Source organism: Callospermophilus lateralis, chromosome 8, assembly GCF_048772815.1.
Source record: "Callospermophilus lateralis isolate mCalLat2 chromosome 8, mCalLat2.hap1, whole genome shotgun sequence".
Taxonomy (NCBI): Eukaryota; Metazoa; Chordata; class Mammalia; order Rodentia; family Sciuridae; genus Callospermophilus; species Callospermophilus lateralis.
Window position 1 is genome coordinate 89927965 of NC_135312.1, and position 144179 is coordinate 90072143.

Below are 144179 nucleotides of genomic sequence, written 5' to 3' on the forward strand. Positions count from 1 at the left end.
TTACTAAACAATGAATAATTATGGTATAATTTTCTTTTGTGAGTACAGTTTTAAAGACTTTAAATCAAGTGCTTACTCAGTGTTTTTACTTGTATCATAATGGTGTGTGAGTCTAACAATAATGACAAAGGTTGTTTTTTGTTTTTTGTTTTTTTAGAAAGCAGCAACGTTGTTTCTACTTTTGTTGAAACATTATCTACATGGAACAATATCTACAGATATTTACTCTACTTTTTTCTTTGCTAGTTATAGTTACATAAGTAAACAGTTTTATGGGACTCAATTTTAAGAATATTTCCTTCAAAGATAAAATTCCCATTAAAAAGAATATAAATAGCATACAAATAAAAGCTATAGCATAAAATTGGGTAGTGATATCATTCGCCAATAGAAGAATACTTAATACTTAAATATAGAATAACATATAGTACTGTAGTAGTTCCTGTACCTAGTAAATGGAATATTTTCTATATATATGAAACTAAATAAAATGTGCTGTATGTATATTATATGGGACAATTATATATATATAATTTTAAAAAGAAAAATTATAGGATGAAACATATAGTAGATATTCCATTTTTTAGAGAAATTAAAATATATAGAAATATTTACTAAGTGGGTAGATTTTTGTAATTGATTGCACGACCATACATGATAAGTACCAATTTGTTTTAGAATATTTTCTTTAATGAAGACTTTTAGTACTTGTTCTATTCTATTTCATTGCTTTTTACTTCTGGGATGCCAATCTTAATATATTGAATTTTTTTCCTTTCAACTGCGATTTTCTTTTGAAGAATTATTATTTCCTTTTTTTCACTTTAATTTCCTTTTCCTTTAGAAATACTGTCATGGGTCATATTTAACAATAATTCATTCCTTTAGAATTTATAGATGCAATCCAGGTCCCACATTGAAGAATCAGCCAGAAATATTAGAAAGTGGGCAAAAAAATTATTCATGTGTCTATATCTTCCCTCATCCCCTGTTCCCTAGTTTCCTTCAATAATATATTCAGTCATGAACATTTTATATTCATACAAAGTTTCAACACATATTAATTTAATTGTTCAGGCTATCCTTTTAGTTTTTATTACCTCCCAGTGTTTGACATAGCACCTTCAATCGCCCATTCTAATATTCAACCTTTCCACTCTGTTGTGGATAAAAAAAGGTATGATGTTTCTCAGTCTGTTGTTCCACTTTGTCTATACTGAAATGCGTTCCTTCATCAACTGCCATGAGAACAGTATATTCATATTGAAAATTTGCTGCTTTAGATTTGTTGGAAGTTTTTTTTTTTTTCAATTCATGGAAATGTAAATCCAAATCTAGATTGAGTGTCTAACCTGATGTAGGTACTTTGGTATCCATCTAGCATCATGAGTAATGGGCCAATGTAATCCACTTGTAAGCTGTTGACCATCCTAGATCTGCTCATTCTGCAACCCATAACTTCTTTCAGTGTCTGTTTTCCCGTTGACAAAAAGAGAGAAGGAGGCAGAGGGAGACAGAAAGGGAATTATTACAGATGTTATAAGATTCTGAGTGAGACATTCTAAGACATAATTTTTTTTTCTGCCAATGAGGTCATTGATTCCTCCATGCCCATTGATCTTGTACATCAAAGTAATCATTTCCAAGAAGTCAGCAGGAGCATAGAGGGTCTTTCATATTCTTGGCTTCTACATTAGTGAATTGAACCAACTGTGGAAGGAAACTACTTGGAAAAAGATACAATTGGTTATGTATTGAACTTCTATAAGCTCTTTTTTCCTTATAATTATTTCCTAAGCAATATAGTAAAATAACTACATAGTGTTTAATTTTTATTGGGTATTATGGGTAATCTAGAGATGACAAAGTATACAATGTATACATAAGTTTTATGTGAATACTCCTCCATATGGAACCTGAGCATCAATCTTTTATAACAAACTTGGAATTTGTATACACAGGCGTCCTGGCACCAATTTTTACCGACACCAAGGAACAACTATATTAGTATTTCAGTTCTAGTTCATACCTGCATTTGGATGGTGTTCTTTTGGTGAGCACCAACATGCACCATTTTTAGTCCCCACTTCGAGTTCCCACTTTTAAACCCATAAAATTTTCCATAACATAGCTCACACTGAGACTTCTTTCATCTTCCTATTATTTGAGTTGCATTTTCTAGATATATCTCTGGTTCATTAGCTATTTCCCAGTAAATATAAGAATCCATGCAATATCTTTATTGTTATAATATTGTTTGTCGGATGCCAGGAGGAATACCTATCTTAACTATGCCCATTGAATGAATTTACCATTTCCCTTTTTCAAGTAGGTATAACTATTAACCAGTCACAGGGTGGTTGCTTTCTAGGTTGAGTGTTAGTCAGCTTTTTGCCACATTGACCAAATACCTGACAAGAGCACCTTAGATGAGGAAAAGTTCATTTGGGGCTCAATTTCAGAGGTTTAGTTCCTGGTTAGCTAACACCATTGCTCTGTGCCCCAAATGAGGCTGTGTGTGTGTGTGTGTGTGTGTGTGTGTGAATTAAAAGATTCATGATTGAAGAGATTATTGAGACATTGAGGGAAACATAGGGAAGAGGGAATGAGGTATGATGTAAATACATGCATAATTTTTTGCCCGATTTCTAATATTTCTTCCTGATTCTTCATGAGGAAAGTTGCTCAGCTCATGGCATTCAGGAAGTCGAGAAAACAAGAGCTAGGAACCAGAGATGGGTATAGTCCAATGCCATGACCCCTGTGATCTACTTCTTCCAGCTGTGCCCCACCTTCCCACAGTTACCACCATTCAGTTTATTTTGGCAATAGAAGTTTATTACTTCATCAATGTACTAATCCACTGATGATGTTACAGCTCTCATAATCCCACCTTATCATCTATGAACATCGCTAGATTGCTTAACACATGAACTTTGGGGGATATTTTTAGATCCAAATCATAACAAGGGTCAATCAACCTTCTACTCTTGAGACAGCATCTGTAAAGCATGTTACATTTTTGGCATTCTCAGATAAATGATTGTTGGGATAGCCATGTTTAACCAAATGGATTAGGTACTTACTGAGGAAGATCTGTTTTTTTGTTTAGTATTCAGATGGAATTCCTCAGTTTAAAATAATTCTTCAGTTACTGTTTGGGGTTTTGTTTGTTCATTTTTTTCTGTTTTGGTTAAACATAACAATAGAATGTATTTTGACATATTATATATACATGAAGTATAATTTTCCATTTTTTTTGGAGGGGGGGCTGTACTGGGGATTAAATTCAGGGGCACTGTACCACTGAGCCACATCCCCAGCTCTATTTTTTGTATTTTGTTTAGAGACAGGGTCTCACTGAATTACTTAGCGCCTTGTGGTTGCTGAGGCTGGCTTTGAACTTTCGATCCTCCTGTCTTAGCCTCCCAAGCCACTGGGATTACAGGCATGTGCCACTGTGTCAGGCATAACTTCCCATTTTTATGGTGCACATGATGTGGAGTTACACTAGTCATGTATTAATATATATGAACATAGGGAAGTTATGTCTGATTCATTCTCTTCTTTCCTCTTCCCATGCCTCTTCCCTTCTCTTCATTCCCCTTTGTTTAATCCAATGAACTTCTATTCTTCAGCTCCCCCACTTATTGTGTGTTAGCATCTGCATATCATAGAGAACATTTCGCCTTTGCTTTCTTGGAATTGGCTTATTTCACTTGGCATAATAGGCTCCAGTTTCATCCATTTACCAACAAGTGCCATAATTTCATTCTTTTTTTATGGCTGAGCAATATTTTTTATGTGTATATACCATATTTTCATTATCCATTCATCTGTTGTAGGGCATCTAGGTTGATTCCATAGCTTAGCAATTGTGAACTGAGCTGCTAAAAATATTGTTGCAGCTTCATCACTACAGTATGCTGATTTTAAGTCCTTTGGGAATATGCTGAGGAGTGGGCTAACTGGGTCAAACGGTGGTTCCATTCCAAGTTTTCTCAGGAATCTACATACTGCTTTCCAGACTGGTTGCACCAATTTGCAGTGCCACTAGCAATATATGAGTGTACCTTTTCCCCCACACATCCTCGCCAACATTTATTATGACTTGTATTCTTGATAATTGCCATTCTGCATGGAATGAGATGAAATCTCAGTGTAGTTTTGATTGGCATTTCTCAAATTGTTAGATCTGTTGAACACTTTCTCAAATATTTGTTGACCGATCATATTTCTTCTTCTGTGAAGGGTCTGTTCAGTTCCTTTGACCATTTCTTGATTGGATTATTTGGTTCTTGTTTTGTTTTGGTTTGGGGATCAAATTTTTGTGTATCCCAGAGATTAATGCTCTATCTGAAATGAAGGTAACAAAGATTTTCTCCCATTCTGTAGGCTGTCTGTTCATGATCTTGATTATTTCCTTTGCTGTGAAGAAGCTTTTTAGTTGGTACCATCCCATTTATTGATTCTTTTTTTTAAGAGAGAGAATTTTTAATATTTATTTTTCGGTGGACACAACATTTTTATTTTATTTTTATGTGATGCTGAGGATCGAACCCATCACCCCATGCATGCCAGGCGAGAGCATTACCACTTGAGCCACATCCCCGAGCCCCCCATTTACTGATTCTTGATTTTACTTCTTGCACTTTAGGAGTCTTGTTGAGGAATTCAGTACCTAAGCTGACATAATGAGCCTACTTTTTCTTCTAGTAGGTACAGAGTCTCTGGTCTAATACCTATGTCCTTGATTCACTCTCAGTCGAGGTTTGTGCAGGGTGAGGAACAGGGGTTTAATTTCATTTGCTACAATATAAATTTCCAGATTTCCTAGCACCATTTTTTGAAGAGGTTATTTTTTTCTAATGTATGTTTATGGTGACTTTGTCTACTATGAGATAACTGCATTTATGTGGGTTTGTTTCTGTATTTTCTATTCTGTACCACTGGTGTTCATGTCTGTTTTGGTGTCAATACCAGGTCATTTTTGTTACTATATCTCTGTAGCATAACTTGAGGTTTGGAATTGTGATACATCCTGTGTCATTTTTCTTGCTAAGGATTTCTTTGGCTATTCTGGGCCTTTTATGTTTCCAAATTAATTTCATGACTGCCTTTCCTATTTCTACAAAGAATGTCATTGAAATTGTAATATGAATTTCATTAAATCTGTGTAGCACTTTTGGTAGTAGAGCCATTTTCACAATATTAATTCTCCCTATACAAGAACATGGGAGATCTTTCAATATTCTAAGGTCTTTTTTCATTTTTTTTTCTTTAGTGTTCTATAGTTTTCACTGTAAAGGTCTTTCACCTCTTCTGTTAGATTGATTCCCAAATATTTTTTTTTGAGGCTACTGTGACTGGGATAGTTTTAATGGAAGACCCAAATGGCATAACTTCAGGGGCTTCCTTTGTTGCATGTCCTTGAATATGTTATTTTCTCTTAATGGAGACAATCTCTGTGTACTTTTCTCACAAGTGTTATAACCCAGGCAGCAAAGAATATTTCCAGCTTCAAAATAACTGTATGCTCTTCAGCAAAGAAAGTTCAGTCAAAGCCAAAAGACTAGCTATCCTTATGTACATTAAAGACACATCATATTATATCCTAATTCAAAAGCTTCAGTTGTTTCTGTTGGATGGCAGTAACAGACTTTTGCTAAATGTCATTCAACATAGCTGCATATTGCAGACACTTCCAAAATCACGTAAGTGTGTCAGAGTGAGGTCCAAATGAGTTTGATTGTATTCTGGGCTTTTGAAGTTTAAAGGAAATCATTTCTTGATCAAATTTAAGAATTAATATTTTTCAACAGACACTAGTATTGCTATATGTATATACATGGCTATATAACCAATGTAATCCTGCAATCTGTACATGTGGAAAAATGAGAATTCATACCCTGTTTGAATCAAATGTATAATATGTCAAGATCATTGTATTGTCTTGAGCAATTAATAAAAATAAATAAATAAATAAATAAATAAATAAATACATAAATAAATAAATTACAATGACAAAAAAAAGAATTAATGTTTTTCAGAGTTGTGTTTTTCCTGGTAATTTTATGAGCAGGATGTAGTAAAATTTCCAGATGTGGTATGTTTTCTCCAGAAACTGAAAAACAAATTAAGTTTTTATCCCCTGCCACTTACTTTAATTTTGAATCTGGCAGAGACAATAACTTATGTTTGGTTGTCTGAGGAATATCTCCAGTCATTCCTATGGCATGTTGAGCCAAGAAATTTTTCTATTTGCTATAATTCCTGTACTTTAGTTTGGTTGAACAACATTACTCTGGAAATTGTATGATTATTAAACACTTTTAATTCAGCCCTAGCTAATTCTCAGATTGAAATATCAACAATATAATGAACAAAAAAAAGCTTTTTCCAACTTAATCAAAAGTGAGTATCTTCTGTCTAGATTTTGGCAATAAGTAGAATATTTTAAAATTTTGTGGACGCACAATAAATCCACAGTAGAGGCCATTCCTAATGAATGAAAATTGAATTTGATTTTTTTCTAAGATAGAGGCATTGGTAAAATCAATCTTCAAATATCAATTTCCTATATTTGTGGGACAGCATAATTATTAATATCAAATTGGACACAGCTAATGCTATTTGAAGCATCACTCTGTTCAGTTTTATGTAATCTCTGGTTAACTTTCAGAATCCATCTGCTTTTCTTAACAGTCATATTTGGTAAGAGTTGGTAAGTACTAATTCCTGCATCAAACAGATCCTAAATTAAAATAAAATTTATTTATGATCTCCATTTTTCCTATAGATTTAAATTACCCACAGAGTGGTCTTAGTTCACTGAAAAGATTCCAATTTAGCATGCTTAGTTTTAAACAGTATGAAGAGAAGATATAAACAACATCCTATCCTAATGATTTGGGCCAGGAAACTTTTCCTATTTGGTTGTTATATTTATTCCAATAATAAATTCAACAAGCAGTGAAGCAGTGATTATACATAAATTTCATTCATAAATCCCCACTTTGAACCATATTTTCACTAGCAGGCCTTATGCAAAGAAGTCACCATATCCTGCCCATTCAATTATGTACCCTTTTAATTTCATTACAATTTTCAGTCTGGTAGTATATTGAGCACAGCATAATGATGCCTCTTCACTATCTTCAGGTCATGCAATGCAATGACTGTATGTCAATTCCACTGATTCATTGTTTATCTCCGAGAGAGTTGGATTAAGTGATATCTATCTTCCCTCCAAAAAAAGGAACTTTCAATAATTTGACTTGTTTTGTTTTTTCCTTTGATTTTTTCTTCAATCATCCAAGGAAATGATTTATGCAGATGAAGATATCAATTTCTTCTAAGCCTAGGAAGACCAATAAAATCTATAAATACTTGTCTGAAGAGTTAACTCTCTAAATAAACTATCTTTTTAATAAATTTACTCTTTAAGATTTTAGAAACACAATTTTCCTTGAAGCACAGCAGATAATATTTTTATTATCAAGTAATAAATTGTAGCATCTTCAGCCACAGTAGTAAATATTACAAAGACTAGGATCAAAATTTCCCTATTTTAAATATAATTTATTCAAGCTTCCCCCCCCCAAAAAAATGTTATTAATCTCTCCCTAGGAAAAATCATGAATGTTCATAAGCCTGGTGTTTCCAGAGAGATAATTTTAAATCCCTGGATAAATGATTAATATCTGATGAGTAGAATACAAATCATCAGAGTTGGATTTAAAGTCTGCCATAGAGAGTGGAAATTGCAAGCATAATTGCTTAAGGTGAAAAAGAATCTATTATGTAAACTCATTTGTCAAACTGTCACTGCAAGTCAGGAAGATTCTTTTACCCCAACATCCCGTAGTCCTGGAAGTAGAAGCCAACAAGGAAAAATCTGCTGGTGGCAGAAAGTATTGTACCTTCTCTGTGCCTAGGGAATAGTGGTGGCAGAAGCAAGAACACAAATAAGAGAAGCACAGGTCTTTTACAATAGATATTTGCCAATAGGCACAATGTGCACGCACACACGCGCGCGCTCATTAGTGATAAATCGTACCTTTCCTGTACTAATATGTCAGATCAATCTTAAACTGTGCACCAATAACAGAAGATATTTAAAAGATAAGATAAAGATTAAAAATAATAATGTTCTAATAAGTCCTTATACATTCTAACAAATCTTTTCCAGCACTACATGGAGAATATGCATTTCCTTGGAGACCAATGTAAGGGAAAAGGCCATGGTTAAACTGACTAATATTTGTTTAGATGAAATAATCCCTTCTTTAAATGCTTTACAAATGTGGCTATTCCTGGAAACTTTTAGCATTATTTCTATTCATCCTTTTCAAATTTTCATTTTGCTTTGTTTTACATTAAAAGAAAAACACTTTAAAAACCCTGAAAGAATTTCAAATGTTCAAAATTTAAATATTCAACTAACCTACAATGCTCAAATTTTAAATATTCAACTAACCTACAAATTTTGTTTTGCCATAGAAAAACCATAAAAATAATGAGGCTTCAATAGGCTATCTCAAAATTAGTGTAATTATCCTATATCTCAGTATGAAATTAAAACCAACTTATTCCATAGATTTGAAACAGATTTTTTTCCTTCAAATATACCTATTAAAATTAAGCTTGGAATTCCTGTTAAGAAAGAGAGAAAAAGATATTTTGTGCCATTGATCACATACTTTTGTAAATCATAGGCTCTAGCACACTACATATTTGGCCATCATTTACTAGAAATCCTTTTCTACTTCTGTCAAGCAATGTGGTTCTATTATGAATATGGGATATTCGGATAAATAATGAAATCATCAAGGAAAATACCCTCATAAAGGCTTTGTTTCTATATTATCAGAATCAATATTCAAAACATCTCTCTAGAATAATATAAATTGAAGTATAAATAATTTTTAAATGCTCCCTTTATATTTTTCCCTTTTATTTTGTTGACTTTTTACTAATTGCTGGGACATTCTTTTTGTTTGCATCACCCTGTTTTACTCTGTTTGTGTGATGATTTAACATAAAAACCCACAGTAGCCTCTTCCAATGACTTCCCAGTGAAATTGTGGCCAGAGAATGCAATGATTGAGTTTGAGATTTGCACACCTATTTGTTTCCTGACCCTTCCAGTCACATTTCAAATTATTTCTTTAATTCTCAGTTTTCTCATTGATAAAATAAAGATATTAATAATAACAATTCACTGGCATTTGTACTATCTAAGTGTACATGTTCCTAAAAGGTTTTCATTCTGTGGGAGTTTACCTTTTTAGAAACGAGGCATATGGGGAAAATAGGGTTAGGAACAGCTCTCAGAATCATTAATGGAGACAATCTCTGTGTACTTTTCTCACAAGTGTTATAACCCAGGCAGCAAAGCATAATAATCAGTATGGGGTTGAGGGTACGCTAAGCATAGTTGAAGGCAACTTCAGTAGAGATGCATCTTCAACAACTGCCCAATAAGAAAATCATTGTTCCCTAAATTGCCAATCCCATGCAGCCATAAGTGCTTCAGTATTCAGAGTTGCCTCTTTAGTTGTTGGGATCAATAGCTTCTCAAGGAAGAAGATGAACCCTCAAGGGGGGAAAAAAAAAGGAAAAAATAAATTTGGAACCATTTGGAACACTGCCCCAAATAATCACACCCGGTTGGGGACCCAGGTTTGGTCATACACAAACTCCCTGAGTTTGCTGAGGATTCCTGCTGGGAAAATTAAGCCTATAAGACTTCTGCTCTGCTCTGTGAGTCTGAGCAGCTTCTGTAGGGCTGCAGGAAGCCCCTCAAGCCGATGAAAATGAAGGATCCAGGGGCTTGAACTGGGAAGCTGACATCAGCAGAATCTATCCACCTGTCCTGCAGACCAACTCCGCGGTTGTTAAAGGGATCTGGGGAAGGCATCAAGAGCACCCGCCACAGTGTCTCATGCTTCCTTGTCAATATCCTCAGTAGATTTCAGATTTTAAAATGCCAAAAAAGCGCAACATTAGTAAGAAAGAAAGGGTTAGCATAATTAGCAGTGCTGTGAGATTCAGTCAACTCTGAGAAAATACCAAACAATCCCTTCTCGTTTATCACATCATTGTCATATTGCTGGCTTCAATAAAAAGAGAAAATTAACTGCAATCTGTAATCAAACTGTGTGAGATTTTGCTGCTTGAAATGTTATGATTTGAAATATCTGGGGTAATCAATCCAAATGTGAACAGTATGAGGATTTTGACTAGGGATTTTTCTTCCACCATATGGATTTTCTACCCACCCTCCAGCAGCGAGTGTCCAACATCTAGCCACCCCATGATTTTGTTTTTAATGATTGTACGACAGAAATGCCCATGTAACACCAGAAATGTCGTTTTTAATTAATTATGAAAGTAAGAACCAAAGATATTTTGTATAACTGGAGATTATATGCAGGGATCCTACATGTGTTTTTTATAAAATTATCAATTGCTTTATCTTTCCTTTTTATTTTTGAATATTTTAATATAAGTACAATTATGTTTTAATTGTAAATCTCTCTCTCTCTCTCTCTCTCTCTCTCTCTCTCTATATATATATATATATATATATATATATATATACTTTCTTTTTAGGTCTGGATCAATAAGTTTGTAGAATACCACACTAGCCAAAATATGGTATGAATATTGTAATGTAATTCATCTATAGAGAGGTAGTTGTATTTGAAAGTTAATCTAAATCATGTCAACAATCCATAATCAAATCAGCTGTTGATTATAGATTATTTTCTTAGAAATGTTCTAAGAAAAACACTACAAATATTTGGGAGTAAATGTGGGCCCAGAAAATTTCCTATGCCATTATGAGAAAATTGTATCTATTTTTCTCTTAACATACTTTCATTCTTCAATAATCATAGTATTTCAAATGAAAATTTCTAGAAACCATGAATGAAGCATATGTAAATAGACATATCAGCCTCTCTGGTATATACTAATTTTTAATTCCTCATTAAAATGAAAACAAAGAAGTGTATATACCAATCATGGAATCTCACAGTATCACTGATGAACTTTAATTCAATTAACAGTATCTGAAGAGCTCCTATCGCTAGAACTAAAGAGAAGTTGAATGATGCAACTATTCCCCAACCACTAACACCCACCTCCATAAATCAGCCATTCATATATTTGAAGTCATATACCCTCTAATATGCTTTGAAAATTTCATTTTTCATTTGTGCCACAGTCTGGCTGGGCACAATTCAGGAGCCACTTGTCAAAAGAAACTAACTTTATTTTTAGAACCACACAAGATAAACAAAACAGCTCCTCAGGAAAAAACCCTCAGAGCCCAACTGCCACCACCGGCTTCCCACAAGCCACACACCCCAACAACCTCTTCCTCCCACAATCCTCCTGCTCTTGAGGCCGATTGGCTGGGTCGCATGGGCGGAGCCAAAAAAGTCCCCCAATGAGCAGCTCCGTGGTCTGAAAGGGCAGGGAAACAGCCCAATGAGCATCACCGCAGAGGAGCCAATCAGCTAGATGTTGCTGGGGCCGCTGTGAGCCAATCATCAGCTGGCAGTCTGAAAGTTTGCTGGGGCCCCTTCAGCTCATCAGCTGGCAGTCTGAAAGTTTGCTGGGGCCCCTTCGGCTGTGGCTCTCAACAATATACCCTCTAATATGCTTTGAAAATTTCATTTTTCTCTCAATTATGTCACCAATATCACTTTAATCAATAGGGAAAATCCTAGGGTTTGGTGGTAATCCACAGATATGGGACCTACAGCCCCATAGCTACTTAGGTAAAACTATTAAAGGGAACAAATCCTGATGTTACTGGGATAATTTTTATTTGTAGGGAATTTGTAAGAATGTTTTTATTATTTGGCATATTGTCTCCACATTACTTGAAGACAAAAATCTCAATGGCAAAATAATCATCTAGAGAGTTCTATGGAATTATATTGTACATGTATTAGATATTTTAAGATCCGGACAAATAAACTTGGGAAACTGGAAGGAATGAAAGGGGATGAGAGCTAAGAAGAAAAATGAAGAAAGTAGAGAGAGGGATAATTTATATCATGCAGATGATATGCTTCTCATTTCTAGCATATATACTAGAGAGAGGAGGAGATTGGAGACAAGACTCTTCAATTATTCCTAACTCTCACAGTGAAAGGTATTGAACAAGTAAATATGGTTCTGGTGTTTGAAATGCACCTTTTCATTTGATCTCTGAACATAATTTAGTACTTTCATCTTGAGCTGAATTGAAGAAGCAGAAATGTATGCCAAAAGTTGAAGACTAGTTATTTCATTCTTTAAGAAATATGGTTCTTACCTATACTTCATAGCTGATATAAAGGATTCTCCAGGGTAACTTTTAAATTATGACCTTTTGTTGTATAGACTATAGAAGCTAATCCCCGTGTAATCTGTGACTATGTTGTGTTTGTGTGTGTTTGTGTCTCATTTCTAGATGAGATCAGTCATCTAGAATCAGCACAGTGGCTCATTACCCAGCTCTAGGTCATGGTTGCCATCTTTAAATCATAATTTCTTCAGTCCTATTTTTGTGGAAAGTGTTTTCATTCCAGATTCCCCACTCGCCATTTGTTTATTTGTTGGAGAATTTTTGCATTTGTTTTCTAGGAAACAATCATTATAAGACCTGAGTCCTTGCATGTTTGAAAATGTCTATTATCTTTATATTTGAACATGAGTTTAAACAATGGGAATAAATTTATTGGAATACATTCTTATTTCCCAAAGAAAACTGAAGATTTCTCCAACTGTCTTCCAAAAGTAAGGTTGTTTTATAAAATTCCAAGGAGAGATTGATTTATTAAACAGAGAGATGATTTGATATTGTGGTTGGCCATATTTTTATATATGTAAACTTTTTATTAATATCCAGAATTCTGAAAAAGATAATTCCAACCAGTTTATGCATTGCTTTTGTAAACAGACTTTTGGAAATTCCCTACTCCACCAAGTTTGATGAACTCACTCTTATATTTTCTTTTTGCACAATTTTTCCATTCCTTTTCTTTGATTCTGCTCTTCAGAAACTCTATACATATGTTGGATGACATTTTTATTCTATAACTATAATTTACATTATAATCTTTTTATTTTTACCTACTAAATTGTGCTTCTAGTCAAACCTGCATTCTATATTCTTTTCTGTAGTAGCCATTCATTTGATGTATGCCTGTATTTTTTTATTTTTGTAATTTAAAAATTATTTGAATTCCATTTAATTAAGTATTTATTTAAATGTCTTTATTTTTCACTGATAAACTTAATTATTTCTTTAAGATACTTACTTCTCATCGTATATTTCTTCATTGTGTCAGCTTTCTGCTTTTTACTTCATATGAAATCTTTGATTAGGTATTTAATAATTGTTATAGATTGTTGTATTAGGTTCTTTAGAGGAATAGAACCATAGAATATATAAAATTGTAAGAGGGTATTTATTAGATTGACTTACACAATCAGAAGTTGAATCGACTCCCAATGGCTGCAGGCTCTAACACCAAAGAAACCTGGAGCTGCTGGGTTCAAGAAGCTAGAAGTGTCAGAATAAGAGGAACCAAGGGAGAAACCCCAGCCCAAGAATGAGGGCCTTGGAAGCCCTGGAGAGTCACTGGTGCAAATCCACAACTGAAGGCTGAAGAATCTGGAGTCTGATTTTCAGAGGCCACAGTAGCAAAACATGTACCCACTCAAGAAAGTTTTGGCATATGCTTTGTCTTATATCCAAAGGACTTAAAATCAGCATACTACAGTGATAAAGCCACATCAATATTTACAGCCCAATTCACAATAGCTAAACTATTGAACCAGCCTAGATGCACTTCAATGGATGAATGAATAAAGAAAATATGGTACCTATACCCAATGGAATATTACTCAGCTTTAAAGAAATGAATGGAGCTGAAGAGTACCATGCTAAGTGAAATAAGCCAATCCCAAAAAACCAAAGGGAGAATGTTTTCTCTGATAAGCAGATGCTAATCCATAATGAGGTGGGTGGGTGGGGAAGAATGAAGAAAATTTGGATTGTGCAGAGAGGAGTGAAGGGAGAGGAAGGGGTTTGGGGATGGGAAGGACAGTGGACTAAGATGGGCATTATTACCCTGTATACGTGTATGATTATACTACCACTGTGACTGTGCACTATATTCAGCCAGAGGAAGAAGTTGTGCTCCATTTGTATACAATGTGTCAAAATGCTTTCTACTGTCGTGTATAACTAATTAGAACAAGTTTTAAAATAGAAATTTTAAAAAGTTGTTGACACTGCAAGAATGAACGCTTCATCCTTCACATTTTATTACATCCAGGTCCCCAGCCTATGGGACAATGCCGTCCACATTCAAAGCAGGTCTTCCTCACTCAGTTCATTAACCCACACCAAAATTATCTGGAAACGCCCCCACAGCCACATCCAAAGTGTGCTTTACCAATTTTCTATGCAGATATCAATTCATACATGTTGACAACAAAAATCAACCATCACAATTATTATTCATCTTTGAGTTTGTGAATGTGAAAGGGGCTGGGGTGCTCTTTTTGAGCCAGCTGTTTGTCAAGATTAAAATGAGGTAAAGGCCAAATTCTTCTCTTGGTGATAGAAAGTTTCATTTTAGTCTATGGTTATCACTGAGCACTTTCTGATGAATTGTGCTCTGGTGTATAAAACCTTGACATCTTATAATGTAGCTCTCTCATCTCTTTTATGTAATAATTTCTTCCTTGAATTTCTCTGGCTTTCTAAAATCAGAAACTGACAATTATATTTAACCCAAATAATTTTAGAATCTATTCTGCAAAAATGGCTTGAATGTTTTTGTCTGTGCTGAATTTGTCCTGTACTGCCACTTTTTTTATTATACAGGTCTCAAAATTGTTCACAATCTGTTGGAGCAACAATATAATTATATTCTAATTGATCTACACAATCGGGGGCTGAATAACTATTTTTTTTGGCTGTGTTTTTGTATTCCACTTAATAGGAAAATTCAACTCTACCAATTTATTGTCATTTGGCAAACGCTCCTCTTGGCCTTGAAACGATATATACTTGCATGAGCCAATCCTGTTCTGCTTATTGCTCTCTGAAATTGAATCTGTTCATAAATTCCATTACAGAAGTTTTCTTATCTATTTTTAAAATTTTTATTGTTTTGTGTTTGTTTCAGACAAAAGATCAGTGTAATCATATTTGGACGATCAACTTTAACTAGACAATGTTCAAGCTTTAAAGAGTTTTTGTTATTCTGTTTGTTTGATTTGGTTTGGTTTTTCTCTTAGAGTTGGGCTGATTAGAGGGAGAGAATTTAGAGAAATAACAATGAATTCCATTGCACTTAGATGCAATTTCAACTTTTCATTTGATGTGTTTGCCAACTATTTTATGGTTCATTTTCGTGGAACAATTGTATAATAAAATGACTAAGATCCCAGATACTGGTTCTAAATTCTGGATACAATTCTGCCTCCCATTATTTCTGAGATAGTATGTGTGACTTCGGTTATTTAATATCCTAATACCTCTGTTCTTTATTGAAAAATTAAAATATTATCAGCATCATGTAGAATACTTAGAACACATAAATAAGGCATATATGTAACATGATTGGAACAGTGCCTGACACAAAAAAGTGCTCAATGAATTATTATTTTTTATAAAAATAATCTATAGTTAGGAGATATATTCAGTTAGTATAAGCATTACATATTTAGTATGCTTTATGTGGTACACATTTAATACAAAAGATATATGGTTAAATATAATTATCACAATTTACTGAGGATAAAACTGAGCCTAAGAGAAGGTAAGACCAGTTCATTAAAGAGAGTAAGAGTCCCAGTAAAACCTTAATCTCTGTTTTAAAAGCTTAAACTCTTTAGTCTTTCCTAGGAACAATAAAAAAATCAATAATAAGAGATGAGATGGTTATTGCTTGATTGGTTGTCTCAAGCATTACTTACTAAAGTACAGAATACTAATTTAATAAGTATGCAGAGTGTCATTTTTGTTAACCGTGTTTTGTTATTTTTGGAGATATTATAGTAATGCTATTAGAACATCATCAGATTCAATTAGCTCACCAGTCAACAATACCAGATCTTTAATAAAAGTGGATCTTCATTTAGAATTTTTGTTTAATAGGGGACAGCTCACAGTAAAGAAGATATTTCTTTTAACTAGTCACTCAGATTCAGAAATCATCTTTCTTTTGTCCCCTTCTTTCTCTGTATCAAGGATTTCCTAAACAAGATCATCTTTTTATTCATAATTTAAATTTTAAAGGTATGTAAACAATCCATTTGTAGACATAAAGAGATGTGTAAGAATAAAATATTAAAATCCTGAACAGTCTTGTTTAGGATTTCCAACAGTAACCATTTAAATCAATAAAGGTAAACATTCTTAAAGTTTTTTTTTTCTCATTCTGATCATGCAAGTAGATTATTTGTTCATGGAATAGAGACAATAGGAGATATATATATATATATATATATATATATATATATATATATATTCATATATATATATATGACTGTATATATGTGTCTATAATTATATACACATATATGTATATAGTGTTTTATATATATATATACAATTATATGTGTATATATATGTATATATATATAATCATGTTATATATATATATATATGTGTGTGTGTTTATGTATATATACAAATATGGACATTATATCATTAACAGTCTTTAAAATATGTTCTTCAAATGGAAGGGTAAAAGCTCATCTTTGAAGGTTCCATATTTCATTATTTTACCATTCCAGAATTATTTAGATTATCACCCTCAAAAATATTGCTACAATGTGTCTTTGTATGTGAATTTTTGTATGAATTTCTGATTGTTTTCTTGATCAAATTATTAGAAGTTAACACTGAAATGAATGGACTGTAATAGTGAGAATTTTCTTAAGATAGTATGTATTAGTAAATTGTTTTATATTATACCAATTTCTACTTCCTTAATTTATGTACCAACATATATTATTATAATATATAATTTTAAAATTACAATTTTGAAGTGGGGAGGAATTCATGGTACTTTTATTCATGGTTTCTTTAAACATTGCTTCCCACTCAATACTTCATTTAGTAACATCTATATACAGCACATAAGCATCCAATCTCCAATTTAAAATCTCTTAAATATTCCCTTCAACATTGCAGTTGCTCAAACGTAGCAGATAAGTTCAGTTTGTTTGTTTGTTTGTTTGAACCTGTGCCTTTTTCCACTTACCATCCTTTGTCTTAGAAAAAATTCTTTTTGGTGGGGTGCAGGGAGGTGGATTGAACCAGTTGGGCACTTTGCCACTGAGCTACATTCCCAGTCCTTTTATTTTTTATATTGACACAGGGTCTTGCTAAGTTCTGAGGTTGGCCTCGAACTTGCGAACCTGCTGCTCAAGAGTCACTAGGATCACTAGGATTACAGGCATGCATCACATATCAGGCTTGAAGAAAAATCACTTGAAATCTTTGCTTTTTCATCTGCAAAGTGGGTACTACAGATACCTCAGTACTGTAATTTAAGGGTAAAGGACAAGCTATGTATGTATCTTGCTCCCTAAATGATAGCCATTCAAGTTAGGTAAAATAAATTAGTCTTTCGAGGCAACTAATACATAATTTCATACTACTTACTGTGATTTGGATATGATTTGAATATGTCTCCCCAAATTTCCTTGGCTTGAAGTCTGTTTCTCAGAGTGGTGACCCTGACAACTACTAGAACTAAAAGGTGAAGCCTAGTGAAAATTATTAGGCCACTTCAGAAGGTATTAATTTAGTTCTTTCAGGACCCCCGTTAGTTCTTGCAAGAATAAGTTGTTATCTGGAAGCCCCTTAGCTCCCCTGAATCTTACTTGCTTCCTATTTAATCATATGATCTCTCCTCTTGCATATGCTCCCACCGTGATGTCATCAACCATGTTGTGATGTATCCAGAAGGCCATCACCAGAAGCTGATCCAGCAGTGCTGACTAATCTTGAACTTTCAGCCTTGAAAACACTGAGCTAAATAACCCTCTTCTCTATACATGCCCTCAAGTATTCTGTTATAGCAGCATAAAATGAAAGTAGAGTATGTTTAGAAAAATTCCCTAGCTAGACTGCATCAAAGCACAAGTCCTTTAAGATTCCCAGACCTACCCTATCACTTGTCATATAATACATGCTCAGTTAGTAGGTTCTAATTCAGTGAATGCTGATCAGCTTCTCCCCATTCCACTGAACGTTCCAAAGTCACAGGAAAAATCTCATTCTTTCAACTAAAGCCTATAATAAAGCTCTGGTCACAAATACACCAACCTTTAAGCATTTGTGGTACCATGTTCGTTCCTTTTACAAAAAAAAAGAAAAAAAACATACCAAAGAAGAAAGAGTTCTGTATTCAAAATGAACTATTTCAAAAATCTCAGTATACTTTTTACCCAATTGTGCTATTGTTTCCAAACATATGTATCACAGAAAGCAATAACTAAATGGACAACAATTCATTCCACATGATATAAACACAGGAAGTAACTTGCAAGACAAAAGTGAACAAAAGAATGAAGATTAGTTTCAGATTGTCTTTTGTGAAAATTGAGTATTTTAAGGAAAGATCATTATAAAACAAAATTAATATGTTTCTCTGTATTAGAAGCCTCTGAGGAACAAATTAGAGTCTTACTTCCAACAAGTGATTCATTTAGAAATTCCAGGAAACCAAGTGTACACTTCCAAATGATTTAATTTCTTACATTCTCAAACAGTATAATTTAATTTTGTACTTTTTCTTCACTCAGGCTTTGTAAACCTCAGTTAACTGGATATGAAGAGTTTTTTTATACTTACTACTTGAAATGTAAACCAAAAATGTTATGTAGATTGCATCTCTTTGCCTAAATTTTGTTAAAGGAAATACACACAAGAATCACTAATGTTGTATGGAGATTCCTTGGAAAGCTTGGAGTAGAACCACCATTTGACTCAGTTTTATTCCAATCCTCAGCACATTCCCAAAGGGCTTAAAATAAACATACTATAGTATATGTAGAGCCACATCAATGTTTATAGCAACTCAACTCACAATAGTTAAACTTCAACAGATGAATGAATAAAGAAAATGTGGTACCTATACACAAAGGAATATTACCCAGCCAAAAAGAAGAATGAAATTATGGAATTTACTGGTAAATGAGTGGAACTCAAGACTATCATGCTGAGTGAAATAACCAATCCCTAAAAACCAACAGCTAAGTGTTCTTTCCGATACATGGATGCTCACTCACAATAAGGAGGAGGAAGGATAGAAGCACTCTGGATTAGAAAAATGGGAATGAAAGAAGGGAGGGGAATGGGAATAGGAAAGATAGTAGAATAAATTGAATATTACTTTATTTTATGCATGTCTGAATACATGACCAATGTAATTCCACATCATATACAACCAGAAGAATGGGAACTTACAATCCATATATGTATAATGTGTCAAAATACATTCTACTGCCTTGTATATCTATTAAAAACAAATAAAAAATAGATAAAATTTAAATAAAATAGTAATGTTATCAGTAAAATAGTAAATAGAGCCCAAAATTTTGACACATTAGTAATTTCCTAATAACTATGTAAGTAGAGATGTGAAAACTACGTTTCTAATGATCTTGTCCAGTAATCGAAGGAAATTGATATTTCCAAGTACATGTTTTATAGAGAAGAGGAATAAAAATTGTCGTTCTGTGGAAATTTAATGTAGGATTTTGTGACAATGAATAAATGTGGTGTTTAGATACTCCATGTCTATGTACATATCAAATATGAATTTATAAATGCTGCCTTTCTATTATGTGCAAAAAATATAAAGTCATTTGAAGTAACTGCGTACCTAGTACTAAAACAAAATCTAGCATGATCTGAGAAGCCAGTAACAACAGTCAGTAGTGTTAACCTCAGGTCCCTTGAGTAAGGGAAAAAGAACAATGCACAATCCTACTATTTCCAACATGAAATTCACCAGTGTGTTTTCTTACACAGAACATAAAATCATTTCTTCTGAACATGGTTTAAAACACAAATTAAGTTCTAAAGTTACAATTTGCAATACAAAAAAACTTCACATACAAATGACAAATTCCATGAAATAATATTTATTTCTGAAAATTCATGCTTTTGTAAATTAAATGTGCCCATTAGCATTTCAGTATCTAATTTAGGAACTGTCAATTTCATATTATAAACAGAAAGAAAAATAATATGCTAAGCATATAACAATTCCATTAAAATATCTACTACAGATTCTATGCTAATCACTTTAATAAAATTCACATTCTACTCTCAAATCTCTTATAATTGGGGAATCACACAGGTAAATCAATAATTATAAGATGTGATAAAAGCATCTGAGCTGAATAGGATAGAGTGATAGACTGCTTTTTCATAAGCACTTTGCTTTAAAAAGGAAATAAGTAAAACGAAATTTAAGAAACAAGTGACAAAGTAATAGAAATGGAAAAAAAAAGGATTTCCAGGAAGAAGGAACAGAATTGTGAATATAAAGTGTGTAAAAAAAAATAGGATACATTGGAAGAATTGCCAGTGGCTTTATTTTATAAAGAAAAGAACCATCCAGGGCAAAGAAAAAACCAAATAATTGAGGATAGCGGAGACCAAATATTGAACAACATTGTTGCTCTTCAACAAAAGGCTTTTGTCAAGGGAATGGTTGATCTGATTTAGGTCTAGAAGATTCATCTATCCCATGTTAGAGAATAGTTGACAGGAAGAGTGTAGACTAAAATTAGAGTGATCTGTTCTGAATCAGAAGTCAAAGGTCATATGTTTTCCTCTCCTATATGGAAGCTAGAGGGAGGGAAAAAAGAGGGGGTAATTTCATAAAAATAGATGGGAGACCCATAGAAGAAGGAGAACAGGAGAAAAGAAGGGAGGAGAAAGGAAAGTTCTGGGGAATTTAAAGGATCAAATTTAAAAAAAAAATCTGTTCTGAGCCCATCATAGACTCCACAGGAGAAGTAATAGGAATTTGAAGTAGGGAAGAAGGAGTAGTAGGAATTTAAATAAGAAAATTGATATTAAAAACTACTAAGAATATTGAATCATTCTACTGAAGTTAGTAAGTTATTGGATTTGTGGCAAAGGGGAATGGGGGAATACAAAGAAATTTTGACATCCTCAATATCCTAGTTTGGGAAATTCAATTCAGCCAGACATATTTCCTTATCAACATGGCAAAAATAGGAAGAGCAGATTAAAGGTCTTGAAGATAGATTTAATTTGCATCTTGTAGAGTGGGAATTGACTGTAGGACATCTGAAGAGGGATGCTCATGAAGTATCTAAGTCTGTGACCATGGAGAAATAGCTGACAGACATTGCATCTAATAGGATGGGCTTCATGAAAGGATATGGGCTCCTGTGAAGTATCTATGTCAGGAAAAGTAATAAAAGCAAGTCAAGATAGGAATCTTTGGGAACACCAAATATAAGTGCTAGTTAAAGGAAGGAAAATCTCAAAACATATTGCTTAGACATGGGGATAGAGGGAGGGAGATACAGCAGAGAGTTGTTCTACATCCCCACAGAGGGAGAGACTCAATACTGAGAAAATAATAGTATTGTTGTGGGTTGGCTTGTGGGGAAGTAGCTGTATTGCTATAATGAATAATCAAAATTGTGGAAGTAGCTTTGGAATTAAGTAAGGTTTATGGCAGAAAGAATTTTTAAGCATATGATAGAGAAAGCTTAGATTGCCTTGAAGGGACTACTAAAAATATACACTCTAAAGGGAATTTCAATAAGATATTAGAAGAAAATGAAGAATATTTTATTGGAAATTGGAAGTAAAATGATCCTTTTTTATAAAGAGGCAAAGAACTTGGCTGAATTGTGTTTTGTTTTTGTGTGGAAACTAAAACTTGCATATGATGAATTTGGATATTTAGCTGAGGAGATTTCCAAACAAAGTATGGAATGAAAGGCCTGGTTTCTCTTTGCTGCTGATAGTGTAATGCCAATAGGAAAGATATAACTTAAGGAAGGAACAGTTAAAGAAAAAAGAGCCAGAAGATGTTGAAATATTTGTAAAATTCACAGCCTGTCTATATTGCAAAATGTGATAAAGCTATGATCTAAAAAAAAAAAATCAAAATCCTTCTTTATTAGAAAGTTTAAGAATGTGACACATGGATCCAATAAACTGGCTCAGCAGAAGCACAGCCAACATGGATTGAGGGAAAAGACAAGATAAAATGAAGAAAGGCAGTTAGACTTCTGGAATTCCATAGGTAAGAAACAGGAAATGTCCTACTACCAGTACTCAGCACATACCATGTGTTATCTTTTGTAAAAGGGGAAAAACAGCTCCAAAAATGGTTGTGAAGTTATCAGGGCTTCTGCCCTCTTGGGTCCAATGGGCAAGGCCATCACCTCCTTGGTAATGCCACCAAGGACCCAGAGGTAAGGATCTATAGGGCTCTAGAAGGCCTAGAGACATGGGCATCCAGAGAACAGAGTATGAACCATAGATGATGATTCCCAGAACCTGACTGGAATGAATTTTGACTTACTGGGTTGTAAACTTGCTTTCGACAGTGATCCTTTAATTCCTCCACTATCTCCATTTTGGAATGGGAATGTCCATCCTATTCTACTCTCCATTATATTTTGGAAAAAGATAATTTGTTTCTCAGCTTCAAAATCCTGTGAATGAAGAAGAATTTTTCCCCATAACAGACTATAAGAATAGGACAGAGTCTTACTCATAACTGATTTAAATGATGACATGTAAGGACTTTTTAGTTGACATTTAAATATTTTGGATATAGATTTGATGCTGGAATGGCTTAAGGCTTTTGAGGATGCTGGTATGAGGTGAATATATTTTGCACGTGGAATGAACATGATTGGGAGGAATAGAAGGCATACTCTTGAGGACAGATTGTGTCCCACCCAAAAAATAATGTTTAAATCCCACACCCAGTAAATATAAATGTGACAATGTTTGCAAATATGGTCTTTGAAGAAGTAAGAAAATTGAAATGAGGTATAGTGGTTCAAGATTGTTTCTATTCAAAAAATTTCTCTCTATAAAAAGAGAGAAACTTGTATAGAGAAACATGCAGGGAAAGTGATAAAGACATACAGGAGAAAGATCATCTAATGACAGAGGTAGAGATTACAGAGTGATCCATCTATGAGTTAAAGAACCCAAAGATTGTGTAGAGGACCTAGGAGAGAGATATGAAATAGAGTCAGCCCCAGAGACTCTTGCAGGACCTTGTCCCCAACTTCATTTCAGCTTCCCAAACTGTAAGACAATAAATCTCTGTTGCTTTAAGTCATTCAGTATATGGTACTTTATTATTAAAAGCCTGGTAAACTAATATAAATATCAAATGCTACTACTGCCGAAAGGTCAAGAAGTTAAGGATGGAAAATGACTAATTGGCTTAATATGCAGATAAATAATAGAAAAGTGCATTGATAGACCAGTATTAAGTATTCCATACTTTAAAATGACATCATGCAGTGAAGAAGTAGAAATATTGAATTTAAATCTAGGGATAGAAGAAGTTGAATAAAAGGAATAAGCATAGCTACTAAAAGGGGATATGGGCAAGAAAGTATATTTTAATGTTGATTATTAGATATGTATTAATATTAAAGGGAAAGGTAAAAATGAATAAGATGTTGAAGAGAAAGAAAAGAAATTGTTAAAAGAATAAGTAACACAGATAAAATAATGTGTTTTAGAAAGAGAAATGGCTGACAGGCATGGTGGCATATGACTATAATCCCAGTAACTCAAGAGGCAGAGTCAAGAGGATCACAAGTTCAAAGTCAGCAGCTTATCAAGACCCTGACTCAAAATAAAAATAAATAAAAAGGGCTGGGTTTTTGACTCAGTAATTAAATATCCCTGGGTTCCAAAGAAAGAAAAGAGAAATGACTATTGCTAGAATAATAAAAAATGATGAAAATGGATGAAATACAAAGAAAAGTTAAAATTCTTGGCTGATGGTTTTTAGCTTTGTCAGATAAATTGGAAACAACATCACTTGCTGAGTGTTAAGAAGAAAGAGGTTAGAGAAGAAAGAGATTTGACAAACAGATGGATATTTTCGAAATGAAAACTGATTATACACATGGAGAGGTATCTGATAGAAAGCAAGAATTTTTAAGAAGCAAGCACCTGTCTACACAATTAAGTGGAGATGTATTGATTGATTGATTGCAATCAATATTTAGGAACTTGATTACAGGACCCCAAACCCAAAATGTGAAACTGACTCAATGTAATTGCAAAGCAACTGTGATGAAAAACATCAAGGAAAAATGTATAAATCAGGGGTCAAAGTACTGAAATTGATAAGAAGGGGAAATTTTTCAAAATGGGAGAAACTGAACATATTGAAGTGAAAACTGTCAAACAGAAGTTCATTGTCAAAGACATAAATATTAAATCTAGACAAGCTCTTCTGCCCAAAAATAACTCCTTCACTAGCTAGCCAGCAACGTTATCTGAAATTCTATCCTATTATACTTATTTTGGTGAGGGCTGTTAAAATAAAAAAATAAAGTATGAAGTATATGGCACTAAGTTCAAGCTGCTAGAGAGGAGAGAATAATTAATGCATGGCAAATGTCCATTCTCTTATTATAAGTTGTTAAACAGTTGGAAAAACATTGCCATTATACATTCTAAGCAAAATTATAGAGAGCAAATGAAATTTAGAAGAATTATAATATCTTTAAATATATATATATATATATGTATACTAACCATTATTTTGAGAAATGAAAGAAAGGTAATAGTTATTCTTTTTAAAAGTGAACACACCCATTTATTTGCTAACCAGCCTGGTTATACAGTCCTGACCATATGATGAAATTTGAGTGATATGCTTTTAATAACTAAGAGTATTGTGATTGTGATTTCAAAAGTCATTTTATGCATATTCCCCAGAGAAAGCCAGTTCTATATTGCAAGAAATCCTAGAAAGAAAGAAGTATAATCTTTTAAATATAGTACTTCATAATAAAATGCATTCATACTTCTTGATCATTGGGGATATATATATATATATATATATATATATATATATATATATTGAGTATTCACAAAAAGAATCATAATTTGGATGATATTTATGCAATTAAACTAATTTAATTTGCTATTAGGTAAAACCTACTACCATCATCTACCAAGAGATCTACCAACCTTAACTTCTTTTCCTGCTGTCTTGTACATTAGCATAAGTACATATTCACTCTCCCAGGTTTTAAACACTAGAATGTAAGTTCCTGTTTAAAAAGTGAGCTTTGAATCATTAACATTTTCTCTGCTCTTCTGCTTCTTCCTTCACTGGTCCAAGTCTAATACTTTTGGAGTTCTTATGGTAAAAGAAAGAGGAGGAGGAAAAATGAAGGAAACAGCTGAGTGAACTCAAATAAGAGCAGAATTCAGAATCTGGAGCTACAATGGGCAGATTGTTCACCAAATTCTCTTACTCAAGAAACCTCATTATTAGCCCTAAACTTATCAACCTCAATTTTCAAGGTATACACTTCTGATAATTTTGTCTTTCTTTTTGGAACTTTACTACCTTCTCACAAAGAAATTTCTTAAGAGAAGCCGAGAATCCAGAATCCAATGGACACAGTTCTGGATTAACTTTCTCATTTTTTTCTCTGTATTTTCTTATTCCTATTTCTGCATCTGCTTTAATGGCAAAAATACTGTTATACTCCATGAGGAGAGAGTTCATAGCTAACTGCTTTGTTGCCATGTTCCCAGTACCTGGCACAATACCAAGAAGTATACTCAACACACATCTGAGAATTGATAGACAGGAAGGAATACTGATGAACTTATTGAGATCCAAAGAGATTCTAAGACAGATCAAAGAAGGAAAGACATGTTTTGAATCCTCCAGACCCCTCATTTGGAAAGGAAAAAGACTTTTAAAACTCTTTTTATTGAATCTGCTTCTGACTCCATCGTTATCATTTATTTTATTTCATTTAGGAGGGGGGTCATATCACCCATACTATTCTATAAGCCTAATACAGATAGAATTGCAGACTTATAATATTTGATTGTATTAGAAATAAAGCAAAAGTGCAAAATGGTTGTATTTTTACACAAGATAAGTAATTTTACAACTTTAAATTTTTTATGAAAATAAGCTTAATTACCAAACTACCATAGAACCCATTTCATAATCTTGATAAGTGGTGTGTCATTCAGAGTATTTCTAAAATACTCCTTCTTGTATTGTTAGAGAAGGAAGAAACTTTCATTTGTCACTCAAATAATTTCTAGAGGTTGAATTAGGAAGAAAGAAGCCATCTGCCTTTCAAAATAAAATGATTTAATTTAGAATTAGTAATCAAGAAATATGAAATCTTTTTTAGCTTTATCTGTGATTTAGAACATATTTTCACAGGCTTCTCTGGAAGAAATAGGAAATAATAACATGATAATGATCACGTTTAGCATGCATTTATTGTGAAGCAGGGTTTTCTCAGTATAATGGTTTTCAGATTACCTCAGACATTTCTATACACTACCCTTTTGGTCACAAAAATTGTAAGAAGGAAAACTCTATTCATTTACCTTGAGTACATTTTGCATAGCAATCACAGCAAGGTTTTTGAAAAATATGTTCTAACTTAGAAAAAGTAAGAATGCAGAATGTCTTCCAATCATAAATGCTACTTACTGCTCAGATCCATTTCATCTGAAAATGTTCAGAAGCAATGCAGGTTGATAAATAGAAGGAAGGATACTTAACATTTATTGGGGTCTTCTTCTTACCTTGTTTTGTTGAAGGCTGTTGAAATTCCTAATCCAACATTATGCTGTAAATTAAATTTGTAAATAATCTTTACTTTCAAGTAAAGAAGCTGAGACTCAAAGAGAGTGGTGTGTGGGAGATGGTTAAGAATATGTTTAACTCCTTATGATGCATCCCTATACACACGCTAAGAAACTAATGCAGGAGGGTTTCTCACTAGAACACCCTGTAAAGTTGCCTGTGAGATCAGTCTAAGCACAAACTACTTCTCCAGTGTGCCCTCCACAAAGAACTAGCTCTCCTGCTCTTAGCCAGAACTCTTGAGTCGCCCCCTTGGTCTGCCTGGGAAACTTTATTGTTGCTGGTCCTCAGGTTCAAACCCTTAAAACCAAAGCGACAAATGTCTGGAACTACATTAAAAAAAAAAAAAATTGTATGCATTTACATTGCCTGTGCGATACAGTTCGACCCAAATCATCCTTGTATTTCAAGAAAACTTAAATCTTGGGATTTCTGGTTTACCCTCCGTGTTAGAATCCCACCCCAGAAGAAACCATTGTTTCTCACAGCCTGAAGGCAATGAGTGGATAGAACTGATTTCTGGTGACTGTAGAAGGTAAACAGAGGGGCGGGGAAACCCATGGAAAGTGGGAAACAGGAAAGGGGGATCTAAGACAAGGAAATGTAAACACAGGAGCAGAATGTTGAATGGAACTCCAAAGGCCACTGAAACAAAAGAAAGTTGCAACTCCCTGTGCCCCCAGCCTGCAGCAGGTTACACCCATGCACATCTTTTCGGAAAGATCGCTTGGGATCCTGCCTTTGCCTCACGGGTAAATGGTTAGTTGATTTAGAAAAATACGTCCCACAGTAAACGTCTGAGAGCGGGTACAGCAGCAAAATCCTGGGAGTTAAAGGCAGGAAAGCAACATTTGAAAGATTTTAATGATAGTTGATAAAATGCAGCCCTTTCTTGTGCGCGCATCAGCCCTCCATGGTTCAGCTGTCTGGCGAATGAATGAAATCCAAAGGGCGGGATGGAGAAAAGGAGCGCAATCGTAGAGCGGGAGAAGGGGTTCGTCAGCTCTGCTGCCCCCACAACGTCATGGAAGAGACTATAAAGCGCGCCTGCAGCTCATGATTCTCAGCTCTCCAGCCTATGCCCAGAGATCCGCCAGGGCGGGACCTGAGTTCCCCACTGGGTACAGTCCCAAATTGTTTCTGTCGCATCTCGTCCTTCCCGCCTCCCAGGACTGCAAACTCCTCAGAGGAAGTGCGACTCTTGCTCCCCATTAAAGGCTGGACCAAAGCATCCCTTAACCAGCAAGAGCTACGGTACTTGGTCTGCCCGCTTCCCGGGCGGGACTAACGATCGCCGGACGCAACAGTGACCAGGAGGCAAAGGAGAACTTTAAGGGAGTGGGCTGGGGCTGGCAGCAGGTGGGGGGGGGCGAGGTCTCGGGCTACAGACCTGGGGCCATGGCCTCTCTCCCAGCAGCAGAGAACTGGACAGACTCCCCGGGAGGAGTCCATGTGGACTCCGGGAACCTGAGCGCTGCTCTCGGAGTCGGAGCGGCGGCAGGGACAGCGGAGACTGAATGGCTGCGTTGGCTCGTGCCAGGTGGCAACTTCTCCTCTTCCTCCGAGCTGGGACTGCCTGAGGCTTCGCCCGCGTCCTCCCAGCCGCGGGCCAACCTCACGAACCAGTTCGTGCAGCCGTCCTGGCGCATCGCTCTCTGGTCCCTGGCATATGGCGTGGTGGTGGCAGTGGCGGTCTTTGGAAATCTCATTGTCATCTGGATCATCCTGGCCCACAAACGCATGAGGACCGTCACCAACTATTTCCTCGTGAACCTGGCTTTTTCGGACGCCTCCATGGCAGCTTTTAACGCGTTGGTCAACTTTATCTACGCGCTTCATAGCGAGTGGTACTTCGGCGCCAACTACTGCCGCTTCCAGAACTTCTTTCCTATCACAGCTGTATTCGCCAGCATCTATTCTATGACGGCCATTGCAGTGGACAGGTGAGGGGAAGACGGGGAGGAAGGAGGAAGGAGAGAGAACTAGGCAGCGAGATAAAGTTACAAAAGAAATGATGGCTTAGTGGGGGGTCTTCGAAAGTAAAGGAACTAAGAAAGAGTTTTTGGAGAGAGTCCAGAGGCTGAACCAGTGTCTGCTTCCATGGCCTCCTCCCACTCAAGCCTTAACTCTTTGAGGGCATCTGAGAGGGACTGAAGAGGGCAAAAGAAAGTGATGTTAAAAAAAAAAAAAAATTCTTTCCTTCTGATTAGGACCATTTAGCTAGAAACATTTAATGATGCCAAATTTATTCAAATGACTTTGAACAATTGCCTGAAATTTAGGTTCATAGTAAAATGGGTGTTTTTTGTTTGTTTGTTTGTTTTTGTTTTGTTTTGTCTTTTTTTTCTTTCTGTTGGTCACTATCCTGGCAGAGAAATGAGGAGTTACCCACTGACCTCCCCTCCTTTCTTTGGTCTGCTGGACCTCATTCACAGGGTTCTCCCCACTCCCTAACTTTGCCTCAAAGCCTACACAGGTTGAGGCTCCCAGTGCTGTAGATCTATATCAGAGGCAGCAAGTTCCCTCCAACTGCAAGCTGACAGTTCCCATCATGTCTCTGTTAGCTTTGATTTCCAATAATTTGTGAAGGTCATAAACTGGATAAACCCTGTGCCTGGAAGTGTGTAACAATCATTCAGAAGATGGGGAACATTAATCCATCCCAAGGATTAAGCGGTTTAAAAATGAGACACATTACTTTACAGATGTTTAAAATATTTTTTTTCAGAATGAACCTCTATCCACAGTAGGAATTCTGAGGTGTGTGAGCAGTTAAAAGAAGCTGAATGACCCTCAAACACTTGTTCCAGTATTCTGATTTCTAAAAATCCTGCATGCATTTAATTTACTTTCTTAAACAGTATGAAATGTACACACTTGTGAAAAGACAATGGTGAATCTACCTGTTATTGAAAGCTAGATATATTTTAATTCAATATTAAGTAGAAACAAATTACACCAGTGGATTCCAGGGCTGGCTTTGTGATTGACTGCTAAATGAAAGATGCAGAGGGATGATGTCACTTTAATGTCTCAATGTTCTAATCTGTGAAAAGAAAAAAGAACTTTTTTTTTATATTAACAAACCTTTTTTTATAAAAAACTTTTTTTTTATATTAACAAACCAAGTAAAATGAGGCTACATGCTAATTGTTACTGTGTTCAGCTGCCATTATGAGAAAAAAAAAAAAACTTTTAAAAAGTCAAATGTTTTTTCCTCGAGTTTATCCTCTATGCTTACTATTTTGAAATGGCAAGCACAGTGGTATTAATAACATAGATCTATAGAAACTCTTCTCACATACCAGGCCCAAAAGGTTAAGTTGAAAAAGCAGTTATTACATTTACTAGGATAAACACAAAGTAACACTTTTTAAAAGCCTTAGAACTTGTACTTTCCCTTTCTCCTAACCTCTGATCTTCCACACACTTTCACCCTTTCATTTCTGGATAGAAGTGAATGTAGAAAATGAACAAAATCAGCTCTAAGTTGGGACAGGTGAAAATGTCTCCTGTCTTGCTCCACCAATATAAAAGTGAATATTCTTTGAGTTTGTATATATTTTATATTTTTAAAAAAATTTCTCTTAAGTATTTGCTTTTTAAATATTGTGATCAGAGGAGAGGTGTTAGCATATAATTTTATAAAATGCTCACAATCTTCTTAAAGTGGTAATGAGGCAATATAAAATTTGATGGAAATTTTAGTGCATGTGAAGTTGTCATTTCAGTTCTAAGGGGAAAAAAACAGGTTATCTTTTCAGTTTCTTCCTGTCAACATTTCCAAAATGGTTATTTTAACTGATAACGTAATGCTATTTGATTACACTCACTAGTTTGAGATTAATGTGAACTTTGCTGTTTATTCTTTTCTCCTTCTTATATCACTACAACTATACAAAATTTATACAGTGCAATTTGCTATAAAATCTGAAATATACTTGGTTTGTATACTGAAAATATTCTTTAAATGTTCTTATTTCAGCAGACAATAGCTAAAAAGAAATACAGAAGTTGAGAAAACTCTGATTATGATAATTTCTGGACTCAAAGACTGTGTAAATATTACAGGTGTTAAAACTCTCAATAATTTACCAGTCCATGGAACTTTTCTGCATTGATGCCTTATCAAATATGGATTGGCAAAGCTGACCCTTTGATATTTTCAGTCATTCAATAGATTACAGTTTGCAAGATAAATCTTCTGGGGTTATGTGAGTCATGCCTTTGCTTATGGTTACATAGCCTAACTGCCTCATGAGCTGAGGACATATTTAGGATATGCTTGTAGAAATTAGTGCTTTATTGAAATAACTGTAAATACTAAATAATCCTTAATTGATTCTCATTAATAAAGAAATACATCTTTTAGATCATAGTGTCAAAGTTAGGCTTGAAAAGGTTTATGAAGATCTGTATTCTACAAATGGAGAATTTTAAGCTAATGGTCACACGTTTGTCATAATAAAAGGCACTGGGTTTTCTGTGAAATGTTTAGCATTCATTTGCACCAGAATGGTTTGCTTTTTATTTTTACTTTGTAAATAATTCTACTAAAAATTTGAATGTGAGGGCACAAGTTCAACTCCTCTGAAGAATGCTATCTACTGCTTTGTTACAAATTCCAGTTTTCTTACTGGTCAAGAATCTTTCAGTCCTTCTTGCCTGGAAGGCCACTTCATCACCATCACTATGCCCCTGCCCACACAAACACACATGGTAGAATTATTTACCAATGAAAAGTTGCTTTTCTCTCGGCTGCCCTTCCCAAACTTCCCATTTTGAAACATAGCATTTGGAAATAAGACTTATCTAAGAGAATGTCAAGCTTTCCAAAGATCATGCAGTTAAACTAAGATCCAATCACAGCACTCTGCTCTAGGAACAACAGTAGTCTTCACACCTGCATTATTACATGTTCTAACTAGTTGTGAAGTCTGTATTTGGACAAAGTCAGTATCTTCAAGAAAATTAGATATAACACTTGTTTATATCATGTATCTTTAATGTATACATAATAAATCTTACATATATTTTACCTATATTTTAATTGAAAACATAGGAGGTAGAAAATTATTAATATAATATAAATGTGATTTTTACTCTTTATGGCACATATCAAGTGATATGTGGGGATATTAGGGAATAGTTAAATATTTTCTTCCACTTTTAAGCACATATTTCCATGCTAAATTAGAAACTCTAGAAAGTTTTACTAATATATAGTAAAGGATAATTTCAGGGCAACTGGTCCAGTCTAAGCTGAATATTTAGACTCTTAAAATCATTATTGCTTCCTGGTATACCTTAAGAGAGAGATTTGATATGCTTTATCTAATAGCTCCAAAGTATTAGCAAAGGTCGCAAAAAATATGTCTTTAAAACCCAGAGACATACTTGGCATGCATAATTATTAAAAGGAATATGTAGTTGAACTAATTTGTAGTTGAACATAAAGGAATATTTTTAGTCAAAGAAATAAAAATGTATATTATATGCTACTACTCTTCAAAATTTCTTTCATCTTCAATTTTGCTCTTTTTTATAAATCTAATTTGTACAAATTATTCATTGAACCTCTATGAAGTGCTTTCAAATTTGATTATGAGGAAATGATATTATACAGTCATAAAAATTTGTGAGGTTTTGATCTAGTAACAGATTATCTAAATGTATTATGGTAAATTTTATATATAGCTGTAAATATTGTAGATATAAATGCTCTGGTAAAATTTTTAGAAATTATTTATTAGTCTGATTTGAGTACACTGAATCAGTCTCATTCATCTTCTAGGGAAGGTTCATGCAGTTAATATTCTTTTTTAGTGTGGTAGTCATACTCAGCTCATTATTTAGTCCAGATAATAAACTTGATGAAATTAGCCTAAAGTCAATTATTTTATGCCCTTGAACCATTCACAAAGTAGTAATTAGAGCCATACTTTTGGAAATATTACGTTTAGTAAATTTATAAATCTTTGGCTTCTTGGAGTTCTTTTCAAGAATTTAAAAATATCCCATCAGTGTCCAGTAAAAGTACTGCTTTAGTGAAGTGTGAAAGTTCTGTTAAAATTTATAGTGCCAATTCTTATAAAATTAATTATGAGCACATCAAAAAGCAATACATACATGAATTGAATAGATAGAACATTCAAGTAAAGAATATAGGCTTTTCAATATATTAACAGGTATAGTGTTAAAAAGAAACCATTACATGTCACATATTATTTTACACTAAGAAATTGATATAATCCATGGAGCACTGTGGTATATACCAGTAATATCAGCAGTTTGAGAGGCTAAGGCAGGAGGATCACAAGTTCAAAGTCAGCCTGAGCAACTTAGCCAGGCCCTATTTAAAAAAAAATAAAATAAATAAGGACTGTAGATGTAGCTCAGTGATTAAGCACTTCTGGGTTCAGTTACTGGTACTAGTACCACACACAAAAAAAGAGAGAGAGATAGAGAGAGAGAGAATATGAAGGAAGAAAGAAAATTATATAAACTGAACATAAAAAGAACAAAGAACATAAATGGAAAGTTTACAAAAGAAGAAGAAATAAAATACCTAACAAACATAAAACTCTCAGTTGCTTATATTCTATATTTCCATTTCCTCATCTGATAAATGCTCCTTAAGCCACTCAAATCTCATTTCTTTTCTTCTCCACCTGAAGAGTAACATTATCAAAGCTAGGGAATATCTCAGTTATTGACTTTTCTCACCTGGCTGTACTCCTCCCAGGCAGCTTCTGCCTAGAAGTCCCTTCTCTGGCTTCCAATTTTTCTAATCTCCTCTTTCCTCCCTGGCCTTTTTCTCATGATTATATTTCTGAGTCTCTACCTGCATATAGTAATTAAACACATAGGTTTGCTCAATGCTAAATTCTCTATGATTTTCTTCTTACTTTTATTTTCTGTGCCCAAATAATTTCATCCACACCTGAAGCTTCATTTATCCCATTTGAATGAAGAGCTTTTTTTTTTAAATCTAATTGTTTTTTTTGGGTTATAGATGGCATATAAGGCCCCACAGAATGAAAATACAAATATATATGAGCCAAAAATTAAGACAAGGCAAGATGTATAAACATATATACATATGGGAAATATTACTTTTAGTAAATTTATAAATCTTTGGCTGAATAAGATATTAATATATGTAGAATAAGATATTAATATATATCTTTTTATATAAATAAAACGATGTCTAGGACAAAAGGGTAACACACATTCAGTTCAAAGAGGTCCTAATATCTTATGAAGTTTGAATTTGAAATATGGCACTAAGCCTCTTGATAACATATTAAAAGGAAATAAAATTAGTAATATAGTTTACACTGTTCATAACAACAGTGCACACATATGTTTTAAGTGTTAAAAAAATTCTGGTTTCAAGGGGTCTTTGTATGGGCAATATCCTCAATTACATTATTGAAAGTGCAAAGACAGGTTTTCTACAGTTTTTTCTTAGCATTCCTCTGAGTGGGCCAAAAGCCTACTGCATGGTGTCAATGCACAACTCAGTAACAGAGTTCTCAGTTCTCATTAACTAAAGCAACATGTGATCACAGATTGCAGATACTCTCGCTTGATGCGAGGATAAAACTGTAAGGAACGATAAACTATATTTTCTCCAGTAGTATGTTCCTCACCTGCACTTTGTATATAGCTTGAGAAGTTGGTAACTCAAAGTTGTAGTACATGGTCAAAGTTCTCCAAGTCATTTTCATTCCTGCCCCTAGTCTCTGATCCTGATCCATTCTCCTTCCCAGTCTTGTATTTGTATTTGAATATATTCTTTCTCTAGTTCATTATTAAGTGTCACACCTACACAGTGGGGAAAAACAAACATATTATTCTACTTCCCAAATATAGCCAACCAAGGATCTTCACATTCACATTGCAACTCTTCATGGATTTTTTATTTATGTTCTCTTTCTTTCTCTTCATTGTAGCCATATATAATATATGAATTTGTTTACATAACATAATGCCTATATACAGGTATATTTATTTAATAACTAAAATAATATCACCTTATTATGTCATCTTTAAATTAACATGCTGAGTTATTAAACATTTTAATAGATTATAGATCTTGGATATATTTTGGTATCAAAATGCAAAAACACATATCTAAGATATATATTTTTGTATTTTTCTATAAAATTTTTACTTTAATTTATTTGGTACAAAATTCAAAAAGCAAATGCTTGCTTTGAGCTCCAGTTATATATACCCAATTACCTACTTGACATTTTTATTCAGATATCTGAAAGCCTCCTTAAATTCCTTCCATTATCTTTCTTCCAAATCTTTTATTCTGCAATGTTCCTCAATTCAATAAGTAGTAAAATCATCCATCCAGTTGTTCAAATAGCTCCCAAATCTATTACATTTTTCTGACTTAACTACCTCTTCTTTAGTATAAGAAACCCTGGTTCTTTACTGGAGAACTCCAGTAGCCTCCTCATTGGTCTCCCATATCTAAACTTAATTCATCTTAATGCGTTCATGTTGCAACACAGAACAATGTTTCAAAACATGCATGAAAAACATGTTTCCTGCACCACTACTTAGAATCCTACAATATCTTCTTGATGTTCTTATGCAAAGGATATTCTTAATCCAGAACTACTTCAACCACACCATGATGCAATGGCCTAATCTCTGTTCCCACTTCTCAGATCCTCTTTCAAGTTCACAGCTGTATGACACTATCTTTTGCCATAGCCTTTGAACATTCCATTTTCATTCTGCCTCTGATCCCCTCTTTCAATTTCTTATTAGCCAGATGTACTCCTCTTTTGGATAACAGTTCAAATGTCACTTTCACAGAGAAGACTTCTGCAAACTTTCCAATTTAAATGTTCTTTTACAGGTTCTCTGAACATGTGAGTCATGACATCTTTTATAGATTAAATTTCAAATTTAATTTGAATAAATTAATAACTTTCTCTAACAGACTGAACACAAGTGAGGCAGAGTCAATTCTGTTCTTGGTCCTCTTTGTATATGTATCCCTGTTATAATAACTTGAGTATTGTAAAACACACAGATTGTTATGTAAATTAGTTATAAAAATAATAAAATAAATGAAAATTAAGGCAATGAGATACACTTTTTATCTATTAAAATTGTCAGAGAACATCCAGTGATGAGGTCATTTTTATACATTTATGAAACTACAATTTTTTTAAATATATTTTTTAGTTGTATTTGGACACAACACCTTTATTTTATTTATTTACTTACTTTTTTTATGTGGTGCTGGTGATCGAACCCAGCGCTTCACACGTGCTAGGCGAGCACTCTACCGCTGAGCCAGAATCCCAGCCCCAAAACTGCAATTTTTTTAAGCTTTGAAAAGATCAATTATTATTTCATATACTTTAACCTAACAGTTAAGCATAAATTGACAAAACCATTTCAGGATACAATTTGACAATACCTATAGCATTCCACTCTATTCTTTAAAATTTTTTTATGTCATTCTAAAGAATTAGTTCTAAATAGTAACGATAGATGGTAATATAAACTCATGTTCAAGGATATTATTTTCAAACCAAAATTCAAGTAATTGAAAAAAGTCAAAATCTCAACAAAAGAAAATGATAAAATAAATGACAGAACATCTAAAAAGGAAATTCTACATAGAAATTAAAAAAAAAAACACAGGTTTAAATATAACTCTGAACTTCCCAAGCCTCCAGGCCCAACGAATATAAATGTGATAAAATCAGCATGAATATCCAGACATTTCCTAGCTATGGTCTCCCAGTTATTTCAGAGTCCCTAGCAGTGGGGAGGCCCTGTGTCTGACACTAGTTCTTCAGGAGTTCTCATTAGCACTTCTCTCTAAACGTCAACATTTTGATACAAAGCATGACTGTTTCTTGGAGCAGTAATCATCTCCTATTTTTGGATTGCTGGTTTTGGTATGTTGCATCTGATTTTGCAAAATTCACAAATTATAACCTTCATCCTCTGCCTGAACTTTTTGTGAGTTTGAAAGAATGACTCCCTAATTTTTTGCTAATTGTATTCTAATTTTTTTACTAGCCAGAATTTCTTCAACTTCTATTTTCACATTCTTTCCTTGGGATTATCTCTAAATTATATGTCAGTAACATTAAAGCATAATAAAATGGCAAACATACTGTTTAAGCATTTACAATATAAATGATAGAGTTAATAACTTTAACTTATAACAAGTTCCTGAAAGTCATTAAGAAAATATTAATGTAAAAATGTAAGAAACGGCAATTTTAGAAGAACACAATTGTTACCTAAATAGATGAAATATAGTCATTGTTACAATAATCAAATAAATTCGCATCTGCCTAAAAATAAACTACTAAATTTTTTAAAACTACCATATTTGATATTGATATATTGATGATTAAAGTTGAATAAGTAGCCATTTCAGTTTTAAACCAGAACAAGTTTAGAGAAATCAATTTGGCTCTGTATACTGAAATTATTCACCCCTTAGACATAACAACTCTTCCTCATGCTATACCTCTCTATAGAAAATGAAGTTTCTATGAAAATTTGATTGCTTGTGATTTTTAATATTACAAATAGTTCTAAAATAGACTTTCCTATACATGTTTTACAGTAGGAATTAATCAGTGATTAAAAATAACATTTTGAGAGTATTTTATGTAAAATATTAATTTAAAAGTTAATATAAATATATGCAAAATATAATATATGCATAATAATATACATGTAAATACACATATGAATAAATAAAACAGTAAAAGAAAATACAAAACAAACAAGGATGTATAGCAATGTTGTTCCGTAGTGATAGGTTTGTGGGGAATTTGTGTTTTCATATATATATATATGTGTGTATATATGTATATATATACATATACACACACACACACACACACACACACACACACACCTCTATATTTCACATGTACATATTTCAAGGTTTGGGGAAAAGTGTAACCTCTTGTAAAGTAAGACAAGATTATTCTTCCATAATTTCATTTAGAACAGTGAACTAAATGTGCATACGCTTTGTTATTACTCTGTTACTCTGTGGTTGATTTACTATTAGAAAACCAGGCAATCAATGACTATGATTTTGCCCTTAGGCATGGCCTTAGAACTCACACTACAGTTCACTTACAGGCAAGTCTCTCACGTGATGGCAGATATCTAATGACGCATTGCACGAAATTTTCATTCACTGTCAGCTAGATATGGTTACACCATTTTATTGGTAAATTTTGAGGGGAAAACACTCTGAAAGGTTCAGAAAAATATCTTACTAGCAATACATACATAAAATTTCAAAATTATTGGAGACAATTTTTGACATCATCTCACATGATGACTGTTCTCAATTATTATCTCAAGTTGATTAATCATGGCGTTCAAATATTCTTTATCTTTACTAAATTTCTTTATTCTCATTTTGTGTTCTTGTTCTATTGGATACTGAGAGGGTATTAAGCCCAACTATAGTTGGGAATTATTTATTATCTTGGTTGTAAGTTTGCTTTGTACACTTTAAGGCAATCTTAATATAATATAGGATTGTTATGCCTTCCTGTTGAATTGATCCCTTTCATCATATCAAATGTTCCTTTTTATATTTAGAAACATATCAACATCTAATTTTTGTGTTATATTTATAGTCAATCTTTTCACATAAATATCTTGCTATCAGGATATTTAATAATAAATCAAGAGCTTAATGTCATGATCTGTGGGTATGTAAATTCTAGTTGCATTATTCTATTTTATTTTATTTTAAAATTAAAATCAAGTAAAAAGTATTTTACTTGACTTATAGGTCTAGGATTTGTGTTGCATGAATAAATTCATCCATAACCACTACCATCAGGATATAGAATAATTCTATCACCACAAGGGAGGTCCTTCAGTCTGTCCCTTCATATTCATACCCTCTACCTGCCAAAAAGTCTGGAAACTCTGAACAATCCTCTATCGGTGTGGTTTGGTCTTTGGGGAAATATATTAATATTGTTATATAATATGAAAACTTTGAAACTGGTTGTTTTCATCAAAGCATCCCAGAGATTATCTAAGTTATTGAATGTATCAAAAGCTTTTTTTTTTCCTTTTTTATCCTTAAGGGTATTCCATAGTATGGCTGCCCCAGAGTTTGTTCATTCCCCTGTACAGGACATTTGGGTGGTTTCCCAGTTTTGAGCAATTATAAATAGAATGGCTATACAGGTTTTGGAAAACACAATTTTCATTTCTCTAGTAAAATACTGAGAAGTTAGAGGGCTCTGTCTTAGGGAAACATAAATATTTATACATATTTATATACATATTTACCATTTTGAGATATATACATATATGTGTGTATAAATAAATAAATAAATATAACTTTATATGAAACTGCATAACTTTTTTTATACTGGATATACCATTTGGTATTTGTTCCAGCAGTTTATGAGAAGGCTTCACTTGTTCCAGATTCTAACCAGCAAGCAATATTATGTTCTTTTTATTTTATTCATTTTAATGTGTTGTAGTTATATATCAATGTGGTTTTTTAAAATATTTTTTTTAGTTGTAGATGGACACAATGCCTTTATTTTATTTACTTTTTAATGTGGTACTGAAGATCGAACCCAGTTCTTCCTGTGTGCTAGGCAAGTGCTCTACCACTGAACCACAACTCCAGCTTTCACTATGGTTTTAATTCACATTTTACTAATGTATAATAATGCTGAATATCTTGTGTGTGCTTATTTGCCACAAATATGTCCTTTCCATTTATAAATTGGGTTATTAATGTTGAGGATTTGAAAATTTTTAATAATCTCTTGAGTTATAATTTATTGTAAGATGGATTCATTTTGCCAGACCATGGGCAGACGTCTATAATCCCAGCAGTTCAGGAGGCTGAGGCAGGACTGAAAAGTCAAAGCCAGCCTCATCAACTTAGCAAGACCTTGTCTCAAAAAAAAAATTTTTCTTTTGTTTTTTTTCCTGCTGTGACCAAAGCACATGACAAAAAATTTTAAGGAGGAAAAGTTTATTTATTTATTTACAGGTTCATTTATTTACAGTTTCAGAGGTCTTAGTCCATAAATGGTAAACTTCATTCTTTGGGGCACAAGGTGAGAAAGAACAATATGGTGGAAGAGTATGGTAGAAGAAAGTGGCTCATGACCAGGAAGCAGAGAGAGAGAGAGCTCTCCTCACCATGACAATTATAAACCTTAAAAACAAACCCAGCTCTTCCAGCCACACCCTCTGCCTTCAGTTACCACTCAGTTAATCCCTATCAGAGGATCAGTTCACTGATCTGGTTAAGGCTTTCTTTACCTGATCATTTCACCTCCAAACCTTCTTACCATGAGCTTTTGAAGGACATATAATATCTAAACCCTACAGGCTGGGGATGTGACTCAGTGGTTAAGCACCCCTGGGTTGACTCCCTGGTACAAAAAAAAAAAAAAAGATGTACTCATTTTAAATATGCAACTCACAGATGTTTAGTTAATTTTTAGCTATGTAGCCATCAACACAATCCAATTTTAGAACATTTCTATCACTCCAGAAAGAAGCCTCACTTCCAATTGCAGTTAATTCCTGTTCCACACCTAGCTCTTAGCAACCATTAAACTGTTTTCTCCCAATATAGATTTGATGTCTCTGGAATTTCACATCATTGAAATTACACAATACATAGCCTTTTGTATAGACTTCAAGTTGTTTTCTCTATTTTCAAATGGCATTTTATATATATTTTTTAAATTGTAAGGTTCTTTGCACATTCTGACAAAAGTTTGTGATTGGACACATGATTTGAAAATTTTTTCTCTGAGTCTGTGGCTTATCTTCACAGTGTATTTAAAGAATAACCATTTTTAATTTTGAAGAAGTACAATATGCCACTCTTTTTCCCCTTTATTATATGCTTTTGTGGTCCTATCTAAGAAATCAGTTCCTAACCTAAGGTTGTGATGATTCACTCTTATGTTCTGTTCTCTTAGGTTTATAATATTAGATCTTACATTTTTGTATGATCCAGTTTGAGCTGTGTGTGTGTAAATGTTTGTGTGTGTGTGTGTGTGTGTGTGTGTGTGTGTGTGATGAAGTAACAGTCTATTTGGTCTTTTTGTGTGTGACTTGCCAATTATCCTAGCACTATTTGTTGAAAAGATTACAGTTTCTTGCATTGGATTGCTTTTGCATGTTTGTGAAAATCCTGTTGAACATAAATGTGAGCTTTTATTTTGGGATCTTTGATATTTCTACACCATTGGTCTATATTTACCTCTTTTTATGGCAGTAACACAATATTTTTATTAGTGTTCCTTTGTAATAACTTTTGAAATATGAGCTGTCTTTCAATTATCTTCTTTTTCAACATTGTTTTGACTATTCTAGGACCTTTGAATTTCCTCATGATTTTAGGATCTGGTTTTTCCAAAGTGATATAGAATAAAGAGTTTTACAAAGATAACATTGCCATGGGAGAGTGCTGTTAGTTTAAGAGTACTGAGTCTTCTATTCCATAAATACTAATTATCTATTATTGAAGTCTTTAATTTTTAGCAATTCTTTATAGATTTCAGTGTATAAGTCTTGCACTTATTTTATCAAATTCATTCTTCAGCATTCCATTCTTTCTAGACTATTATGAAGTAATTTTAATATTTATTTTCAGATAGTCCATAGCTAGTATCTTTATTTCACATGAATCCCATGAACTTAGTGAACTTATTTATTAATCTACTAGGCTTTGAGTTTTGAGGATTCCATGGGATTTTTAGTTTGAAAAACTGTGTCATATGTAATAAAGAGAGTATTACTTCTTCCTTTCCAATCTGGTTGCCTTTCATTTATTTTATTTTCATTATTTCCATGTTTTACCTGATTGATTAGGAACTTTTCATGTTTTCTTTGATAACTAGAGCTTCCAGTACAAATAAGAAGGGAAGTGGTAGAATCAGACACCCTTGCCTTGTTTGAGATCATAGGGCAGAATTCAGACTTTAAGAGTTAAGTGTGATATTAATTGTAGGTTTATTGTAAAACTTTGAGGAAGTTTCTTTCTATTCTTAATGTTTTGACAGTTTTATTATGAAAAGAGGGTGGCTTTTATCCAGTGCTTTTCTGCCTATGTTGATATGATTATTTATTTTTTATTTTCCTTTTACTCTATTACCTAAATCTAAGATCTCCCTTGAAGTCCTGAAATAAATCCTACTTTGTCATAGTGGATAAAGCTTTTCTGTATGTGAAATTTTAGTTAGCTAACATTGTCTTCAGGATTTTTGCATCTCTATTCATGAGGGATATTGGTCTATGACTTTTCTTTCCTTTTGAAATATTTTGACTTTGATATAAACACTTCCCATATGATGAGAGGGGACATGTTCCCTTCTCTATTACATGGAATAGTACATGAGCTATTGGTAACAAATATATTTTAAATATTTAAACAGATTCACCAATTAAACAATATGGACCTGACTTTTCTTCATAGAAATATTTTTATTGTTAATTTTATTTCTCTACTTTTCATAAAGTTATTCATATTTTTTATTTTAATTGAGCCACTTACAGTAATTTGTCTCTGTTTTCCATTTTAAAATTTCATCTAAATTGTTTAATTTGTTAGCATAAAGTTGTTCAAAGTAATACCTTAATAACCTTTTAATTTTGATAAGGTCAATAGCAATGTCCCTTTTTTTTTCTTTCCTGGATTGAAAAATTGTTATCTTCTGCCTTTACTCATACGTCTAGCTAAAGCATGTGATTTTGTTCTGCAAAAAACCCAACTCTTGGTGGGGCTGGGGATGTGGCTCAAGCAGTAGCGCGCTCACCTGGCATGCGCAGGACGCTGGGCTTGATCCTCAGCACCACATAAAAATAAAATAAAGATGTTGTGTCCACCGAAAACTAAAAAATAAATATTAAAAAGTCTCTCTCTCTCTCTCTCTCTCTCTCTCTCTCTCTCTCTCTCTCTCTCTCTCTCCTCTCTCTCTCTCCTAAGTAAATAAATAAAATATGGATGCTTTGCAGTTCAAGTTTTAGTTTTGAAGAAGAGTGTCTACCTCCAATGAAACACTACATTTTCCAACAGGTAGTATTTTCAGAGAAGAGACTGTCTAGTTGGATGCTACAACATTTTATAAGGCCTAGTGATCCTCCTCATGAATTAACTCTGTCCTGGTTCTTATCCTAAATCTTAAAATAGATCAGAGTTAATTCCAAACCAGGACAGTTGAATAATATTAACAAAGTTCATAGAAACTGGAGAAAACATCAGACTATCAGATAATGAGCATATTGTCTTCACATTTGAAAAGACAATTACTCAGAAAATTTTATGGACATGTAATAAGAACAAGGGTTATTATATACTTATTTTCTTTTATTGGTTTTCTTTATGAGTACTTCCTTGGACAACAATTCATATCTTTGTTATTTTATCTTCTATTTTTTAATTTGTTTTTATTTTGATTTTTACTAATTGTTTCCTACTACTCTTTTTGGCTTTAGTTTATGTTTATTTCTTAAAGTGGAAGCTCAGAGTTTGATATCAATCGCATCATTCTTTTTTACTAATACGGGAATGCATATGTAGCTATCAGTTTCCCAGGAGGTACTCTTTGACTCTCTCTTTAAAATTCTGATATGTTTTCATTTCATTCAGCTCAAAATACCTTTTAATTTTCCTTGTGATTTATTGTTTTGTTTTGTTTTGTTTTGTTTTGAAGGGGTGTGCTTACTGGGTATTGAACTCAGGGGCACTCAACCACTGAGCCACATCCCTAGCCCTATTTTGTATTTTATTTAGAAACAGGATCTCACTGAGTTGCTTAGCATCTTAAGGTTGCTAAGGCTGACTTTGAACTCACAATCCTCCTGCCTCAGCCTCCAAGCCACTGGGATTACAGGCATGCGCCACCGTGCACAGTTTATAATTTATTCTTTAGCCCATTGGTTAAAACATCTCTTTTTTTAATTTCCACATATTTCTGAATTTTCCAAGTTTCCTTCTTTTGTTGATTTCAAATTTCATTCCATTGTGGTCAGATACCATACTTTGTATTACTTAAATCCTTTGATATTTCTTAGATTTTATTATAGCCTGGCTATAGTCTGTCCTAGACACTTCCCCCTACCCCAGAAGTATGTGTGTTCTGCTGCTGTTAGATTTAATGTTCTATAAATAATTGGACTCCTTCGTGGATTGTGTTGTTCAAGTCTAATAAATTTTTGTTAGATTCGATCTACCCATTTTCAAAAGTAGTTAGTATAAGTATTCGACCGTGGTTGTTGAATTACCTATTTTTCTTTCATTATATCTGTTTTACTTTATATAAGTTGAAATTATCTTTTAAGTGTGTATCTATTTGTATTTATATTCCCAATAAATACCTACTCTGTCTCCAGTAACTTTTTTTTGTCTTAAAGTTCATTTCATCTGATATTACTCTAGCCCCCCATCTCTTTCACTTTTATTCACTTACTGTCATTTAATGTTTGCACAGTATGTCCTTTTCTGTTGCTTTACTTTCAACCAACTAGTTTACTTAAACTTTTTTCTTCATACAGATTTGAAATACCATTTGATGTTTCTTTCTTCCCAAAGATAAGTCCCTGAATATTTACTTTAGAGCAGTTCTTTTTTAAAAAATTCTGTCTCTTTGATCTGAGAGTCTCTTTATTTCAACTGTGTTTTTGCAGTATATTTTTCAGTTTTCTCTTTTACACTTTGAATACTTTGTACCACTGTCTTTTCAGGTTTCTGTTGTTTCCCAGGAAAAGTCAGCTGTCAATTTTAGCTGGCTCCCTTGCATGCAATGAGTTTCTTTTAACTGGCTAACTGCAAAGCTTTGTCTATTTGTCTCATTTTCCTTTTTGCCTTTACTTGACAGCACTTCTATTATGATGTGTCCAGGTACTGATCTTTGTGTTTATCCTACTTTGAGTTTGTTGAGTACTTGTATAGATAGTTTAATGTTTATCAAAGTTGGGGAGTTTTTAATCATTATTTCCTCAAATGTTTACCTGTTCTTGCTTTTTCTTTAGATATTCCCATTTTGCATTTTGTGTCTCACAAGTCACTGAAGCTCTGCTCATTTTTCTTTTTAATTTTTCTTCCTGTTTTCTAATCGGAAATCTCTATCAATGTAAGTTCTTTGGTACCTTATTCTACTAGTTCAAAAATATCTACAGAGGTTTTATTTTTCTGTTGTTGTTGTTGCTGCTGCTGCTTACTAAATAAATACAAAATTTAAATGAGATTTTATCTCATAATTTATATTTCTTTGATAGTCTCTTTGATGAATCAGTGATTTAAGACATAGCTTCCTGTAGTTTTCCAAACATATTATTAATATGTTTTAAAGTCTTTAAGTCTAACTTGTAAGGCCCTCATAAGATAATTTTTAATGAAGGCATTTATTTCCATGTCTGGGTCATATTTTTCTGTTTATTTCATGTTTCACAATTTTGGGTGGAAAACCAGACATTTGACATAAACTATGTAGCCACTCTGAGTTCTGATTCCTCCATTCTACTCTGGGGCTTATTGGTGCTATGGATTCTTCTTTGTTTAATCCTTGTTTATTTATATAATGGCTTGTCTATACTAATTTTGTGGGGTCTGCTTTCCCCATAGTGTGTGGCCTATAATGTCACTACTTAGTTATTTGTTTCTGGTTTTTATTTTCCTGATTTTTATTGTTAACTCTATCATCCAAAGAAAGTTTTGTCTGTGTCGGCTTTTAGTGGTCAGCTGATTTGCCAAAGATAGGTCAGAGGTTGTGCTTAAACACCTTAAGGTGGTGGAAGTGATTCTTCCTCATGGGATCCTTACAGAGTTCTGAGAGTTACAAGTCTGCCTCACCTTCCTCCAGCATCCAGTAACTCTCAAGAACTTTCTCCAGTCTCTCTTAAGTAAGGACACAACTCTGCATGCACAGTCTTCCAGACCACCGGGGTCATGTGCAATTTTAAAAGAGCCTTTAGTGACTTCCAGAGGTAACCCTATAAATGGGTAACTGGCCTCTGGTTTGTTGCTTATTCCAAAGAAGAATTCTACCTTATTACCAGCCTTCCCTGATTGTTTACCATTGAGATAGCTATTGTGTTTTATTTTCTTTTGTTTAAGTAGATGTTCTATTATCTGGAGACAGGGAAAATCTTTGGGTCGCTTGTGTTGCTTCCAGCCTGGTTTGGTAGGCCCCCTGTGAATCCCCCAAGATGAGCAACTAGTGAGTTAATTTCTCAGCCCCAAGGAGAATGGACAATGCTGTTTCCTAGTCTTTGCTCCCCCAGGAGTGGTTTTTTCCATACTCTGCTTTCATAAAGTCAGCAGGGCAGCAGAGGTAAGAGTAATGACAAATGTCCCCACAGCAGGCAGAATTTCCACACCATAAACAGACTATGACTGTTCTCATGGAGATCCAGAAGATTTTCATGAATAAATATGTGTTAACTTGTTTGACCTTTGTTTAATTTTAAAGGCTCATAATAGTTAATTTTGACAATTGTGTTCAGAATGTTTTTGCTGGTTTTGAAGCACAGGTTTTCTGGAGCTCCTCACACAGTCATTCTGGGAATATGCACTACTCGGTGGCATTTTAAATGCTCTTATACATTCTGCATATAAGTCTTTTGTCGGGTATGTGATTAGCAAGTCTCCTGGTCTGTAGTCCCAATTTATTCCTTCTCTTCACAGAATTTGGTAGAGCAAATGTTTTAAATTTTGATAAATGTGAACTTATTGTTTCTGCTTATGTGAGTCATCCTTTCATTGTCAATTCTAAAAACTCTTCTGCTTTTGCATAGACTACCAGGATTTTCTGCTGTGTTTCTTTTAAACATTTTATTGTTTTGTATTTAACATTCAGATATATGATTCATTTTGAGTTAATTTTTGAATGAAGTATGAGGTTGAGCCCAATGTAAATTTTTTTGGCATATAGATACCCAAATGTTTTGAAATATTTGGTGAAAAAAATATCATTTTTCCATTTAATCACTGTTGCACCTTTGGGAAAAATCAATGGGCCGTATTTATATAAGTCTATTTCTGGACTCTCCATTCTGTTTCATTGATCTATGTCTGTGCCAAATCCACAATTTCAATTACTGCAGTGCAGACTAAGTCTTAGGATGTGGTCGCATGATTCCTCCAAATTTAGTCTTCTTTTGCAAAGTTATTTTTACCATTCTTTATTTTACTTTTTTAAATAAAATTTAGAACGAGGTTTTATATGTCTAAAAAAAAGTCCTCCTGAATTTATTGTAATTGCATGAAATCTGTAGGTCAATTTGGAAATTGTCAACACAGTTAATTTGCTAAAACTTCTGAACCACAAACACATCTCTTTCCATCTACTTAGACCTTTTTAAAGCAGCATTTTGTAGTTTTTGCATGTAGATCCTGCATATATTTTGTTAATTTTATGCCTAAGTCTTACTTTTTTAAGAAAATATAAATGGTATCTTAAAATTTCAGTTTCAAATTGTTCATTACTAATATATAAAATTACTTTTTTACTTTGTTTGCTGATCTTGTATCCTGAATTCTTGTTGAATTCACTAATTAGTTCTAAGTAGGTTAATAGATTTATTAGGATTATCTGCATAAACAACATTCTTTTATGAGAATAAAGATTATTTATTTCTTCCTTTGAATCATATGCCTGCCAATTCTTGTTCATAACTTGTTGCATTTCAGGTATGATGTCAGATAAAAATGGTAAAAGTGGACATTCTCTCATTATTTTGGTCATAGGGAAAATATATAGCTTTTTAAAATTAGATGTGATATTAGAGGTTATATGTAGAGTCTATCAACTGATTTAGGAAAATTGTTTTTTTTGTTTTGTTTTTTTGTTTGTTTGTTTTACTGTGCTGTAACTTTATAATAAATGCATTTTGAACATCATCAAATGTTTTCTGCATTATTGATATGTTCAAATGGTTACTTTGGATGAAATTTATTTACTTTTAAATATTAAAACCTTGAGGGGCTGAGTATATAGCTCAGTGGTAGGGCATATATTTATTTAGCAAAAACCTGGTTTGATTGCCAGTACCCACACACAAAAAAAAATTCTTAAATTATGGGAATAAACACCAGTTGTGGATGGATTTTTTTCTCTCTCTTTCTGTCTCTGTCTCTTTCTCTCTCTGACTCTTCATATAATCCCTAAAATAATTTTAATAATTTATATATGATTATTTATATATAATGATTACACATTTATATAATTATATATATGCTTATATATAAATATTATATATGATTAAAACTTACATTAGGGATTAGGGGTTTTGACATCTATTTTCACAAGGAATGTTAGTCTATATAGTTTTTTTTATTATATTCTCTTTATCTGGCTTTGGTATCAGGGTGGTATTGGCTTAAAAATGACCTTTGAAGTGTTCTTTTATTTTTCAATTATGGAGCATTATTTTCTCTGTGTATTTCATAGAATTCAATCATAACACCATCTCTCCTAGAGATTCATATTTTGGAAGTCCAACATTTTGGGTGACCATCTATAGCTTGTGGATATGAAGAAATTGATATATTTTATCTGAGAATATATGTCTGTAGAGTTGATCATAGTATTCTATAATACTCTTTTCAAATACTTGTATCTGTAGCGATAATACTTATTTCATTTCAGATATTGGTAATTTGTGTCTTTTCTATTTTCTTTGTCAATCTTGCTAGTATAACACCAAGTTTAGTTATCTTCTCAAAGAATTAACTTTTGGATTCATTTATTTTTAATTCTATTGTTGTTCTACTTTGACTTTCATTGATTTATTCTTTAATTTATTTTCTTTTTCTTGTTTTAAGTTTATTTTGCCCATTTTTTCCTACTTTCTAAGGCAAAACCTTCAATTCTTTATTTGACAATTATTTTTCTTTTTTACTTTAAGCATTTAGTATTATAAATTTAACATAAGAATAACATCTAAGCACTGTTTAGTTGAATCCTACAGATCTCTGTGTGTGTTGTTGTTGTTGTTTTGTACCAGGGATTCAATGTCGGAGCACTTAATCACTGAGCCACATCTACAGCCTTTTTTTAATTTTTTATTTTGAGACACGGTTTTGTTAAGTTGCTTAGAGCCTCACTAATTACTGAGACTTGTCTCAAATTTGTGATTGTCCTGTATAAGCCTGCCAAGTCACTGGGATTACAGGCATGTGCTATTGCAGAGCTGGGCTCTTCCAGGAAACTGAGGCAGTGCCAAGACTCCCCTTCAAATCCTGATTCATGTGATCAAGTCAAAGATTTCAGACATGTCCATCAAAGAAACAGGAATGCATTTATTGAAGAAATAGGAAAAGGGACACTCTCAAGGGAGAGATGCATTTTCTCCGAGAGCAGAGGGACAATGTGCCTCTCCTGCCTTCCAGTTTTATTGGGGGTCCCAGATAAGTTTCCAAAGAGTCCTTCCCATAGTCCTTGCATCTGTATACCTACCTCTTGACTTTTGACTGACACCAGGATGACATCAGACTTTTAAGTCCCCATTGCCATGGCAACTCTATGTCACCTTGGCCCATGCTGACTGATTCTAGTTGGATTCTTAATCATTTTTACAGGTTTTATGGTTAGGAGGAATTGTCCCTTTCTTCCGGTCTGTGTAAAGGGTCACCAAATTCCCTCCCTTCAAAGTAACTTGGGTTCCTCTCGTCAATATTATTTCATGCCTGCATTTCTGTGCAGGTTCCAGGTAGTTTCCTGAGGAATGTGACGTATCCTTTCCACATAGGCCAGGCAGGGATGCAGGTTAATTGCCTTTTGGCAAAAGAGGCATGTGGGGGTCAGCCCAGTGGGCTCATTTTATATAATTACTCTCTTAACCTCATGTTCCCACCATCCTCCTCTCTCTGTTCCCTAGCAGTACCCCCATGTCTGTCTGAATCCATAGGTCTTGATATTTTGTATTACATTTATTTATCTCAAAATTCCTTTTAATTCTCTTGAGACTTCTTCGACCCATTTTGTAGTACTTTTAGATGGTTCTTATTCTCTCTTCCTCCCAGTCTTCCTCCCTACAGTGGCCTCTGGATCGATGATTTGCATCTAACCAATAGAATGTGGCAAATGTGATGGGATGTCATGCTGGTCCTCCCCTCATGTTATCACAGGTTCCATCTCACTTAGCAGATAGCTCTAGAGTCTTTGTTTCTCTACTGATGACTTTAAATAAGCAAGTTGGCATGAAATCTGTTGCCTCAAAAACATTCTCCCAATACCCTTCAAGGGACAAAAGTAGATCCCTCTCCAGTCAGCACCGCAGATGGAAACGGCCAAGCCAACATCTTGACAAAGCACATGAGATTCTAAGTGGAACACTCAACCAAATTGTCCCCGGACTCCTGACTCATGGTAACTGTAAGATGATATCTGTGTGTTGTTTTAACTCACTAAAATCAGTAACAGTTTATAACAGAGCATATAAAACTAATACACATGGATTATTTAGCAGTGTTTTGTGTAATTTTAAAGTTTGGAAATTTTCATATTATCTCTATTATTGATTTTTTTTATTTAATTCCATTATCACTAAAGAAGATTTTTAAATTATTTTGATTCTTTCACATTTTTAAATTTTATTTTATGTTCCAAGATATAGACTATTTAGTGAATGTTCTATTTGCACTTAAAAAGCATATTCTGCTGTTGTTTGGCTGAGTACTCTAATCATCAGTTAGATCCGGTGTGAGGTAGAGTTGTTTCATTCTGCCATGTTCTGGTTGATTTTCTGTCTGAGTTCTATAAGAACAGTCATGTGCCACATGGTAATGTTTCAGTTATTGGTGGACCACACCTGTGATGGTAGTCCCTTAGTGTTTGTGTGATGCTGGTGTAAACAAAACTATTGCCAATTACTATATAAAATTATATTACATGTCATTATGTACCGTGTATAATACTTGATAATAACAAATGGCTGTTACTAGCTTATGAATTCACTATATATACTGTTAATGTTATTTTAGAGTGTATTCCTTCTACTTACTAAAAAATGTTTACTTAAAACAGTATGAAAAGTGACATGGAAACAACTTCATGTAGCTCATGTTCATTATTGTCTGAATTGCATTGAGACCACATCAAGTGCCTAACCTACACATGTGAAAATGCACTTTAAAATGTTTGAACAATGACAAAAATCACCCGACATTGCAATTCTCAGAATGCGTCCCCATTTTTTAAGGGACTTATTTCAATTTTTAATAAGAAAATTTTTTTGAAGTTCTAAATTATAATTGTGGATTTGAATATCTATTCATATACTGTCAGTTTTTGCTTCATTTTAAAGCTCGGTTGTCAGATACATTAGGGATTCTTACACTTTTTGGTGAATTGACCCTCAGCATTTTGTAGTAGCTTCTTTATATCTGGTAATTTTCTTTGATGTTTCTGTGTCTAAAAGTAACATAGCCATTGAAGCTTTTTTAATAAATCTTTTTTCAATTTTTTAATTGAATTAATTTTATTTGATACATAAAAACAAAAAAAATTGTGCATACTAATAGCATACCATATAATGGTTTGATACATATATATGTCATGTGATGTTTACATCAGGTAAATATATGTAATTCCTAAAACATTTATCATTTAAAATTTTTTCTAGTTTTTTAAAATGTATACTATGTTATTATTCTCCATAGTCATCCTGATGTGCAGTAGCACAACAGGACTTTTTGATCCTGTCTAACTGTAATTTAGACCCACTAGTCTGTCTCTCCCATCCCTCCCTTCTCCCCTAGTCCCCTCAGCCTCTGCTAACCAACTTCCATACAACTTCTATGACAACCTTCTCAAATACCAAGTAAGTGAGCTCATGTAGTATCTGTGTCTCTGTGCCTGACTTATTTTACTATGGTACTTAGCCACTCCAGTTTTCTTAAAAAGTTAGATCTTTTATCATTGTTTTACTTTTAATATACTGGGTCATTATAAAAGTTCTCACTAAGGTACAAATTTTATGATCTGTGACTTCAGATGAGTTATAAACAAAAGATGATGCAACAAAGAAAGATAGTATGATCAATAAATTTCTGACAATATATTTTAGGACATGAGATACTATGCTTTAGGGTAAATTTGCTATCATCAAAAAGTGACTAGAGTTTAGAGACCCTCTTAAAGTGTAAGAATATTAATCTGTATTTTTGGTGGGGGGTGAAATATTATATGCAATTTAACCTCCTCTAATGTTTTAAACTTCAATTTCATTCTGAATTTGGTAAGTGAATTTATTTCAAAACTTTAAAAAGAATACAAGGGAGGCTGTTGATTGTAATATGTCATAAGGAAGGGTAGCCAAACAAAACAAAAAAGTAATTTTTTTCAGCTATATATGGGAGAATGAGAGAACACTTAAATAAAGAAATTAATTCAAATAGAAAACCATGAACAAATTAGCATTTTCTTTTGAAAAATGTTGAGACTGCTGCTATCAAACAGGTAGATGTTCAACTATAGCTACAGAACAATTTTCAATTATTTAATATCCCTATTAAGCCCTACTGAGAACATAAATGAAATTCCTTATTCTGGAGAGCTAACAAGCTCTTTACATGGTGATAAAAACAAAACCAGAGAATCTATATTTGTCATCAATAATTTCAGGTGATGGATGGATTAAGTAAAAGATGATAAAGTCCAAAAAAATGCCTCCTGAGCAGATTTCCATTTTTAGCTACATATTAAGGTACAAATGAGATGCTAGAAATATATACAGCTATCAGAGCAGTTCCACTTGATAATGATGAGAACAATATATTTTCCTTAAATAAATCTGGAAATCTTCTAATGGAATGAGATTAGAGCAAATGTCCATAGTATTTCCTATTACAGTAAGTCCCTTCATTTCTACTGGGCATGCTCAGGTTTTTCTCTCTTAATCTAATTTAAACATTCCTCCTAATTCCAGCAGCTCCTGTAGATTCAGCACCATTTTCTTTACATTCTGTCACTGTAATTGCTACTCAATCAAGTAACTCTTTATGCTAACAATAGAAAGAGTATCCAAGCTCACATTGGCTACTTGTTTTCCTGAAACCAGTTTTTTGTTTATTTGTTTGTTTGTTTTTGGGGGAGTGATATCAGAGATTGAACTCATGGGAACTCGACCACTGAGCCACATCCCAGCCCTATTTTGTATTTTATTTTAGAGACAGGGTCTCATTGAATTGCTTAGTGCCTCACTTTTGCTTCAGGTGGCTTTGAACTTGAGATCCTCATGACTTCTACTCCCAAAATGCTGGGACAACAAGTGTGTACCACCGTGCATGGCCTGAAATCAGTTTTACCTGTAGATCCAAACCATACATTATAAAGGCATGAAGCTGCTAATCATGAAAAGGGAGCAGGGAATCCATTAGAACAAAGTTTATTCAATGTTATTCCTCTTAGAATAATAACTCAAAGCACAGCTATATTGAAAAGAAGTAAAATTATCAGTCTACTCTTGTAGGAATAGACTTGGAAACTCCTTAAAGCCACTTGTTATGTAACCTAAAAAGCATTGAGTATTTGGCAAGAAGTATTAAATACTATTTCCTCATAAGTTAATATGAATGTCTCATAATATTCTGTTTTAGAAGATGAAAATATGGTAGAATTGAAGACCTTCAGTTTTAGGTATGTAATACGTAGTAATTTTTGCATGAATACTAAACTATAGTTTTCTTTATAGCATTAGCATGCAACATGTAGAAGTTGCTGACAACTGGCCAAAGTTGGCAATCTGAGTTATTCCCTGCTGTCATTCACCCTGTCCAGTTTCTATGTGAAGGTTTTCAAGTAGCTAGATATTGCACATATTTTACACTGGAATGATGAAATTTTATCAAGCCAGACACTCTTGAGACAGATTTTAATTGTTCCCATATTTAGTTAACAAATAATATGATAATCAAAATTAAAATCACAAAATAGAGGTTACATTTCGAAAGCTCCTAACTCATCTAATTATACAAAGCACACAAAAATATTTGCAAGCGATTTCCCACTGATCCTTAATCCCCATTAAGATCTAAGGAGCACAGCCCACTTTTATTTTCTCAAGGACTGGACATTGCTTGCACATAGTCTGTCAATATAATTTTACGCATAATTTGACAGGAGTTAAAGAGTACTTTCAATTAAAGTATTTAAGAGAAAAAGAAAACAGAGTTGTTTATCAGTACAATAACAGGCTTTCCATGTGGAATTTAAGATGTCACAAATTCCTTTTTTATTACACCAAATGACTCCATATGTAAAAGAATGACAAAAAATAATAAGATATGAAATGTTGTATCTCAATTCCTGCATTCCATGTGCTTCCAATTTACCTTTTTTCCCACCCCCCTTTTTTAAGAGAAAAATGCTATGTAGTTTTTATTCCTCTGATGACAGCTTTCACAATAAACCATCTATCATATAATTTAAATATGCATCTTCAAACTAAAGTTTAAAAGTGCCTTATTTTACATTTTTAAAATAGGTAGAATGCAATTAAAAACACCCATACCCTCTTCTCTTGCCCAGCTTTCCCAAACTCAAAAGTGACTATATAATCTTGCTGTTTTATAGATGTCTTATGTCTGCATCTAAAGCCTGAGAATGAGAAAACTCCTGAATTGAGAACCCTTAGTGCACATTTCATGAAAACAAAAATTACAACTACAGCCTTGAGTTAGAGTTCTGGCTCCTAAAAACCAAATATGATAGTCCCTGCAGAAAACCTTTGCCCCCTGCCTAATTATTCCAATCTTGAGATTTGAAATATGCTGATCTTAAGATGTCCATAAGAGCCATTATTTATATGCTATATTGTCACTTCAAACACAGAAGCACAGTTCTCCCCAGGAAGGATGAGAATTCTGTTTAACTATTTTGGACCAGGAGAAGTATGAACTCAGGACCATGATTAGTCTTTAACTAGAGAAAGCAATGTGACAGGGCAGAGTCAGGCCCTCCAGAACTAAATTTTAATTTCCTATTTGTACATAGTAATGTACCATGAGAGATGTCAGTTAACACTGTGAAGATAATAAAGTGAGTAGAATAATGTTCTGAAATTAATGAAACTTAAATCCAGAGTGTGAGAAATTGATCATTCAGGGTGAACTGTCTGGCATCCTGATTTGCTTCAGTAGTGAAATGTGAAAATTACAGAACTGGAAAATACTTGCTCTTTGAAGTCAAATTATGTCACCTAAATCATTTGTCTCATGAGCTTGGAAAGACTTGGAAGAGTAATAGTCCACATAGTGCGGAGGTAATTAAAATAAAGAATCTCAGATTTATAGATGAGATATGCAGATAAGTAGTCTTTACAAAACAATAAACAACTTCCTTACCTTGTGCTATTTTCTATATTTTTATTGTTTTGTTTATCTTTATAGCATTTACTATTATCACTTTTATTTATTGTTATAGTCATAGAAGTCTAAAATAACTTTTACATTCATTCGGTACTCAATACAAGCTTATTGTAAGAGTGGATGACCGGAAAGGGGCAAGTTTTAAAATTCTTTTTTATCACTGACTAAGTTGAGCTCAAATCAACTTTAACAGGATATCATGAAAATGTAATTAAAAGGCATCTATTTTCCACCTCTACTATCTGAGTTTTGAGATTATTTCATACTTTCTCCCACTTGCATACTTAACCAATTATATCATTGTGACTTAAATACCCAAATCATTTGGAAATTCTCCTACTTGACTGATGTCCTTGTCCCTGTGAATTTAAGGAAGATTGATAGGAACTAGCACAGGCACCTATATAAGAAAAGTGTTTGATATGCTGTGGCTCTAGATTAAACAAAATAAAATGATTAATTCCTAGGGCAACTAAAGTATTACAAATTCTCCAAATGTGGCATGGACTGTTTCAATTTAACCAGTGAATCACTGAACACTAGAGGCCCTTGTGCAAGTTGCAGAAAAGATCTCATTACTCTTCATTCAAAAAATTGTTACAGAGAGAGATTTAAAAGAATTATCACCTGTTCCACATTACTGTAATGAAAGTAATTTCTCTTGAAAAGCTAGGGACAGTGTTAAAAATTGATTTTTTTAATCTTTAGATTGCAATTTTCACATAAACTTATTTTTTCCATGTCAACCACAAGTACCTAAGAATCACTTAAAATAAGTTATTTCTTATTATCCTATTGTCTTAAGTTTACCTCTATGGATCTTTTTCTTCCCAAATGTTAATTTCATCATGTTTACTATAGTTTAGAATGACTTAGGTTGAATATTTATTGTGGCTGACATTATCTAACTCTGTTCAAATGTATTGTGTAGTTTAAGGTAATTTTGACATTATAAAGATACTCTGTAATGTTTTTTTATTCCTATTTAGCAAAATAAAGAAAACTAACCCCTTAAAATGGTATATATTCTCAAGCACTCATTTGTAAATGATGATTCATTTCTACCTATGTCTAAATATTCAAGAACAATCTGTGGTCACCATTTGACAATTACATTGACTACTGTGGACCAGATACATTAAAAGATATTATGGAACCCAGAAAGAATAAATCAGTATCCCTTTCCTCTTGGAGATCATGAGGTAAAATTTAAGCATGAGTATAATACCTTTGGAACACTTGAGTATGTAAAAACTAGCTCAGGAAGAAGAGAACAGAAAGAATCTATGGTGATCATTCTGTATCTGAGTGGAAATCAAAGGAAAGGTAGTTTCCCAATTATAGAACTTAAACCAAGGTATGAACAAAAGGGATCATTCCTACTTTTCGGTTCAGATCTACTCTACTCTCTGTGAATTCCATCCCTTTTTCTGTCCCCACCCCACCCCCAAGACTGTGGGTGCTGCATGAAGAGAACCCCTCTCACTCAGAATTTGTTGGCCTTGCCTAGACAATGGGAGGAAATGAGAGAAGGCATGACAGTGATTTACGGGTCTATCTACCATTCCTTTCCTTCAGGACTGTTGCAAATTGGCTGGCTCTTCAAAATATATCCATATCTCTGGTTGAGTGTCCTCCTCAAACTTCATCTCCTAATTTCAGATTCTAGAATCCCTTCATCCTTTAGGCCTGGGAAAGCAGTGGTACCTATCTTTAGTATTACTAATCCTAAAGTTTATTCATTTCCACCACAATCACAACTCTGTAAATGGCCTTTTTATTAAAATCTGTTTTGTTTTCTTATTGGACTATGCCACATGTTTTTCCTGGAGTTTTGACTGGTACAATGTACTATGTTTCAGAGAAAAAAAATGTTACTGTCACTATAGTAAAGACTGTAAAGGGTTGCTATTAATTTATAGGAAGCAAAGAAACAAGGATATATTGAGAAAGATAATTTTGAAGACATTGTGAAGAAATCAAGGACAGAGCAATAGCAAGAAAACACATTAGGATGGTTCAATGGTCCAGACATTGGTAATTAGAAGGGAGGGAAAGAACAGATTTGGTGGTATCATAAATTGGACTGGTAAGTTTGTGACTATGCAAAAGAAATGAAAAAAGAAAGAATCAAAACAAATAATATGTACATATGATATTTCAAATGACAGCACTCAAAATATTGACTTTCCAATAATGAAAAACCAATGGATGAAATATAAGCATAGTTTTATTATATATGGTCACATTCAGGATTCTTCTGAGGTCATTCACATTTTAAGAGGACATATATAAAATAATTTGCATCCACTTTCATGACACCCTTTCCTGTAATTTTTTATTTATTCTTTTTGTTATACAGGACAGTAGAATGTATTTTGACATATTATGCATACATGGAGTATAACTTCCCATTCTTGTGGTTGAACATGATGTGGAGTTACACTGTGTATTCATATATGAACATAGGAAAGTTATGTCTGATTCATTCCACTGTCTTTCCCATTCCCACTTCTCTTTCCCTTCATTCCCCTTTGTCTAATCCACTGAACTTCTATTCTTTCATCTCCTCCCTCCTCCTTATTGTGTGTTAGCATTCACATATCAGAGAGAACATTCAGTCTTTGATTTCTTAGGATTGGCTTAATTCAATTAGAATGATAGTCTCCAGTTCCATCCATCTATCAGCAAATACCATAATTTCATTTTTTTATGGCTGAGTAATATTCTGTTATGTATGTATACCACATTTTATTTGTCCATTCATCTGCTTAATGGCATCCAGCTTGGCTCCATAGCTTAACTATTGTGAATTGAATTGTTATAAACATTGATGTGGCTGTGTCACTGTAATATGCTGATTTTAATTCCTTTGGGAATATGCTGAGGAGGGGAATAACTGGGTCAAATAGTGGTTCCATTCCAAGATTTCTGAAGCATCTCCATACTGCTTTCCAGAGTGTTTGCCCAATTTGCAGTCCTACCTGCAATGTATGAATGTACCTTTTCCCCCACATCCTTGCCAACATTGTTAATTGTATTCTTGATAATTACCATTCTGACTAGAGTGAGATGAAATCTTAGTGTTATTTTAATTTGCATTTGTCAAATTGCTAGTGATGTTGAACATTTTTTCATATATTTGTTGATGGATTATATTTCTTCTTCTGTAAAGTGTCTGTTGGGTTCCTTTGCCCAATTATAATTGTGTTATTTGTGGGTTTTGGTGTTAAATTTTTTGAGTTTTTTATGTATTCTGGAGATTAATGCTCTATCTTAGGTACAGGTGGCAAAGATTCTCTTCCATTCTGTAGACTCTCTATTCACTTTCTTGGTTGTTTCCTTTGCTATGAAGAAGCTTTTTTAGTTTGGTACCATCCCACTTATTGATTCTTGATTTTACTTCTTATGCTTTAGAAGTCTTGATGAGGAATTTTGTTTCTAAGCTGACATGATGGGGATTTGGGCATGGCACTCTTAATTTAGCTATTGGTTAAGAAAAATTCCTGCAAGAATTAATGGAAGGAGACCTCATTGTTATACAAAATTACATATAAGAAGATCTGAGGGGAAAGGGAAAAAGAGAGAGAAATGAATTACAGTAGATGGGGTAGAGAGAGAAGATGGGAGGGGAGGGGATGGGAGGGGGGATAGGAAGGGGATAGGAAAGGCAGCAGAATACAACAGACACTAGTATGGCAGTATGTATAAACGTGGATGTGTAACCAATGTGATCCTGAAATCTGTACATGGGGTAAAAATAAGAATTCAAAACCCACTTGAATCAAATGTATGAAATATGATATGTCAAGATCATTGTAATGTTTTGAGAAACCAATAAAAAAATAAATAAAATGTCATCAAATTTGAAAAAAAAGAATTATTTAGTATTATTGCCAATTATAATATGTAGCTTTCTTTAACTGCATACATAGAAGGAGCATAGAAAAAGAAGCCAGTAAGGGAAACAAATAGCTGGACAGGAATTTGATTTCAGTAATATTTGACAATTGGGTCATACTTATAGCATTTTCAAGTTACACAAAGTAAAAGCAGTTATTTCAAAATGTGCAGTTTTCAGCACACTAGTTTGTCCCTATCAATATGCTTCTTCTCTTAATCCTAAGTGTAAGGGCCTGGAACTATGATTAGCTTTCAAATAACTTGTCTGTGATTAGAGCTAGAATTCAAAATTGAGAGAAAGCTTACTTTCATCTATTTCAGTAATTCATCTAATAGTTTATGTTCTTTGATCCACACAATAAATGGTTACTCTATTCCTGAATACCTCCAACAGAGCTTGAAAAGAAAGAAAGAAAGAAAGAAAGAAAGAAAGAAAGAAAGAAAGAAAGAAAGAAAGAAAGAAGAAAGAAGAAGGAAGGAAGGAAGAAGAGAAGAGAAGAAAGGAGGGAGAGAAGGAGGGAAGGAAGGAGAAACCCAAAAAACCTTGTGACAATTCTCAGTTCCTCTGAACAGTTGCGATCATCTTCCTAAAATATGCTGATTTTAAGTCCTTTGGGAATATGCTGAGGAGGGGGATAACTGGGTCAAATGTTTGTTCCACTCCAAGTTTTCTGAGGAATCTTCATACTGCTTTCCAGAGTGGTTGCCCAATTTGCCCAGGGTAAGGGCAAATTCTAGTGGCAATTCTCAGTTCCCCAGGACAGATGTGATCATCTTCCTACAGAAATATTGCAGCATTAGCTATAAAGTGTGTAACAGTGCTCTAATATCTGTCCCATATTACAGTCTTTCATATATTTAATTAAAGCAAGCGAGGGCTCTGTCTCTTTTCTGGGCTTAAGGTTTCACTTCCTTTACTTTTAAAAATTATTTTATGACATAGCTATTGCTCCTATCTGGAAGTTCCTTCAGCTCTTTTCCTGTAACACCTCTACCGATAAGCAATCTTTTACACCATCTCTTCATCTAAAAACTCCTCCCCTTTCAAAATAAAATAAAACTGAATTAAATGGCTTTTCTATTGCCCTGCAAAAGGACTTTGTATATATTAGGGAAGTACATTACCTTAAAGTCTAAGTCTAATATCATGTATAATATATGATTATATATACTATCTTTCTTATTTCCTTAAAACACTGAATACTAGAGATATATTTATAGGTGAATTTCAACTTAATATATATTTAAATGAAAGCATTGCTTTCAAGAAAATTATCTGTCACAAATTCAAAAGCATTTTCCTACTGAATGTATACACTGATATTTGATAGAAATTACATTTAAAACTACTTCAAAACAGAGCCACATTACAAGAAGAAATTCCCTCTCACCCAAACCAAAATATCAGCCAGGTAATTTGCATCCCTGCTTTCATTCTTTCTCATCAGTCCATTTTCCAGATTAAAACCATACACTGGCTTGGAAAGAAAATCTGATTGTTCCAGTCCCTAGTTAAATCCTCTCAATTACTTTTCATAGTAAAAAAAAAATCTATAATATGCACTATAACTTCATCTCAAACCACATGCCCCCCCTTCTACTTTCTTTGTTTCCACTTCAATAGTCTCTAATGCTTCTTCTCCCTGTTGCTTTAGTTTCCTGGGGCCGCTTTGACTTAAGAACATACCACAGATGACTTGAAATAATAGAAATTTATTGACACGCAGTTATGGAAGCTGAAATTCTGGAACTGAGGTGTAGGCTGGGTCATGCTCTCTCAAAAACAAGTAGGGAATCCATTCTTGCTTCTTTATAAGTTCTGTTGGGTTTCTGACAATCTCTGGTGTTCCTTGACATGTTGATGCATCACTTCAATTCTCCATCTTCCCATGGCACTCCCTCTCTATATCTCTCTGTTTCCAAATTTCCCCTTTATGTAAAGGACACCAGTAATATTGAATTGACCTCATTTTTGTCTTGACAATCTATGTGAAGATCCTCTTTCCAAATAAGGGCACATTCTAGGATACTGGGGATTTTGGTCTTCCACATATATTTTTAGGACAGGCACAATCCAACACCTAAAAACCCCCATGCACCCAAGAGTATTCCACAGATTATCCATTTCCCCATTAATCTTCTTAGCCACCCTCACTTTTCTGCCACTTTGTCTACTCACGTTTCCATGTTTCAACCTAGAGTGGTGTATCTTAAGGAATACTGATGTATCGTCTCAACATATTTTTCTCAGTTAATGCATTCACTTGACTTTGTCTTTATGACAATTGTAACCTTTGTAATTTTTATTATTGGTGAGATCATTTGGTTACATTGTAGTATGGTTTGGATGTGGCTGTGATTTATCCCCCTGGGATTCATGTATTGGAAGCTAGGTCCCTAATATGGTGGTGGGAATTTTTAATGGTGGCAGAGCCTAGTGGAGTATGGTTAGGTCACCAGGGCTGCCCTCTCAGAGACTTAACCGTCAAGGGATCCCCATTAGTTCTTGTGAAAGCAAGCCTGGCCCCTCCTCACTCTCTGGTTTCCCATGTGGTGTTCCCTCTCACAAGTGCTCCTGCCATTGTAGTACTGTTCACCCCAAGGCACTTAGGAGAGCCAGTGCCTCATCTCTGAGCCTCCCAAACTGTGAGCCAAACAGCTTCTTTTCCACATAAAATACACAGCTTCAGGTATTTTTCATACCAACAGAAAATAGACTAATTTAGTACCTATCTATTTCATCAGCTTTGAGATCTGTGAAGGTCATTTTTGCTCTCTGCTGTATTATCATGGTGTTTGAAATGCCACAGGAAGCTTTCAATAAATATTTTGTTGAAAAAATAAACAATAGAACAGAACAGAAATGGCAATCATGCCTGCCTGAAGTTTCAATATTTTTATTCTCACTAAAATATTGAGAACATAAATTGTTTCCACATAATTCAAATAAAACAATAGTTTACCTCTCAGGAAATAGCTTATATAGAATCAGGATAAGTGGCCCAATTAATTAATAATAAATTTGCAATTTATTTTGAATTGTCTGAGCAATGGTAGCCATACAAGAGTCTTTTATTAGTCTTATAAAAGCAACTGTATAAATATTCAAATTGCATTTACAAACTTCTAGGGCACAAAAAGTAAAAGATTACAATAGAATTGGGGAATATTTATTTTAGTACTACAATAAAATTTATTGACAAGTGTTGTGCTTGGCTGGGAAACACATATTGATATACTGTGATAAATACTGTGTGGGTTATCATCAACAGCAGTGGCAAGATAGCTTTCAATTCATGTTTGATTTTGTTTTTAATATTACACATAAAGGTTTTTGGATTCAAAAGCATAATACTACTTCTGATTCTTTGGGAAGTTAGCAACATTACATCTTTTTTTTCTATTCCACAATTCTTTACATGAATGGTTATATTCAAAAGCTATAAATAGTAACTATATGGATTTTTAAGACTGGCACAACTAATTTAGAATTCCTCTTACCATTATGACTATTTTATTTAATCACTTTAAACTCAATTTTCTTTTCTGTAAAATAAAAATATTATCTACTTGATAATATTACTCTAGGTACTAAATGTATAAAATGGCCCTGGTTAGCAGTCAAAAATTGTTTCTTGTAATATCTTCACCAACATAAGCACCAAGACGTGAATTTTAAATAGTTTTCCATTTAACTGTTCATTATATTTTCTTTATATGGTTCATTTTGTTTTCCTAAACCAAGGTTTTATTTTATAGTTTTTATTTTTCTACTTTTTTTTATTAAGATTTACTTGACACACAAAAATTGTACCTACTTAACATATACATTCCAACGAGTTTGAACAAACATATACAGCTATGCTATAATCACAAGAAGCAAGATATTAAATATATCTATTGAGGCCAAAGCTTTCTTTGTGTTATGATGTGGGAGGGTTGTTTTGTTTTATTTTGTTTATGCAGTAACAACATATCTGTTAACATAAAATCTATCCTCTGAACAAATTTTAAACTATACCACTTGAAAATTAAGGTACTGTATTGTATAGCAGATCTTCAGAGCTGTTTTCTGTCTTGCAAAACTGAAAGTTAATACCCTATGCAACAATTTCTCATTGTTTTCTGCTACCCACTGCCAATCACCATTCTACTCTCTGCTTCCCTAGAATTTGACTATTTTTAGGTACCTCAGATAAGATATTTTTAGGTACCTCCAGCTAAGTGAAATAACCCAATCACAGAAGGGCAAATTTTTTTTATGTCTGATTCATATTTGCCTATTAGCCATCAAACATAATGAATAAAGAATATTATGTTAGGAAAATTGTAACTAAAGTTAATATTAATAATAATGTAAACATAATTTCCAATATTGCTACTAAAAATCTAATAGTAATGGGCTGGGGCCATAACTCAGTGGCAGAGCGCTTGCCTAGCATGTGTGAAGCACTGGATTTGATCCTTAGCACTGCATAAAAATAAACATATAAAAAGTTCCAATAGTTACACAAAGAGAAATAAACAAACTGGTAAATTATATTATCCTTATTTTGAAATAAGTTTTCTTAAGTTTAAAATATTTTAGGCTAAGCAATAGTCATTCTTTGACAGAAATATCATCTTTGGAAATTTTATGTATTTTAAAATGTCTGTGAAAAACACAAAATAGCCAACAGTATGATGCTTTATTGATATAAATATTAAATTTTAATATCATATATTATTTTCTTCTTTAAACATTAGCCAAATTTGCAATTAGCCATATGGTATCCAATTTAAAACTGAAAATTATTTCTCTGAGATACATCATTTTCTTTTTTTACCAAGGGAATAAGATTTGACCTTTCTTAAGAATTCATAGTTCCCAATTTCCCATGATTCACTGACAGTCATATGTAAGTGTACTCTGTAGAGCCTCAAATGTATTTTCCCATTTATAACTATGTTTTCCAGTTACATAGTTGTAATGGCACTAGGCTAGATACCAGAAAGATTTACACAATGCAGTGTGAGTCCAATTTGTTGGGTAACAGGAAATCATGGTCTCAATCAAATTTGATTTATCCACCTTACCTGAATCCTGAATTTGTCTCCTGCTACTTTTAAATGACTATGTTGACCACATTTTTTATTGTAGTTCTTCATCTTTGTCAATTATATATGTACCATCCATATTACTTTGTCAGAATTTTTTAAGAAGTTCAAGAGACAGAAAAGAAATGAAGACTTTGAGGAGAGGAACTAGTATTTTTAAGCACCTATTATGTGCCTTTTCGATTCAATTCAGCACACGTTTATGAATTCTGATGATGTGGTAGGCACAGCACCAAACAATCAATATTCTTCACTTATATTATTTCTATTGTTCTTGCTGCTCCCTAAGTGGGTGTTCTTATTTCTATTTTAAAAATAATGAAGCTGAGGTTTAAAAAGGTTAAGCAACTGTCAGAATAGGATTTGAACCTAGATCTGCCTGGTTCCTCAGACTACTGCCTTTGTACAACTCAAATCTTCATCAACTCATTTACCAGAACAGAGATAATTGCATCTATAGAAATACCTTTGAAGTTAATTTTTAAACTCCAACATCAAAAGAATCAACAAAACATTCTTTTTTTTTTCCATATAGGTATATGGCCATTATTGATCCCTTGAAACCCAGACTGTCTGCCACAGCTACCAGAATTGTCATTGGAAGTATTTGGATTCTGGCATTTCTACTTGCCTTTCCTCAGTGTCTTTATTCCAAAATCAAAGTCATGCCCAGCCGCACTCTTTGCTATGTTCAGTGGCCAGAAGGTCCCAAACAACATTTCACGTAAGTTAATTTTCTCTAATGATTTTCAATTCAATTTATCAGACACTTAGGGAAATAGTGGTTTGGAGCAGAAATTAATAAGACATAGATGTTTCTCTCCAGGCTCACTTACTACTTGGAATAAAAAAATATAAAATTATTATAAGACAGTATGATGTGGTCAGAAAGTCTGTATAAGTTACAAAGGTTTTAATTGGAAACGTGATGACTTCCATATGGGACAGCGCTGGAGAGTTTCCTGGAGTCAGTGATAACAAATGAAAGAACCTTGCCAAGGAAAGCAGGGTTGTTATTGATTGAGAAGTGCAAAGGGAGGAACCAAAGCCCAAATGTGTTGATTGCTCTTTTAGGGAGCCTGGCAGAAGGGAAGGGAGGTCCTGGCAGGTCCTCTAAATTTTCCTTAGCTTGATTTGGTCTTGTTCATTTGTTTCAGCATTGAGAAACCTGAGCACTGGGTCAGAAAGGAAATAGGAATTGTGTAAGCTAGAATTTGGTATTTTGTACTTTGGATCCACCTAAAGAAAAGCAAAAGGGAAAAACAGCATAATCATACACTTGATTATATTTATTGTAACTTGATTATATTTGTTATTTTGATCATTTGAATTTTATTACAATAAAATGCTTATTTTCCTCCTTTTGATAACCTATTTTTTTCCTTTAAAACTAAAAAATGATTCAAATAATGGTCATCTTTTAAGCAGTCATTTTTATCTAGAATTCTGAAGAAAAATAAATATTAGCTGGCACTAGTAAAGCAGAATCAGGCAGCAGTTATTAAACTGAATGTTGTATTCTGTTCATTATAATTAATAAATCTTAATTGTATAACATTATCATCCTTGAATTATTTACTCACTGAATTACTTCTTCATTGACTTTTTTTCCCAAGATTTTCCTCTTTTACTTGAAGAAATAATACAGAATTAAAACTGCCAAAGAAGTTAAATACAACACACACACACACACACACACACACACACACACACACCAAATCCAGAAATTTGCAAAGGTGAAATACATGTAAAATTAAGGTAGTTGTCATCTGAAACATTAAAAAAATACAAACATATGATAATGGATGCTACTATTTAAAGTCATATTGCAGGGGAAAAAAACACTTATTTAGGGACAGATACACCACAAGGAACAGGTTTGACAACATCAGTGAAATAAATTCATAAAGCTATAGTACAACTAGTTAATCAATTTAAGAATTGTTCCCAGCTGGGAGCCATGGTACATGCCTATAATCCCAGCAGCTTGGGAGGCTGATGTAGGAGAATTGTGAGTTCAAAGATAGCCTCAACAAAACTGAGGCACTAAGCAAATCAGTGAGACTCTGTCTCTAAACAAAATACGAAATAGAACTGGGGATGTGCCTCAGTGGTTGAGTGCCTCTGAGTTCAATCCCCAGTACCAAAAAAAAAAAGAAAAAGAATTGCTCCCAAACATGTTATATTTTGGCCCTCACCCTTTTCATTTCTACAGACTTCAACTATTCTAAATTTCTAGCTACTGAGAGGGAAAGAGTGATTATAAGCTTTCCACAAAATTACAAAATATACATACACAAGAGATGGGCTATCACCAGTCTTTTCTCACCACCAGCCCTTAATTTTTCTAAGAAATAATGAAGAAAAAAGTCAAACACAGTTGTAGTCACTTTCTCCAATGTCAAAGGGATGGGGACCATTATTAATGCAGAATGATAAAGAATAAGTTATATTTTATATTTGTAAAATATGTCAAAATACTCTCTACTGTCATGTATATCTAAAAAGAACAAATAATTAGTAGAAAATTATTTTATTTTCTACTGCATTAAATTTTGACCAAACACAGGAAGTCTTCTATCTTTTTTGTTTGTTTGTTTGTTTTAGCTGGTCAAAGGTCACAGACATGCTTTTTAACCTACTGTGTATTTTAAGTCAGCTGAATATCTACAATTAAAAATACGCTAAAAAGAATTCTAACTATGATCTTTTCCAAGTCTGTTGTGCAAAGGGCTTAAAGCTTTACTAATTAAATGCAGGGAACAAGAGCTCTAAACCTCTCTCATTCTCTGTGTGGAACAAAGTACCAATGTTTCCTGGAAATTGCTAAATTTTGCACAAGCAAAATTTACACATACTAGAACATAGAATTAGTTTCATTTTATTCCAGAGAGCTTCTTTTCTCCTGGTAAAGAAACAGCACAAGGAATGAAACTTAATTGGTCTCATCATCAGAAGTCATAAACTTGGTCTTTATTCATGAAGTCAGACAATTTTTTTAAGTACACTGTGGAAGCAGACAATAGAATCAGCTTCCTGTAGTACAGACCATTACCTTATATCTAGCTAAAACAAATATCAACTTGAATGATCATCAAAGTCACTGTTAATCGCACTATTGAATAAAGTTTAGTACTGTGGTCTTCTAAAGGAAGTTGTCAAAAAAAGAATTCAATGAACTCCAGGTGAGAAAAGTCAAAACAAGTCATACTCACTAATGAGTTGTCCATTCAAAGCTAACTGATAAGAACGTGCCCAGCCACAACTGACTCAACGACACTATACTCAAGTCCTACCTGGAAAGTGTGAATTTCCATTAACTAAGGGCAGAGTGAGGCATACAAGAGCTACTTCTGTGACATTTTAATATCCAAGCAGCATAATAGAAACTGTTCCCAGGGGTGATGCATATTCCATTAACCACACTGAATAAAACAGATGCATTATGCATTTTTTCTTTTCTTTTTGTTTAAGAAGCTTGTTATCTCCCTTTGACCACTGAAATATACTTTGAAATGATTCCATGTTGATTTTAGTCCAGGAAGCAACAGTAAGAAAGTCACTTATCCAGTAGGAGGTGAGAAACAGGTTGTGGAGTTGCTGTACAGTCCAAGCAACTGCAGCAAGACAGACAATCATGGTTGTCTTAGGCTTTTCTTCCTTTAGCATAAAGAGGTGTTTTGACCAGCCCACAGCTCTGTGTCACATTTTTACTAGATTGCTACAGATTTCTGGAATCTTTGCTGTTGTTCAATGACCCATTTATTGGAGCCAAAAATTCTAGATGCTAGAATGGGAACAAACACAGATACGTAATAAAACAGGAAACACAAGACAGAACAGATGGATCTAGATAATATATAATCCAGCAGGTTGGTGCTGCAGTTATCTCCCTCCTCCACCATCCCTGAGGTGCACATACTGAGGTACACTCCTCAAGTGTAAGCCTGAAGGTTTACCTCCCTCCCCACCCACACAGTGACTGGAGCATCCCCATTGATACCAAACTTTAAATCAGACACAGCAAGCTACTAAGAAGTGGAAAAGCAAAATTTAAGATTCACTTTAAAAGAGAGAGAGAGAGAGAAGAGAAAAGGATAGATATTGATAAGTCTATTATAATAAAATCCTCAATTACTGTAAAGCCTTCTTAAAAAATGAAAGCCACACTAAATTTGTAAAATTCCATTTAGGCTATAAAATTATTACATAAACTTCTACTCCTCCCTAATTGAATCCTTATTATTATCCTTATTATTATCCTTTTTGGTTGAAAGCCATGGAATCCTAGAATTGAATTTGATAATCATTGATGACTTATATTGTATGGATGTTATTTAACAAGCTAATAAATCAAAGGCACCATGATTTTGGAAAAACGCATGTATCTTTACCAGATTTTTAAAAATCACAAATAAGTCCTGTATCCAATTTAGCTCAGAGTACCTACTTAACTTTTAATTTTCATTTAGATAAAAAAAAAGTTTATTTCTAATATTTAATTTCTAATATGTTTAGCTTAGCTGAATAATTACTAAATAGAGAACCAAGCAGAGGAAAAGCATTCATTCTCTATTTACTAAGCAAAGGAAATATGCATAGATTAAATGAGCACTTTACCGCAGTTACATGCTTCCATATACAAAGACTAACATAGGTCAATTGGCAGCATTTGAAACATGAATCCAGGTGACACTAATCATGACATGACATTTTGATCAGTTTGTGAAATGAGGACATAAAGTGAAAATTATCTTTGGCATTTTTTATTATGATTCAAAACTGAACAAATTTGAAGTTCCACATTTTTTTTTCCAAAAGATTGTTTTCTGATTCCTTACAGGTACCACATTATTGTCATTATTCTGGTGTACGGCTTCCCGTTGCTCATCATGGGTATCACATACACCATCGTTGGAATTACTCTCTGGGGAGGAGAGATCCCAGGAGATACCTGTGACAAGTATCATGAGCAGCTGAAGGCCAAACGGAAGGTACTGTTCTGCATAATTCGCCTAGCATTGTGCAAACTGTGGCACATCGGAGACAGGAAAACTTACTCATGGCATTTTAATATAATATGATTTGATATTCTACTTCCACTTTTTAAAATGTCTTCTTTTCCACCGGACATAGTGACACACACAACCATAATCCCAGCAGCTCTAGAGACTAAGGTATGAGGATCCACAATTTTAAAGCCAGCTGCAGCAGTTTAGTGAAGTGCTAAACAACTCAGTGAGACCCTGTCTCTAAATAAAATATTAAAAAGAGCTGGGATGTAACAGTGGTTGAGTACCCCTGGTAACAACAACAAAAAAATCTTCTTTCCTTTGTTTTCCAATATTTTTCTTTTATATTCTATGTTGTTGTCATTCTGTAAGCCACTGTCCATGTACAATATCAGAATATTAGTGCCTGATAGAACAAGAGTTACTTCCTTACAGCAATACTTTTTTTAAAAAATCACCCTTTGCAGAGTATTCTCATTTATTCTACCAGAAATTGCCAAAATTTCACTTTAAATGGAATCTCAGCTGATTTTATTTAGGCAACTGTAGCTATAATTAACCCTGATTGAACAGAGTGCCTATGATGTACTCAATAATCTTCCAGGAATGACATCTCTCTTAGAAAGTGCTATAATTCCTGGATGTCTATTCCGCCTCCATCTTGCTCCTGATCCAGTCATCATGTATATGTGATTAAGGAACAAGAACTGTATTCATGCTCTTCTACAATTCATTGATACAAAAAGAGCCTATTTCTGACTATTTCACATTTAGTAAGAAAACACCTAAAACTTAAACAGGATTGATGTTTCACTAAAATTTTTTCAAAGATTTTTTTTCCACCTATCATTGATTCGTTGACTCAATGAATGAGACTTGTAAAAAATTGGTAAAATTAAAAAGTATCTTATTCCATCATCTTCATTCCAATTAATGTGTGCCTATTGCATACTGGAGAGGTTTATTTCAAAGATAAATGAGCATGTCAATCACTATTTATTTGTTCCATTTATGATTAATTCATACATGTAAAGCTACTAACAATCACATGGGCTTTTCCCTTAAAAATCCCTCAACAATATTAAAACTAATTAACAACATACACTCACTTAACAATGATCACTCAGGTTTAAAAAATATAATACAGCAAAAAGATTCCATTTTAATACCATGATTTTTCTTTGATATTGACAAATTATGCTAGACAAGGCTTATGCTACATACATATATGTATGAACTATATACATGATTTTCTCTTTCAATAAACTAACCTTAAAAATGATGCATACAAACCACCAAATTATGCATTCAACATCTAAAAAGTATTACTGAAAGTAGAACTCCAATAATATGTTCATCTTATCTGAAGTTTCTTTTACCCTTTTGCAATTTCAACCCTTATTTTTAAATATGATGTTCATATTAAACTATGTTTTGGGTATCAACACATCAAATAATTGATGCAATGTTTTATATATTTCAGAATAATTTCTGTCTTTGTATTACCTACTTAGTTACCTTTTGTTTTTTATTGGTATAGACCTTTTTTGTTCTGCCCCTTTTTTTTCACTTCTACACAAATTAAAATAAACCCATGATTATAGATTATAGAGGATTTTTCCCACATACATGTAGTAATTTTCTAAGAAGAAATGAAAACTTAATCTCAGTTATTTATTTTTTAGAGTCCCAGAAAAAAACAAAACCAAAAGGAAGCATATTTTTACATTGCCCCTATATAGTCAGTGGGAGTGAAGAATAAATACTCCCTTTTGATTTCATTACCCTACAACTTCAAAGTAAAATATCAACTCAACCTGTGTGACTCTTCTAGAACATTTCAGAAAAGGAGGACACTTAAAGGTTTTGTCCATTTATCTCCCTCTCAAATTGTTCTGAGCTGAAATAATGCAAAGTTAAATCCAAGTCAGGGACTTATAAGAAATACCCTTGTCATTGGATTTCTTGTACACTCTTATGGCCATCAGTATATGGACTGATTTTGCTCTAAATTTTAAAATTTCAAAATACAGTTAGCTTTTAATTTTTTAAAATAAATTGATACTGCATTTTAATTTTAAACTGACACATAATAATTGTACCCATCTAAAAATCTGAATATTGTTCTGGCATGATTTGAATTACATACATTACTACTAATAATAATATTTTCACATTTTTATGTGGTCACAAATAGATGTAAGTCTTACCTTGGACTTACTATTTAATCATAGGCTGTCTAACAGAAACCACAACCTTGATAATACAGACTAGACTTGAGAGATAAATATGGATATGATAGTGCAAATTAAGCATGACTCTTGGGGGGAAAAACTCCATAAACAATTATGAACCATCCTCTTAAAAATAAAAATTGGTAGATATTGACTCTCAAACATATAAGAATAAATAAATCCACCCCCTCAAATTTTACATATATCCTACCTAAGATTATATATTTTGAAAATAATACCACTGCTTGTAGTAAGCACTGGGGAGAAGACTGTTAATTTTGAGTAATATGTTAACATACTTCCATAAATATTTCATCATTAAAAATGTAATGTTGAACCTGAAAATCAGTTTTTAACCTTTATGGCTCCAAGAACTTTAATAAGATCCAAGAAGCAATCTGTAAAAGTGTTCCAGCAATTTAATCACATCTCTAGAACTGGTCTTTTATCAGAGAAAAAGAAATTATAACAATACATTAAGAAACCTTTATGTAATTTAGTTTTCAAAGCACTTTGTATTCCTCATAACACAACCAAGAGTATCTTTAATTTATAGTACATATCCTGTTTTAAAGTCCTAAATGTTTTGTATCCATTGGCTTTAAATATGTTGTCTATTTAAATGTTTTAAAATAGTGAGTCTCTTTATTGTAGCAAAGTAGTTAAATTAATAATTCCTGTATTTTAAGTAAAAGTATATTCAGCTGGATGCAAAATACAAAATGTCAATTAAGGTCATACAATCCTCAAAGACTGGGCTAAGGTTTATTCTGTTCTTCAATGGTAGTTGGTTAATAATCTTGTCAAAGCTCTCCTTCAGATGCGAACTATTTGGTACATTGCTATAATATTTAATTTGGAAAAATGAAGTTATTACATTTTTATGAATTCTTAAGAGAGACTGCTTTTCTGATATTACGCTGTTTGCAGAGCATGTTTTATTAATCATGAGATTCCAGAATGAGAATAATATGCTATCTAGAAAAATATACTGATCCTCTTCTACTTTATTCTTATTATAGAAAAGTCACAGATTTTGGCTTCCTATTAAAATCTCAACTATAATTCCATGCGTTAAAAGTATTAAAACTATCTGTGTAAAGTCATAATAATTATACAACAAAACTTGAAACATTATTTCTTAATTTAATGTATTATGTTTTGTCATATGAAAACTTAGATTTTAAATATCTAGTGTTCAATCTAAAACACATTTTCGTATTTCAGGATGATATATCATGTATAGAATCTAGAATGATGGATCTAAAAATAATCTAAAACTTCATGACTCCTTTCCTAAAATCATTTGCCTAAAACCAAATGCAGAGTAAGAAGAAAATAAATGCAGATGCTAACTGATTTTATAATTAGGATGTTTTGGTAAAGAAATCAAATATACTTTAAAATTTTTTCAGTCTTGTTAATATCATTTTTTCCTTAAGTGGTTCTATATAGGAAAAACATATTTTCTCAAACTCATTAGTAATGTTTATTATAAGACTTAACTTCTTATCTATCACTAACTAAATCCATGTAGTTTCAATTTGAAGTCACTCAATTGAAAACAGAGATATGTCATCCATCTTTCCCACATAATTTTTTCATAAATAGAGACTATCTCTTTCCAATTTGAGTGGGAAAAATGTAGTGGCATACTCCTATAAATGATTTAAGTTAAGATTCTTGGCAATGACAAAATACATCCCAAAATGTATGTGTGAATGAGTCAGATGAATCCCTGATGGCAACTTGGAGTAACTATCTAGAACATAAATGCTAGAAGGCTGGAGATTAGCAAGATGGGAAGAAAATAAATTATACTAAGTAAAAGATACATGAATTAGATGTGAAACTTAGTTAATGCTTTGATGATCAAATTATTAAATTAATCTATGTAAAAAAGAAGAAATGGTGACTAGGTAGAATAGACGGTAGAAATGAACACTCAGAAGAGTTAGATCAAGCTCAATTCATTCATCAAAAATCATTTATTAATAATTCTTATTGTGGAAATGCCACACACAAAATTTATCTTGATTTAGGGAAAATGTCTTTTAGTCTTGTGATATCCTTATGAATCCTGCAAGTTGTGTGGTACTATTGAAGGCAGATACTCCATCTGTTTTGATGAAGTGCATCAACATTCGGAGGAAGGACCGTTCGCATGCCACAGAGCTCTGCCCTCAGAGCTGCCATGTTCAAGTCTGATCCATCACAAGAATACCAGTTCTGTGATTATGACATAACTAAATGTACGGAGACATATTCCTAGTTCCTGAATCAGATATTAGGTATCTGATTCAGGAACTTGGAAATCCAGGAGCACAGTGCCATGATCATGATACCATGGCAGTCTTGAAAGGTGTCAAAGTTAATGCCTTACTTAAGTGTGATATTAGACACATTTCTCTAGCTTTCTTACATCCTATTTTCTCAAACTCATTGAGGTTTGAAGACAGTTACATTATTATAATTTAAACTAAATTTATAAGTTTTTTAATTTCAATTTTTAATTAGAAATTTTAATTTTGGAATTGAAATTCTATGGTTCTAATACTTAGCATTGTGCCTTCTACAAAGCAGATACTTATTCCATGTTGATATTTCCCTTTTCTTGTGTCATTTTCGTACCTTTTTCCATATGGAGAACCTAAAATTGGATGAGAACTCTCTTTCCCAGACATTAATATCTGATTAAATAAGGATTCATTATAATGGCTACAGATTTTAGTATATTTTATACTGACACAGCCACATCAATGTTTATAGCAGCACAGTTCACAATAGCCAAGTTATAGAACCAGCCTAGATGCCTGTCAACAGATGGATGGATAAAGAAAATGTGGTACACAATGGAGTTTTACTCAGCCATAAGGAAGGATGAAAATAGATGAAATTAGGGTATTTGCTGGTAAATGGATGGAACTGGAGAACGTTATGCTAAATAAAATAAGCCAGACCCAGAAAGTCAAGGGTTGAATGTTTTCTTTCATATAGAGAAGCTTCACCAAAAAAAGGGGGCAGGGAGCAGGTAAGGTAAGGAGAATCCCATCAAAATAGAAGAGACCAGTGGAGTTAGAGGAAGGGGATGGCGGGAGTGGGGCGAAGTGAGAAAAGGAACAGTGGAACGAAATTCACCAAACTATCCTATGCACATATATGAATGTAGCCCACTAAATTTCACATTTATGTATAATTATAAACCTGTATTTAAAAAAAAAACTATAAATAAATAGAAGGAATACCAGTAAAGAAGAGGAAATTGAACAGGGTAGGAGAGGAGAAGAAGGAAAGGGGAATACTGAAGACTGAATTGGAGCAACTTATATTCCATGCTTGTTTAATTATGTCAAAATGAGCCACATGTTATGTATAACAATAATGCCCTAATTGTAAAAGATAAATTACATTAAGGATAATACTACTTCCTGAGGACCTTAAGATTTTTCTATACATTAATTATAATGAAAAATATCAATAGAAAATTCCCTGTGAGTGCAATTAATCATAGTATCAAAACAGCAACTACCACTAAGGGGGACACAGAGTATTTTTCATTTTTCCAGTTTAACCTATAAACTCAACCTCTTACTCTTGGAAAATATCCATTAAAAAAATCTGAACCAAGAATTTTACAGCACATTGCCTTCTCTCTTTTTTAATATTTATAACATATTTTATTCTATTAAGGTATTTTTAGCTTCACAGTTGTGAAGTCCTTTAGAACCAGCTCTAGCAATCTAAGTAACAAAATATGTATAGATTTTTCTAAGAGAATTCACTGAATATTATCAATGGTAGTACATATGAAGAGTTATTAAGAAACTTGAAATTCTGGCTTTGTGAATAGACTAAAACTTTTCTGATACTGTCCTCATAACCATTTTCTCTTTCTGTACTTCACTGTATTTATTACTACTTTTTTAAAAAGAGCCACATCATGTACAACCACAAGAATGGAATCCTGATTAGAGTAAGTTATACTTCATGTAAATATAATATGTCAACATACACTCTACCCATAAATATCTAAATAGAACAAATAAAAATATAAACTGGAAAAAATTAAATTTACCTAGATGACATAGATTCCAATATTAATATTAATATATCATGTAGATATGTGAGCTCACACATGCCACAGTTGTGATTGACATATCTTTATGTCACTCTCATTTCCACATCCCTGCAACACACTTCCACTTATTTCCACCCATCTTCCCCCGATAGTTTGTCATAATGATACTTTATTGTTACTCATATTATTATTAATAATAACATCTTTTAAACACTCATGTGTTGTAGTTCCTTTTTAAAATATCATGTAGTTATAAACCAAATATTTTAGGATAAAGAAAAAGAAAGATCGGGAGGGATCTCATAAAAATCTAAGGAAGACCAGTAAAGAGACCACAGGGAAAGGGGAGGGAAGGGAAAAGGAAATGATATTGTCCAAATTATATTGTAAATAGTGTGTATGAATGAATATGCTACAATGAATTCCACCATTACGTACAACTACAATGCACCAATAAAAATAATAGGAAAAATAAACCATTTTAATAGTAAATATTCTAGGGAAATGAAAGTCAAGAGTCACAAAATATATTAAATTTCTGTCATATATCAAAACCTCTCCCCCCAAAAGAAGAAATAAATATTATAAGAATTTTACATAGGAATACATGATTATTTACCATTTATTTTTCATACAGGTGTTTTAAGAAAAGTTTCTTTTTTATCTGACAAATCACTAAATACCATTAGAACATATCTGTCCTACATCTTCTCTGAAATTGCAGAAAGATACAAGAAAGTGATATTTTAACTCAGTAGAGGAAGATGAGAAAATGTAGAATTTGTTCCCTAAGAAGATTTATTTTCTTAAAAGGAAAGAACCAGAACCAAAGTAATGTCAAAAAATGCTTGAAACTTTTGATGGATTTGAATAATATTACCATATAATATTTCTAAATGAAACAGGGAAGCTTACCAAGAGCCAATAGCTGTTTTTTTTCCCTCCAGCTAAATCCATCTACTATACCTGGCACAATCAGGAGGGCCTCCCAGGCCCACACTGTGCCTTCCTTGCCAATACCAACCATACCCTTGATTAAGTGTTCTCCCTGCCCACTATGGCCAGCAAGCATTTCAATGTATTTTTAGTTTATTAGTCATACTTTATTTCTTAAAAACAACAGAGAAGACAAGCACTCCAAGGAGGATATATCTAGAGCCCCTGAGTGCATGACAATCATTTTAAAAGACTTCTCTGCGAAATTAACATTTTCCATCCTGCAATTACAGGTTCAGACATCATGGATTGCATCTGGAAAACAAATCTTAGCATATGAAGTATATAACAACCACTATGATTTTCAGTGTTTCAGGATGCACTACACACAGATACAATTGAAAATTATATCAATTGTAATGGGTTTTATAAAATTACTATATGAGTAGAGATTTAATGTGACTCTTCCCATGTTTTTTTAAAGTTTAGTTCCATCTGAAATGAATTTGTCTGAGTTGGGGAAAACCTTACAGATTTACTTTCTAGATTCTTTCCTGTTGTTTACATCAACAGGTATTGAGGAATCTATCTTTGCCAACAACTTCAAAAGTCACAGTTACTACTATTTGAAACTCAATGAGGACTTTCATCTCTTCCTATAATATAACTGACTCTTCATGTATCATCCTAACACTAGGCTAAATTAATGAAGCTTTAATGTATATTCTATAATCTGACAATGACAAATATCTACCCCATTTGTTCTGTTTCAGAAGTTTCTTAATTATTCTACCTTCTTTATTTTTTTTGTAATCATTTTTGTGTAGTTAAAATTATTTCTATTTATGGAATTGGATAAACTTGTAAATTAGCTTTGAGTGAATTGGACAATAACTATTTGGTAAGAGAGATGTAGAATGGGTTGATGAGTGAATAAATGAATGTCATCCTTTAAGTTATTTTCAAATAATAGAATATAGTGACTGAGAACAAAAGTTTACAATCATTATGCCAAGTTCAAGTGCTGGCTCTGGCACATACCTTGACCTCTTTTGCATTTTTATCTCTTTTGAAACATAAAGTACATTATTAATTGTGGTCACCATGCTTTGTAATAGATCCTTCTTTAAGTTTACTTTTTATTGGTGCATTACGATTATAGATAGTGGTGGAATTCATTATGCCATATTCGTATATGCACATAACATAATTCTATCAATCCGCAATAGATCTCTAAAACTTATTTATCTTACCTAATTGAAATTTTGTACTCTTTGACTAATATCTTTCCAGTCCTCCACCTTTACTCCAGCCTCTGCTAATCACCATTCTAGTCTCTGCTTCTATGAGTTTGACTATTTTAGATAATGTTGTATTTTTCCTTCTGCTTCTTGTTTAGTAACTTGGCACAGTGTCCTCTAAGTCTATTCATGTTGTCTCAAATGACAGAATTTCTTTCTTTTTTTCAGGCCATATATTTGCATATATATTTATCACATGTATAATTATCACATGTATATTTATCACATGTATATTTATCACATGTATATTTATCACATTTTTAAAACCATCATGCATCCATATATGCTTAAGTTGATTCCTTCTCTTGGCAATTTGTGAGTAATATTGCAATGAGCTGAAAATTCCAGATATCTCTTGAACATATTAATTTAAATTCCTTTAAAGATATATCTAGAAGTGAAAATTGCTGGATGACATCATATTACTAGTTTTGCATTTTTGAGGAACCTCCATACTATTTTCCACAATGGTTATATGAATGTACATTCCTACCAGCAGCATTCATGGGTTCCATTATTTCCACATCTTCACTAACATTTGCTTTTTTTTTTAAACTTTTTTGTAGTAGTCACTCTAACAAGTATAAGTTGATCTCTCATTGTGATTTTAAATTGCATTTTCCTAATGGTTAGTGGTGTTGTACATTTTTTCATATACTAAAGGAAAACTTGGTAGGCATCATGTAACTTGATATCAAAACATATTACAAAATCTTAGTAATCATAGCAGTGATACTATAATGAAAGCAGATGCATAGACTACACATGTAAAACCAATTGATTCCTCGAACAGATATTGAGGACAGACAATAGGAAAATAACAGTAGCTTCAGTAAATGATTTTTCACAAAACTGGATATCCATAGACAAAAGAATGTAATTAAGATAATATATGTGTCAGAGTGTATGCTACCAATGTTCATAATATATGAATTCAGTATGTATTTCAGTCTGTGTATAAGACAAAAAAAATTATGACCACTAATAAAAGGAATACTTGTGATAGTTCTAGCATTTATTAGTACTTATTATGTGCCATACTTACACTTGATTTTAGAGGTTTAAATTGATTAGCCAGACCCGAGAGTGTAGCTAAGTGGTAGAGTGACTGCCTAACATGCACAGGGCCCCAGGTTCAATACCCAGAACTGCAAAATAAAAAGAAAAAATAGATCAGCAATTACATCTTGACAATCACATCAGCAAGGCACTGTGTTATTTTCATTTTGCAGATACTAAAAAAATAATTAGATGGGTTAAGTAAATTGCCCAGTCTTTCAGTAATAATTAAGATTTGAACACAGAAAATCTGATTCTAAACAATGGATTCCTAATTTTTGTATTATATAGATCTTTTCTGTGTTTTGCTCAAGGAAGAAAAAATAAATAATTTTTGACTTGTATCTTTGTTTACTTACCAGTATTTGAATAAAAATATGTATACTATATCCAGGGAAATTTTTTTCCAGTACTACTAATCAACTAAAAATTTATTTAAGTATCAGCAACTAACTTAAAAATTAATTCTTAGGAAACAATCTTCATCAGTAGGCTTAGACAGCATGTACTTACCAAAGTGAGAAATAATATCCCAATACTTAATTCCAACATTTTTAACCTTTTCTATAACATGTACTCAATATGTAAATTATAAGAAAACAAATTCCTCCTAAATACTTAATCCCTCTAATTCTGCTGCTCATGGAACTAATAGTATACTTTACCTTCTTTAATTATCCATGAATAATTGTGGTTGCATTTACAGGCCACCAGTAGGTTTTATTTTTAATGCTTTTTACTAATTCATAAAAATCCATTGACAGTATTATTCCTCTTGACTACAGGTTAGCAGGTATAACAGATTCATAAAACATCCTTTGAAAAAGATAAGTTAATAACTGATATGTCATGCAGCTATTTTGTGAAGTTCTGTCTTTCAATTGTTAAAATTTTAAATCAGATTAATATATACACTAATATGTATATATATATACACACACATATATATTAAGATATATATCTCAGTATTTTCTGTTTGTTTTTAGTTCAATTAAGTTTTAGCATCATAAAGCTCCTATCAATGCATACCAAATAAAAACAATAAACCAGTCTCTTTAATGAATTATCTTTATTTAATCGTAACCTCCTGAAACATACTGATATTAACTAATGGTTTTACTGCAACTAAAACAACTTCATGATAATTACATTGCTAAATCCAAAAATTACATGTAACTTAACAGACATTTGTTAAATCTCAGTAGATAGGTATAAATATTTCTTATTTTTAGAGAAAATTTGGCTTTGTAAATTATATGGAGCAGAGAGAAAGAAGAGGAAGAAGGAACACGGGGAATGGGAGGAAGTCTTGGGAAGGAAAGTGATGGCAATACAAAACAAAGGAGAGGAAGAGTGTCGTGTACAATGGTGAGAAACTGGAATTTACCATGTCTGAGTGCTAGACTTAGTACTGTAACTTGGCTTTATCTTTGTAGAATCATCTCTTCTTCAGACTCATGAACTCATTTGTACCATGAGAAGACTGAACAACCTCTAAGTTCTCTTCCCACTATAAATATCAAGGAGTGATTGAAATTTATTAAATATTTACACAACATCTAATGTGTCCTAGACATTATGCATGGTGATTTCTACATAAGCATCCATGTGAAAGACTGAAAATAATAGAGTTTGATGAATGTTTAGATGTGGAGACTGTGAAGGGAAAATGAAGCAAATCGTATTTCGAGGTGAAATTACTAAGAAAACAAGGACACTATCGACAGAAAATAGTCTACGAGAAAATCCAGCAATTGGGGGGATGGAGAAGATAAATTTAGGACAATCCAGCAAGGTAGAGATGCACATAAAAGCTCACGCTAACGAAGATGACAACTAATGGTAACCTAGGAGCACAGTACATACAACTCATTATATATTCTGACCAGAAATGTTTGTGAGAAGAATATTTCATCATGCACTCTGAATAGCATAATAATCCTACTAGGAATCATGAGCATCAATTCCTCTACTCACCGAGCATGTTCCTTCCTGCCAGTTTCCACTCTCCTGACCTCTTAGAGCTCAAGTCAGAGCAAACATGGAGGAGGGGTGGTGTTGCCAGACTGTTGACTTCTATTTATATTTATTTTATTACTTTTATTTCCAATTTAGTAAAATTTTTCAACTAATTCATAAAAATCCATTGACAGTACTATTCCTCTTGACTACAGGTTAGCAGGTATAACAGATTCATAAATCATCCTTTGAAAAAGATGAGTTAATAACTGATATGTCATCCAGCTATTTTTGTGCCCTCCCAAATGAGCATGTTGATTTCACCTGCCTTCATCTATTCTTATCCAGTTTTGCATCATAATTATGTGACTTGTATTAATAATAGTATGTAATCTTCTAGCTTCTGACTATGTGTCAGCAGGAGATGCAGTTGTGCCTGTTTATTCAGCATGGTGATAGATTGACGCAGGTTTATATATTTTCCTCCATCTTTTATTTTGAAAGACTGAAAAAGAGCTAACTGATGTTGGGGTAATATGTGGCCATAAAACAGAGCAAAAATATCTAACTTATGTCATCCAGCTGTCAGTGTAGCTTTTAGGGCAACAAGATTTTGTCAGAGTTTGTTTCAATGTTTTCTGTCTTTTCTGACAAGGTAAATCTCCAGTAACATTATTGTGTCTTCTCTCACTTAAGAATAACGTTCATCTCTAAATGTTATCCATTTTCTCTTATTTTTCCCTTTCTTGAGTCATTTTTAAGGCACACTTAGATCATCTCAACTAAGGCTATTGGTGTACTTGAAATATTCACTTTTGTCAATAACAATCATTTAATAACCATTGATAGTTCTTCAGTCTACAATTAAAATCCATTCAAAAATAAGTTCAAGTGGCTATAAGGTGGCTTAAAAAGGAGGAAAGAAGAAGGTATATTAAAATTAGGTTAAATTCAAATGAGGCTTGGTAGTATTCCTTGAAAGGTGGGTATTGACTCAAAGTTCAAATATTTTCTATCATATAAAGGTGCTAGAGTAAAATAAAGGAAAGGGAAGGGCCGGATAGGATAACATAAGAACCAATCAAATACAAATTAATAGAGAGTGAAAGGAAGTTCAATTGAATAGAGGAAGGAGAAGGGGGGACAGGAGGGAAATGGGAGGCCATGAAGTGAAGTAGATGTCCATGCATGTATGAGTTTACTAGGATGGACCCAACTACTATGCAAGCAAGGTTATATAAAACTCTAATAGAAAAAAAAAATGCAAGTCAAAAACACCCACACATACATACACACGGTGGGGATTTTACCCCAAGTTCTTGGATCTGTTGTAAAATGCTGAGCAACTGATGTTCTTTACGTGCTATTGTACATAATCAGTGCTTGGTGTAAGGCCTGATGGAGGAGTGGATGGGTGAACAGGGTTTTGTGATTCAGCCACTTTCTTGTCTTACACATGAGAAAGTGTGCAGTTATGTGATGGGACTTTCTCAGTCAAAATTATAAAAAGAGGGAGGCAATTCTGAAATTTAATCTTCTCATGTTCAATCTGTTATTCTGTTCTTAGTTGAGACTGCTCTGATTGAGACACACACAGATTGTAGACTAAATTTTCAGGAAAAAAAAAGTGAATGTCCTCAGGACTGTATTACTATCTTCAAGACTAAAAATGATGCCTACTTATCTTATTGCCGAATAAATTAAAACTGTTCTTCAAAATATTCCATATTTCATGAATATTTAAATGAAAGTTTTCTTAGCCCTACTACAAGTAAAACAGTTCTTAGGAATTTCCACATTATTTAGATTCTTGAGATAATATCCTAGTAAACCTAAACTTCTCATTAGTAAAGAATTTATGTCATGCATTTATTACTCATTATAAAATTTCCAATTCCCTTAATATTAAACTATGCTACTTTCTTTCATAGTAGGAAAAACACTTTGTTGTTTTGCAGGACTATATAAACATCAAATCTAAATTACCTGGCCAAGTAAAATTATTAATACAGTGGTTCAGTTAAGAGAATGATGGCTATCTAAGGGTTTGTACTGTTAGCCTTACTGCAAACCTCCATAGCATTTTTGATAGCCTAGCAAATTTTTCCATAAGCCTCTCACTCCTTAGGCCCTCAGCTGGTAACACCATCTATAACTGTTTCACCTAAACACAAAATTCTTTCCCTCAAAACCAAAGAAAAGTTCTTTTTCTTAGTGTCCTTTTAGTTAACAGGGCACATGGATGACCTATGTCAAGGCTATCTCTACTGGAGGTAATTGGTAAAAGATTTCAGATTAAATTAACCATCCCAGCCACAGAAGCAACTACATAAATTAGATATGTAGGAGCATGTACTCATCATGGATCAACCTACGTTAATTATCTATATGAATATCAGTTATTTTATGACATCTGCCCCATATAATTATATAATTTAGGAAATGAGTGAAATGATGGGGGGGTGGCAGACAAAAAAAGTGTATCCATTTGTTAGAGCTATTATAACAAAGTGCCACAAACTGGGTAGCTTAAACAACAAAAATTTATTTTCCTTCAGTTATAGAGGATAGAAGTCCAAGATCAAGGTGTGAGCAGGGTTGTTTCCTTCTGAATCCTCCCTCCCTGGCTTATAGATGTCTGTCTTCCTCTGGTGTATTCACATGGTCTGTGTCCTCATCTCTTCTTATAAGGGGACCAGTCATATTGGATTAGAGTCCAACCATAGGACCTCACTCTTTCCTAAATTCTACCTCTTTAAATGTTCCGTCTCCAAATTCAGTCACAGTCTGAAGTACTAAATGCTGGGACTTTAACATATTGGGTTTTTTTTGTATTGTTTTGTTTTGCTTTGGTTTTGGTTTTGTGGGGACAACTCAGTTCACAACCAAGAGGTCCTTTAAAATATTTAGTAATTGATGCCTTTGGTCCAAGCCACCTCATAAATTCTGGTAGTGTCCTAGCACCAAGTAGAAATTTTGCTGTTATGAAGACAAGTTTCTATGAAAGTGAGAGTTACTGAATAAAGGGTGGCTCCTCAGAACTCTCCCAGCTCATATGGACAGTTGCATTCCTTAGCTGAGAGAAAATCAAGGAAACTCTCCTTCTGCTTGTTTGGCTTGAGCATCTCATTCCCTTTCCCATGCCTGGTGGGGGACGTTTGCTTCCACTTCCTCCCACTCCTCTGCTCTTTCTTCATCCTTGCCTTAGAGGAAGCTGTTGCTCTTGAATTATTTCACCTTCCCATCTTTATGTGATCTTTGTAACAGGGACCATGCTTTAATGTGCCTAAGAAGACACATCCCTCCCTCTACAGTCCTCTTTAAGTGACTCTTACCTCTTCTGTTTTTAGGACATGAAACAGCAATTCACTGGTTTTATTTGTTATTACTATATTAACTTCATGTATATTATGGTTTTAGAGGGTTTGCAGGGTTTTTTGGTGGGGGCGAGTACGAGGGATTGAACTCAGGGGCTTGACCACTGAGCCACATCCCCAGCCCTGTTTTGTATTTTATTTAGAGACAGGGTCTCACTGAGTTGCTTAGCACCTTGCCATTGCTGAGGCTGGCTTTGAACTCGCGATCCTCCTGCCTCAGCCTCCCAAACCGCTGGGATTAGGTGTGTACCACCAGCCCGGTTTATATCATGGTTTTTAATCTTCATATGTCCTGAATGAAAAATGTACATTTTACCGAGGATTTGGTAGTTTACTCCAAAAGGAGAATTTTCTTCTCAAAGCATAAAATTCTTTTCATCATCCTTTTAAGTCAGCTCCCAGGCAATGCTGTGTGCCTCTCCCTCTCCATCTCTTTTTCCCTTTTCTTCTCCATTTCTACTTTCCCCTCCTTGATTCATTTCTCTGCTTCAGAAGGTCCAATCACCTGCACCTTTTATTTTACTTTTTATTGATTTTTTAAAAAAATAAATGATAGCAGAATGCATTACAATTCTTATTACACATATACAGCACAATTTTTCACATCTCTGGTTGTATATAAAGTATGTTGACACCAATTCATGTCTTCATACATGTACTTTGGATAATGATGTCTATCACATTCCATCACCTGAGCCTTTTAAATATAAATTTAGTATTACAATTAGAACCACAGTACTATCCCTGGGATTCAAATAATTCAAAAGTTGTGAATCCTTATCTACATTTGTGACTCTGCTCAGCAAACAAAATATCCTTCATTGGCCCAATTTTACTCTCCTTCAAGTAAGAAAGGGATTATAATTATAAAAGTCACATTTTTTTCAGTCACACCATGATGTAGAGATGCTTTATTTACATTAATCAATTATTTACTCCATGTCTGTCAGATGTCTTCCATCTTCCTCCTGCCTTTTTTTTTTAATTTCAGGGAGATTTTTCTCTACAACTTTGCTCAGATATTAAATACCTAAAGGGCTATAATTTTCTGTACATCTATATGCTTTACCCACTGTATTTCCAAGTTAATGGCTCTGTCAAATCATTTGTATGCCTCCTAAACCTTCTTTAATCGCTTTTTATTTAGAAATGTTCAGAACTGGTGGAATAATACATTGTGATTACTTCATACTTTTTGATTTCCAGGTATTATCCTCAGATTACTTCTGCTTCATTATTTCATCATTCTCCAAGAAGTGGCAGCATTATATAAATCTCTGTGATAGGCATTTCAAAAGCCCTTTGCTGGAGCCATCTGAGCCCAGATAAGGAAAATTATTTTCACTGACACTGTAAGAGAAGACACACCTGTTTCACAGTGTAAATCTGCAAAGGAAAAAAGCACCATAAAATAACTGAAGAAAAAGGACATTGAAGAGTAGTTGCACGCCTACTAGAAATAAGAACTTGAATATTAATTAGGATAAATAACAGGTCCTTTAAATGTTAAACATGCTGAGTAAAAGGTAGGAGATCTAGTATAAAATAAGTTCCTGCATATAAACAATATCTCACCAGATACTGAAAGCTAGTGAATGGTGTTTATAAGATCATATGGCACAGCTAATCCACTTTTTAGAAGATAAAGTGTTTTTATTTTAAAACAAGATTTCATAGAGAACTAGAAATCACTGTTTCACTTGCTTGATTGAGAATACACCCAGTTCTCCAATATCCCAATACCTTCTAGCCATAAGATCTCATGAGGCATCTCCTAGAACAGTTCATCACCAAACCAGGGATTCTTTGCTGGAAAGGACTTTGCATAGAAACCTCTATATCCAGTGGTATGAGATGATAAATCAACTTACATTTATTTCAGATCACCTGTGATATAATGAATGGAAAACTATATCTTTCAACTCAACTTCTTTTACTCTCTTCTTTTTCTAAAAGATTTCCTAGTAGTTTTAAGCAAATGATTCAAAACTGGAGAATTTTGCCCCACACTTTCCTCAAGCACCATAGTCTTAAGATGGGAAACATAGTTCAGAAACATTTTCTTATAGTTAATTTTATCAGATTTTTACCATATGTGTGTATATATGGCCAAAAGTAGTTATTCCATCATGTATTTTGATAGTAAACCAAAAGAAATGTTAACATAAAACAACAAAAGAAGCTCCTAGGATCCTAGTACATGAATTTATTTCATTTATTCTTTTTATTTATTTTTTTTAAAAAAAGCACAGTCTCTTTGTGAGACTCTACAGTATAAATCATATTTTAACTTCTCTGAAACGTCCAACTAAAGTATCAGGTTATATTATTTAAGTGGAAAAATGTATAGTTTTATTTATGCAAATATTGAATATAAGAAGAAAGGATTAATACATTCATTTTGAATCCTTTTTCATGAGAGTTGTAGGTATGCTACAATTTGAAGACTGGTAAATCTGACAAATGACTTCATACCTCATTCCTATCTTTAATTTTGCCCTAGAGTAGAATTTTAACGTGTGTTTCATTTGACTTTTGGACATATAGTCCCTTAGACTGGGTGAATGCCCTCCTCCAGCCATCTTGACATGGTGTCTTCTGGGTCTTGTTGCTCCTTGTATTGAACTTCACAACCCCACAGAATGGAAGAGTTTCTGTGGTACCTGAACAATTTCTAGAATTAGATTCGAATTCACTTCAATCTGGGCTTTGAGGTTCATTCAGCTGGCCATAAATTGCCACATGATTTCTGAATGTCTCATCAAGTTTCTGCCACTTCCCTCTAGTCTCTCTCTTTTCATCTTCTTCATACACACATTATGTGTTTTCTGGATCCTTGGATATGCCTTATCAAGGATAATCTTGCACTAAATCATCTCTCTTCTGACCCCTGATCTTTTCCACTTCCCTGCACCCCTCAAAGTGTAAGCATGTTTCCGTCACTTCCCTCAGTATTCAAAGGAACTGGTTCCAGGACCTCTTCAAATACCAAAATCAATAGTTGCTCAAGTCCCTTATATAAAATGATGTAGTCTATTTGCATATAATCACATATACCCCATATATTTTGAATAATCTCTAGGTTACCATCGATGTATCTCTGTATATATATAAAGCCTTCCATCAGGATCAGCAAGGCTCTGGCTCCAGGACCTCTCAAAACTACCAAAATCAGCAGATGCTCAAGTTCTGAAAATAAAATGGCATACTATTTGCAAATGACCATGGACATCTTACCATACACTTTATTTCATCTCTAGATTACTTGTAGGATTCAATTCAATGTAAATATTATGAAAAAGTTGCTATATTGAATTGTTGAGTGAAAACCTGACCAGATAAAATCTGCATATGCTAAATATAGATGAAACAATTGTAAGCCTAACTCCATAATATTGGAACAAGATGCAAAGCAAACAATGCTCAAAGCACAAGTGAGAGTGAGATTTTTTTTTTTTTTTAATGTTCTCAACACAGCAGTACACTCTGGGCAATGAAGACTTCAAGGTTTGCTTGTAATTATTTTATGAAGAATATGTGCTTAAACATGTTCCAAAAGAATTCCAGGGGGAGGGGAGGCAGGGTGGGAGGAGTGTGGATGGACATGATCCATGCACAATGAATGCATGTGTGGAGATATCTAAGACAGATATAAAAACCATGGGCCACTGATCCATTTGAAGATCCACTTAAACTTTTGAACATCCACTCAACACTACACAGAGCCAAGTTAATAAATACATTTTAAAATATCAGGGAAAAGTTTCTCTGAATTTCCTTAAAAAGTTGTATATTATATGCCTCTCCCAACCTCCCAGGTCAAAGAATAAGTTATGATGTGTTAATATAAAAATTAAACTAATATTAAAAGGAAAACATTACTTTCTGGTAAATCTCAATAGGTTGTTTTTTGTTGTGGTGGTGGTGGTGGTGCTGGGGATTGAACCCAGGGCCTCACAAATGCTAGGCAAACACCCTACCGCTGAGCTACATCCCCAGCTCCTCAATAGGTTGTTTTGAAGAGAAAAATCTAGAAAATACTAGAATTAAACACATTTATAAAAGAGCTTTTGAAGACGCTATCTTATATTTATCTTGCTAAGAATTGATTTGAATTCCCCCCCCCACACACACACACACATTCGTATGTTGAAGCTGTGTCCTCCAATATGACTGTACTTGGAGATGGGACCTATAAAAAATATAATTAAAGTTAAATGAGGTCATAACAGGAGGGCCCTGATATGATAGAATTTGTTCCTTGCTGTTTCTCTCTCTCTCAATCTCTCTCTCTCTCTCTCTCTCTCTCTCTCTCTCTCTCTCTCTCTCTCTCTCTCTCCCCCCCCCTATCTCTCCCCCTTCTCCCTCCCTCTCCCTCTCTCTCTCCACAAAGAAGATGTCACAGGAACATAGCACAGTGCTGGCCATCTGCAGCAAGATGGTGGCCACATATAAGCCACCCCAGATATCAATCATTCAGGAACCCTAATTCAGACTGCCAGCCTCCTAAACTGCCTATTGGTTAAGCCACCCAGTCTATGGTATTTAATTATGAATAAAACAATTATTATTTTATTTCTAACTATCAAAATATCATAATCATTTTGACAGTTCTCCCCTGTCATGACGTAAAGCATTATTTTAAATAATTTTCATCACAACCCTGTAAGGTCAGTGAAATTTTACATGTGAGAAAGCTGAGGCTTATAGAGATTAACAACTTGTACATGATCACACACAAATTTAATAGCAAAACTGGCACTAGAATTTACATCTCCTGGCTCTTTACATACCCTTCTATGTTGTGGTTCTAAAGAGCAGGTTCTTTGCCTTTCTAAAGACCCATGGTCACCAGCACTAACTGTGACTCTTAAGATATTCCTAATGTTATTTGCCATTTCTGCACAATTCAATACTATCCACATACTATTAAATAGTTTTAGATCTTAGAGAAAATCTAAAGAGGAACTTTACTGTGCTCTTGTAGCAGCCTACATAAGGTTAAAACTACTTTTAATCCAGGATAGGAAAATTCACATAGATCCACATAGGAGAATTCAGTCTTCTATTTTGGGTTATCTATAATTTCCCCATTTGTGTACTTATTATTATTATTATTCATTTATTCAGAGGGTCATCATATTCTCTTCTATACTCTGGAGAGATAACAAAAGAGACCTTCATGGAATTTGCATTCAAGTGAGGCAGAGAGACACCTCCCACCCCACTTCTGCTGCCAAGAGGATAAAATAAGAATAAATTTTATTGGAAATGTTGTAGGAAGTCAGCAGAATGATATGAAAAAGGATAACTGCAAAGGGAGTTCCCTTTACTCCTTATTTTCTGGTAAATCTCAATAGGTAATCATTGTGTTAAAGAGAAAATCTAGAAAATAATAGAAGTAAATACAGAGAAAGCCTGTCGGACTGCCTAGCTAAGTTCTTATCATTGAGAAAAAGTGAGGCTCACAGAGATCTACAAGAAGACCACTCCAATCAAGAAAGACAACATGAGCGGCCGATGTGTTTAAGGATCAGAAGGAAGTCTGGATGCTGGAGCAGGAAGGAGAGGAAAGCTTGTGTCAAATGAGACTGGAGAGTAGGGGAGAATCAGCAAAATGTAGCAGACACTTGGAGCAGCAGTAAGAAGAGATGGCTTCATTTCAGATGCACTAAGAAAACCATCCTAAGTAGAGCATGATCTATTTTACATTTTTTTTTTAAAGCCACACTAGCTGCTGTTTGGAAGTAGAGCCCAACAAAGTGGTTGCTGAATTAGCCTAGGAAAGAGATAATAGTGCCTCCTCAAAGTTTATAGCAATAGTGATGAAAATACATGAAAAAATTTAAAATGCATATTTTGAGTCTGGGTCAACAGAATTTTCTAAGGAATTTAATGAGAGTGCAAATAAGGAAGGGCAAAGAAATGGCCATAACTTCTAATTATCTCCTTTTAGCAACTGAATGGCTAGTAAATGCCACTTACTGTGATGGGAAGGTTCACGGAAGAATAGCTTTTAGGAAGGAGTCTGTTTTTAATGTAAAATTTCTCAGATGTCTTTGGGATGCCTAGATAGATGCACCCATCTGGGGAAAGACAGTGGCAAGGAAGGGCCTAGTCCAAGTGCTGCCTTCTCATCTGACATTTGGCTGCTTTTCCTGAGTGTGGGCAGAGCTCAGAGGTGCATGTGAAGTCCAGAAGGTGCTGCTGCCAAGGAGAGAAAGGCACAGGATTTTTCCTCACCTGACTCGTGCTGCTGAATTGGTGAGAGTGCATATGTGACCACTTTTTAAGCCTGGGCCAACTGCCTTCCTTCCTTCCCCAGGGGATGCACGCTGGTTGACCAGACAGCACAGACTCTCCCTGCTATGACTTGCAGATCTCTATCCCTGAACAGAACATTTTCAGTTTATCTTTATAGAACAGGGGAAGCACAGCCTGGATTTGGGGGAAAAAATAAAAGAAAAAAAAAAAAAAAGAAAGAAAAGACAAACAAATCTTAGGAAACCTAGCTGCTCAAAACAAGGCAAAGTGGAGCAGCTAGAATAAGCTGTACTTCATGAACTAACACACAAATAAGGTCACTTAAATTATGTCATGAAAATGAAATCATGAGACTATTTGACCTTTAAATGTAAAGCTCAATTGTTAGAAAAAAAAAAGTGAGTGCCACTGTTGAGATGTGAAGAAATAAAACACAAAACATCTCATGCCCATGAGGAAATATTTTTAAAAAGCATCTTAGGAAATAGGAAATAGGTCTAGTAAGAGATAAGAATTTATTCATCTAAAGAACCAAGAGTTTATTGTATAGAATGTTTAATTTATGTTTTGCTCCTGTATGCTCTTCCTTTTTTTTTTTGACATCCCTGATAGAAAATAAATGTTTTGCAAAGACATTTGACTAGAATTGAAACAACTAGCTGGGAATCTCTAACATGCACAGGTTTCTTTAGATCCAGTGAAGCAATTCATACAACACATGTAGAACAGAGACCTGCACATAGCAGGACCTCCACAAATTTTGATTTCCTTTCTGTCTTAGGAGGCAACTATTTGTTCCTTACTTTTTCTTTTTGCAGTGTTGTTTAGTTATTAATATTAATAAGTAGTCTTTTGAAACTAATTGTAGTTCCAAGTTGTTATCTCTTTCTGAAGAGATAAAAGTTATAGTTAAAAGCATTTTTTTTATTTTTAGCATTGCTGATGTTGAAGAAAGGTAGCATAAGTTTCTTGAACATGTGTAACATGTATTCTCCATTATGTTTACTTTGAAGTACAAAGGAATCTACATTGACACATTATCACATTCAATAAAAATAAGTTCTGTGTGAAAATAGTTTTGTGGGTACTGCTGAAATTGAATTCAGTGGTGGATAGCAGACAAATATCTATGTTTCTCAGTGGTGTATTAAAAATCAACCCAACAGAAAAATGAAGCCTAGGCTGTTATGACATTGTACTATATACACTACCCTATTATTTACTCCATATTTTTGGCCTGCCTAGAAGCAATCAAATATCTGGGCACTTGCAGTTTCATACCAGTATATATGACATAAGGGAGAATACTTTTTTCCTGAACAAAATTCATTTCTCATCGATTTAATAATGTTGTCTCATACTTTATTCATTTATTCCATGAACACTAATTAAGTATGTACTATGTTATTTCTACTTTTATTTTTTTTTTATTTTTTTTTTTTATTTCTACTTTTATAGGCATACTGAGCACTGACCGTTAAGAATCTCAGAGACATTAGATGAAATGACTCTAGATTTTCCATGGTGTAATCCACAAATCCACCTACATATATCCTCTAGAGTCTTTGCTCCCATCACAATGAGTAAATGCCTACCTCTCAAATATTTGTGGATTCTTTTCACTCGTACCATCTTGGAAAGCCTTCAGTTGTAACCAATGACTGATAGGCTGATTCCATGGAATAAATATCTATCAGTATGTCTAATATTAGGAAATTATCTTGGTTTCCGACCTGTTCACCCAACCAGCTTCCAACTTGTCCATCCTAGCTATCCAAAACAACCACATGTCATTTGTACATCCTTTCTCCATATCTCATTCACACTTTTAGCTTTTCAATTTGGATTTCACCTCCAAAATTCCACCAGAGGTGCTCTTGTTCAGTGTGTCACTTGTGTTCAATAAAATCTAAAATAAAATAAAATTTAAAATAAAAATTTTACAAAGCATTATAAAGTTGATAATCCTCCCTTGTAAAGGAGGGAAAAGTTCTTCTATTGACTTTCTTGTCACAAGTGGTTACTACAGACTCAGACTGAGGCACATGTAGATTCAGCCAAATCTATTTTATTAATGCTCATCACACTTCAGACACACATCCTAAGTCTAAGTCCTAACTGAGTCTACACCTAAGGGTCCTAAGTGAATACCTGTGACATGTCTTAAGTCTGGGTCCCTGGAACTCCATCCTTGACAGAGGAGCCTGGCGCAGGGGGGACAATAGCAATGGAGGTCTCTGTCTTTTTGTCCTGGTCCTGTTAGTCCCACGGGCATCCACAAGGCTGGGTTTTTAAGTCCTAAGTTTGGTTGTGCTTGCAGCTAATAACTGGATGAACCCTGGTGCCCAGGCCTGGGTATAGACTCTAACTTAAGTCTATCTAAGTTCTGCAATTTATCTAAGTTTTGCATTACATCATGGACATAATGCTTACAGTCTTTATCTAACACATACACTAATTAATACAATCCACAGTCAATAATCCTATAATATTTTCTGGTACCCATATCATTTCCTGACCATGCTCTCGTAAGTTCTCTTACAAAATCTTTATTCCTACCTCTTTACATTGCTTTCAACTCTGCCTCTATCTGGCTTCAAAATATCTGAGTTACTCAGGGCTAGATCTGGGCTAGTTCTCCCTTTTCATTCTCTAAGAAATTTCTTTTATTCTTATGACATTAAATATCATCCACACATTTCACTAACTATGAAATATGTATTTCAGTTCAATACTTCCTTTGTGACCTATAAGTCTATGTAATCGTCTAGAAACTTGGCATGTTAGTTTTGATAAATTCTCAAATATTTTTAATTTTTAATATACAAAACTTGGCTCTGAGATTAAATTTCCATGTCTGCCATGTAAACAGCTCTTCCTACAGCCATTCAAACATGGGGAAACAGGATTTCCATTCACCCAGATACTATATTCAGAAAAGTCACTCTTGGGCAATTCTTCTCCCTCTAACTCTCATCCAACCCATCACTAAGCTTTAAGACTCTCCTCCCTAAAAATATCTCCCATTTCTCCACTTACCTCCAACTCTATTACACTACTTCTCCAAAATACTGTCACTGAGCACCAGGACCATTATGACAACCTCTCCAACAGGTTTGCCCAGGTCTGTACTTGTTCTCCTCAAATTCATTTTCCACTCACCAGTGATGATGATGTTCTTTAAAATGTAAATCTGTTCATGCTTCTGCTTACAATTTTTCAGTGTTTTCACAATATATTTTTAAAGTCCCTAAAAGCAATTTACATTCTGAAAATAATGTACAAGACCTCGTGGAACCCTGCTACAACTTACTCTACCAACTAAATTTTGTGTATCTTCTTTGTCACTCACAAACTCTGTTCCAGTGACATTTGGTCTCATAAGCTTTCTTCCACTCTGGAGCCTTGATTCACACTGTTATCAGGGACAGGGATAATGTGACCTTCACTCTTGTGCCCGAACATTCTCTAGGTTTAAGCTTAAATATTGTTTCTTTCAAGAGATCTTGCATGATAGAAATAAACGCTGGTAAGACAAAGATGAATAAATGATGCTCCTTGCAATTAAAGTATTCATAAAATGAGTAGGAAAATCAGATACCTTGGTCAACAGATATTTACTGAATGCTAAGAAGTATGCTAAGTTCTAGGGACACAAAGACAAATAATACTTGTGCCCTGATAAACAGGTTTGACAATACCAATTATCTATGTTATAAAAATGTATGTATGATGTTTTATACTAATTGGAAAGCATCTAATACTACATGCCTGAAGTAAAAAATAGAGGCTATTCACAGGGTAGACTTAAGGTGCCCCTCCTCAAGGAAGAAAAGAGGGGTTTTTTGTTTTTTTTTTTTTTTTTAGACAGCATTTCAATAAGTTGCTTAGGGTCTTACTAAATTGCAGAGGCTGACCTCAAACTTGTAATCCCCCTGTCTCAGCTTCCTGAGCCACTGGGATTACAGGCATGCACTACTGTGCCTTGCCCAGTAGAATATTTTATAGGTGAAGAAATGAGATCATTCCAGGTGAAGGGGGAAGCATGTACAAGTTTTGTAGATTTGCTTCGCCATAAGTACACATAGGATAACAAACACATCATTTATATACCAACTGTCTTACTTCATCAAATATTGAAGACAAAAATATTCATTTTTGGTGACTGATCTGTTTTTCTACTAGGTTCAGTACAGGACAGTATAATCTTGAATAATTTATATTTATGCTGTTTCAAGAAGCGAATCAAGTATTTACACATTCAAGATGAAAGGTCAATGGTAAAAGCATCTTAAGATGGCTCAACATTTCAGGCTACAGTGTATTAATCAATAAGAAGGGTTTATAAAGGACTAGTTACAGCTCATAGAGCAAAACATCTGTTGTTCTGGCGAGGCTGTAACCCTAACCTTTTCGAAAAACCAGTCACAGTTTCGATCTCCATGCAGCTCCCAGGACAGAGAGAGATGAGATGCCCCATGCCTGTGTCCAGCAGGCTGCTGTAGGTCACATCTGTTTATTCTGTTGCACTCTCTTCTCCAGAAAATATAACTAAAACAGAAATGTTCTTGATGTTCTCCTTTTCCATGAGTTTCAAAGAACTTAACCCCCTAACAGTAGCTATTTATTGGCACTAAAACAGTAGATCTTTCCTTATGGCTTCCAGTTTAATGAATATGTAAGATTGCCAAGGATTTACACTTCCTATCCATTTGTCTTCAAATGTGCTCTTCATAATTGAAGAATGCGAATGTAGGTTGTACCATATGAGCTCATAAAATATTTGAAGAATTGAATCTCTATTTCATAATTTTTATTCAGAGAAGTCTATTCATATTCATGTAGATTTAAATAAACCAGTCTCCAATTTCAAGCGACCCACACCATCATTCCAACTTCTTTCCTCATACTTTTGCTTTCTTGCTGAGCATGATAAAAGAGGAAAGAAATAAGGGCTATTTCTAAGGAGCCTCAGATGTTGGGTTTATGCAAAATGAGGATTTAAGAGATTTAGTAATCCTGTCTTTGGACTTCCTTGGGAACTTGACAAATGAATACACCTTCTTAGTTTTAAGCCCTTCATCCATAATTTGGAGAAATGACTTCCATGTTCAGAGATTTTTTTGCATGAACATTAAATAAGTTCAGGCATTTGAAAAAAAATTCAATAAACACTAAGCCTTTTACTAAAATCAAAGATGGACACAATTCCACTAACTCATCCATCAGTGCTTTTCTTTTGGCCTTCTTTCTTTCAAAGGACAAAATAACTATCAAGGTTATTTTCCTGTGTGATTCTCAAAATCAGTGTTAGAACAACCCCGTTGCTGGACAGAGCAAAGCCCTTTTCCTGTGTGCTGAGCACAGAATCTGCATCAACAGGAATTGGTCACAGGATTGTAACTCGGGAAAAAATAGGGGAATAGATGTTCAAAAAGTCAAAAGAGAAAGTCCTTAGATAGTCAGGAAAGTAGGAAAATACTACCATACCTTCAAGAATTTTTAAGGGAGAAAATGGAAATGCAGAGGCAGGAGCTTGCTTTCTATTTTGTCAAGTTACAGGGTAACGAACCTACACAGCCCAATAAGAGTAAGCAGAAAACATTGATCAAAAAATTTTAAATTTGCATTCTCATTACACACCTACCTTCTTTAGGTATCATTTTATACATTTTGTCCATATGTTATAAATAGCATACTTTTATTACATTTTTATGTTATTCTGTGAGATACAAAGTGGACCACATTTTTAAACCATATTTGACATTCTTCCCTTTGCTAAAGTCACTGATGCATCAAAAAACATGAATCTGTCTCGGTGTTTGTAGTATGTGGGTATTACTTCAAAAAAAATTATTGTTGAAATTGGTTTTGACAATTTGGACTCCTGAAATAAATAAATCCACTTCTATTGTTTTTTAAACACTAGAAGTTGTTTTCTGGCTCTTTTCTATTTTAACTCTCTTACTCTGAAAGCAAACAAGTCATGTCAGCTCCAGTCCTTCAAAGGTGAATACCCAAGTGTGATAACTAAGAAGACTTTTGCTATCAGCAAAAGGGCTGCTCTTCAATCTAAGCTCCAAGTGACAGATTCAAATGGATTTTTGAGTTGTGTAAAAACTAAAACAAATCTATCATCTCGCTCGGCGAGACCAGCTTTCTGTGTACTTGTAATTCTTTCTGCTACAAGGGAATTAGCATGGAAAGGAGTGCTTGTGAAGAAGAAAATATATAACCCAAGAGAGGCCTAACTGAGGAAGTGGAGCTGCTGGTCTAGCCCTTATACTGCTGAAAGCAATTCTACTGGCAATCTAAACCTCTCTGGAGATGTCTTTTTTACTGGGACCCTGTGCACTATTTTGCTTCCTACTTTGCTAGAATGAAGCCATATAACATTCTGTCCTCAGCACCTACAATATTGTATTTGAGAATCTGTTCAGGCTGCCATAACAAAATACCTTATACTGGGGCTGGGGTTGTGGCTCAGCAGTAGAGCACTTGCCTAGCACTTGCAAGGCCCTGGGTTTGATCCTCAGCACCACATAAATATAAATAAAATAAAGGTATTGTGTCCAACTACAACTAAAAAATAAATATAAAAGAAAACACCCTATACTGGGGATTCCTTAAGCAACAGAAATTTATTTTCTCACAATGCAGAAGGCTGGAAGTCTGAGGTCAAGGTGCCAACATTGTAGGTTGTTCTTCTAAGGTGTACAGATGGGCATCCCTGTGTATTCACATGGTCTCCCTTCTCTGTTTATTAATCTTTCTTTAAGGTCACCAGTCATATTGGATTAGTGCCCACCCTAAAGAACTCACCTTAATTTAATTTAATTACCTCTTGAATGACTCTCTGTCCAAATAAGGTCACATTCTGAGCTAATGGGGATTGGGAGTTCAATATATAAATTTTGGGAAAATACGATTCAACAGTCATACTCTGCCTCTGGTGACCCCGATTTATGTCCTTCTCACATGCAGAGTGCATTCACTTCATCTAAATAGTCCCCAAATCATCAAACATTCCATTAACAATTCTCAATTCAAAAATCTCATTATATTGTATTTTGAGGTATGGGCGAGACTCAAGGTAAGATTCGTCTTTGAACCCAATTTCTCTCTAGCTATGATCCTGTGTAGGCAATTAAATTATCTGTTTCCAAAATACAATGATAGGAAAAGCAAAGGATAGACATTTCCATTCCAAAAAGGAGAGATTAGAAAAAGGAAGGGGATGATGGGTCCCAAGCAAGTCTGAAACTTGGCAGTACAAAGTTCATTAAATTTTAATGCTTGAGAATAATCCTCATTAGTTCCATGCTATGTCCTCTGGGCCCACTAGGGCAGTAACTCTACTCCCTTGACCCTGGTCAGTGCCTCCATCCCCCATGTCCTGCTTACAATTTGTGACCTTTGAATCCACAGTGGCAACGGCAGCCCTGCCATCCTTAGAACTGCTTTGGGGTCCTTCTTCCCTTTTCTTGAAAGATAATGTCTGGTTGCAGCCAAAGAGTTCTACTGGCCTAACCTATAAAACAAAACAGTCTGGCAACTTTTCCATTTTGTCCCAACTCTGTCATGTTCCATTCAAAGTTTTCTACTGAAATAAATTCATCTCTATTGAGAACTTCTGCTGAGATACCAAGTTAGGTCTTTAAGTTATTCTTCTGTAATCTCTATCAAATGATGGTCTAGCCATATCCTCAGTGTTCTCTCCAGAACTTCCCATCTTAGTTTTTGCTGTATGGAGAGACTGAGAATTTTCCCAAGTCTTCAGGTTCTTGTTATTATCTATTCAACAATTCATTCTTTATATCTCTCCTCACACATTTTACCACAAGCAACAAGGAGAAACTAAGCTATACCTTCAATGCTTTGCTTAGAAATCTCCTCAGCTAAATATCCAAGTTTATCACTCTTACAAGTTTTACTTTCCACAAAACAATAGAGAACAATTTTGCCAAGTTCTTTTCAACTCTACACGAACTTTCTTCATCCCAATGTTCAATAATATTTCTGCATTTCCATTGGTGACTTTTCCAGGGAATCTTTGATGTTTATATTTCCACCAATATTCTGTTAATGAACTTGATACTCCCAAATTTCAGTATGTACACCGCTAAGACTATGAAATCTTTCTCTATTGTCCTTTTCTCTCAGAGCGCTCGCTCACTAGAACTGCCTTTCTCACCCATCTTTCTAACAACAGTCTCTTTCTTCAAGGCAATCCAGGCTTGTTTATTTTCACATTTCACAGTTCTTTCAGCCTGTACCAATTACCCAGTTCCAAAGCCTGTTTCACACTTTTAAATATTTGTTAGAGTAGCACCTTATTTCTCATTATAGAAGCCTCTATTAGTTTGCTGGGCAACATAAGACCATAGACAGGGTGGTGTAGGCAATAGAAGTTTATCTCCTCACAATTCTGGAGGCTGAAGGTCTAAGAAACAAAAGGGCAGCAGTGTTACTTTCTTCCCAGGCTTCTCTCTTTGGCATACTGATGGCTGTCTTCTCCCTGTGTCTTCATGCCATCCTGCCTCTGTGTGACTGTGTGTCTTCTTACAATAATACCAGTCATATTGGATTAGGGTTCGAGGACTTCCTTTTAACTGAATTACCTTTTTAAAGACCCTATATCCAAATACAATCACAGTCTGAGATCGCAGGCATCAGAATTTCAACATATGAATTTTGAAGGGAGCACAATTCAGGGCATAACAAACCCCTACAAGTTCTCTCTAAATTATAGTCATGATCCTGTAAAACCAATCTTTATACCCTCCCCTTTAATGTATAGACTTTTCTAATGCCACTCATCTTCTCTGATGTGGCTGCTCCCCTCTCTTTGGTTTAAAGTCTTCATAGGCCTAGACTCCTAGAGTGCTCTCAATGCCCAAGTTTCCAATGGAAAAATAAAATGAGACTGAAAATGAAATACAACTAATGAAATGTAAAGAAATAGATTAAAAACAGCACATATATGCAATACTGTCATTTTTTCATGTATGTGCACATAAGTTTTTTTTCATTTTTTTCACTTAATTTTTTGTAGGCCTTATTCTATAATAAATTGGATGTACATGTTAGTTGTATTGTGTAACTGTTCAGTTTCTTGGATGAAACTAACATAATATGCTTATATTCTCCTAATACTGAAATTACTAGAAAAATTCAACTTATCCTCTGGACAACCCACACCGTTTCCAATAAGAACTTTACTAAGTTCTTATTTTCTCACTGGGACTGAAATTCTTAAATATAGTCATTGAAACTGAACAAGCTTAAGTAGCCCAGGAAGGATTGTAAGATTTCTTTCTTTCTTTTTTCTTTTCTTTTTTTTTTTTTTTTAGTTAAGTTCGACACAATACCTTTATTTTATTTATTTATTTTTATGTGGTGCGGAAGATTCAACCCAGGGCCTCCCATGTGCGAGGCAAGTGCTCTACCACTGAGCCATGGCCCCATCCCCTAATGTAGATGTTCTTTGTTAACAGTTTTTTTTTTTTTTTTAATCGCTTATACTTGAGAATGTTATTTTAGCTGGATAATTTATGGTTAAAATAAACAGTCCTATAATTTGCACTTAAGGAAATGCATTGGTCTCTTCCAGGACACATGTGCAGATGGAAAGTATAGAGAGGTGGTAGGATATGACCCATGGTATAGTTCTTCAAATCAGATGCTCTGGGGAGATTCTAACCAAGATTAGAAGTTTTCTCTCACATGAGGTTAACTATTTCTAGCTCAGACAAGACTAAATCTTGCACTGAAAAATATGAATCCTAGATATTTTAATAGTTGGCAGTATTTTATTTAATTGTAGACTGATTTTTTTATGACCTAAACCTTAAAATCACTCATCCTTCTATAATTAAATGTGATAGATGAGAAGAGCTGCAGGCATTTCAGACTAACTTGCACACAATACAAAGATCAGAGACGTTTTTCCCTTAGATACATGAGGAAAACATGCCCAAAATTTATTCACACTAACTATAGCATGCATTTCAATCCAGCCTGTATGGTTAAAATGGACTCTTAACACTAATAGCAGCACTCTAACTTCAATAAGGGCTACATCACTTGTTTCCACTATAACTTTAATAAGGGCTACAATACTTCTCTTTCTGCTAGTAAATTCCTGCACCAAGGACAACAAATGGCAGAAACATACATGTTGCCGTGGAAAATAACTCCCATTGCCTCAGAAGCAGGATATGTCTATCAGCCTCAAGAAATACCAAATATCAATCAACCTTTAAGTCCAGTTACAAAAAAAAAATTGCTGAAACACAATGAAAAATTTGAATCTTCTCTATCCCAAACCCTCATCTTGCCTGATAATCTCAAGACTTCAGGACTCTACCATCTAATTCCCTTTCCATCTTCACATTCATAGCTCTCTAGCATCATCCTCCAGCCACAAAACACAATGGTATCTGCTCACAGCATTTACACATTTTTTATTATTTATCGCTGCTAAAACTTGGGTTTTCTTATAATTCAAACAGGGTTTTCTTCCTTCAGCATTTTATCAGGATGATAATCACAATTTTGTGGTTTCAGCATCTCACCAAGCAAAACAATTTCTCCCACCCAAGAGATGACCTTTGTAATTATATCAAAACTAAGGTCCCAAAAGTTCAACACTTGAGGTAATTCTGTATGATTTTTGTGAGCAGGGTGCTGAGATAACAGTATCTTATAGAAAAAAAGAAACAAAATGTAACAATTGTTTCACTTTAGAAGAGACTTTCTTTTAGGATCTTTTTGGCTTTTCCTAAATATCTTCAAATATATTTCTAAATAATTTGTCAGAAGGTCCTAAATATCCTACCTACATGAATCAGAAATTATCTAAAACCTCTGATGTACCTCCACATACATTTTAATTGTGTCCATGTTTTCCTAGACTTTTTCCAGGTTTTTACTTGGAAGCCTCTTAAAAAGAATCAGATAGCTTTAGTAGATTTTTGCTATTATTGGGAAATAATTTTGTGCATTGACAGTTTGTGTCCATCTGTATTAGAGGACACATTTCATTGTCATATTTTTCTTGCTCTTAACATATATTTAGAATGAAATTTAATGTTTTGAAGCACCCAAACATCATATACTTCTGTTGTTTTTACATTCATTCTCTTTACCTGAATTTATTTGCCAGAATGGGAAATAGCCACCCTGGCTTGGTCATTTTATACACACATGTCCATTTTACATTTAGGGAGCAAATGATACCAGTAATTAAAAAATGAGTGAAATCTTGGACATTACTTAACCAGTATTTAAATTTATTTCATTTTATATTCATTTTCATTCATTTAATTAAAATAAAATTGGCACCCATTATTTCTGAAGCCCAGTCTAGATGCCTAGAATACATCAGTGAACAAAACAAGCAGGAAAGTCTTGATCTTTTGTATTCTAGTAGGAGAATAAACAGAACACTTAAACTGAAAATAAGGAGCAAGGTAAGGGCCTCTGACTGTGCTGGAATAACAGATTGCAATTTTAAATAGACTTGTGAAAACAGGAATAATAGAAAATTGACAATACGCAGATGCTTAAAGGAGATGAGCAAGTTAGCCAGTGGAAATAATTGACAGAGGAGGGCACCAGGTAGAGGGAGGTCAGGGAGCATAATCTGGAGCAGGAGCTTGCCTATTTTGTTCCAGAAATAGTAGGCTGCTTCCACAGTTAAGAATGAAAACGTCAATAGAACCATCTCATTCAGTCTAATCTCCCCAACCCTGTAGTTAGCAGGTGTGCATTCAGCCATTCTTCATTGTAATAAACATGTACATTCTTGTAAATAGTATTTTCAACTTTATTGACAAATGTTTGTACTAACCACATTTCTATGCATTTTTACAATGATTTTACTTTTTTATTATTATGTTACAAACTTCAGGGTAAGGAATGGATCCTCTATTATATTTCCCAAAATTATTTTCTATACCCAACTGGTATTCAACGTGTTGTCAACTTCAAGAAGGAATAAAAGAAGATTTAATACTCTGAGTTTTAAAGACCCTAACTTAGTTCCACAAATTGCAACGGTCAGATCTTTTATTAGTCTTTGTCTCAGTTGCATATTGTGCAACTATAAGACAGTAAAATGTTACATATGTACCATATCGCATAACTTAGATAAAATATGGAACTGACTTTGATTCCACAAACATACGGATAAGATATATGAGTAAAAGTTCAAAAATCTGAATGTAGTTCTTCAGGGAAAAAAAAATGTAATTTGAAGAACACTGAGAATATCAAATAACTGCATGGCGTGGCCAGTGATGACACTCTGTGAGCTATTGACCTGAATTTTCTGCTCTGATGCCCAATTTTTCATCTACTCAGTACTAGTCACCTGAATGGTAGTGTCCAGATCTCAAGGGAAACTTTGCCTTCCACACTGATCCATTTCATGCTGTGTCTATTTTAGAACAATGTCTCTCATGATTCTTGACCTTGCCAACTTTCATCCAAATTCACGACTTTCAGTCAAATGACAAGTCTAGCTCATGAATAATGTAGTTCCCTTGTCCTAAGATGTCTCTTAGCCATATATCAGAATTTTTTTTCTGATTTGCGTTAATCTGACTGTGACAAGCCTCAAAAGTGTTTTGTTGAATATATTTTATTCCAATATTTTATGACTTCCAAATTCCCATAAAGAACAAATTTAGGAGACTGATTAACAGTGAGAAATATTAAATGAGATAATTCAGGAATACTAATTAATTAATTAATTAACTTGTTTTGTTTGTTTATTTATTTATTTTTGTGATGCTGGAGATTGAACCCAGGGCCTTGTGCATCAAAATTTAATTCTATTTTACACATAAAGCCATATTGCTTTGAGTGACTTTGAGTCTACCTTTCTTGTAGATACAGAAATATAGAAAAAAATTATTTGATTTAGAGACTCATGAAGCATCCTCTTATTCAACCTCCTGTTACAAAGTGTACATTGCCATTCATCATTCAAACATTCTTCATCTATTTATGACCAACAATATGCCAGTGACCATACCAGTGCAGGGTTCGCTCAGACTTTCAGGAATTCATAACCAAGTTCAGAAGAAATGAAAGTTACATTCTACGTAGGCCAGAGCTTTCCAGGATATTATGGTTCAAAACTTTGAAATAAAAGGAAATGGCCTATGCTTATTAAACTCATAAGAGCCAATGGATAAATATCAGTTATATAAGCCATTTGCCTATTTGTGGATTTTAAAGTTGGTGAAATTTCCTTAGATTCTTGTGAGTATTCATAATCACTATTCAGGGAAACCTAATATGAGAAACCAGATTAATATTCAGAAGGTTTCAAAGCAAACATGGTATTAAAATAATCCGAATATCCTTAAGCCATTGGACAAACTATAATAATGAGAACCAGCTTAACCCTTGCAGCCCAATGTGCCTCCAGAGTAACTTAGTCAGTTTCTCTAAACGAATCTCTCCATTTGACAGTCTAGCACAGCCATATCTAGCTCCTGTTTCTCTCTCCCCAGGCTCTGTAGGAGTCTGGAAACACTTACTTTCTTAAGGTCAATTAAAATATATTTGTTTATGTTTGCATTAGTACTTTTCATTCATTTGGGTAGGTAGAAACAGAAAGTTAACCCAAACTACTTTATGTTTCTTGAGATTTACCTTAGCTGACTAGCTATCTCTTTCCAATACATGTATATGTGTGTGTGTGTGTGTGTGTGTGTGTGTACGTATACACACACATGTGTGTATACGTACACACACATATATACACATATTTATATACATATATATTTATATATGTGCATGTTTATGCTTTACAGTACATCTTTACATATGTATGCATGAATTTCTATGGTATATTCACCATTTTTAATATATTGACTATTCCTTAGGCATACTGTGTATTTGATGTATTTAATTATACTGGTATTTGCAGTAAGGTATTAGAACTATTATGCCTAATTTTTAAAAATGTGTTAAAAATTACTTCTTTGTTTCTTTCCAGGTTGTAAAAATGATGATCATTGTTGTGGTGACATTTGCCATCTGCTGGCTACCCTATCATATTTACTTCATTCTCACTGCCATCTATCAACAATTAAATAGATGGAAATACATCCAGCAGGTCTACCTGGCCAGCTTTTGGCTGGCAATGAGCTCAACCATGTACAACCCCATCATCTACTGCTGTCTGAATAAGAGGTAAAAAATGAACCCACCCAATCAAGCTTTTTATCACCCCTGCCTTTGCTGGAAGTACATGTTGTGCCCGTTTCTTGGTTGCTAATTTAAAATACAGAAAGACAGGAGAATGGAAAGATCTGCTGAGAGGAGCACAGAGATTGGTTTTTAAGGAGTTCACCCTACTTCACAAAATGTCACATTTAAAAATCACATGCTCAAAACAGTGTTTGAAGAGGTTATAATTGGGCATTTTTTGTATGTGGGCCACTTCTCTCTCCAAACTCTTCAGAATTTTACCTGCTAAGGAAAAAGAAATGATTAAAAGTGGTGAATTGAAAATGTGTTCGAATCTTCAAGGGAAATAAAGGTGCACAGATAATTTCTATAAGATGGAGAGTTGATGACTTAGGTGAATGGGCTGTGTTAGAAAAGATGTCTCATAAATTGACTTTAAAATAGATGTTGCTGTGAGTCATATAATAAACAGGAAGGACAAGGAGAATCCTAGTCTCCTAGTCCTCCTTCCCATGAAACAATGAGAGGTGATTTCTAGAGGATGCAGTTTCCACTGAGATGGATTGTCAAGAAGTCAGGGAGCAAGGGAAAAATGTTCACAAAGCTTTTAAAATATCAGGACACTTAGCCAGGAGTGGTGGTACATACATGTAATCCCAGTGGCTCAGGAGGCTGAAGCAAGAGGATCACAAGTAAAATGCCAGCCTCAGCAACTTAGGAAGACTCTTTCTCAAAATAAAAACATCTAGGGATGTTCTTCAGTGGTCAAGCACCTGATAAAAAAAAAATCAGCACACTTATATTCAAATTTAAGACTAGGAAAAAGGAGCCTGACTTTGCCTGGCAAAACAACAGATGTGATTAGGTTTTTCAGCCATTGTTATCTCAAGAAGAAAAAATGAGTTAATTGATTTGGGTCTATCCTTGTTTTCTCTGTGGGGAAGATCACAGACGCTTAAGTTAAAATGACCTAGGTTCAAATACACACCTAGTATTTTCCAGCTATGTAAGCATGAAATGTTCTCTGAGCCTGAGTTTCCCCACTTGACATAGAACACAATATCAACTTCAAAGGTGGTTGTGAGATTAAATGAGATAAAGTATGTGAAATTTTTAGCACAATTATTAGAATATAGAAAAAAAAATTTGAGGGCTGGGGATGTGGCTCAAGCAGTAGTAGCACACTCGCCTGACTTGCGGGCGGCCCGGGTTCGATCCTCAGCACCACATACAAACAAAGATGTTGTGCCCGTGGAAAACTAAAAAATAAATATTAAAAAATTCTCTCTCTCTCTCTTTCTCTATCTCTCTGCCTCTCACTCTCTCTTTAAAAAAAAAGAGAAAAAAGAAAAAAATTTGAGATTATAGGTCTTTTAGTGGTCAAATACATAAATAACATACTTATTATCATATCAGTGTTGGTCACCTATGGCCAGATAACAGTAACTTCTCATTGAAATTTACTTAGACAGGATTTTTTTTTCTATTTTTCACTAAGAAGCTATCACTTTCTAATGAAAAATGAAAATGAGACATAATTTATACATCTGCTTATGTGAACAAAATGAATTTTGACTGCAATAAAATTACTTTAGCCGCCCCCCCAAAAGACTACAAAAAAAGTAAAGTGTGGTTTCCAGATTAAAAAAAAAAAACAAAAAAAAAAAACTTGTTTCTATGTTCAGAGTGTTATGCCTAAATTTCACAAAGTTGACAATGTCCAGGATGTTCTATGCAATAATAGAAATGGGTCTTAATAAAAATAGCTGCATAAGCCAAATCCTAAACTCTCTTTCCAGTTGGGACTCCACCACACTGTGCCTTAAGTTTATTAAATACTTAATTAACTCTTACTCTTTTTCATTAATTGCATAAGTCACTTAATTTAAGCTACCCAACAAGCAATACTTTGCTTTTAAACTTCATTTAATCATCTACCAAAACAAAGATTTCACTCTTTCACATATAATTAGGTTAAAAACCATTAAGATTAACAATTAATTCTACCATTAAATGATGTTATAATTTATAAATGGGAATTATTTGTGGAGAAGCTATTTTTAAACACTATTTTTATTCCATCTGAAGTGTTACAACCAGCCATATTAATTCAATTATACTTATGTAAATGTATAAAATTAGTGCAGAAAACTAGTTTCTTTGGCATATTAATAACCTGGTGCTTTTTCCTTTTCTATTTGGTGATTTCCTTCTCAATGATGAGAAATTAGATTCTATTCCAACAAGAACTGAGAAGACTGATACTAATACCATGGCATAGATTCTGAATTTGGGTAGAAAACCAGGCTTAACTGCCTTCAGTAAGGTTTCCTATGGCAGCTGGAGAAAATGTCCATTTGAAAACCTAACTTTTTTTTTTCTGTGGCCCTCAGATTTCGAGCTGGCTTCAAGAGAGCGTTCCGCTGGTGTCCTTTCATCCAGGTTTCCAGCTACGATGAGCTAGAGCTCAAAACAACCAGGTTTCACCCAACTCGGCAGAGCAGCCTGTACACCGTGACCAGGATGGAGTCGGTGACGGTGGTGTTCGACCCCAGTGACACCGACAACACCAAATCCACTCGGAAGAAAAGAGCCACACCCCGAGACCCCAGCTTCAGTGGCTGCTCCCGTGGGGATTCCAAGTCGGCCTCCACCACCTCCAGTTTCATAAGCTCACCCTACACCTCTGTGGAGGAGTATTCATAAGGCCATTTCCTGAGGTCAAAGATCGGTGTGAGGCCATCACGGCGCCAGCACAGGTCCCCGTTCTCCTCCCTATCGATATTGTATTGCATGCCCTCTGGAAGCAGGAGGATGACTTTATTTAGGCAGCTATGTTTAAGTCAAGAAAGAAAGCATGTAAATATAACAAAGACCCTACTAAGATATTAAGCCTTCCCCCCCCCTCAAAAAAAAAGAAATGAAGTGGATGTAAGTACATTCTTTAAAAACTCTAAATTATTATATGCAGCAAAAATATATATCTAAAAAATACTTGAGGGTTGGGGTTGTGTGACTCAGTGGTACAGCGCTTGCCTTGCATGAGTGAAGCACTGGATTCAATCCTCAACACCACATAAGTAAATAAAATAAAAGTATTGTGTCCATCTACAACTTAAGAAATATTTTTAAAAAACCTTGACAATTGTGAAGTTTCTCTCATTTAAAAACTACAGTATACATTTGTGATACTAAAATGACATACAGTTTTCCAAAAAGATTAAAGAAGCTTTAAAATATATTCTGTGTAAGGAAAAACAAACTCTACATAAAATGAAACTTTTCATCAACAGCTATAGAATGGAAAAGTTCAATGGCTCCTTTTCCCATAAGAGTGATGGAAAATTAACCTCAGAAAGTAGGAAGTAATAAAAAACCTTTTTCAAGAAAATTCATTTTGTGGCATGAAAGCTGTTAAAGGTTTAAAGATTTCCTGCAAGACACTTAACAGAAAATAAAATCACATCAAGTCATTAGGCAGATAGACATATTATTCTCTGAATTATTTTTTCTGAGAAAGTGACTACCAAAGAAAAAAAATAAGCACCTAATTTTGACTATATATTTTAAATGCTAATCTATGATATAGTCAACTTTAGAACCTTAAAAGGACAAAGAGAATTCCTAGATTCCTCTTTGTTTTATTTTTCACAGATTTTTAAAAAATAGGTAGATTATATAAACTAAAGATGCCTTCTAATGCAGAAGAGGAGAATCCCATTTGCCTCTATAATTAGTGACCAATTATTAGACAAGAACTACAGAAGGTCATTAATAGGTATGAAGAGACAGGAACATCTGCTAGCTTCAAAGGCAGATGTTTGTCACCTTTAGTCCAAGGAAAAAGTTTTAGAATTTTTATCAATAGTACTGTGTACTTTTCTACTCCCCTAATATAAAAAGAAGTAAGGACTAGTGGAACACATCAGAATATGTTTCGAGTGCCAGTCCTTATGGTGAAAAAAAAGTTGTAGGAGTTAAAGAAGAAAATGTAACTGAAAATATTACTATACCTACAAGTAAATCAAAAAAAAGATGTAGAGAGGTAAATCAAGTGCTAGAAAAAAAGCTTTAGAATAGTTTGGATACATATGAGCTAATTAATGTCAGGTGAGCAAGAGAATAACAATAACCCTTTTACACAAAGACCTCTTCCTTGTTTAGCTAACCCCAACTTTCTCTGGAAAGAAATAAAGCCCTTTTATTACAAGAAAATTGATTGACAGATGATAGATTATCTATTTAGATAAACAAACAGATGAATATGTAGGCACATTTCTGAGACCCATAACAAAACATTGAACACCTGAGTAAAGAATTAATCTTCCAGACCTCAGTCCTTATAAATCATCTTTCCTTAAATTGGGAATACTGTCAATCCTGTCCAATAAAATCACAAACTTTCTAAGAACGTAGATGTGTAGTTTAAAACTTCTTTAAAATATCATTAGGTTTTTTAAATTGTCCAAATAATTACCTGGAATATTTTACTTGACTGGTCAATATTAGAACCAATATCTTTTTGAAGAACAGGATAAAAGCAATTATTCAATGACATATCATGTTGATTGCCATCACATTAATCTTCCAATCCTCCTCCCTATTTTGGAGCCAAAATCAGAAAAATCCAATTGTTTCAACATGTTAAAAGTTTAAATAACTTAACCAGATGTATTCGAGTTGAATTTCTTTTAATGACACCAATAAACAAAAGGAAGCATATAAAATGCATACATGAGTGTTCAGGCATATATTATTGTACAGTAAATATAACAACTTTAAAAAATTAAATTAAAAATTAATTCTGAAATAGTAAATGGTAATTAGAGGGTTGTCATAAATAAATCAGTAAAGTCCAGGAAGCTTGTGTGCATGTTTTAATCAAATTTCATTATTTAGTATCTAATTGTTTGAATATAATGCCTTTTTAATGTTCATATTTTAAAAATGTTAATGCTTATCAAACGTAAGAATGTCAAAAAAAAGTCTAGTATGTAAATTCAGGTGTAACTTTTTTCTTAAGTATATGAATGATATGGGCCTGGCATAATTAATGTACAGGACACATGGGAAATATTTAGCTATAGAATACAAATATGAAGTTTGGCCTTCAAATTTCATATCAACAGCCACCACCAAAATACACTTGAAAAATCTAACTCCTGGCCTTCACACCTGTTAGGAAAATTCAGTAGAATTTGCTAAGACATTTCTGAGTAAAATTATTGTCCTAGTCAGTTTTGTTTGTTTGTTTGAATTTTTTTTCCTTGAGTAGATTTGCTGTTCCTTCACTGAACACCACCCCTTCTAGTGAAATAGAAATACTTGAGGCCTGATGGTATCTTTTTAATACTTTTGAGGAAAATTGACATCATTCATTCAGTATTCATGACTCTTAAGCCAAGATATACAAAGCAGAGTTTAAGTTCAAAAATGTAATCAATAATAATAATGAAGTAAATGAATGAAAGGTAAGAGTTTCAATCTTTTGTCTGAATTGACACTAAGGATTACAGAATAATACATGTGGAAATTAGTTTCAACAGTAATCACTCTAAATAAATAAAAAAATCACTTTAAATCAGTGTTTCATATTTGCAGGTTTTAGAAGAATTTGCCTCCAAGATTCACTGTATGCTGATATTAAAGTTCAGCATGAATCTTCATTGTTTGCAAGAAAACACTGACTCAGAATACTGAGCAGATAGATAAAATGTCATAGGTTTTTTATTTAAGATTTTGCTCAACATCAGAAAAATCTGAAATATTTTGAGAGAAATCTGAAATGTCTTGCATAGTTTTAAATATTCTCTTTTTAAAAGAAAAAAAGCAAATGAAAATATTATGTTTATTTATTATTTTGCATCTGAACAAGGTGTTTGAAATTATCTACAAGGGAAAAGCAGATAAACATGGTTCTTGTATAATCTGATCTAACATCATTTTTTATTTATTTATCTTTGGGGATTTTTTGGTGGTTCAGTGTGCTGTTGCTTTATTCCACTATTCCACCTCCCAACCTCATAATAGTGACATTTCTGACCTACCAGCCAAATTCATATTCTATTCCAGTTCCTGAAAATCTCTATAAACAGACATCTGACTTCAAAGTATCTGCAATCTTATAACACATACGAAATACCAAGAAGCATAGTGTCAAGTATCAAGATTTGGAAACACAAGATAAATGTGAAAAATCAATGAAGGCCAGCTCAAAATTTGATTTCACTTTTGTTAATACAGAATTTAGTTGGAAAACCTTTGATTAGTGTTTGATAAATTACTCCACCAAATATAAATTTGCAGCTAAACATCTAACAGTAACAATTTGAGTTCCATTTGTCTTTGACAAGGTGCCAAAAGTTCAGGAAATCAAACACATCACTGGTCTAGTAGAATAATAAGATTGTAATAATTTTCCTTCAAGCCAAACAGGAATGGAGAATAATGTCCACTCGAGCTATACAAGGTCATTAATTATGTGATTTAATATATATATAGTGGAAAATATATGCATACAAGAAATAAATGTATATAAAAGTTGTAGCTAGTGAACATAGTATTTTCAAGTGTGGTAATCATACTGAGTATGTTTAATCAATTGATGTCATTTGCATATATGGTATTATGTAATAGATTTAATTTCAGTATTTTTCTTTGAATACATTAAAAATGATATGAAAAATTAAAAATACCAATTTTCCTGTTGATTATTAAAACATATGAAATAGAGGGTCTCCTCTTTTGTAAACATAGTCACCCAACTATCACACAAAACAACGTGTGCTACCTCCCTTTCTTTTCATCATAAAAATGTCCAGTTTTTGTAAGTTTCCTGGACTCAAACAAGTCATTTAAGGGAGCAAAGTTATCAAGGTACAGAAAAAATATTCTGTAGAGGGAATAGGAGCAAAGAAACAGGAATAGAACCCAAAGCATACGTAGCCGAGTATAGAGCATTTTACAACTATGGCATCCAGCCTATTCCAAGCAACAGACTCCAGTTTAAATTTGAGCCCCCTAATGGATATCTGGGGGACTTTGAGTGTTTGATTCTCTGCTCTGAGCCTCACTTAATGTACCGTAATAAAAAGAAAAATAATAATTTCCTCAGAGAGCTAATGTGAGGGTTAAGTGAGTAAATATATAAAAAGGAAAAAACCAACCAGGAAAAAAATGTTTAAAACATCATCATTGTTATTTGGAGCATGTAGAAAAATATTAGACAAACCCTTTTTTGCCTGTACCATTCTACCTCCATAAAAAGCTCTTTGAGGAGCTGTGGGTAGACTTAAGGACTTTTATCACTTAACCATGGGCTGTTTTCAGAGTTCCAATGAGAACTCATGGTTTGCATACATGTGTTCTGGGAATTTGCGTCCCTGAGTATGGAAAGCTATATAGATGAAGGGTTGGACATGGCCAATCAACAGAAGGAGTGCCTTTCAGCACGTAAAACTAAATTCACTTCTTTAGAGAGATGCAGGTAGGTACAGTTATATGCAGGTTCAGAAATAAGAATGTTAACCATTAGAGGCTGATAGATAAGGGAGAAAAGGCAGAAAGTTTTCTTTCAAAGTTTACTTTGAAGCTCCTTTGACTTAAATCTTAATGTCTCCTACCTGGTGCTTTGAGCATCAGTGCCCAGGAACATTTCTAGTTCAGGTAGTAATAATGACCCTCACTGCCTATGATTCTAGCAGTCACAAGAACATCTCCCCTGACCTAGTCTCTCAGTCCAACTTTCAATGCAAGCCAAGCATCCTCTATCAATTCCTTATAACAGGGGACAGAGAAGCAAGACATTTTTATTAGCTTATCACACACTCAGAGCATTAAGAAATCCTCCACACTTTTAAAACATATTTAGTGTTCTTCTGCTCTATTTAACTTATTAGGCAGATATTTTTTTAAATTTTTTAAATTTATTAAATAATTATTTTAATATGTTAAAAGAGTTAAAGGAAACCATGGGCAAAGAACCAAAATGAGCCAGGAAATTGGTATAAAAAAAATGATAACATCAATAAGGAAATGGAATTTCTCAAAACCAACTAAATGGAAGTTCTAGAGCTATAAAGAACAAGTAAAATGAAAGGTTCTCTAGAGAATTTCAACAATATTTCAGTAGACAGGAGAAAGAGAGAATTTGGTGATAGTGTACGTGAAATTATCTAGACTGAGGAGTAGAAAAGAAAGAATGAATAAAAGTGGATAGAATGAAAGGAATACATGGAACATTATCAACCAGACCAACATACAATTGCAAGTCTTATACAGAAATTCAAATAACTGGAAAGAGGACATAAAAAATATTTGAATAAATAATGGTTGAAATCTATCCAAATTTTATGAAAGGTATTAAAAGTTAGGGAGAAAAATTAGAGAAGAGTGTCCTTAGGATGAAAAAATATATTTCATGTAAAAAGTAATCAAAAAGAACTGTGGTACCCATACTAACAATGGATAAAATAGGCTTTTATTCCAAAACTATTACAAGACACAAAGAAGGATATATACATTGATTGAAGGCTCAAGTTATCAAGAAGATAAAACAATTATGTACATGCAACTAACTACAGAGCCCCAAAATAAATGAAATGAAAGTGAACAAAAATAGATGAATAATTGTGATCATTAGTGTTTTAGTCAGCTTTGTCACTGCTGTGCCCAACAAGAATAAAATATAGAAGGAAAAGTGTACACAGGGCTCAAGGTTTCAGAAGACATGACAGTCAGAAAACAGAAAGAGCCTGCACAGAATAAGGACACAATATAAACCCCAAAGACATGTCCCAATGACCCGCCTCCTCCAGCCACACCCTACCTGACTACAGTTACCAGCCAGTTAAGGCTCCATTCCTTGGGATTCAAGATGAGACAGAACATCATGGTGAAAGAATGTGGTGGAAGTGGCTCACATGATGATCAAAAGCAGAGAGAGAATCCACTTGTCAGATACAAAATATATACCCCAAAGGTAGCCCCCAGTGACCACATCCTCCAGCTACATGCTACCTGCCTTCAACTATCACTCAGTTAATTCCACCAGGGGAGTAATTCATTGATTGTGTTAAGACTCTCATAACCCAATCATTTCACCTCTAAATTTTCTTGTGTTATCTCACACATAAGCTTTTGGAGGACACCTCACATCTAAACAATAACTATTGGGGATTTTGGTAATACCACTTTCAAAAATTAAGAGAATATCTAGACAGATAATCTATAATAAAACAGAGAACTCGAGCAATATTATGAACTACTATGGCTAACACACATATACAGAACCTAAAATGTAAAAATACTGAAATCGTACCACATATCTTATCTTGCAAAAATGGAGTGAAGCTAGAAATCAGTAACAAGGGAAACTGAAAGATTCACAAGTTAGAAATAGAAATTAAATAGCCTGTTCTTAAACAACTGCGAGGGTTCATTTTATGTATGTGTAAGTTTGATGGGATCACGGGGTGCCCAAATGCTTGGATAAAAATTATTTCTGGGTATAACTAAAGTGTTTCTGGAAAAGAGAACAGAAGAAAAACAGGGCATGGTGGAACATAACAATAATCCCAGTTGCTCAGGAGGCTGAGGCAGGAGGATCCAAGTTCAAAGCCAGCCTCAGCAACTTAGTGAGGCCCTGAGCAACTCAGTGAGATTCTGTTTCTCCATAAAATACCAAATAGGGCTGGGGATGTGGCTCAGTGGTCAAGTGTCCCTGTATTCAATTCACTGCACCCCCTCCACCCTAGCCCCCCCCCAACAAACAAACAAACAAACAAACAAACCAATTGCCTATGATAATGAAAATGGGCATCATCCAACTAAGGATCCAAATAAAATAGAAGGTGGAGGAAGGGAGAATTGCTTCTTCTGCCTGATGGAATAAAAATATTGGTCTTTTCCTACCCTCATACTAGCATCAGACTCAGATGAACTAAAGTGGCCCCCCTTTTCTCCATGGAAAAGCCCTCTTCACCATGGCTGATTTTAGGACTGTCAGAAAAAGAGTCGATGCAAAAAAGTGCAATGTAGATAAACTTCCTATTTTCATGTCGCCCTGTTTACTTGGCCACTGGCCGAGAAGATACCAGCACTCCAGGTGCTGGACACCCTCTTACTAGTTTTTCACAAACGTACTTTGAAGAAATGTGCAAACAAGGCCTCTGGCCTTGAGCGGGGCTTCACAGAGATGTCTACGTTTTTAAGATAAGTTACAAATGGGCTCCATGGTAACAGCTGGCAGGGGAGAAAAAAAGGGAAGAAGAAGCTCTCCCCTTCTTGGGTGTTTTCCTCGAAGAGTTAACTTGCCCAGAACAGTGAAAGATAAAGCTGCAGATTGTGAACTTCTGAGCCCCTCCTGTTACATGCTGGGTATAAAATTCTGAAACTCCCTGAACTCGGGGCTCAGGGGATTAATTGATTACAGCAAAAGCTGTGCCCTCTGAACCTGGCTGCAGCCAAATAAAACTGTTTTCTGCTATCTTGGGTGCCTTGCCTCGTTTGTCCCCACAACAGAACCACACCACTAGATTTCCTGGGTCTGCATCTTGCACACAACCAGATGAGATTTCTCAGTCTTCAGAATCATTTGACCAATAGGTAAAATATGAATCAAAACTGTAACAAGATACCACCTACTAGGATAGTTGAAATAGAAAAAAAAGATAATAGCATAGTTTGACAAGAATGTAAAGAAATACAATGATTTCAACGTAGGAAAAATAAAATTAAATTAAAGGTAAAATGGTGCAGCCTGTGTGGCACAATTTGGAAGTTCCTTGATCTTTTAAATAAAGTTACCATAGGACCTCAGATATTCTACTCACAGGTATCTACCCAAAGAAGAAACGAAATGTCCACTCAAAACTTGTACATAGGTGTTCATTGCAGCTTTATTCATAATATATTAAAAAGTCTAAGCAAACCCAAATACCTACCAACTGATGAACAGATAAAACAGAATTCCAGTGAAATCAAATATTTGGCAATATATAAAAGAAATTAAATACTAGTTTGTGCTACCACATGAATGAACCTCAAATCCAAATGATAGATGAAAGAAATCAGCCACATGCCACAGTCTGGCTGGGCACAAAATCACGAGCCACTCAAACAGGAACAAACTTTATTTTTGAAACTCCCACCAATGCCCTGTATGTTCCAGGGAAATATGCCGACCCACACATGCGACGTTCTCCCAGGCCACACTACTCCAACAGGAAATCCCTCCTCCGGAATTCCCTCCTACTGCACTTTCCCAACCAATGGAAACTCTTTGTGAGTCCCCCTAGAGCTCCAAAGTAGCAGGCCGAGGTGGACAGCAGGGGTCTAATATCCATTTGAATGCAGATCTCCATCTCAATGGCTTGCTAGCGTCAAGTTTCAACCAAAAATGTCATGCATCATTACTATTTGGCTATGGCTCTTAGCATCTCCCCACTTCTGTTTAATTAAACAACAAGCAATGTGGCTTAGGGACCGTGCCTGTTAGGTTGTCCAATTCAACATATGGTTCTTACCCGTAATCGGATGAGCTGACCTCTAGGCGTCAGACTCCTGTCTTAGGTTGGTACCACTGCAATTGGATCATACCCATCACTGACTACCGGTCCAGCATACAGCCATACTTGTGGATAGGCCTATGCACCAGTGAGGGGGTGAGGTTCTTTGCCTCACCTCTGTTGGCCCCCACATTTGGCCTTGGTGCCAGTGGGGGGGGTGAGGTTCTTTGTCTCACCTCTATTGGCTCCCAAATTTTAACCATCACTAGTAGAAGGGAAGAGGATACAGAAATGCCAGGACACCAAGCCAATTGACGGCTCCTTTGGAAAAATTGTATCACCGGTGACACCATCAGCAAAGATAGGCCAGCACTACCACAATTCGCTGCACCAACAGATAGTTCACAATGCATACAAGTGATACATAGTCCAGGCAAGTTCTGCAAGCAGTTCAAAGTGGAGGAATCTATCAATATATCCATTTCCTCCCAAAGTAAATCAACTCCTTGATTGAGCATTACTTGTTGAGTTATTATTCATTGATGCATCAGTTTATACAGTTTGTTGTGATAACTATCGAAGAAGCTGTAGTTTGGTTTCATCTTTGTCTTCACCTGCACTGGTATGAAGCTGGGAATTCTGATAATGATGCAAAAAAAATTATGTAACATTCCAACAGGTACTTAGAAAACAATTTTCTGAACAATTTACATTATTTTGAACATAATTATTAAATATAATGAAAAGGAAAGGTGAGAGTAAACAAACAGATCTGTTAACTTCCTTATTTGTACACATTTTAAAACAATCCTCAACAGCTGTTTACTCAATTTAAATTAAGCCATTAAAATCATGTGAATAAAAAAAATTCGGATCCATTTTTTCATGAGCACTCCTCATATATGATATATGGACATACGCGTATACAGACATACAACACAAAACAGAAGTGTGCACACAAACATACAACACATAAGACAATAGTAAAGGCCTTGTAGCTTTACACAGGTGAAATCTCCATTGCAATGTTTAAAAACTCCACAGTCAAAAAATAAAACTGATCAGAAAAACATTAACCTAGGTCTGTATGAGCTCAAAAAATAAAATAAACTTTATGATGTGGGAAAAGACAATAATGAAATATATATTGAAAAAAGCATCTTGGTTAATCACTGTTGCAGATGTAAGAATAGCCAAGCTGGAGCTCTAGATATCAGCTGTTATGGATTTGAGTCAAATCATCTTCTTTTTGGTCTGTAGAAATCACTTTGGTTAGTCTCTCTGGAATCCAAATCGGTTGCTGTTCTCCCTGTGGAAACACACAAACAGAACCCCAAATCCAGACAATCACTGGGTCAGGACCTTTCCATTGTCCTGTTAGAATATCCTTCCAAAGTACCTTAGGCTTATGTACATTTTTTGGATACATATGTCTTTCCGTAGCACTAAGTTCTGATGAATCCAAATTTAAAAAGTTTAGAGTAAAAAGTGTTATTTTAAGTTTATCTTTGGGGGATATATACCCCTTTCCAATTCCCTCTTTTTGCTTTAATAAGTACATTTTAATAGTTTGATGAGCCCTTTCAACTATGCCTTGTCCCTGTGGATTGTATGGAATTCCTGCTATGTGAGTAATGCCAAAAGATGAGCAAAATTGTTTAAAAGAGGTGGAAGTATAACTAGGACCATTATCTGTTTTTAACTGTTTTGGAACACCCACAGTGGCAAAATTTTGTAAGCAATGAGCAATAATATCTTTAGTTTTTTCTCAAGCATGAAAGGAGCCCATCAGAAATCCGGAAGAAGTATCAACTGTAACATGCAAATATTTTAATTTTCCAGATTCTGGCGTGTGACATCCATCTGCCAAATATGGTTAGGTATCAGTCCTCTAGGATTGACTCCAAGATTAACTTGTGGTAAAAAGGTCACACAATTTTGACATTGTTTTATTATTTGTCCAGCTTGTTCCTTAGTTATTTTAAAACACTTTTGTAAAGTATTAGCATTGACATGGAACCTTTTATGAAAATTTATAGCTTCTTCTATTGTGGAGAAAATATGTATGTCATGTGTAGATTTATCTGCTAAATCATTGCCCAAACTAAGGGCTCCAGGCAATCCTGAATGTGCTCTGATATGTCCTATAAAGAATGGATCTTTTCTGTCCCACATTAGATGTTGTATAGTGGAAAACAAAGAGAAAACAGTAGAGGAAGGGGAAATCCTAGCAGCATCAAGGGATACTATAGCATTAACTACATACTGACTATCAAAAAATAAATACAGAATCCTTAAACATCACAAAAGCTTGTAATACTGCATTAAACTCTACCTTTTGAGCTGATTGTTTGGGTACTAAAAATGTAAAAGTTTTATCAGGGGTAACAACTGCTGCTGTACCATTATTTGACCCATCAGTGAATATATTTGGAGCATTCATGATAGGGGTTTTTCTTGTCATTTTTGGAAAAACTACAGGATGCAAAGACCAAAAAGACAACAAAGGATTAGATGGTAAGTGATTATCAAATGAAACATTAGATTTACACATGATTATTGCCCAAGTATTTAACTCATTAGCTAACTCATCAATTTGATCCATAGTATATGGAGTAATAATTTTATTGGGAGAAATTCCAAACATTCCCTTTGCTGCTTTTATTCCTTTGAGTATTAATTGTCCTACAGCCTCAGGATACCTAATAAGAATAGTGTTAGGAGAATAAGATAAATGTATCCACAATAATGGACCTTCTTGCCAAAATATTTATGTAGGAATATTTTTTGTTGGTAGTACAATAAATAATAAAGGCAAACTTTTATCAATTCTATCCAAATGCATATTTTCCATATATGTTTCAATGATTTTTAATGCCTTTCTTGCTTCAGGCCTTAACATGCGGGGTGAATTTGGATCTGATAGACCTTTTAGGATATCAAATAAAGGTCCCAACTCTCCTGTTGGTATGCCTAGATAAGGCCTTGTTCAATTTATGTCTTCCAATAACTTTTGAAAGTCATTAAGTGATTTGAGTTGATCTACTCGTATTTGAATTTTTGGTGGACGGACCATGATTGAGGATAATAGAACTCCTAAATAATTAATTGGAAGATTTAATTGTACTTTATCTATTGCTATCTCTAGATTATAATTTTTTAATAAATTTGTAAGTGTGGCATAACATTCTAGCAATGTGGTTTTATCTTTATGTGCCGATAATACATCATCCATATAGTGAAATATTTGTAGTTCAGGATTTTGATTTCTAAGTGGCTGGATTGCTTTGTTAACATAAATTTGACACATAGTTGGGCTGTTAGCCATCCCTTGAGGAGGTACTTTCCATTCATATCTCTGATCACGACCTTCATGATTCAGTGCAGGAGTAGTAAATGCAAAACGTGGACTATCCTCAGGATGAATTGGAATTGAAAAAAAAAAATCTTTAATATCTATACCTAAAACATACCAGGTTTTTGGCAAAGCAGACAATTGGGGAATCCCTGATTGAGCAGGTCCCATAATAACCATCTCATTATTAATGGCTCTTAAATCTTGCAATAATCTTCATTTACCAGATTTCTTTTTATGACAAAAATGGGAGTATTATGGGGAGATACGGAAGGTTGTATATGTCCCTCCACTAATTGTTGTTTGACCAGGTCATGGGCTACTTGTATCTTTTCTTTAGTCAGGGGCCACTGAGGAACCCATACTGGTCTTTCTGATTTCCAAGTAATTTTGATTGCCTCAGTGACCCTTTCTGAAAACCCAGTCCATGTCTATTTATTCCTTGATCTATTTGAATTGGTGCTATTATACCTTGTTCTTGTTCTCTTAATCTTTTTTCTTTCCTAAAGCCTTATCTAGCCCTAGTAGTGGGCGCATTAGGATTGATGTTATTTGTTAATGTCAAACCTAATTGATTTAGGACATCTCGTCCCCATAAATTTATAGGAAGATGATCCAATACATATGGCTGTATAGTTCCTTTACATCCTTCAGGATCCTTCCAATCTAATACCATTGCACTTCTATGGGGATTAGTCACCACTCCTAGGCCTCGAAGCGTTTGAGTGGCTTGTTGTAATGGCCAATGTTTTGGCCATTCTTGACGAGATATGATGCTAAGGTCAGCACCTGTGTCCAGTAGCCCATTTAATTCATGTCCTTCAATATTTAGTTTTAGCACTGGGCGAGAATCTAAATTTAAAGACAGCATAGCCCAATCCACACCTGTGGAACCTAATCCCTTGGAACCTCTTTCTATAGTATGACTGGAAAATTTATCATGTAGACTGGGTATTATTAATAACTGTGCTATTCTATCTCCTGGTTAAATTACTGAGATACCTCTTGGAGAACTAACTATAATTTTTATGTCACCTTCATAATCGGGATCAATTACCCCAGGACTTATCATAAGTCCTTTTAGTGTAGAAGAACTGCATCCCAATAATAAGCCTACTGTTCCTTTGGGAAGAGGTCCTTTTACTCCTGTGGGAATGATTTGAACTCCCATCTCTGGAGTTAGTACTGCTCTGGTGGAGGCACAGATGTCCAACCCTGCATTCCCTCTGGTTTGTCTGATGAGGGATTTAATGGATAATGTGTCCTGGGCACTACCCTGATGGTGTTGCTGGGTTCCTCCATTTCCCCATATATTTGTGGTTGTGGGCCCCGGAGCATTGGACCCCCCGTCCATTTTTTGGCAATGGAGCCTGATGCCTTTCTCCACGATATTGTGGGTAAACACTTGGTCCTTGTCCGTTTTTTGGTAACGGAGTACCCTCTATGGTGGTTTGAGAATGGCATTCATTAGACCAATGTCTCCCTCTACGGCATCGTAGGCAAATACACGGTATTGTATTCCTTTGATACCTAGCTTTTAAAAGGGGCAACTCCTTTTAAAATGTCCTGTAGCATGTTTTTGGCCTGGCATCTAAAGCCTGTTGTACTGCAGCTGCCAAGACTTGCCCTTGTTCATTAATGTCTACATAATTTAATATATGTGTTTAAATCTTCATGTCTCCATGGTCTAATGACCTCTCTGCAGCAACTATTTGCTTGGTCATTAGCCAGTTGTTTTATTAATGGCATTGCTTGTTCTGTATCCCCAAAAATTCTGGAAGCTGTTTGAATAAGCCTATCTACAAATTCAGCGTAAGGTTCATTAGATCTCTGTATTACCTTAGATAATTGACCTTGTAAATCTCCATGTTCTTGTAAAGTCTTCCATGCCCTAACTGCATCTACAGCAATTTGTGTGTATATGCCAGGATCATATTCAATTTGTTGCTGTTGACCCTCATAAGGTCCTTTTCCTAACAACATATCTAGATTTCTTTGAGGGTAACCAGCTGCTGCATTTCGCCTAGCTGTCTCCGTGCAAAATTCGTCATTGGCAACCTTCCATAACAAATGTTGTCCTCCATTTAGCACAGATCGACACATGTTAGCCCAATCTGCTGGCGTCATGTCCAAGTTGGTAATGAATTCGACCATGCTTACAGTGAAGGGTGCTTGTGGACCATAAGTTGTTACAGCCTCCTTTAACTGCTTCACTGTTTTGAAATCTAAAGCATGGTGAATTCGTTGCCCTCCTGCCTGCTCAAGTACAGGACGTGCTAATTTTTGAGGTCCTGCCTCAGGTTTCCATCTATCAACTACAGGGGTTGAGGGCCACTAAGCTGTCTCCATAGGTGGAGCTGTTGGTTGAATTACGCCCTCTGGTGATAGAACGGAGTTAGTAGCACCCTCCTGTTGTAGCTTCCCTCCTGATAGCTATTTGTCCTCTAAGCTTTCTTCTTTTAAATTTTCTTCCTCTATCTGACTAGCCCGAGAGACCTTCTCTTTTGCTTGATCTAACATGTTTTCTCCATACTCTGGACCTCTAACAATTTACTTAACACTCTTTCGATTTGATTTTTACTAATTTCTAATCTACTATAAAGATAACGCAACCCAATAAGATAACATAAAACAAAACCAAAACAGAATGAAACAAAAATGGAACAAAAAATCGTTGTATCAATTTTCTCTTCCTCAGGGCCAAACAACTTCAAACCTTGAGCCAATCATTTTTCCCAGTTTGCCTGAGAAAGTTCTAGGGATAGGCAGCTGGAAACAAAAACAAAATAAATCAAAACAAGAACACATTGTTTTTTGAAATGGTCACCCATTCTCTCGCCTTCCCTCAGGGGCGAGCAATTTTACTTACCTCTGAGCTTCAGGAGTTCCCCACACGGGCCACCAATTGCCACAGTCTGACTGGGCACAAAATCACGAGCCACTCAAACAGGAATAAACTTTATTTTTGAAATTCCCACCAATGCCCTGTATGTTCCCGGGAAATATGCCGACCCACACACGCGGCGTTCTCCTGGGCCACACTACTCCAACAGGAAATCCCTCCTCCGGAATTCCCTCCTACTGCACTTTCCCAACCAATGGGAACTCTTTGGGAGTCCCGCTAGAGCTCCAAAGTAGCAGGCCGAGGTGGACAGCAGGGGTCTAATATCCATTTGAATGCAGATCTTAACATAATCATATCATCTCAATGGCTTGCTGGCGTCAAGTTTCAACCAAAAATGCCATGCATCACTACTATTTGGCTATGGCTCTTAGCAGCCACAAAAGACTATGTGCTGTATGATTCCAGCTATAGGAAATGAAGAGAACAGAGAAATAAAGTAGATTCTTAGGTTCCAGGTTACCCTAGTGCTCGAAGAGAGAGGAAAGTGAAAGAGAGGGAGTAGTAACTGTTAATGAGCACAAGTTTTCTTTTTGATTTCATGAGAATATTCTAAAATCAGATAATTTTGTTAGTTACACAAATCTGAAATACATTAACAACTACAAAATTGAATACTTTAAATGTGAAAACATATCAAAAACACTTTTTTTAAAAAAGAATAAGGATCTCAAGAAGCAAAAGTCTAATGAAAACATCAACAGCCTATACCATTTTTTTTAAAAAGACCTATGAAAAAAATCATCAAATCAGAAAGCAAAAGAGTTGGTTATATGGTCCTTAACAAAGAACTTTCAAAAAAGTGATAAATCCAGTTTTCTTTACAAATGCAACAGGCTTTTAAAAAGTCATGCTTTCCCTTCTGATGAACATAACTGGAATTGGACATAAAAATTTCCATTAGAAACATCTCACTCAGTCCATGGACAGAATTTATCCCAGACACAGATGCATATTGAAATACGATGCCAACCATATCATTAAAAAACGATAATTCAGGGATTCCGTGTTTTTATTTGTAAGCAATAGACATGAACTCCAGTAATCTTAGACAAAAGGAATTTTATAGAACACATTAGGAAACTCATAAACTGTCTCCACGTTCTAGAAGAACAAGCCTGGAGTCATGCAAATACTGGCAACACACAAATCACACCTGGAACCATTAACTTAGTGACACTGCCACCAGAATTATGGACACAATCACTATTGTTCGCAAAACTTTTATTGCCTAAACTGAGCAGCTGGTACTGTGGTGGAAGTGCTGCTGCTTCTGTCTCTATATATTGGATGTTGGTGCTACTGTGGCACCACCCCTATTGGAACAGATTCTCCTGATCTTCTGCTTTGCTAATAAGCTTTCAATCTAAAGTGTAAGGCAGTTACATCAGATTGGTATAGCCTAAGCCAATGTGTCTGCCCTAGCTTCAAGGCCAGCAAAAATGAGCATCAGATTTTTTGCTTGTAAAATGGGAAGGACTACCTGTTTCATAAGGTAGAAATTCTTCAAACACAGATGCCAGGTATTCAATAAGAATGGCAAAAATCTTCTATAAATATCTTGAAAAAAAATAAGAGGAGAGTACTTCAGACTAGATGGGGAGAAGCGTTAATTGCAAGGGTTCTATTATGAGTCAAGAGACATTGACTGTCTTCAGAACCTGTTGTCAGGTATGTCCCAGATGAAAGAGTTGGTATTACTTGGGTTCCCTGGTATAGCAGGAAGTTCAGGACCATGTGGCCCCAGAGGAGGAGTTGGACAGTAGATGATGAGGAGGATGATGATGCAGAAGATGAAAATAACACTGATGGCAAAACTAACCCAGATGGACCATCTACAAAACAGCCAAGATCATCTTCTTAAGCTATAACTTTTATGAAATTTAAAAGACTGACATTATATCCTAGTTATCATACTCTGATATTTAAGGAAGATTTATGCTCCAATTTGAGAAAGCATTTAACTTGTTCCCCTGGGACAAGTTTGTCAAAGAGAAAACTTGCTTCTGTTTCTAGCAGAGAAAGATATAACAAATGTTTAGGAATGAAATCTGTTTTCTTGAGTAAGAAATTTTAGACCACAGAAAAGAAATGGAACATATCAATATGTATAAAATCCTCCAAGTTGGCAACTGAATTTTTATCATTGTTTTCTATTTTTAAAATTGTCATTGAATTAAATTATCGTGATGTTTTCAACTCTTTAGATTTCGTTATACAAAGAACATGTCATGGATCATGGGCAATAATATTTTAAAGCACTGCTAAAAGCAAGTGGCAAAAAGTTGACTATTAAATGTTGGAATGTCAATTCTTTTAAGTGGAAGGAAAATAAGAGCATAGAAATACTGATGAGAAGGGAGAGACCTTGAGAGTGAGCCAAGGAAATGTTGAATTCATGCCTATACCATTTATATAGACATCCAGAGATAATTCTATTCAGTATGAATTAATCTTCTGACTTACCTGATAGCTTGAGAGAGCGGGATGGGGTGGTTTTATGCTGTAATATGGAATATGTACAAATATGAGGCTTAAGTAAACCTGCTACATTGACTGCAATTGGGTGTTTCCTGTCCTGCAGTCATACTTTAGTTTTACTTAACAAAGAACAGTTGAAATTTTTAAAAATATATATTCCTAAAAAATTTAAAGAAAATACAACTAAATATTAAGTAGATGTCTTTGGTTAATAGAAACATAGTTTACAATTTTCCTTTTCTTTTTGTATTAATTGTATTTTTCCTTAATAAGCATTTACTGTATCAGAAATTTAAAAAAAATAAAGGATATTATTTTGAGGAAAAAAGTGAATATTCTGTTTTAACTGAATTCACAATAAATGCTTCCAGTTTTTTCAAGGTTAGTGTTACCCTCACTTGCAAATATGAAAAACAATTGCTACAGGTTTTAAAGGTTAAAATAGCTGGCTATTCATAGGCAAATAATATCACAATTAGGGATAATTAACATAATTACTGTCTAGATATAATGACACATTCACAAAGGCAATGTTTAAATAAATGAAAAGGTAACACCTATGATTATGACAAGTCACATAGGCAATGATGAACAGCCCAATGTCCTCTTAAAGAACTTGAAACTCTGCCTGGTCTGAGATTTCAGGAATCAAAGTGAAGACCTCTTTGACTAACTATAAATTTTAATACCAAAGAAACTGTTCTTTTAGTTTACACTAAGACAACTGCAGTTCATTCTAAAATATACTTAGAATTATCAAAAATGTTCCTCACGCATGAACAAAAATTCATCAGAATACTGTTCTATCACTATGTATAATTATTCTCATCACAAAGAAATTTATATATATATATATATATATATATATATATATATATATATATATATATATATATATTAGTAATGGATATGCTACTTAGCTTCATTTGATCATTCCATGTAGTATACATATATCAAAAGATCACATTGTACCCCAAAAATTGTGGTTATTATTTTTCTGTTAAAAATAAAATAAAACTTAAAAAATTAAAAAGACTTCCCTGAACTAGAAGCATCAGCTTTTGAATGTCCTCTTCTCAAACCTCCAAATAACCTGAGGGAAGATCTTCCTGAAAGAGGATAGATGTGCCTCAATTCATTGATGAATTCAGTCCCTGAGCAGGAGTGGATGCACCAGGCTAAGAAAAAGTAAAACATTAAAGCTTCAGCTTTGTTCTCCAAAACAGCAAAGACTCCAAAAGTTTTGTTAGCAGAGCATGGTAAGTTCTTGGATCTGTTCAAGTGCAGTGAGTGGAAACAGTTTTCAGAATATGTTGATACCACTGTTTACCCTTACATGTCCTGCTTCTTCAAATGTTGAAGTATAACACCATAGAAAGAGAGTAAAAAGTAAGAAGTTGTTAAAGGATAGTAAAACAGACTTCTCCCGGGTGGAAGTAGGGGACCCAAAGGCATGATCCGTGGGATGAGGAAGTCCTGTCCCTTTTATATGTCTGAAGTTTCCCTTGGTTTTCTGCATTCTCCCCACTTATCTTGTTCATTGCCCCCCACCCTGCATATTGACTGGGGGATGTTGGTGGAATAGCCAGGGGGCGAGCAGGTGGGCTGGAAGGGCCTACATGGAGTGCTAGGCAGGAAGGGATCAGCAGCCCAGGGGGCCTTGATTAGCAGCTCCCTTTCTACTCAGGAGTTGCTTGATTAACAACTTTTCAGGTTAGGGGGAGTATCAAAGGGCTTTGGAGACATGAACATTCCATTCTCTCAGGGGCTGTTTCCAATTCCCCAGATTCAAGTTGGATTCCGTTTTCTCCATTAGGCCCAATTTACCTAGCTACATTAATTACTTGTCTTTAAATCTGGCTTCAATATGATTGAATTACTGATTTCATAATAGGTAATCTTGGTAGCTACAAATTCTGAACATCCAAGAAGCCATTGAGGACTTGCACTAGGAAGGAGGAAACAAATGGGAAAGCCCAATGGGAGTCCAGTGGATCAGAGGAGAGTAACATTAAGGATTTAGGCAAGAGAATCTGACTCAAAATTCTGGTTACTTCAGGGCAGAACCTAGGAACCTCAAGGAAATTTTTGCATACTACCTAGTCAATAAATTGATGCTAAAATGTGAATTGTGACAAATATGACTAAATATTAAAAAATAAAAATATTTGGCTAAAACTAAACTTTTTCTACCCACATGATAAAGGCAAGAAAAAGAACAAAATTTCCCTGTCAACACCAGATCCTTTCATTCCAAGGTCTTACATATGCAGATCAGATATTATTTCTTTTTTTTTTTTTTTTTGGCCAAGTTTAGCTTTATCATATCTTAAAAATTCATTATAAAACAAGTATCAGTTCAAATATAGATTACTTTTTAAGAAGAACCTGCAGGAAATATAAAAATAATTGAATCTGATGGAAAGGAAACGTTAAAACTGCCTAAAATTGAAAGGATGTAAAGATAGGGTATATTACATTATCATTAAGTACAGCTGCTCCTCAGGTCTCCCGTTTCAAGGTTTAAACCAGAGATACTCAACATGGATCTCCTGTTTAATGCTAAGTGGAGTGCTCAAAGTGCTCCATTTCCCCTGCCATGGCACTCCAAAAAGCCTGCTGGTTCACCTGTCCTGTCCTTTCAAGGAAGCATAATAGCCAGTCATTCTGGACCTTTATAGAGGGCTTTTGAAGATTTTTATTCTACAGGATTAAAATCATGTAAGAATTTTAGGTTGAGACATACAGCCATTATAATGGTCTAGATCACTTCAAAATATGAAATAAAGCTAAAATTAAAATTAAATTTTTTTACATTTAATTTTATACCTTAATTTTTATATCATGAAAATGCCAAGGTTTTAATGAAAAAGTAGAAAATTAGCGTAAAAAAATTCAGTATCACCTATTTGTCTCAAAACAAGACCAGTGGGTATTAAACAGGAATATAGTAACAAAAATAGAACTTGTATACAGCCCAAATTCAACTATTTCTTTGAAACCAAAGTATAAGGCAAGATGAATTTTTCATCTCAGCATTCATTACCTTATCATTTTAACACTTTTCAAACAGTGAAGGGAGCACTTCTCTGTTCACACAGACTTCATAAGTATGCACATGCTGAGCCATAGTTTGTCTTCCATGTTTGATGTCTACCCACCAAATATGTATACTTTAAATTTGGTTACGTGACCCTGTGTCCTCTTCAGAATCAACAGTAATATATTTGGCAAATGTCTTGAAACGTGAATTGTAAATTAACATAAGTATAATCCTGATAATAAGAAAGAGTCCCAAATACTTATTTTTTTAAAGTGTAACATTGTGGGGGGACTACAATTATCATCAGCTCTATTTCCTGAAAATTCAGTTGAGGTAACCTCTGCAAGTCACAGCTCCACATTTGCATACAGTTCTGATCCTTTTTTTGGCAGGGCTATGGTCAATAGAATCTGAAGATACATCTCCAGAACCTTTCATTTGATAATCAAATGTCAGCTCTTCTCCAGCATTTATGGTTCTTGTGGAAAATAATGCTGTTCAGGGAAGACGAGTATCGAGGTTATCGATGAAAACATTGAACACCTGAAGATTTGGGTCACAACTGTGATTCACAAAATGAGACACATTTCCATATCGGGCTGCATCCACTGTGAATTCATCAGATTCATAATCCAGATCAAAGAGATATGTGATTCCTTTGTTGTCATATAATTGCCCCCGTCTTTCAGCTTCTTCACTTGTGATTACCTGAGATAAATAATTATGCCTGTCATTAGAGAATTGTTGAAGCAGTAACGGACACTTGAGATTTTGTAAGGGTTCCCAAGTATTTGTAGAATCTGGCCATCCTTTCCATTTTACAAGATAATATTTCATATCCTTTAATACCTTGTAGTCACACAAGTATTCCACCTCATAATTGTTTAGATTCCTTTTGGTGATTCCAATCAATTTACATGTGAGCTTTTCTTTTCTACAATATTCCTGAAGAATATCAAGTGAAACTAGGCAAGGCACACACCACGCTCCTCGCGCCTCGGCCTTGGCCGCCGCCATCTTGTGGAACATTCATTCGAGATATTATTTCTTAGGACTAGTAATCCAGGCTAATAGAATGCAAAAATTTGTGACATTTTCTCCTCATTCATGAAAGCAGACCCTGCTACACTATAGGAATTCCACATCAGTCCACATGGACACTTCCTGTTGCATCTCACCCACCTAGTTCCACCTGTCCCATGCCACTCTTGGCCTATGTAGTGTCAGCTTTTAAGGCCTTTATGCAGTACTCCAAAGGAGGGATCTTCAATACCAATAATGGGGATGGCAAAGAGAGATGTGGCTGAAAACCCATACAAGACTAAGAACATGAGGGACAAAAGATTTTTTTTCCCTCTAGAATTGAAAGGACAGTGTGATGGTATAAAAAACACAAGTCTGTGTTGAAATTACTAAAGCTGAAAGTTCAACTGCCTCAATAAAACATTTAAAAATAGTTTTAAAAGTCAGATGTGCTATCCATTTAAAGACAAAAACCGAGATACAAGATGGCTGGATAGAAGTACCCACCACTCACCTCCTCTTCCACAAGGAACCAAAGTAACAAGTATTTAGCTGCAATTTTTTTTAATTTTTTAAATTTGTTATGCACGAGAGTATAGTTGCATTTTGAGGTGAGTAACCATGAGAGAACACCAGAAACCAGCAAGAGAAGACTGGAACTTGTAAAATTTAGAAACCTATAACACCAACACAGCAAGAGAAAAAAAATGCCCAGGCATCTGCCACCCTGGCTCCATAGATGGGGAGGCAGAGTCTCTCCTTTGCAAGGATAAGGGTGAAAGAGAGAGTCTCAGCAAACTCTACCAGCACAGATGCTGGCAATCCTAGCAATTAGAAAGATCACAGCTCTCACAGGCTTAAGTTACTTATCTAAGTCCACTTAGATAAGTAACCTAAATCTGAACAGTGACCTTGCTTTCAAAAAGGATCCACAGGATCACCCAATAAATACCCAAGGTGCTACAACCAGAAACCATCTTAACAAGTGAGCTATTATCTGAGTTTAAACTGCTTTCGCAATCAGAAATCCCTGTATATTCCCACGTCTAGGACTCCACAGACTTTCTACTGCACTGTCTTGGGATGCAGCTGCCTTGTTACCCAAAGGTGGCCCAGCAGAGTGACTGTGATCTAAGCCCTTGGGGTACTCTGCACTGTAGGGGATCCGTGTCACTCAGGACATCACCCACAAGAATCAGAAGATCAGTGTGCTTGTTCTCTGGGACCAAGAGCATGGCCAGACCATATGGACTCTCTTGTCAGTGCTGGGACTAAGGGTAGACACTCCCACAGCTCCCATCAGCCCTCTTCCCCGTCCCACTCTAGTGCCTAATACTAACAGAGTGGGAAAGGATTATGACGGTTACTGCTGCTGCTGCTGCTGTTCTGTTCTGCCTACAGGAGCTTTCTGAGGGAGCCTTGAGCCTCCACCCTTCTACCTGTCACCTAACCCCTGGACATGCATTACCCATGAAGGAGTGGGGGTGTGGAAAAAGCCCCTGCTCTGTGCATTGCCCTTTCCTAAGTGAACACAGCCAAAGAGGACTGAGAGAAGCTTCACCATGTGCCATCTACAGTCCCCCACACTCTTGAAGTACACTGCTACCAACAAAGAAAATCATCAGAGCTCCTCCTGCCATTGCCCCCATGCAGTTCCCAAAACTGCCCCAATCCCACACCAAATGCACTACTGTCAGGACTAAGACATAGACGGACAGAGCTGTTGCTGTGGTTCCCACCACTGCTGGTCCTTGGGCAGCGTCTGGTCCCTCCCTGCAGACTAGTTGGAAGACAAGAGCTTCAGGCACCTCACTGCTGCTGGAGCTGCCAGTGCCAGAGATGATTGGCAGAACTATCATCAACAGGAAGTGACAGAGAAAGTCCTGACACTTGATAGTGGCTGTCACCCCTATTGTAGAAATAACCACATGGTAACCATCCCCTATACACTGCTGTCTGCTGTAGTGTCCCTACTCTTACAAGGCTCATAGACACAGCAGGCCTCCTACTCCACATGCTATGCTCTGTGCACAAAGTCATTAATCATAGCCATGTAAGCTATAAGGAGATACATCACCGTGTCAATCCAGGACTGAAACCAACTTTGCCTAAAAGTACATATACCAAGACACTCTTCAGGTGAAAGTTGCTTATTAGAAAGGCCATTGAGAAAAAGTGGTAGAGACACCGCATCTACCAGGTACACCCATCTCAACACAAGAGCATCAGAAATATGAAAATACAAAGCAATGTTACACATCCAAAAGGACATAAGAACTCTAGCAATAAAAGAGAATCAAACAGAAATCTTGGAAACTTCAAATAAAAAGTAGAGTTGAAAGCTTCAACAACAGACTAGATCAAGAGGAAGAAAGAGTATCTGAGCTTGAAGACAGTTTCTTTTGGTTCAATTTTAGTAGCTCATATGTCTCTGAAAATTTCTCCATTTCTTCTAGATTTTCCAATTCATTGGCAAATCAGTATTCCCTTATGATCCTTTGAATTTCAACAGAATCTGTTGTAATGTTTATTTTTTTAATCTTAGTTTTGTTTCTTTGTATCCTCTCTTTCTTTTGGTTAATTTAACAAAAGGTTTGTCAATTTTCTTTATTCTTTCAGAAAAGTAACTGGTTCATTGATTATTTTTTATTATTTTTTGACTATAATTCATTTATTTCTGCTCTGATTTTTTTATTTCTTTTCTTCCACTAATTTGAGGAATGATTTTATTCATTTTCCCCCCTAGGACCTTTAGATGCATCATTAGGTAGTTTGTTTTAAGTTTTTTTTTTTTTTAATTTGGTATTGCTTGCTTGCTTGCTTGCTTGATGTAGGTACCCACTATTATAAACTTCCCTCTTCATGTTGCTTTGGTTATATATGCTTAGTTTCTTCTGGTATGATGTTTTTCCATTTTCATTTTGCACGAGGAAATTTTTAATTTCCTCTCTGATTTCTTCAGTAATTCACAGTTCATTCAATAGTCTAGTGTTTAGTCTGCATGCATTTGTATAATTTCTGCAGTTTCTCTTGCTGCTGATTTCTAGTTTCACTGAATTATGATCCAAGGAGATGCAATTATTTCAATTTTTAAAAATTTGTTAAGACTTGTTTTGTGCTTAATATAGTCATTCTATGTGCTGATGGGAAGAAGGTGTTTTGTAGCTATTGGGCTGAATACTCTGTTGCCTGTTTAGTCCATTTGATATCTAATGTAATTTAACTGAAGTTTTTTATTCATTGATTTTTTTGTCTGAATAATCTCTGTTGGTGAAAGTGGGGTATTGAAGTCACCCCACTATTATTGTACTGGCACACCTCTCTCCCTATATCCAATTAATGTATATTTTTTAAAGTTTTTTTATATATATAAAGTATTTATAAAATGCCTATTTTATAAAACAGTGTGACTTTTTTGTCTCTTCTAACTCATTTTCTTAAAATCTATTTTTACAGAGGTAAGTATAGCTATTTTGCCTTTGGATTCTATTTGCTATCATTTTCCATTCTTTTACTCTTGGTTGGTGCACCTGTTTGCGATGAATTGACTTTCTTGTGGGCAGCATATTGTTTGGTCTTATTTTTTTTAATCCATTCATCCAGTCTGTTTACATTCAGAGTTATTCCTGTCATTTTGTTGACTTTCTTCTGTTGTTATGAATGTTCTGTGTTTGTTTCTTTCCCTTTTATCCATTTTAGAGGTTTGTGATTTTACTGTATTCATGATGATGCTTGGTTCTTTCCTATTTGTCATTTGCATGTCTACTCTCACAGAGGTTTGTTCTTTCACACTCTCTAATGATTGCGTTCATCTTTCTTCCTCTTCTGGGTATAGAATTCCCTTATGCACCTTTTGTAAAATGCTGGTCTGCTGGTCATGAATTCCCTTATGCACATCATTCAAGGTCTTTATTTCTTATTTGATTCTGAAGCATGACCTTGCTGGGTACACTAGTAGTTTTGGCTGCCTCTTCTTCTTCTCATATGACTTGAATACATAATTCCATGCCCTTCTGACCTTTAAAATTTCTGCTCAAAAATGTGCTTCTAGCTTAATGAGTTTGCCTTTAAATGTGGCTTTTCCTTCTTTTCTGAAGATTCTCTATTCTTTCTTTTTCATGAACTTTTGGCAATTTAAATATAATATGTCAATTTAGATATAATATGTCAATTTAAATACAACAAGTCCTGGTCATGCCTATTTGGGGTTCAAATATCTCCCATATCTGGATATCCATGTCTTTCTAAGTTTTAGAAAATTTTCCCCCAAGTATTTCACTTACTATGTTTTCTATGCTTTCAGACTACAGCTCTCCTACCTCAGATACACTGATGAGACTGATTTTTGATATTTTAATGGAATCCCAGAGAACTTGTATATTCTTTTCATTTATTCTTTATTTTTATTTGAATAAAATATTTCAACCAACTTGTTTTAAGCTTAAATATTCCGCTTGATCTAGTGTCTTGTTGAGGCTTTTATATGAGTTTTTATTTTACTTATTAAACTTTTAATTTCCAAGATTTTTACTTGGTTCTTTTTCAAGATCTCTCTCTCTCTCTCTCTCTCTCTCTCAGTACAGGATTGAACCCAGGGGCACTTAATCACTGAGCCACATCCCAGCCCTTTTTTATATTTTATTTAGAGACAGAGTCTCACCGAGTGCTTAGGGCCTCACTAAGTTGCTAAGTCTTGCTTTGAACTCACATCCTCTTGCCTTAGCCTTCAGAGACGCTGGGATTGCAGGCATGCACCAACACATCTGGCTCCAAAGTCTCTATCTTTTTAATTAATTTCTTATTCATATCCTGCAATATTTTCATAATTTCATTTAACACTCTGCATTCTCTTAGATTTTATTGAGCTTTTTAAAAATCATTATTTTGGAAGCTGGGATTATGGTTCAGCGGTAGAGTGTTTGCCTAGCATGAGTGAGGCACTGGGTACACTCATACATTGCTAGTGGGACTGCAAATTGGTGCAGCCAATCTGGAAAGCATTATGGAGATTCCTTGGAAATCTGGGAATGGAACCATTAATATTTTATCTATTTTAATCTATTTTATGCTTTAATTTCCATTATCAATAGTAAACGAAGCTCTGGGTATGGTGATGTATGTCTGTAATCTCAGGGACTCAGGAGACTGAGGCAGGAGGGTCACAAGTTTGAGACAAGCCTTAACAGCCTAATAAGACTCTCAGCAACTTAATGAGACCCTGTCCTCAAAATAAAAAATAATAAAAGGATGGGGAGTATAAGTCAGTGGTAAAGCACCCCTGGGTTCAATCCCCAGTACCACTGCCCCCCAAAATAGTAAGGGAAGCAAATTATATATCATTTTTCAGGTTTACCTTTATGATGACACATGTGATTTTAGATATGATAGCCATTAAAAAAAGACACTGAGATACACCACTGCCGGGAAGGAAGTGTACACAGTCCTTATTCTCTGGAATTTCATCATTGCTATGGACTAGAGTCTGATTTCTGCTTCTCTATCTTCCTTTTTCTGAATGTGAATTTGTAACTACATTTACACTTTCTTTTCTCCACCATTTTATATGATGTAGCGTGTAACACATGGCTAGCCAATGTGGAACACAGATTGCAGAACCATGAGTAGCTCCTTGAAAAGCATAGGTAAAAGGACTTCATACAAGCTGGTTAGCCCAAACTTTGAGGTGAATGAAGTAACTAGATGCTATTTGAGGATGTCAACAATGAGGTATTTTAGGGTATGTTGTGTGTTGGGTGCAAATGATGCTCAGAGGTATTTGGTGGCCAGATGGAATAGAAGGCTAGGTTTCCACCAAAGAGTTATGCTCCTCTGTTGCTTAAATGTAGTTGTCTATCCAGCATCTATATTTCTCTGGATCTTTTACATTTAGGTGGTGCCATGTGACTAGGTCTTGTCAGTGCAATTCAGTCAGGAATCAAGGTGCATTTTCCAGGTGTTTTTCCCCTCATACTCTGATTCAGGAAAACACACTAATTTTAGAAGCTATATTTTGAATGTGAAAAACCACAAGGCAGAAAGAGCTCAGTTCATTGATTCAGAACTTGGAGAGGAACTATATCTTCCACGAGCAGGAATTCTATTTTTGGACTTTATGTGAAAAAATAAATTGCGTAAAGTATTATGCATTTTTGGTATCATACATTTAATTGATCATTATTTTAATGAATGCAAATATTACATTACATTTTCCAACAGGTAGTATTTTCAGAGAAGAGACTGTCTAGTTAGATGCTATAACATTTTATGAGGCCTAGAGATCCTGATGAATTAACTTCTTCCCTGGTTCTTATCCTAAGACTTAAAATAGATCAGAGTTAATTCCAAACCAGTTCATATAAACTGGAGAAAACATCAGACTATCAGCTAATGAGCACATTGTCTTCACATTTGAAAAGATAATTACTCAAAATATTTTATGAACAAATAATAAGAACAAGGGTTATTATTATATACTTATTTTCTTTTATTGGTTTTCTTTATGAGTACTTCCTTGAACAACAATTCTTATCTATAACTAAGACACTATCTAGTTAATAGTGCACCTGTCCTTGTTGAATTTGTCTTGAAATTCACCAAAAGGCAAGTTAAGTCTAGTTTCATTTGAACAAGTAATTTCATTATAATGTAGTAAATGATTCAAAAATATATGTATAAGGTGCCAACAGCAGATTGGGAAGAGGATCTCTGTTTACCAGGAGGAATCAGAAGAAAAGGAGAGGTGAATAGGGAATCATTTTCACAGAAGATATTATGTTTGAGCTGAATCCTGCAGAATAAATAGAAATTCTCTGAAGAGAAGAATAAACAAACATAGAGAACAAAGTGTACAAGAGTACAGTTAGAGGGCCTAAATGATCCGCAATTTTTCCACAAGCTGCTGTTACTTACAAAGTTAAGGGTAAAGAAAGCTAATGATACACCATTAGGCAACACTCAAATTATCTTGAGGTTTGAGAAGATAAAATAATAAGTTTCTTCTACCAGAAAAAGTGAATTGCCTTCTATAATATCAATTTGGATTCACATGAAGAAATGACCAATAGAGTTAAAAAAGAAAGAAAGAAAGAAAGAAAGTGATTGGGGGGAGGAGAAAAGGGGAGAGGATAGTACTAAGGATTGAAACAGAAGAAACTTATGTTATATGCCAAAATGAACCTTCCTAATGTGTATAACTATAAAGAACTAAAAAAAAGAAAAGAAAAGCTTAGATTCTTCTTACTTTCCTCCCACATTCTCCTAGTAATACATCAAAGTAATATAAAGGAACATTAACCTGGTTACAAAGGATCAAGGTCTTTCCTGTCTGTAACATTTCAGATCAAACTCAGTGTGCAGTACATTTCCTGAATTATTGTTAGCAATAAAAAAGACTGGTGGATTTTTAAAAAGACTTTTGTACAAGCTATTGGAGTTATTGGGTACATAACATTTTATACAACAACATTAATGCAGTCATTTTTATTTCAGTAAGACTTTGATTACATCTCCAACTTTATTCTCATACAGTTGTTAAAACAGATGTGATCATTCCACGTCTGAGTCTTAACAGTTCAGGTCAGGAATTAGATGAGGAAAAAGATGAGGGTTGAGTACGAGTGGAGAGATTAAGGATTTGGAGTGGAAGGAAGAAAGATGCAAAAATCAGGAGTGAAAAGAGATCAAGTTCAGAGGAAGGGTAAAAGTTAAAGTAGGGATCCTGTGTTCAGTGAAGGAAATGAGTTCATGTCAAAATATCCTCTATCAGGAACTTTCCTACTGATGAATACAGTGCTAACATTCAAGACCATAAAACAACAGAAAAATAACTCTGAGGCATTATTCCATTCACAACAGAATCTTCCCATGTTTGTTATTCATTAATATTCTGAAACTACATGCAATGCAAACTCATTGACAAAATACATAGATGGATAGATTCTCTCTATGGAACTTTATATAAACTAGAGTAGTTAGTTTTAAATTATTATTTTAAGTAGATATTATGGTTCAAAGATGAAATTTTTTAAAAGTTGAGCACAGAAACTAATAAATTTATCAATACTAATACTTTGAATATATTTTCAAAAAATTTTATCCTATTATAAATGGGCAATGTGATTAAGGAAAAGTGAAAACAAGTGGTAGAAACATTCCAAAGTAGTATTTTTTACCATTACACAAAGGAGGAGGTGGAGGAAAGAAGAAAAATGGAACTAATGAACCATCTGCCACCCCTCTCAAAAAACAAACAAATAAATAAACCCTCAGGTACTTGTTTCATTTTTACAAAACAAAATAAATATTTTGACCCACTTGACTTTTGACATGAACTGGAAATATTCTGAAGAATAAAAACACAGAGACCATGACTTCATAGAACTTTTAATAAGGCAAGGAGAGAAGATACAAAATAATTACATGGATATGCATTGAAGAGTCATGAAGGGAAAATCAAAATCGAGAGTGCACAGCAGGGAAATGTAAGCCAATTTATGAAACCAGGAGACTTTGCTGAGAATATGATATTTGAAAAGTAACCTAAGATGATACTGATGTTGTGATTATATGAACAAAATGGGAGACTATTTTTTCAGACCCAGAGAAAAGCATATACAAACGCTCTGAGTTGGGAACATGTCTTGTTTGTGAAACTAAAATCAGCAAGTCTCCAGCACAGTCAATGAGTAAGTGTATTGTGAGAGAAGGCAGCCTGTGGGGTTGAAACACAAGAGCCCTCTACTAATATGAAATGCTCCAAAAAAGAGATAACTCAGCCCTTTACAGAAGGAGAATCTATGCTTATCTACTGTACCTGTTTGCCTAAGATTCCATAGAACAATTTTATCCATGATTTAATTAACATAAAACAAAAACTAGGGGCCAGAAGATACCACTGGTTTCACCCAACTTTAAATGAAGATACATGAAAAATGTCCAATTTTCCTACCACTCCTCAAAGCCTCCCTGGTCAAGGTCATCATGTTGCAAATCCAGTGCTTACTTCTCTTCAGACAACTCAGCAGCATGTGTCACAGATGATCACTTCCTTCTTGGAATGCTTCTTTCATACCATGACACATGACCTCCTCGTGGTCTTTTTGTCTCATCAGCTGCTCCTCCTAACCTTCCTGATGCTTGTTCTCCTCTGCTTCAACTCTCAGGGTTGAAACACATATGGAAGCTCAACCCTTCTTCCTTCTTCCACATACTCTTCCATCTAGGCCCATGGCTTTGAACATCCTTATCTCCTAATTCTTTGCCTATAGTTTGACTTCTCACTGCTCCAGAGTTATACGTACAACTTGACATTCCTACCAGGATAGGATCTACTCATATATAACACAGCCAAAAGGAATCTGATTTTGACCCTGCAACACATGGCCTAAAATTTCAAGTGTCACCTTGTCAACTTTGAGCCTTATTGAGTTACCCTACTCCTGCCAGCTACGCCCCTACACAGAAGGAAAGGGCTCACTACCTGGAAAGTTCCCCTATCAGCTAGACCTGCTGCACATTTTACCAAGTCCTCAACAGATCTCACTTCTTTGCCAATTCACAAAATTATTTAAGCAAGCCAATTAGATCCTCCTGCAGGAATCAGGAGATACCTCACTTTCCAGTTACTGCAAAGCCTGTTCCCACAGCCCCTTCTTGCAAATTATATATAATTCCCCAAACTCCCAAGATATAGCTACTGTTTCCTTTCTACAGAAGAAAACTAAGATTTGCTCAGCTCCTCATGCAGCATCTGTGTAGCCATTCACGGCATGCAGTGTCCTCCCAACCCCCACCCCACCCCCAGACTGTATTATGACTAATAAACTGCTGCAGCTAGACCATCCCATCTGTCCAGTTTCAGGTGTTGTGTATTTGACCATCACCTACAATTTAGGGCACAAGATCCCTCTATTAATGATGTGAATAAGCCAATGAACTGGTCAATGAGGTGGTCATATCCCCAAAACATACTCCTCCTATGATCTATAACTCAACATATAGTGTCCCCATCCAACAAATTATTAAGTAGAAATGATAAAAGATTCTTATCTTTCCTTTGTAACCACCTCTAGTCAGCCTGAAAGTGCTTCTGCCTCAAAAATATAAACCAAAACTGTTCTCACAGACTGTGTGACACTCTATGTTTAATTAACATTCTCTCTCACCTATATCACTACAGTGACCCCCTAGATGGACCCTCAGCCTTTATGCTTACCATGAACAATAATGCAGTGTTCACAGACAGTTCAAGAAGACTCTAGTAGTTTGCCATCACATTCAAACTACGAATTCTTTCCCTGGCTTTCAACATCTTAAATGATTTGACTCTGTCTGTCTCCTAAACTCATCTTGTTTTGTCTCCATCACCCACTCCATTCAAACACATTGATCTGCTCTCCTTAGAATTTGATACATTTGTTCTTGCTTTGGGGCTTTCACATTAGCCATTGTTTCTGCCTGGGAAGAGATTCTTTCTACTCTTGTCATGGCTGGATAACTGTCATCATCTCAGCTAAAGGGATGTATCCTCTTAATAGACATTTTCCTGTCTCCCAATCTATAGCATATCATTTGTTTTTGGTTCTTCACATTTATTACCATCTTTTATCTTTCTTATTTATGTACTCCTTTACTTGATACTTGCTCCCACCTGCCAGATTGGAAACCGGTGAGAGCTAGTAGCTTGACAGCCTTATTCACCACTATAAATCTCAGTATCTACAACCGTGCAGGCACATAATGGGAAATCAATTGCAACCGCTAAAAGAACAGAAGGAGGAAACAAAGCAATGCAATGCAATGATTGAAGCATATATTTAGGATATATACAGGCCATTATTCAAATCCCACTAGCTGTGAGAACTCTCTCAATCTTAGTTTTCTTCTCTAGAATGAAAATAACTATTTCATCAGGGTTAAGGGAATCAAATTAGATATAATGAGTTTTTAATTCCCAGTAGACAGTACCTATATAATAATAAAAACTCATATTAAGCAAACTTCAGTCTACCTGTATCAGTCAGCTTTCTGAAAATATCTTAGGGTACAACACATAAAAGAGAGAAATAAAATCAAAATTCCAAACTACAAATCACTCCATAAAATAAAATGGGAAGAAGAAGGAAGCAGCAGCATATGCAAGCTCAACTCTTCTTGAACGGGTTTTTTTGTTTGTTTGTTTGTTTGTTTTAGTTATAGATGAACACAATATCTTTGTTTTATTTATTTATTTTTATATGGTGCTGAGGATCAAACCCAGTGCCTCACACATGCTAGGCAAGCACTGTACCACTTGAGCCACAACCCCAGCCCTAAAGTTGAGTACATCTTAAAACATTCATCCGCTTTGGATGTATTGTTCTGAGTACTTTTTTTAGATCTTCAACCCATTTTTATTGAATTATTTGTTTTCTGTAATTGATTTGTAGGATATCTCTCTATATTTTAAATGAGTACTTTGTAAATTGTATGCACTTGAATATTTTCATCCTCTGTCAACTGAATTTTCTTTCCTTTTTTTAATATTTATTTTTCGGTGGATACAATATCTTTATTTTATTTTTTATGTGGTGCTGAGGATGGAACCCAGCGCCCCATGCATGCCAGGTGATTGCGTTACCGCTTGAGCCACATCCCCAGCCCTCAACTGAATTTTCTAACATTCAATTCATATGTCTTGATAAACAAAATTTTAATTAATATGCTACAATTCATCAATCTTTTCTCTTAAGGTTAGTGCTGTTTCCTTGAAGAAAATGACTGCCTGCTCAAAACTCATGAAGATATTCTCCTGGGATTTTCTTTTACAATTGTTGTTGTTTTACTTTTGACATTTACACCTATAATCTATAGGGAATGATACCGGTGTATGGTGGGAGGCAGGCGCAAGATACATCCTTTTATTATATACATCTATGTGATTTAGAAACACTTATTAAAAGGACCATCTCTTTCCCCTACCAGATTGAAGCAGAACCTTTGTTTTAAGTCAGATTATCAGTGTGACAATGTACAGAGAGTTGGGGATGTAGCTCAGTGGTAGAGTGCTTGCCTAGTACATGTGAGGCCCTGGATTCAATCCTCAGTACCAGAAGAAAAAAAGAAAATGCTGAATATATATGGGTGTTTGTCCCCACTTTTGGCTGGCAGTTTATTCCATTCATCTATTCGTTGGTGTTTCAGTACTACATTGCCCTAATTACTGTTGCTTTATAGAAAGTGCTTATATATTGGTGAAACTCTTCCAACTCTTTCTTCTTCAACAAGATTAACTTGGCTTCTCTAGGGTTTTTTCAGGTTTTGAATTAGCTTGTCATTTTCAACAAGAAAATTCAATTTTGAATAGTATTGTATTGAATATAAGAATTAAATTGAAGAAAGTTGACATCTGGAAAACATTGAGATTTTAGTCCATAAACATAGCATATACTTCTTTAGGTTTTCTTGCTCAATAATAACCAATAAAGTTTCTGCAGTTATTGAGTTATTCATAAATATTTAATAATTCCAGGTGCTATATTAATGGTATCAATTTTTAATTATATCTTATAATTATCTGCTTCTGGTATATAGAAGTAAAATTGTTGATCTTACATCTAGATAACCTTCCTAAGGTTATGTTTAAAATCTCAATGTTTTTCAGATGTCAACTTTCTTCCACTTAATTCTTATATTCAATACAATAGTATTCAAAATTGAATTTTCTTGTTGAAAATTCAAAAATAGGGCTGGGGATGTGGCTCAAGTGGTAACACACTCGCCTGGTATGCGCAGGGCACTGGGTTCTATCAGCATCACATAAAAATAAAATAAAAGATGTTGTGTCCACTGAAAACTAAAAATTAAATACTAAAAAATTCTCTCTCTCTCTCTTTCTCTTTAAAAAAAAAGAAAGAAAATTCCAAAATAAGGTTGTTTTGTTTTGTTTTCATAGACCCTTCTGACTATATTGGGCTATTGGGCTCATTTAGCTCCATCTGTGTGTGTGTGTGTGTGTGTATATGCATGCACACGAACATGTTCATCTTGATTTATTAATGTTCTAGAAAACACAGAGTTGTTACCTTAAGTACATTTACCCCATTCCTACTTTTGTATGCTACAGTGGTCATGCACTCCATTTCCTTTTTGTTGTTTTCTTGTGGTTGTTGCTTTCAACTTCATGTAGTTATTGAGTGAAACTAGAGTCTGCTGCATGTATGGTTTGGTTTATTAATTTTTTTTATTTATTTAAATTGACAAACAAAAATTGTACATCTATGTCTATGGCATACAACATGACATTTTGAAATATCCACACATGGTGGAATAGCTAGATCAGCTAAAATCTTGGCAATTTTCCAGTACACTATTGATACTAATAGTCACCATGTTACAGAATAAAACACTTGAACTTATTATTTCACAAACTGAAATTTTGTATTTCTTTGCCCTCCTCATCCTGGTAGATTCCTTTGAAAAATATCTAAGATCATAATGTATTTGCCTCTCTATGCTGACTTATTTTGTTTAGCATGTTCTTCAGGTTCATTCATGTTGTTGCAATGATAGAATGTTTTTCTTAAGACCAAATAGTATTCATTGTGTTTATACACCACATTTTTTATCCATTCACACTCTGCTTGTTTCATTTCTTAGCTGTCATGAACAAGGCTTCAATAAGCATGGGGTTTAAATATTTCTTCAATATACTGATTTCCTTTGAATACACACCCAAACCTTGATTGTAGGGTAGTACTATTTTTAATTTTCTGTGAATCTCCAGATTTTTTCAATAAATGCATGATATTTCTATATGTAGTTTTCTCCATGAAACTATTCCATGCTATAAGTAATAATTTATTTTTCCACATATTTCCATTATTTGTTTTTTTTATTTTTTCCTCTGTATTTGTGTTTCTCTTTGCCACCATTTTTATTCTATCTTAAAAATCCCCTTAAATATTTCCTTCAGTGATAACCTATTAGTGATAAATTTCCTCAGACTTTGGCTGCTAATATTATTTTGTCTTCTTCTGTGCAGTATAACTTTACTATGTATGGAATCTGGTCCATCATTCTTTTAAACCTACCCACCTATCCTTTGATTCTGGTGACCATTTTTTTAAAGTCTTTGCTGCCAATTTGGTGTTAATGCATTTGCTGCATCCCTAGATGTCTCCAGATTTTGCTTCTGACTTAGATATTCAGAAGTGTGACTGTAATATGTATAATGTGATTTTTAAAAATTTACCCTATTTGAATTTTTCTGTGCTTATGGATTCTCTAAGTTGATGTCATTAATTTTTTAGTTTTAAATAATTAGCCATTGTAATTTCAAATATTATAGCTGCCATGTTCTCTCTTTTTAAAATTTTTTAAATTGTTATAGATTTTTATTTTATTTATTTACTTATATGTGGTGCTAAAAATTGAACCCAGTGCCTCACACATGCCAGGCAAGTGTGCTACCACTGAGCCCCAGCCCCAGCCCCTCTTTCTCTTTTTTTCTGTGGGACTCTAATAGGCTCTATGTTCTTGTATCACATATACATCTAATACTTTATATTTTCTATTCTTTTCGTCATTTAGATTTAAACAAATTATTTTCTATTAGTTTATTTTCCAGTTCACTTCTCTTGAGCTATATCTACTATGCTCTTAAACATTTTTTCATGTTAAAATTTTCAGCTATTATAGTTTGTTTTATAATTTTTCCTTGATTTTTGATTAAAGATTCAAATTCTCTGATTACATTTTCCTCTTGCTATCAAATATCTTGAGCAAATTAATCACAGTTGTTTAAAGTATTTTTGTAACAACAAGAATATTGTGATTGATTTTCTCTATTCTTCCTTGATTTTTAAGTTTTTTCATTTCTGGTTATTTTATATTGAATGCTAATATTATATGTATAACTAAAAATTTTATACCTCATTTAGTTTATATGAATTATGGCACCACCTTTAGAGAGATTGAAAGTGCAGTAGAGATAGCTCATTTTAATGTAAGCAAAGATTGACTGACATGAAGTTGCATTTATTGAGGACTGGTCTGCAGAAATGAAATTTAAAGGTATGCAATGTATTCTAAAATCCCTCCACTTGGCAGACTGCATTATTTCTTCCCAAGTATTTG

The 144179-nt window shown here is 34.4% G+C and overlaps 1 protein-coding gene and 1 pseudogene across 1 annotated transcript; one reads left to right on the forward strand and one right to left on the reverse strand.

The window, feature by feature from the left end:
- Nucleotides 1-28328: 28328 nt before the first annotated feature.
- Tacr3 (tachykinin receptor 3) lies at nt 28329-107623 on the forward strand. The gene is made up of 5 exons (XM_076864773.2): nt 28329-28873; nt 64862-65050; nt 69170-69320; nt 104561-104757; nt 107148-107623. Exons 1-5 carry the CDS (start codon nt 28329-28331, stop codon nt 107458-107460), a joined length of 1395 nt encoding a protein of 464 aa, XP_076720888.2. The 3' UTR covers nt 107461-107623.
- A 20743-nt stretch (nt 107624-128366) lies between these two features.
- On the reverse strand, nt 128367-129059 carry LOC143406447 (histone-lysine N-methyltransferase SUV39H2 pseudogene; annotated as a pseudogene).
- Between the last annotated feature and the right edge of the window lie 15120 nt (nt 129060-144179).

Bases quoted from the DNA above. Each gene is read 5' to 3' on its own strand.
- Tacr3 (XM_076864773.2), top strand. From the start codon at position 28,329: ATGGCCTCTCTCCCAGCAGCAGAGAACTGGACAGACTCCCCGGGAGGA. The intron at 65,051-69,169 runs GTAAGTTAATTT...GATTCCTTACAG, and splicing joins GGTCCCAAACAACATTTCAC to GTACCACATTATTGTCATTA. The intron at 104,758-107,147 runs GTAAAAAATGAA...TGTGGCCCTCAG, and splicing joins TACTGCTGTCTGAATAAGAG to ATTTCGAGCTGGCTTCAAGA.